The sequence below is a fragment of the Tachysurus fulvidraco genome, chromosome 23, assembly GCF_022655615.1.
Source record: "Tachysurus fulvidraco isolate hzauxx_2018 chromosome 23, HZAU_PFXX_2.0, whole genome shotgun sequence".
Lineage (NCBI taxonomy): Eukaryota > Metazoa > Chordata > Actinopteri > Siluriformes > Bagridae > Tachysurus > Tachysurus fulvidraco.
The window spans coordinates 11181470-11323841 of NC_062540.1; the positions used below are offsets into that span (position 1 = coordinate 11181470).

At 37.6% G+C, this 142372-nt stretch overlaps 11 protein-coding genes, 2 long non-coding RNA genes, 2 other non-coding genes and 1 pseudogene across 21 annotated transcripts in view; 12 read left to right on the forward strand and 4 right to left on the reverse strand.

The window, feature by feature from the left end:
• The first annotated feature begins 1792 nt into the window (after positions 1-1792).
• On the forward strand, positions 1793-7009 carry LOC113641781. The gene is made up of 2 exons (XR_003440405.2): positions 1793-2493; positions 4118-7009. It is a non-coding gene; the product is annotated as an uncharacterized LOC113641781 (long non-coding RNA).
• Positions 7010-12753: 5744 nt separating this feature from the next.
• On the forward strand, positions 12754-17688 carry rnd1a (Rho family GTPase 1a). Its single transcript, XM_027144645.2, has 5 exons — positions 12754-13019; positions 13932-14019; positions 15896-16005; positions 16149-16283; positions 16377-17688. The coding sequence occupies exons 1-5, from the start codon at positions 12843-12845 to the stop codon at positions 16614-16616; spliced, it is 750 nt and encodes a 249-aa protein (XP_027000446.1). The 5' UTR covers positions 12754-12842; the 3' UTR covers positions 16617-17688.
• Positions 17689-28912: 11224 nt separating this feature from the next.
• Positions 28913-35578, forward strand: prim1 (DNA primase subunit 1). The gene is made up of 13 exons (XM_027144804.2): positions 28913-29139; positions 31160-31317; positions 31473-31579; positions 31693-31766; positions 32234-32370; positions 33237-33295; positions 33402-33511; positions 33607-33704; positions 34003-34138; positions 34483-34552; positions 34766-34869; positions 35012-35110; positions 35229-35578. Exons 1-13 carry the CDS (start codon positions 29031-29033, stop codon positions 35246-35248), a joined length of 1281 nt encoding a protein of 426 aa, XP_027000605.1. The 5' UTR covers positions 28913-29030; the 3' UTR covers positions 35249-35578.
• A 12-nt stretch (positions 35579-35590) lies between these two features.
• Positions 35591-43553, reverse strand: tfip11 (tuftelin interacting protein 11). Its single transcript, XM_027144803.2, has 14 exons — positions 43412-43553; positions 42947-43159; positions 41049-41205; positions 40008-40164; positions 39786-39913; positions 39511-39666; positions 39194-39385; positions 38381-38695; positions 38181-38287; positions 37803-37971; positions 37323-37566; positions 37029-37171; positions 36633-36798; positions 35591-36164 (listed from the first exon to the last, which is right to left on the reverse strand). Exons 2-14 carry the CDS (start codon positions 43153-43155, stop codon positions 35800-35802), a joined length of 2508 nt encoding a protein of 835 aa, XP_027000604.1. The 5' UTR covers positions 43156-43159; positions 43412-43553; the 3' UTR covers positions 35591-35799.
• Positions 43448-51584, forward strand: naca (nascent polypeptide associated complex subunit alpha). Of its 4 annotated transcripts, none has more exons than XM_047806845.1 (9): positions 43448-43586; positions 45224-45299; positions 46884-49256; positions 50151-50236; positions 50337-50414; positions 50501-50647; positions 50899-51027; positions 51155-51277; positions 51473-51584. In XM_047806845.1, exons 2-9 carry the CDS (start codon positions 45230-45232, stop codon positions 51485-51487), a joined length of 3021 nt encoding a protein of 1006 aa, XP_047662801.1. In that variant the 5' UTR covers positions 43448-43586; positions 45224-45229; the 3' UTR covers positions 51488-51584. The 4 variants fall into 4 exon arrangements, with proteins under 4 accessions (XP_047662801.1, XP_027000606.1, XP_047662800.1 ...); XM_047806844.1 differs by having other exon boundaries at positions 43555-43692; XM_027144805.2 differs by lacking the exon at positions 46884-49256 and having other exon boundaries at positions 43505-43586.
• LOC113642055 lies at positions 50742-50817 on the forward strand. The gene has a single exon (XR_003440460.1). It is a non-coding gene; the product is annotated as a small nucleolar RNA SNORD59 (small nucleolar RNA).
• On the forward strand, positions 51318-51391 carry LOC113642054. The gene has a single exon (XR_003440459.1). It is a non-coding gene; the product is annotated as a small nucleolar RNA SNORD59 (small nucleolar RNA).
• Positions 51585-51739: 155 nt separating the features above from the next.
• On the forward strand, positions 51740-59499 carry LOC113641801 (calcium-independent phospholipase A2-gamma-like). The gene is made up of 10 exons (XM_027144801.2): positions 51740-52648; positions 53776-55187; positions 55390-55539; positions 55663-55820; positions 55954-56048; positions 56231-56402; positions 56507-56564; positions 56671-56865; positions 56966-57161; positions 58690-59499. Exons 2-10 carry the CDS (start codon positions 53859-53861, stop codon positions 58950-58952), a joined length of 2616 nt encoding a protein of 871 aa, XP_027000602.1. The 5' UTR covers positions 51740-52648; positions 53776-53858; the 3' UTR covers positions 58953-59499.
• Positions 59500-61871: 2372 nt separating this feature from the next.
• nfascb (neurofascin homolog (chicken) b) lies at positions 61872-78536 on the forward strand. Of its 2 annotated transcripts, none has more exons than XM_027144669.2 (28): positions 61872-62100; positions 64507-64558; positions 65965-66094; positions 66273-66378; positions 66595-66785; positions 66895-67017; positions 67150-67320; positions 67568-67679; positions 67932-68116; positions 68231-68362; positions 68500-68643; positions 68723-68834; positions 68918-69081; positions 69372-69519; positions 69600-69724; positions 70326-70427; positions 70619-70831; positions 70946-71022; positions 71910-72135; positions 72267-72382; positions 72979-73189; positions 74313-74435; positions 74563-74736; positions 75906-76037; positions 76242-76308; positions 76570-76581; positions 76795-76830; positions 76925-78536. In XM_027144669.2, exons 3-28 carry the CDS (start codon positions 66001-66003, stop codon positions 77094-77096), a joined length of 3468 nt encoding a protein of 1155 aa, XP_027000470.1. In that variant the 5' UTR covers positions 61872-62100; positions 64507-64558; positions 65965-66000; the 3' UTR covers positions 77097-78536. The 2 variants fall into 2 exon arrangements, with proteins under 2 accessions (XP_027000470.1, XP_047662718.1); XM_047806762.1 differs by lacking the exon at positions 61872-62100 and adding an exon at positions 64207-64435.
• Positions 78537-81485: 2949 nt separating this feature from the next.
• On the forward strand, positions 81486-85226 carry LOC113641933 (acidic mammalian chitinase-like). The gene is made up of 6 exons (XM_027145129.2): positions 81486-81651; positions 82471-82595; positions 82981-83104; positions 83203-83385; positions 83494-83610; positions 83943-85226. The coding sequence occupies exons 1-6, from the start codon at positions 81496-81498 to the stop codon at positions 84081-84083; spliced, it is 846 nt and encodes a 281-aa protein (XP_027000930.2). The 5' UTR covers positions 81486-81495; the 3' UTR covers positions 84084-85226.
• Positions 85227-92980: 7754 nt separating this feature from the next.
• Positions 92981-94223, forward strand: LOC113641934 (annotated as a pseudogene).
• Positions 94224-99950: 5727 nt separating this feature from the next.
• Positions 99951-103645, forward strand: LOC113641943 (acidic mammalian chitinase-like). The gene is made up of 10 exons (XM_027145142.2): positions 99951-100024; positions 100125-100151; positions 100251-100455; positions 100541-100597; positions 100675-100840; positions 101597-101721; positions 102260-102383; positions 102481-102663; positions 102762-102878; positions 103225-103645. The coding sequence occupies exons 1-10, from the start codon at positions 100000-100002 to the stop codon at positions 103363-103365; spliced, it is 1170 nt and encodes a 389-aa protein (XP_027000943.1). The 5' UTR covers positions 99951-99999; the 3' UTR covers positions 103366-103645.
• A 4014-nt stretch (positions 103646-107659) lies between these two features.
• LOC113641851 (acidic mammalian chitinase-like) lies at positions 107660-114116 on the forward strand. The gene is made up of 11 exons (XM_047807026.1): positions 107660-107792; positions 107911-107937; positions 108031-108235; positions 108321-108377; positions 108462-108627; positions 112177-112301; positions 112448-112571; positions 112669-112851; positions 112950-113066; positions 113351-113483; positions 113568-114116. Exons 1-11 carry the CDS (start codon positions 107768-107770, stop codon positions 113864-113866), a joined length of 1461 nt encoding a protein of 486 aa, XP_047662982.1. The 5' UTR covers positions 107660-107767; the 3' UTR covers positions 113867-114116.
• LOC113641852 (N-fatty-acyl-amino acid synthase/hydrolase PM20D1.2) lies at positions 114117-124767 on the reverse strand. The gene is made up of 13 exons (XM_027144919.2): positions 124409-124767; positions 122119-122205; positions 121751-121986; positions 121561-121647; positions 121078-121211; positions 120192-120311; positions 119643-119718; positions 119468-119529; positions 118893-118971; positions 118739-118810; positions 118286-118451; positions 117027-117126; positions 114117-116142 (listed from the first exon to the last, which is right to left on the reverse strand). The coding sequence occupies exons 1-13, from the start codon at positions 124626-124628 to the stop codon at positions 116013-116015; spliced, it is 1569 nt and encodes a 522-aa protein (XP_027000720.1). The 5' UTR covers positions 124629-124767; the 3' UTR covers positions 114117-116012.
• Positions 124768-125046: 279 nt separating this feature from the next.
• lemd1 (LEM domain containing 1) lies at positions 125047-135320 on the reverse strand. Of its 3 annotated transcripts, none has more exons than XM_047807029.1 (10): positions 135172-135320; positions 133589-133700; positions 132720-132830; positions 131919-131980; positions 129661-129726; positions 128051-128128; positions 127676-127762; positions 127385-127477; positions 126952-127016; positions 125047-125644 (listed from the first exon to the last, which is right to left on the reverse strand). In XM_047807029.1, the coding sequence occupies exons 2-10, from the start codon at positions 133668-133670 to the stop codon at positions 125356-125358; spliced, it is 933 nt and encodes a 310-aa protein (XP_047662985.1). In that variant the 5' UTR covers positions 133671-133700; positions 135172-135320; the 3' UTR covers positions 125047-125355. The 3 variants fall into 3 exon arrangements, with proteins under 3 accessions (XP_047662985.1, XP_047662983.1, XP_047662984.1); XM_047807027.1 differs by lacking the exon at positions 135172-135320 and adding an exon at positions 134643-135037; XM_047807028.1 differs by lacking the exons at positions 127385-127477; positions 135172-135320 and adding an exon at positions 134643-135058.
• Positions 135321-142277: 6957 nt separating this feature from the next.
• Positions 142278-142372, reverse strand: part of LOC113642020 — a 4240-nt gene continuing 4145 nt past the window's right edge. Inside the window, exon 3 of the long non-coding RNA XR_003440452.2 lies at positions 142278-142361. This is a non-coding gene — a long non-coding RNA (uncharacterized LOC113642020). The remainder of the gene's footprint in view (positions 142362-142372) is intronic.

The window sequence follows — 142372 nt, forward strand, 5'->3', positions numbered from 1 at the left end:
TGTGTGTCTCAAGTTACAGTGTGTGAAAACCATGAACTGATGCTTGATGAAATGTTTAATAGTATTAACTAAAACATTTTATATATATATATATATATATATATATATATATATATATATATATATATATAATCAAAGGCTTAGTATTGCAGTATTGCAACAAAATTCTATTCTATTTATTAGAATAATAAACAAATTATATTTATACGCTAAATATGACATTTAATTGATAAGTGTTTTAATGATTATACATATTATGTGGTATTTGATCTAATTCATATTCTTGGTGGTCATTAAAAAAATAAACAGAAATGTATACAAACAGAAATGTATACTTGCCATAAAGTGCGGTGTAACATGTTAACAATACAATATCCAACAAATTCCCTTAAATGATCCCCACAAATGTATCGTTTTCATGTGATTTGTATTTTGAATCAAAATCGTTTCTGCAGATAGACAGTCTAGTGCTACTTGAGATGGCGTCTTCCTTTACCCTAGTGCACAAAATATTCACAATTCTTCCTTAATATGGTCTTATACACCTTACCATATATGCGACATGTTCTGTCCGTGATCTTGTATTTTAAACCTAACACTGAATTTAACATTGTGTGAAAAGTGTGTGTGTGTGTGTGTGTGTGTGTGTGTGTGTGTGTGTGTGTGTGTGTGTGTGTGTGTGTGTGTGTGTGTGTGTGTGCGTTGCTGTTCTGGGTGTTTCTCTTTTCGGCTGATTCCCGTTTCTCAGGCTTTTCTCGCGTTCACATCATCGCCCACCATGTTGATTGTAGCGGACAGCTTACGAGGCCTCTCAAATTGTACGCTCTTAACAATGGATTCTTTTGTGCAAGTGTCCCTCTTTATTTTCTCAAACAATACTCGAGGGTCCCTCTGCTTCTACTCTTAGGAAATGTTTGTAAAGTTATACCTTTATACCTTTATACCCCCCCCCACACGTATATATATATATATATATATATATATATATATATATATATATATATATATATATATATATATATATATATATATATATATATATATATATATATATATATATATATATATAATAGCTGCATAAATATATTGTAGAAATACAGAACCTTTATAATGGGTTATATATATATATATATATATATATATATATATATATATTTTTTTTTTTTATTTTTTTTTTTTTATTACAAAAGTAATGAAGAGTACTGTAAACTATTCGTCGTATCTGCTTATCTCTAGGCCTACACAAGCTGTTTGGGCGCGCACGCACAGTAACATAAACACACACACACATGCCCGCGCGCGCGCGTATACGGAACAATTGCCGTTTATACCTACATAACATTGTAAACCCTTTTACTTAATGCAAGTTACAGAGCATGAGCAGGATTTGAAATCATGCATAGGGAAAATATCATTATATTGAATTCATGGAACATTAAGGAAATTATTTTAATTACTGTATTTAATTAAGACTTTTTGTTGTTTAAAAGTTTTGTTTGTTATTTGTATGTTTTTTCCTTTATGGGATAAAGTCTGATAGCGACATGTTTAGTTTGAGGAATGATTGAATTCGGCCTCAAAGTACATGCTATAACCATAAGTGTGTATATGATTTCAAATCTCTGAGCTCAGGGAACGTATATCCCCAATTAATCTCGCTGTTAATTAGCCTACTTCTTTTCGTGTCGCAGTTACGTGTTTGTGTACCAAGCAGTCCTTAAATGGGGGGTGGGCGGTGGGGGTGCAATGATGATTTTCAAATAATTTATCGACAAAGGTTCTACAACGTTTTTTAAGTTCTTGGATTCATTTAAATAAGACAAATCGCCATGTTCAATTGTGCGCCACGCTCCTTTACCTCGGGAAGCAACACTGCGCACACAGACCACGAGTTGGGTCCACCAGGAACAGCAATTCACCCGAAGCAACACATGGTTCCGATGATTTAAGGAAATTTTAGACATACGTAAATACATGTGTCAGGTAGCAATACTGCCTGAGAGCCTGCTGCTCCAAACTCCCAACACCGAGAAGCGTTTTTTCCCCACCCGAGTTGATCGGGCCACGCAGCGCTGGGGCCCCACTCTCCACTCCTTTTGTTGGCCCTATTGTAATGAGTGTGTGTTGGGATCGGGGGCGTAATGAGAGGGCTGCGACCCCCCGATGGGGTGGATTTGCTGTCCAAAGACCGTTAGACAGCGCCAGAATGAATGGGGGAGTGAATGTCATTGTTATGCAGCGGGACAGCTCCTCCTTCGCGCTGGTTAAGACCGAGAGGCCGCACTGTCCAGAAACCGAGCTAGGAGAAAAACACTGCCTTCGATTTCGCTACTTTTTCTCTTTCCCCTTGTCTCCGTCATATTTCCTATGTGTTTCCGGACAAATGATGGCTGTTAGCTACTTTTGGGACCAGCACTGAAGGAGGTTTTCCCAGAGGATCATCTTCCGACATACAGGATTCAATGTGTGAAGATATTTTACAAGAACCACTGAGTAAGAAAACCAGCGCATTCATGTTAGAATATGCGTTAACTCAAACAGAATAATAACTAGCTTATTAACTAAATATGATAGTTACTATAATAATGTCAGTATTGATTTTAATTTAGTTATGTCTTACAAATATATAATCTAGACCGTTCGTGTAGGCCTGTAGGCTATATATTCATAAAAAATCAATCCAAACAGCATTATATTTACTAATGCGGATATCTGTTCATTCGGGTACATGATAAATATTATGGGTGGTTTTTATTAGAGCCGTTTGTTTCTTTAATTGTTGGTGGCAATTTTGGGGGTAAAATAACGTTTGAAAATCGTCATTCACTTCCGGGCCAGTGATGGACGTGATGATACATGGATTCGAAATCATTGTGGCATATTGGTGCTTTCTGGAAAGGATAACTCAGTATAGTTTTTGAATAAAAAAAAATAGGTTATTTTAATTATAGCCATACTGTGCATGAAGTTGCTTGTAATAAAATTTGAGATTATAGATTGTAATCAAATTAGAGAACAAATTGGCGGGTGAGAAAATTACACTTGTTACATTAACACATTAAACAGGAGCTACATATGAAAGGAAAAGGAGAACAAAAACAACACATGTTTCAGCAGACGGTTTCTATTAAAACATTATATATATATATATATATATATATATATATATATATATATATATATATATATATATATATATATTTCATCAGACGTCATCATATATATATAAAAGAAAAGAAAATATTGCCACTATAAGGGCTGCATGTATAAATATTGGAAACATAAGTTAAGCCAATTAATGTATCAAATAAATAGCTTAAATAAATGTTTCTAATTGCAAATTTATTGTTGTAACTGAACGGTAATGTGATAATTCTATTGTTTCCTCTCTATTTGAACTATTTACTGACAAAAAAAAAAATTAACTCTCTAAGACACTCCAAAACAGACTCTACCAGTCGAACCACGGATATGGTTCATAAATTGCAAATGAACTAAAAAAAAAAAAAAAAACGTAAATCCAACTACATTAAAGCAATAAATACAAAAATGCAAAGACCACAGATGTGCATCAGTTTCTCATGATCTGACAATAGAGGAAGGCAAGCACAGCTGGATTTCCAGTCAGGATTTAAGCAGAGGGTTAAAACCCCAAAAGTCATCCCAAATTTCACAGGGAAGCAGATTACATCTACCAAGATTTGATTATATGTTTTAAAAAGAAACAAACAAAACAGATTTTTTTTCTTCCAGTATTTGGGACAACATTGTGTTTGTTTGCTGGAGTTTATTTTTTTTAAAGCATGTATCTCTTAAATGAATGGTGCGAAAACGCAGAAGCTGCTACTTCCTGCTGTATTTATTCTCAGTGTATCCGAGTGCATGCAATATCTCACTTCTAAAGGTATACACAGACCATAGTCTACGTGTTCAAATGACACATTTCAAATCATCCCAAATTAATATATCATAATAATATGAATATAAATGCATATAATAATATGTTGTGTGTATTTTGCTTTCTTTTGTAAAATAAAATACATATAAAGAAACATGCTTTAAATATATGTATATAACATACATTGGAATATGCAGTAATCTCGTACACTTCATATAGGTCTAGCTCCTATCTGCAGAGCGTCTTTCTCAAGGACACTTCGGTGATGAGGCTTTGGCTAACTGGGGAGAACGCGGCCCGGCCAATGACGTCATCACGTCCCCATGTAATCCTTTTGCGTTGAGCCCAATCAGCAGAAGGCTGCGCGTGTCTGGGCCGGGAAGAGAGAACCTCTAATCCGCGAGACTGGATCAGAGCGGCTGAGAGAGAAAAAAACACCCACCCAGGGCTGGAGCAAAAAAAAAAAACGTTTGCCGAGGACGGGCGAGATTAAAAAAGGATGGATCGGAGAGGACGTGGCCCAGTGCTGGTGGGGGTCGGTGGAGCGCGACAATGCACGGATGAATTTAACCGAGGATGCCGCAAAGGGGAGCCGAGCTTCATGGAAGGGAAAGGCAAATGATCGTCGAGAAGACACAGGGCATAGAATGAACATGGCAGTCATAGTATAAACGTCGTCGCGCTGCGTGAGGTTATTATCCTCATATATCTTTTTTTTTTACCTTTTGTTTTGAGGCGCGTTTTATTTACAGGAGCACGCGCGATTAATTTGAAGAGGAGCGCTGCTATGCGTAGACCGACCAGGAGAGTGCATTTGCATAGACAAGCGGAGAGACACGGACAAAACGTCGTATTCTTTCCCGGTACCGTAGAATATTTTGAAATGACACCCTGTCCTTTTTCTTCTTTACATCATTTTTTATCATTATGAACAAAGGAAAAGCATCGGTATTTTGAGAAAATCTTGGACACAGAGACGCCATCAAAGCAAACTCTTCTGATATCACGGAGCATCGCGATGCTGAGCGCGACAGAAAATCTCTTCTCTTCCATGACCTTGTACACTATACGCTTCATTTAAATGCCCCTGCTTGGACTAAAATGTGTCGTGATATTTCACTCCTTCTTTGTTTTGAATGTTGCAGGATGTGTGTTTGTAACGGGCAATTGATGCACTAGTCGGTTTGCGTCACTGCTGCGCATGCATTCATACTAAAGTTAGAGAGAGAGAGAGAGAGAGAGAGAGAGAGAGAGAGAGAGAGAGAGAGAGAGAGAGAGAGAAGGGGGTGATTTTAGGGGAGGGGACGAAACAGTGCACTCTGATGTCCATCCAATTCCACGGAAAGCGCTCTGCTAGAGGCGGTGCTCGGAGCGCGAAGTTCGAGCACCTTGTATTATGTTGTGTGGTCGGCGATAAACGGGAAGCTTGGACGGGTTCTTGCTCTGCGTGTTCACAGCGGACCTTGATTTAATGTCCAAACAATTAAGGCACGCGGTGAATGCCAAGAGAGGAATCTCCTGAGCATCTTGTTTCCTCCATTCTATCATATTCAGCGCGAGTTGACAGGCTTAATGTGTACGACGGCTGTGACAGTCATCAGCGTTTAAGCGCGCCTACTCATGTTCAGCACTACTGCGGGACGATAACAGGTTATCAGCTTCATTAGTGCAAGGCGTTTAGTAACATATCAAAAGGATGGATGTAGAAGGGGTTATTTTCCTTTCACGTTCACAGGAACAGAATTACAGGCCTTGAGCCATTTGGTTGTTTGGCGCAACCTTTAAATGCAGGCCCCAGTCTGCGTGACTAAATGTGATATAGTTTATGTAACCACATCACAAACTAAGAATGTAAATTTAAGACAATTAATCATGGGGTTTAAACGCAAGCTGCCTACTCGTAAGAATCAGTCTTTAGTTTTAAACTAGCTTTCGCACATAACAGACAGATGTGTTTGCGTAAGCAGGCCTAGCTTTTTGTGGACTAGTAAATACATCCAGGCATGTCTTCGTTTAAAAGAATGCACACTGATTATATTGAATGAATATGTGTGCTGTAGTCAATATCACAGGCTACTCATGAGACAATCAATCGACATTAGCATATGTTGCAATGTGACAAGTTTAAGCTTTCTCTATGTGAGTGCGCCACCTATAGAGTTAATCAGTAACTCCTGTTTAGAAACACGCCTAAATCTACTAACTTCCTAAACAGCAATACAAGGATCAGCTTTTTAGTGGGCTTTTTGTTTTAGCTTATCGTAAAATGGTTTCTAGGCCTAAATGTTTGCTCAAAAAATTTTGTGCATTAACGAAGAGTAAACTGTAAAAGCGGACCATGTCTATGGGAATGTAATTACAGTATCACGTTGCGCAGTGGCATTACTTAAGAAGAGATACTAGTGTAAAGGAAAAATGATCTGCTGGTTGTTTCATACTTTTAATGAGGCAGTAGCAGGTCATTCAGTATAAATTGCCGCATTTGTTGTTTATGCCTGTCTTCCTTTAAGGCTTCTGCTTGTCCTACATGGCACAGTCTGTTCCTAACATCTTTGCTGAGGAACAGCATGTTCCAGCCAAATGCTGCTCCAGGTGGTGAAGTGACAAAGACAAAACATGTTAGAGGCAAACAATAGGCTAAATACAGTGGAAGAAGTTACTTATATTACTTCATACAGATATATTGTGTAGTTGCGTATTTTATAACGCACCAAATGGATAAATGTCATATGCAGACTACATATACGAAAAAGTCGTTAGGATCTGGTAATGTATCAATAACCAAATCATTACAGCTGAAAAAAAGAAGTTCGGGTAATCCTATGGGAATGCATTAAAAATAGAAAATGTCATTTCGTTACTCTTAAGATAAACATTAGTTATTATCCACACAGGTCTGTCATTGCGTTTTTTGCTCTTGTGCCTGTGTGTAAATAATGTGACATTTCTATTGTGATTCAGAGTTGCAGAATAGTGCGTTGTTATTTTAGACCAAGTTATTTAATTAAAAAAGGAACTGGTAAGTATCGTGCAAAACGATATTTCGACACAAGTGTTATGATTTGATCCTATGTCATTGACTAACAAATGCAAATAAATGTATTAATCTTTTTTGTCTTGTGCTTCCTGATTGTATGCCTGGACTATAATAGATCATTTATAGCGGCGGTTTATTTCAACAGCGAGCTGTATATTCAGCTACGTAAAGTAAGTAAACATACAGGTTTATTTAGTAAAGCATAGCATTAATTTGGCCTACTTCTGCTTTACGGATAAAACTGCAAAAAGTGGGGTTAAAGGTTATATTTCGACTGGAAATGGATAGTTACTTAAATTTAAATCCTATCACAATTTCACAAATGTGCCTATATTTTAGCAATGTGAAAAAAAAATAAAGAATAAAAACCCGACATATTTTGTAATATTTTGGAATCTGACTGACAAACATACAGCATTGTTTGAGGGCTGAAGTGCAAACCGAGTCGCGCGAAAAATGTATAGAGACGCAGCCGCAAAGCATCAATGAATTGCGGAAATTTCGCTATAATTCTTTAGGCCACGTTTTAAAAACTGACGAATTCACACTGGTCAAATTTTATGATTCAGTTGTTCTATATGAATCTATAAAACAAAACATCACTAATTTAGCCTACTTGTAAACGTGTAGTTTGGTAGGCCTGTTTCATCCAGAAATTATTTGTTTGAGATATTAACACTTAAAAATAAGAAAGAAAACTTTCCGTTTACTCAAATAAGTAGTCCTCGGACAACTGAAGATTGTACTGAATATTGTTGTAGAGTCAGGGATACGATGGATCAGGGCGCATCTTTTACCATAAGCATCGTAGACGACCAGAAAAAGGTACTAAAATGTACCATTCCTTGTCACTCACTAAAAAAAACAAGCTTTGTACCTTTTGGGTGTATGTTTTATCTAGAAATGTGCTCGAAGTGTATTATTATCTTTTACTATTGAAGGTAATTACTTCCAATTATGTACCTTTTTTTAATGTACACTGTAGCCACAATTCTAGGTGAAGCATGTGTATAAAAGGTACCGATATACGGGTACAACCATGTGACCAGGAAAGCTACTGTTTAGTCCTCCTTATCCACGAGTGTAAAGTTAAAATCATCCCTGGAGTGTTTAATGAGATGCTCGCGCTCTCGGTTCACGATTAGCTTTGTAGCTCTGTTACGCATTTTGGAAACGCAACTCTTAGTAGGTTATAGTGATATTCTGAAGTGGTGTGATAATATGGGATTACGACTATTGTGTTATATTGGATGAATTGCACTTGCTCTCAGCTCTTCAGAACAAGTGGCCTCTGTTCGCAGACTTGAATCATACATTATACATAGGGTATGTAATCGGTCGCTTCCAAATTAAAATAAAACTGGCTTCGCAACGTTTTTTTTTTTTTTTTGTTTTTTTTTGACAATGAATAGGTATTTGTATCAGATTCAATAACAAGAAATATTTTAACACGAATTTGCGGTGCACCTATAAGGAGATAAAGGAGACAAAATATCACTGGAGTCCAATGTGTTAATATAGGCAAAGCATGTTAAAGAGGTTTGTACGTAGGTTTTTGTGTGACTTTTTGTTTGTTTTATTTACTTTTATTTGCATGTGATTTTTCTGTAGTGTACAAATTATTAGCGATTATTTATTGCCGGGCTATTGTTCATTAAAGCAGTGATGGATTTGAACGCCCGCGCTCAGCACCTTGGACAGCTCAAGAAAAATCTGCTTTAAATATTCAATTTAAAAAATATTCATATATATGCTTTACTTTACACACTTTTTTAACCAATCCATATTTATTATCCTAATCTGACACAATAATCCATTTATATCCAGCAGTGCACAGATTCAGTCACATATTCATCCATTTTGTCTATAAACAATAAAACTGAGGACCTATAGCTGTAATAAACGGAGTGCGTGTGCTGATGAGCAGCGCCACCTTGCGGTGTTTATAGCTCTTTATTAAGTCAGATCAGTAGGTTGACATCTATAAGATTGCTGATAGCTTGAGAATATATAGTAGCCTACTACTATAACAACTGTTATATCAAGTGTGTAGCTTATTCTCCAGTATTTCTCTGACCCGGGAATGTAATGCAGATAATGGATGAATAAACAATCAATAATCAATGATAATCCATAAAATATATGATATTAGGATATATCAATATTTAAAAATTATTTGAATATATATTATATATTAAAATATGTATTGCTGGCCCATTTTTATAGAATTCTACAAAAAAAATCATCCTACTACTACTACAAATAATAATAATAATAATAATAATAATAATAATAATAATAATAATAATAATAATAATAATAATAATAATAGACAACATTAGATTCATAACTACTAATTGATTATTAATGACTAACAATTACACGTGTTTGGATGAGAAGATTAAAATTAGATTGCCTTTCCACCACAAGAGGTCAGTAGTTTACAATTCTAAGATGACCCTAATTCTCAAGTTCCCAGTAGTTGCCCTGCACATTATAGGGCTTTCTCTTCTCGCACATATCAGATGTACTTATTCAGGTCATTATCATCCATGCTTTGTGTGCTCCGGAAAAGGTGAATATGTGCCCCATTATTCCATTTAGAGTCTTTATTGTTGTGCATGAATAAAAAGAAAAGTAAATCTTTATAACGTCTATTTAAATGCATCATATGTCATTATTTACAAATATATACAATATAAACGACCTTTACACATCAAAACATGTCCTTCCTTTGTGTACCTAGATTGAAAATGCATGTAAGTTTAATCTTTAAATACTGTCATGATTTAAACAAACTGAATGCACTTATCATTTAGTTTAATGTGCATCTGTACTGATAACACCATAGGGTCATTCATTTAAAATTACAACTCAATTACATTTTTTAAGCTAAGAAAATATAGCCTGTATTTCATACAATTTCACAAAAGAAAATAAGACAAGTGAGACTTAAAGGCTTTGGAAACTGTTGGGATTTTTTTTCATAAAATCGACACTGACAAATTGTTTTTGATGTTTATTATAAACCTGGTGTTCTGTGGTTATATTAAATGATATGTTAGAAGTAGAACATTTTCCTTACAACATTAAACAAGCCCTGTTATTCTCTTAAAAACTGTCTATCATACACGGCGAGACACCAGGGATCCTGATTCTTTCTGCTCTTCAGACCTGCCTGATTCATACTGATGCAGTTCTCATCACCTGAAACATTCGGTGTTACTGAGGATGGCTGCCCATGGTGTCCACTGTGAAGGATAACTTTTAGAAACCATAACAATTTATGTGAATATTCTTTCTTTAGGACTACAAGTACAAGGAGTGAGCAGTCAACTTTTCCAACCTCAAGTTAAAACAGCAAGGAATGAACAAATGCCACTGATGCCCATAATCATAAGCTACTCATAAGCTCATAAGTTCCAGTTTAGACAATAGTTCCTGTTTTTGTCTATATATACAGTTATATAAGAGAAATTATTAATAATTGCACTAGCCAGTGTAAACTGATGTTCTTTTTTGAGCCAGAATCCTCTCAAGTTTTCTTCCTCATGTCTCACTGGTGTTTTTTCTTGCCAATGTTGCCATGTTAAATGTACATTTAAAAAAAATAAAAATATCTGTCATCTATATTTTCTGTAAGCTGCTTTGTCACAATGTTCATTGTTGAAATTGCTATATAAGTAATAAAATAAAATAAAATGCAATTGAACAAAATAGCATCTCAGTATACTTACCAGATGTTGATCACACCACACTGTGACAAATTTTAGACAGTTATTTTTGTTGAATACAATAAACCTGTGTTAGAAATGCATGCAATCTAATAACAGGACATTGAAAAGAATTTATAAAACCAGCAGCACATATGGGACTAATTAGGTGATCAGTATTTCCATCATTCGTTAGTATTCGTTAGTAAAATTATTCTAGTCTATATCCTTTCTGATATTAAAATAATTTTTTCTCTAATCAGTGTGCACTTTATAATGTGTCCAGGATGACATAAAATGAAAATGACAAGAGAGGGCTTTACATAGGAATGAACATGGTAGAAAACTTTGAAACACAAGAGAAGCAAGGACTAACAAACAGACAGGAATAAAACACACATATAAAACCTTTGCTGGAATAAACATTGGGATAACAATGTGGAATAAGAATAAACAATTTCTGCTTTGTGTGCAGGGTTTTTGTTTATTTATTTATTTGTTTATTTATTTTTTCATAAGGATGAATTCTGCAAGTTTTTTTTCAGGCAATGTTAAAGTCAATATAAAACTCTACTCTTATCCCAACACTATGAGCTATTTTTTTTTTAACGTAATCACATGAATATGCAAATATTTTTTGTTGTTCTATTTTGTGTTAGGATTTGTGAGTGATTAGTTTGTGCTCCATGGTTTACTGTACAGAGCTTCCCAACTGAGATGTGATTTTTCTATTTTCTTTTTCTTTTTATAGTTAATGTTTAGGAAAGACCAGACCATCTGTCTCTAGCTGAGTATGGCCAAGACACACACACACACACACACACACACACACACACACAAACAAACTTATTCTTCAACTACCAACCTAATTCAGTGTGTACATAAGTCCATACAAAGGGGAAGATGGAAAGGAATAAGGAATGGAAGAGAAGAGCTCATAAACCGCATTAAAAAGGGTTACATTATAAATACCCTTCCCAAATTTACTACACCCACAAATATGGAACATAATGGCCAAAATATCTTAGGACAGAAGGTCCTATGTGCTATGTAAATCATTTCATATCTCCATATCATGATTCATCTTCTCTATCTCATAAAGAAAGACATGATAGACTCATGGGCACTTTTGTACCTTTAGCATGTATGTCTTTTACCTAGAAAACTGTAAAGTCCCTTTATTACTAGACCATAAGTTTGAATTCGGTATGCAATAACACATGGAAGACATGATAGACTCATGGGCACTTTTGTACCTTTAGCATGTATGTCTTTTACCTAGAAAACTGTAAAGTCCCTTTATTACTAGACCATAAGTTTGAATTCGGTACGCAATAACACATGGAAGATTCACACAAAGATTTACACTTACAGTAAGGACACCAAGTCTGTGGCAAGGAAAGGTACAGTTTAGTACTGTTGTTTTCTAAGAGTGAAATCTATAATTGTTTTTCGTTAGCCTGCTATTTATAGATCATATTCAGACTCCTACTTGCATATTCATTCTCGCTCTACATCTGGCTGAAACAATCGAGACTAGGTAGGAAATCCCAGGGAACTCCAGTGAAATGCACCAGATTAAAGCCACAAATCATAAACAAAAATAAGAATAAAATATAAAGGAGGTTATGAGACACAGAATTTAACAGTTAAAACAGTCAACAAGACATGAAGAGATATCTTTGGTTGCTATGATTATTTGACCAGAACATAGAGGTTCACGGTTATTGCATTTCAATGTATAGATGTAACAATTTTTACAGTACATTAGTTAGTCTTATGCACACACACACACACACACACACACACACACACACACACACACACACACACACACACACACACACACACACACAAACACACACACACACACACACACACTATCCTTGGACACAATTTAGCTTATATAGGCATACTCAGGATACCCTTATTTAAAAAAAAACACAATGTTAGAGTACATAGTGTAATAAATGTAAATTTGCGCATGTGCAATTGCAAAATTAGACAAAGTTTATTTACTGTCTGCTCTAGTAGCCTATATTTGGGGGCGTGGTCAGTGATGCGAAGCGCTCATTGGATGGCTGAGATGCATAAAACGCTGCAGTTTAGACTGTTCTCCAGTCAGCTGACTGCTATCACCGCTCAGTAGTGAGTAAGAGTTAACGCGTCGCTGTAGAACTGCTGGAACACGTGAATGATTCTTCGAAGGAGTCGAATTCAGCTTTTTCCACGTCAATTCGTCTCGTCTAGAATGAAGGAGAGGAGAATCAGTGAGCGGCTGGTGGTCCGCTGTAAACTGGTGTTAGTGGGAGATGTTCAGTGCGGAAAAACGGCTATGTTACAAGTGTTGGCTAAGGACTGTTATCCCGAGGTAAGAGATCAACTAGTTTGTCTTTAAGCCTAAGTATTATTGCTTTAGCCTTGTCACCAGGAAATGTATATTAAACTGTAGTATAAGGAGAAACTACATGTAACCCTGCTTACTATTTCTGACCACTTTTTTTGGCTCGACAAGACTTTATTTTTTATCAGAAAAATAGAACAAATCTGAGCGGTCAGGACACAACAACAACAACAACAACAACAACAACAACATAATAGCAATAACAATCATTAAAAATATATAGTTAAACAAATACATTAAGAAAACTAGCCCAAAAACAATACCATTAAAATGTTTATTTTTTCCCCCCAAAATAAGATTCACACTATAAAAAAAGAAGTGGTTTTAAATCATTTAATTTAAGAGGTCCTGGATTTAACTAGAAACTATAAAAAGATAACCTTATGATGCAAAAAGGCCTGTTCCTGTCATTTTAACACACTGGTCTAAATAAACCATTTGAAAATGTACAAAATGTTTTATTAACTTATTATAAATGTCCAACATTATAAGATGACCTTTTTTTTCAAACTTTTGCAGTTTATTGCATTTACATTTCCAGCATTTTGCAGACCCCATTATCCAGAGCGACTTACATTATCTCATTTTTATACAGCTGAGTAATTGAGGGTTAAGGGCCTTGCTCAGGGGCCCAACAGTGGCAGCTTGGTGGACCTGGGGTTTCGATTTCACAACCTTCAGATTGGTAGCCCAACACCTTAACCACTAGGCTACCACAAGTATTTTAATGAATGTAGCCAGTTCTATGCACTTTATTTTTCAAGAAGCTTTTAAACCCAGGAGATTTTTTTTCTGTATGCAAACAACAAATTGCACATGAGAGTTTCTGCTCCAGACTGAACTGAAATAACCTCTGATCTTTAATGTGACTGTCTACAGACGTACATCCCGACAGTGTTTGAAAACTACACTTCAGGCCTGGAAGTAGAAGAACAACACATTGAGCTTAGTCTGTGGGATACATCAGGTAAGAAATCTAAACTATACTAAGTGTCTGAACCTCTGCAGTGTTCAAGAGTGAGTTCCATGATTGGGGTGGTATTTGTGTTGCACTGGTATTTTCAATTATATTTGTAAAATAAAAGATATTTTAAATACAGACATAGAGGTGTATATATAATATAGAAGTGTTGTTCCCAACTGGTTGGTCCACCGCGCACATTTCAGATAAATAACTTAAACGTTATTCAAAACATATTTAAACGTAAATAAAAACCTGTTTCACTTTTACCAGTCCAGACCCACAATAATTAATATAAAATGTGAATTGGTTCAGGATCTCTTGTTTTATTAGTCATCCATTACAATGAAATGTCTGGCATATTTACATGCTTAACAGGAAATTTCCTTGTGTCATTAGCATGGATGCTAGTTAATTATATTTGCAGAGATGGGTTGAAGTCATTTTTGAATCTGTAAATGGATGTTAGAATTGAATAGATACCGAGGTTAATGTTAAAATAGGATTTGGAAAAAAAAAAGCTACAATAGGCCAGTCATGGAATCACCCTCATGTCCAGCTGGACACAAATAAGCACAGGTTCTGTAAAAGGTATTGGTTTATTATGCTACTGAGATTACTGTACATTTTAGATACATGTTTGATACCTTGCACGGATTGATTATGGGTATAGACGAGGCCCTTGAGCTCAGTCACAGAGATTTAAAGCCGATAACTTCACCATGCCTTTAGCTGTCATGACCTCACTCAGAGCTCACTGGAGGAAAGCTTTGAACTTTGCTGTCATGAACATAGGATTTCTCCTTCATTAATAGTGTAGAACCCAAGCCCTTACTCTTATTCAAGAGCTGATTTCCAAATCAATGTTGGTAATCGGAGAGAGTGTGAAAGCAATCAGCAGTCAGTTATTTAACCATAGCTTCATTAGGCCAAGTAAACTTCATTAATTATGTATGGCCTCATTAGTAGATAACAGTCTGGGGGAATATGGGCAGATTGGTAATATCACACACACACACACACACACACACACACACACACACACACAGTTCTTAACTTTGTAAGGACCAGCTAAATGTCCTCACACTCTCCAAATTCATTATGTATTCCTATTAGGAGATATGAATGTATTGCTATATGGACATATCAAACTTCACAAAGGGCTAAAACACGCACGCACACACACACACACACACACACACACACACACACACACACACACACACACACACACACATGTACACACACAAATACCACACTGAATCTCTGTAATTATAACTAATTACTCAGACTAATTACAGCAGAACATTCTCATCTGTCTTACTCCGACATCTCTTCTCCCACACTTCATATCAGATTGCATGTATAAGGAAAGGGTGTGGATACTTTGGTTTTGGGACAACATTTTGACAGCATTTTAGATCTCATTTAATGTATCAGTGCAGTCAGCGTTTCGTACCATTCAGGTGCATCCACCTAGGCTCTTTTAAGCTATGCTGTACATGCTGCATATTTTGTGATTTTATTGTAAATAAAAGATGGCTTGGTGTTGCAGCAGGTACTGTTTCTAACTCCAGGGTTCAATCCTCAGCTTGGGTTATTGTCTCTGCTGAATTGTGTGAATTTCCTCTAGTTTTCCAGTTTCCTTCTCTTGTCTCCTTCTAAGAAGTTGCCAGTTGGTGCATTAGGAGCTCTGGCTACTGTACAGTATTTTACTCTGTGTGTGTGTGTGTGTGTATGTGTGTATGTGTGTATGTGTGTGTGTGTGTGTGTGTGTGTGTGTGTGTGTGTGTGTGTAAAAAGTCCTTTCCTGTCGCAAAGATATGTCTTTTTTAATGATTTTTCTATTGCTAGTGGTAAAATTGTGGCATTGCTCCTGTAGGTTCTCCATATTATGACAACGTCAGGCCACTCTGCTATAGCGACTCTGACGCTGTGCTGCTCTGTTTCGACATCAGCCGACCTGACACTGTGAACAGCTCTCTGAAAAAGGTAAATGAGGCTAAAGCACAGCAATAACTTTCTTTTTGTGTGTCTGTGTGTGTGTGTGTGTATATATATATATATATATATATATATGTGTGTGTGTGTGTGTGTTTGATATGTCCAGTCATAATAGCATTGTCCTTTTGTAGTGGAAGGCAGAGATAATGGATTTCTGCCCCAATGCACGCATCCTCCTGGTTGCCTGTAAGACAGACCTGCGTACTGACGTGTGCACACTGATGGAGCTGTCCACGCAAAAAATGGCTCCGATTACTCACGAACAGGTCACTTATTTGATTTTTGCTTGATTTGTCAATCTGTTTATTGTCACGCTGTCTATGTCCATTCATGTTATCATCTTACGGTTTTATCACCAGGGGTCTTTACTAGCAAAGCAGGTAGGAGCCGAGGCATATCTGGAGTGTTCTGCGTTCACGTCAGAGAAAAGCATTCACAGTGTGTTCCGTTCAGCAGCGCTGGCTTGCCTCGAGAAACTTCAGCCGCCTATCAAGCCAAGCCCCGCCCACCGAAAACGCCTTCTACACCGGCCCAGCAAGAGTGAACATCTGAGCTCCTCCTTTAACAAAGAGAGGACCAAGAGCTGTTCAGTCATGTGATCCAAACTTTTTGTCCCCTGGGAGAGATTGACAAGGGCAGTTTTGAAGGGAGACAGGAGGTCTTGACCTTCTGTCCGCTCCCATCTCTACCGTCTCAACATTTTGCCTTTTCAGTTAGTCCATCCAATTTCTTTATCACAAAGAATGTATGTTGATGAAGGTTAACTGATTCTATTTAATAGAGAGTTTTAGGTTAAATTGCCTGATATCATTTTAATTCACATAAACCTTATGCCCGGTTTAATTAAATGTGCTATTTCTTATTTATGGTGCATATGTAATGGAGAGCTGCGAGATCATGCATTGCAGTTATAAAATAATTCGTCCTGTACCAGAGTTACTAGACATTTAATAAGAAGAGTGAATCAATGGTTATCAGGTCATGTATATGAAAGTGAGCGACAGAGGAGGATGCTTTTGTTAGAGGACAAAAAAAAGTAAGAGCATAACTAGAGAAGTTTTTAAAGAGCAGCTATAAAATAAAGAGAGAATGTGTTGACTACTTCTCTGTCTCTTACATACATGCACAGGCAACAATGAGGCACCCTCTCTTGTCCATCTTTAAATTTCAGTAGATGAATGACGAAGAGAACAGATATCCTGGACAGTCCTTGAAATGGCATAAACATCGCATGGGAGGTCTTTTGATGGCCTTTTGATAAAGTTTGGATGGGGCTCGACCTTAGAGTAGCCATGGACCTTAGAACATCCTGTCAGAGCAAGACAGAAGAGATTAGGGGGATTAGTTGAGGAAACAGGATGACATTTTATCCCAGACAAGTCTGATGAGAGATTAGTTATAAGGTAATCCTATTGAACGTGCCTGAATATCTGGCTTGGCTTTTTAAGGCTACCTTTTTTTTTTCATTTTTAATGATCAAATGTCTCTCAGATTGATGTCTTATAGTAATTAGCTTATTTAGACTTTCAGCGCTTAACTGGAGCGTGTATTAGTATTCGATTCAACACAGTTTCTCCGATCTAAGGGTGCAGCCACTAGCTTTATATCTGTATCTGTTTACTATTCCAAATGTTCATATGTGAATTCTGATTAAAATCAAACGTGAGCGTTGTTTGTGGTTAAACTTACCCCTTTGCCCCTGGGAACACTGGAAAGAAGTGAGGGGGGAAAGGAATACTGTGTACAGCACACAGCTGTAGTGTCAAACAGATGCCATGTAAATTTCCTATTTACATCTGTGTTTATATTTGTTTAGCACACACATCTGTTCAATCTAAATAATGTATTCTAATTTGGTTACATACCAATTACAAACTATAGCATTGATAAGACAATTAGATAAGATCATTTGGATAAGACACTTCTTAGAAACCTGATCCATCTAATGAAGTAATCTTTCTGAAAACAAAACAAAAATTTTACTAAACTTCACTAAAATTGCGTTTAAATTATTTTATGTACAGGCTTCATTTTTCCCCAGTAGTCATCATAAATAAAAAAAAAAAGAAATTGAGTAACAGCTCAATTTAGAGGTAACATACAGTGACAATATCCTTGGGAATCCACTTGTAAACAATTTATCGATTTTGATATCAGTTTAACAAGATGAACGAGCGCCTGACTCAGCATCTGTCAACAATAAGAACAGGTCCTGTCAGGACAGCATGGTGTGCATGCATGTACATGCTGTATTGCACAAGCAAACATTAGTCTTTAAAGCTCACAGGCTGGGCCTGACACTACTGTTATATCACTGAACATCCGGTTCTGTTTTCTTAGCTCGGCGCTCAGTTGTTTCCTCTTAGACAGTAAAACTTTATGATCCCCAGTTTGATTTCTTGTAAGAATAGACAGGTGGCCTCTGATGCTGCAGATTTAGTGCAATATTTGATACATGCACCCCCTTATGCGTCTTACAGAAGCAACTATTTGCAGTGCCGGAATGCTGAGGTGTTGCCTAGCAACTGTCAAGGATGTACGGCGCTGTTAAATGCTGATAGTGGAAAAGTAGTAAGGATGGGTTATTTCATCATAGCATTACACACAGACCTACAGTATACCTGCGGCTATAGTGAAACCCATTAAATATACTCACATGTTCCTTGAGAAGTTCTTGCTAACAACGCTTTTGATGTAATGATACACTGAATATATTATTGCTATGTATGTGTGAAATGTAGCATAAAGTGCCATGAATTACTGTAATTTATTTCAAATGTTTTTTAAGTATCTGTGGTTTCTCTCAACTGGTTTCATTAAAAATGGTTTTATTGTGTAAATAGAGATTTATTGTGTGTTTGTGCAGACTTTAGGATGCTTCCAGCACTGCAGTAGATCAATAGATTCCCCCTCCTCCACAACTGTGAAGCAGCGTGTACCCCCTGGGGTTTGGAGTCTGATGGCTCTGTGTAGATGAGGTGTTTGTCTCTGTGGAGCTCTCTCAATATGATGGTTCAACATATCCAGGCAGCTCCCTGGGATGCAGCAAAATTGTTTCCTGGTTTCCAGTGTATTACATGAATATTGCACACACTGATTCTTCACAACCAAGAATGAGAAATTAACATTATCAAATGTCCCATGACCTGTGAAGTTGTTCTATGGTCATTTTGTTCTATGACTAAAACTGTCATGATTAAATATATTTGATGTTCATAACAATTAGGACATAACATAATCAGGGGCTGGAATGGTCCTTTCTTAAATTATTCATGTGTGTGAATTCTAACACTGCCATTATTGGGCCCTTGAGCAAGGCTTTTCACCTTCTCTGCCCCTGGGTTGCATTTTATCATGGCTGACCCACTTATCTGATTTCCTGTGCACTGGGATATGCACAGGAAATATTTCACTCTACTGTATATCTATATGTGACAGCAAATTCTGTCTTTTTTTAGGCCAGTTTGTTCATGTACGAATTAATACCTTTTGCTGTCCCTACCACATAACAGCTATCTGTCCTGTTCCGCATACTTGGGCTTATATTATCCCATGATTGGGTAGAGTTGCACCGATTTACAAGGGAGAGAAAGTAATGATATCTCCTGATGATATGGCGAATGATATTCTGATATGTCACGTGAAAGCTGTATTTGTTTCTTTAGAAATATTATTGCAACCATTCACTTTGCTTAAAAAGGTCTTTAGTGCATGGTTGTTTTTGGTCTTACCTGCATTTTTGGATATTGGGTGAAATGTGCTCTAAAAAATAACTGACATTGAATTAAATTCCTCAGACCTCAAGTGCTGGAAAGCATTTTCAAGAGTAACATCAATTCTTGCAAGATGTACTGTATGTACATAATTAATTGCAAAATTAGATAGCATGCAATCAGACTTCTATTCTTCATAACACCTCTATTACATCCGAAGGCTTTTTTACTCGTTAACCCTGAATGCAAAACACTGAAGGAAGGATTTCTAGAAAAAGTCAAATAGTTCACAAATTATAACAGATAACAGAACTGAGTAAGCAACTAGATAACTAGGTTTCAAAGCAGTGATATCAAATAAAAGCAACTGTTATTTTAACTTAAGTTGACAAGCTGTCTAATTAAAAAAGTTTGCTGGACACCGTAAAGCAGTCATGTCCAATCTTATCCCCAAAAAGCCGGTGCAGGTTTTCATTCCAACCAAGCAGAAAGCCACATCTGATTCCACCTGTTTAATCAGTTGTTCTTGGCTTTTAGTAGACTCTGTGTGGCTTCTGCTTGGTTGGAATGAAAACCTGCACCCACACCGGCCCTTTGTGGATAAGATTGGACACCTATAAAATAAAATCTATTACTAAGCTGGGATGCGACTGTAGTACCCTGAGTCAAAATGGGGTCATTTAAGCAGCATTTCTTTTATAATAACCATATGGTATTCTGAGAAGATTTTCTGTTGATAAAAACAGTGAATGATCTTTGAAGAATGATGAAACACAGGCATGATGAATGTGCCCGTTTTGCAATATTAAAAAATGAATGATATAATTTTTGACAGCCCTGAAGAAATTTGCTTCGCTGTGCACTTCACATGATTTGTGTGCTATAGGAGCAGCAGCTCGATATATGAAAGCAAATGGCTTTTGTTTGCACAGACATATTGGGGAAATGGTTTTATAATTGTGGAGCTTACTAAGGCAGTGTTTAGGTTGGGTTAAAACCAAATAGTGCTTCACCCATTAGTGTACATTTAATTAACTTTCTAATTATTCTGAGACAAGGGATACCAGGTTCTGCATATAATATCTGTGTGTGTGTGTGTGTGTGTGTGTGTGTGTGTGTGTGTGTGTGTGTGTGTGTGTGTGTGTCCCTCCCCTCCTTATGAGCTTCAATGAGCTGCTCTAAAAACAAATTATAGTAACTAAAACATTTTTTGGTTATTCATCCTGTGGAATCTCTATGTACAAAAATAATGTAAAGCTTTCTAAATAAAACAGAGATAAATATCTTGTTTATACCGCCAATACATTCATATTCATGTAGTACACATTATCTTTTCAATCTGAATAATGCAGAATGCTTGAAATTTAACCTCACCCTACTTTTTGTTTTCCTTGTTTTCTAGCTCAAGGTTCAAATATGCCATTGGGACATCTCTCAGCTCCCCAAACTAAAAGCGCACCCTTCCCCCAGTACGCAAACACACACACATGCACACACACACACACACACACACAGACAGTGCTGGGGCATGGTGATGATGATAATGCCCTGGGGCTACACTGATGATGGATGCTCATGTTGGGCCATTTAATTAGCTGTCTCTGACTACACTGCATCAGGGGATCAGTCTGAGGGACAGTATGAAGTGACGATGGGAATGTTAATATTTATGAGTTACTGTATGTTGTTTAATTTGGGTGTTTATTGTTGAAATATATTTATATTCATTTTGACCAAAAGACATGAAAACAGTCATTTAATATGAAGACTGTCTTGTGCTTATAAACACTTGCAAAGCGACTCATGTTTTCTTAATGCTAGACCAGACAATTTGTACAGATTCTAGCAAATGAAATCCAACAGAGGGTAAAACAGATTTGATTTAAATAGCATGGTAATTAACTTATTAGGTCTAGGGTATGCTGGTAATAATGCATAAAAAAACATAGAGTGGCTTTCCATTTGTGTGCATTTGATGGAGTACAGAATAGATGTTGCTTATATCAAAATATAATACATCTACTCCTGAATATAATTTTTCACTATGCATATTTAAATTACACTACTTTCAAATAATTCTGCAGGTCAAATGATACAACAATTTGATGTTTTGGAACAATCCTACAAAAATCCAACAGGCCACTGAACGAAGAGAAAGCCATGAAATAGGAGTTGTTTTGTATAAACCTAGCTCTTTCCTGCAATACATTATTTCATAAAAAGGAAAAGCTCAGGAAACACTTTTATTATTCTGACCCACGAGGTGAGCGACCCCCGAGATCAATATTGCCGATGTTGTTAAATGATTGTATTACAGAGGCTCCTCTCACATCATCTCCCTTGAGATTTCACATGCTGAACCGAATACTCAGAAGAGTATAGTTAATTCAAAAACTTCTAGACAAACAGTATTGCATTCTGTCTACATGGAATTGCTGTGCAATAAAGCCAATCTAATGACTTTCATGAAATTCTAATATATTTTTGAAGTAAGAAAACCTAAAATGCTGTACATGTTGGATACAAAATGCATGTTAAATAAAAAAAAAAAAACACACACATACGTACAGAGAATAAGTTAAACATCAGGTTGAATAGTGTGTAAATTTTATTTGCCCTGGAAATTTGCATTTGAGATATTAATAACAGATATTAGTTATAACAGATATTAGTTATAACAGATATTGAGATATTAGTAACACTGATGCTGGCCTACAAAGCCAAAAATGGACCAGCCCCCTCTTACCTCAAAGCCCTCATCATTCCTCGCACTGCACCCCGTAACCTCCGATCTACCAGCACTGCTCGACTGGTTCCACCATCTCTCAGGGTAAGAGGCAAGTATACTACAAGACTCTTCTCTGTACTGGCACCAAGGTGGTGAAATGAACTTCCCATAGAGGTCCGGACAGCCGAGTCACTGGCTATTTTCAAGCGGCGGTTGAAGACCTACTTATTCAGGAAACACTTCAACTAGCACTCCTTTCCTTATCCTTTGCATTTAAAAAAACAAACAAACAAAAAAAAAAAACCTGACACTTTTTCATTGTAACTTTGAACAAATGTTTTAAACTTGTGGTATCTTAAGTATGTAACCTAGTGAACCAGCATTAATGTATTCAGTGTTAGAGATTTAAGCACTTATGTACGTCGCTCTGGATAAGGGCATCTGCCAAATGCTGTAAATGTAAATGTAAATGTAAATGTAATAAGGCTGAGATTTTCACAGAGGAACCCACTGTTTATTAGTTAAGGTAAGTTAAGGCTACCCTAATCCTAATACTAACCCTTCCCTAACACTAACCCTATCCCTAAGGTAAGGTAAGGTAAGGTAACCCTAACCCTAATACTAACCCTTCTCTAACCCTAGCCCTAAGGTAAGGTAAGCCTAACCCTAATACTAACCCTTCTCTAACCTAGCCCTAAGGTAAGGTAAGGTAACCCTAACCCTTCTCTAACCCTAGCCCTAAGGTAAGGTAACCCTGACCCTAATACTAACCCTTCTCTAACCCTAGCCCTAAGGTAAGGTAAGGTAACCCTGACCCTAATACTAACCCTTCTCTAACCCTAGCCCTAAGGTAAGGTAACCCTGACCCTAATACTAACCCTTCTCTAACCCTAGCCCTAAGGTAAGGTAAGGTAACCCTAACCCTAATACTAACCCTTCTCTAACCCTAGCCCTAAGGTAAGGTAACCCTGACCCTAATACTAACCCTTCTCTAACCCTAGCCCTAAGGTAAGGTAACCCTAATACTAACCCTTCTCTAACCCTAGCCCTAAGGTAAGGTAAGGTAACCCTAACCCTAATACTAACCCTTCTCTAACCCTAGCCCTAAGGTAAGGTAAGGTAACCCTGACCCTAATACTAACCCTTCTCTAACCCTAGCCCTAAGGTAAGGTAAGGTAACCCTAACCCTAATACTAACCCTTCTCTAACCTTAGCCCTAAGGTAAGGTAACCCTGACCCTAATACTAACCCTTCTCTAACCCTAGCCCTAAGGTAAGGTAACCCTAATACTAACCCTTCTCTAACCCTAGCCCTAAGGTAAGGTAAGGTAACCCTAACCCTAATACTAACCCTTCTCTAACCCTAGCCCTAAGGTAAGGTAAGGTAACCCTAAACCTAATACTAACCCTTTTAAACAATATTGCACATGGTATGATATTCATGTACATTTAGTAAATATTGTGAATTATGATGCATGCACACAATAATACAGTAATACGACTGTATTATTTATACTATACTGTACTATATTTATAATCACAGTGTTCATTGTGTAAGGTCTGCTGCTTGCTAAAATTGGAGGAGTAACAGAATTTGATGGCCACTGATAGGAAAGACCTCCTGTGGCATTCTGTGGTTGTCTTCGATGGCCTCAGTCAATGGCCGAATGTGCTCCGGTAGGACTACTGTGTCTCTTTCAGAGGGTGTGATGTGTTTGGCAAGGACACTGAGAAGTTTCCTTCCGCATTCTCCTCTGAGAAACTTTAGCCAGATACTCCAGCTCCACTCCAATCACAAAGCCTGCTTACCACAGATAGTAAAATACTTGAGTCTCCTGAGGATGTACAGGCAACATTGACCTTTCTTGTATAGAAGGAAGGTGATTTGGTTGGAGGTAGAATGTATCAGGAAGGAATAAGAAAAGTATTGACAAAACTGTGGGGTATTTTCTAGAGCTGGTGATGTGTTTCACTGAGCATAAAATACTGAACATCTGAACATACCGCTTCAACTAATCCACAAAGCTTAAATACATCAGAGAGAGAGAGAGAGAGAGAGAGAGAGAGAGAGAGAGAGAGATTACATGAAAACATGAGTATTATGCTTGTCTTTCAGTGTCAGACAATGCCCTTATGACAAGAGGAACGTAGTCATAGCAACACTCTGAGTGTGTGAAGCTGTATAAAATGTGAATACAGATTCACATCTATGAATTCAAAGAAAAGGAGAGGGTCAGATTAAATATTTAATGGACACCTATCTGGTTTGTGTGTCTCGCAGCCTATCGTCCTTTCTCTCATCTCGTCTCTGTGGAAGAATGAAAAAAAAAATCTTGAATGAGAACAAAAGAACTTTGCAGACTTAATGAGCTTAAACCATATCTGCACTGCTATTCTAATTAAAAGAGATGCACATCAATGATGGTTGCTTGTAATATAGTCAGAAGATAGAGATGGAAAAGCTAAAATCTAACATCTATCACTAGCTTGATAATGAAACTATATTACTGCACTGCATTAAACCATGAGGTCTCATCAGTGGCATAAAAGCAGTGATAGAGGGCAAAATATTGCACATACACACACACACACACACACACACACACACACACACACACACACACACGCGCGCGCGCACGCACACACACACACACACACACAGACACAAAACTTTATTTATGATTTCTGGTCTTTAAGTATTCAGTATGCAGTGTTATAAAAGTTCTAACCTTTCCATTCAGACCAAAAGAACACTTAATTTTTTTTCTTCTTTTGTGTAATTCTGTGTTTTATTTCAGCAATGCTTGCTTTGTGTATCTTTAGTTTTGTCCTATAAAACCATTTTTGGGGTGAAAAATTTATATTTTCAATAATCCACACTGTTCATATTCACTGTCATTTGACTGTTGAAGGGGATCTCAACAACAGTCAACATTATTATCAAATTCTGAAAATGAGCAAAATGTACTCTTTCAGCTGAACTGAGGATCAAACTCAGTTCACTGGCATTTTGCCACAACCACATTACCACCGCAAACTGTTTAATTGCCTTAATACAATAGTTATAGTTAACATCATTGCCAACATCCTCACAAGCTTTAATAAGGTAACTGGCTATAAATTAATAGGAAATGAATTGTTCACACTCACTCTAATAATTGGAAACTTGTTTAAATTAAGTTAATATAACTAGATGTTTTAATAAGGAACTTATTTCTCATATAGACTGACGATATATTTTTCAGTGTGTGCAATCACCTGAAAATCCTGTCAATAGGTATGTCACAAATAGCATAAGCAAACACTACTCTACACCATTGTGTAGTATAAATAGTGTGTGTAGTGTGATCACACCGACAATTCCAACAAGAAAAAGTGCACTTCACTGATGCACTTATTCAACGGATTGAAAAGAAGAGTGTAACACTTCATGCATTTAGTGGTCGCAATTTTCTGTGTCCAACTGCAAAACTCAAACCAAATCTCACACCACACATATTAAAACATTAATAAGAGTGGGCACTTGTATTGCAGATCTATGTCAAGATGTGGGTAAAAACCTAAAAAGTTTTAATACCTGTTTTGAGGGAAGCTTGTTTTGTCATCCTATGGAAAGGATTATAAAAAAAAAGGAAGGAAATTGGGGATTTTCCTCTAAGGAAGAGACGCTTCCGGCCCCACATGGAGGAACCGAAGAAACAGGAAAACTGAACAATGGAGTACTAGTGGTTTGAAGGTAGAGGGAGCTCAGGGGAGGAAGCCCTATAACACTGTCCAGAAGTAAGTCAGATAACTCTTGCTCCAGTCCCTCACCTCTGTGTTGCCCTTTGTTACTGACCTGATGCTGTGCCATTATAAATCAGAGCAGCTGATCAAATAAACAATCAGGTGCTAAATATACACACTTTAACCCTCTTTTAAGGACTCCACATGATCAGACTGTACTATTTGAAGCTGTTTCAGGCTATTTAATTAAAACAAATTTAGTAGAACTAATAATGAAAAATTGACAAAATTTCATTTGTTGGTATATATATATACAGTACAGACCAAAAGTTTGGACACACCTTCTAATTCAGAGTTTTCTTTATTTTCATGACTGAAAATTGTAGATTCACACTGAAGGCATCAAAACTATGAATTAACACGTGGAATTATATACGTACATAACAAAAAGTGTGAAACAACTGAAAATATGTCATATTCTAGGTTCTTCGAAGTAGCCACCTTTTGCTTTGATTACTGCTTTGCACACTGCTTTGGCATTCTCTTGATGAGCTTCAAGAGGTAGTCACCTGAAATGATCTTCCAACAGTCTTGAAGGAGCTCCCAGAGATGCTTAGCACTTGTTGGCCCTTTTGCCTTCACTCTGCGGTCCAGCTCACCCCAAACCATCTCGATTGGGTTCAGGTCCGGTGACTGTGGAGGCCAGGTCATCTGGCGCAGCACCCCATCACTCTCCTTCATGGTCAAATAGCCCTTACACAGCCTGGAGGTGTGTTTGGGGTCATTGTCCTGTTGAAAAGGTGGTGTATCCAAACTTTTGGAAGGTGTGTCCAAACTTTTGGTCTGTACTGTATATAAGCCTGAATAATTCAAGGTGGAGATGTGGACTAGAATTTCTATGTGTCTGTAACCAGGTTAGACAGTGGAGTAAGATTCCAGAGTACTTATGTAGGGTGTGAATCAGTATATCATTTACACAAGTTAAGGCATCGATAAGAACCCTGGCTCACTATACATTGGGACACTGATACATTATTGCTGAGATTCTAATTTCCTCATCACTGTGAAAACAAAAAACATTTATGTCATTTACATTTGTTACCTAAATCACACACATTTCTGTCATGTATTTCAAGCAGGATTGTAGGCTAGCTAATGGATTCTTTTAACCCAATAAACAATTAAAAGTAATTAAATTAAACAAAACAAAAAAAAAAAAAAAACAACAACAACATAGAATGTCAAATAAAAGTAAAAAAAAATCGTTAACAATGATCAATTGCTTACATTTCTGGTTGAGAGTTCGTATGTGCTCCATGTGGTCGTTGAGGACAACAATCTACACATCAATACAACATTTGTATATTTGTATTTGTATAGACTATATTTATAATCACACCCTCCGGTGTCACCCAAATGAGGATGAGGTTCCCCTTTGAGTTTGGTAGCTCTCAAGGTTTCTTCCTTTACCATTCAAGGGAGTTTTTCCTCGCCACAGTCGCCTCGCCTGAGTCACCTCAGACTTGCTCTAATATTAAGCTTGAATTTTTGTATTATATTAATCTTTATATTATTCTTTATATTAAACTTTTGTTTTATGTTTATGTTCTGTAAAGCTGCTTTGCGACAATGTCAATTGATAAAAGTCCTATACAAATCAATGTGAATTGAATTGAACTAGTTCTGTGAGCTGATCATGACACATTACCTTTGACCAAGAAAGCTGGTATATTTTCTTTGTAATTTAATAATGTTAATGGAAAAAATTCTAACTCAAACTCAGTCCTTTATTTTCTTACCTCGAGAGAGACATCGAACAATACAGTAAACATCTGTGTTCAATGTAGTAAACTGTGTGTTCAATATACTAAACATCTGTGTTCAATATAGTAAACATCTGTGTTCAATGTAGTAAACATCTGTGTTCAATGTAGTAAACATCTGTGTGTTCAATATAGTAAACATCTGTGTGTTCAATATAGTAAACATCTGTGTTCAATGTAGTAAACTGTGTGTTCAATATAGTAAACATCTGTGTTCAATGTAGTAAACAGCTGTGTTCAATGTAGTAAACATCTGTGTTCAATATACTAAACATCTGTGTTCAATATAGTAAACATCTGTGTTCAATGTAGTAAACATCTGTGTTCAATATACTAAACATCTGTGTTCAATATAGTAAACATCTGTGTTCAATGTAGTAAACATCTGTGTGTTCAATATAGGAAACATCTGTGTTCAATATAGTAAACATCTGTGTGTTCAATAAACTGTGTGTTCAATATAGTTAAAATCTGTGTGTTCAATATAGTATGAACATCTGAACATATTAACATCTGTGTGTTCATTTGCACTTTATCTGCCATATGCCTTGCGCTGCTTTATTTAATTTCTGTTAGTATTATCTGTATGCACCTTGGGACTGAGAGTAATGCAATTTCAAATTCTCTGTATGTATGTACTGTACATGTGGAAGATTTGACAATAAAGCAAAACTCCAACTTGAACTTAAACATCTGTGTTTAATATAGTAAACATCTACCCAAATATAGAAAACATGAAAGCTGAAACAAATAAAAAAAAAAAACTAGTTTTATGTGTGTGTTCTTATGTTAAATAATGCATTTTTCTTTGAGTGTTAAATGCTGTGTTTTTTATGTTATATGTTAAATGTTATCTGTTCTATATATCTATATATAACCCAAGCCTTTAGGGGGCAGCAGAGGGCAAAAAGCCACAAAGCACCAAGAAACAAAACACAACGTATTTCGTCACTTCCTAATATTTCCCGCGCTGGTTTTAACACAGCTGTCACTGAGCTGCACTAGTTTTTATTTCTAACCCACAATGTTGACCTCCGACTACGACCCCGCTTGTTTACCGGATTTACTGCCACTTTATTACCGCCGACTGTTCCCATATTCACAGTACTATCGGTGGCTAAGCTACGGCGGCGGTAAGTCTGCTAATGTCACACTGTTTATTGCGCTGTGAGTGAAACATACAAAAGCTTTAGCAAAACACTGATAACACCAAATCACCACAGAGTTATAGAACTCGTTTCTCTTGCGTTTGAACTGATTTAAGTCAAAGGGAAAGTAACTAATGTGTCCACAGCGCGTCACTACAATCGCCGGATGACGTCACGGACTCGTTTGTGTATTTTATTAGATGTAAATATTGCCAAAGAGAGAATAAAACGTAAATCAAAGAAGTTCATGGTTGGGACTAGGGTTGCAAAATTTCGGGAATTTTCAAGGCCGGAATCTTACGGGAATATATGGGAATTAACGGGAATAAACTGGGAATTAAAAAAAAAATGCAGAGTTGCCTATAACAAAGAACTTAAATGTAGTTAAAAAAAAAATGTTAACAGCATAATTTTGTTTAAAACAACAAGATGTAATGCAGTTTAAGTACCCTGCATTCCTCGGTCACTTGCACACAGCACACTGCTTACTGGAGGGCCATTGAGGCCAAACCCCCTGCATGTACTTGCATTCTCTCATAACATGCACAGTAACACTATTTTAGGGTAATTTAACTCGTTGCTTATTAGCATGAATATTAATAGAATACTGTCTATTTATTAGTACTTATTAAGCACATATTAATGCCTTATTCTGCATTACCTTATTCTACATTCTTAATTGTACCCAATACCTAAACTTAATAACTACCTTACTAACACTTAATAAGCAGTAAATTAGGAGTTACCACATGCACAGATAATTTGATGACCCTCCCCCACACACTCACTCCCCCGAAAAAAAATCCTAATAATTACAATTATTAAGTTTATTATGTTTATTACAAGCATAATAATGTTTATTATTTCATTGAGTAACAAAAGCATAATCAATTAAAGTTCTACTTACAATTGAATCAGTCTAGACCTCATTTTTAAAATTTGTATTACCTTGCATACATGTCTGCTTATGACCAAACAAAATGTTTATTTATGTTTTTATATGAATTTCCCTATATTTCCAATTAATTTCCATAAATTCCCGTAAAGTTTCCAGTTTTGAATATTTCCAAAATTCCCCAGATTAAGTTCCTGTGCAAAGTTTCCGGAAATTTACAGGAAATTTAACGGAAACTTTCCGCCCCTTTGCAACCCTAGTTGGGACAAAACATGATGATCAGTGATTGGTTGTTAGGGAACAGTGGTGATCAGTGATTGGTTGTTACGGAACAGTGGTGATCAGTGATTTGGTTGTTAGGGAACTGTGGTGATCAGTGTTTGGTTGTTAGGGAACAGTGATGATCAGTGATTGGTTGTTAGAGAACAGTGGTGATCAGTGATTGGTTGTTAGGGAACAGTGGTGATCAGTGATTGGTTGTTAGGGAACAGTGGTGATCAGTGTTTGGTTGTTAGGGAACAGTGGTGATCAGTGATTGGTTGTTAGGGAACAGTGGTGATCAGTGTTTGGTTGTTAGGGAACAGTGGTGATCAGTGTTTGGTTGTTAGGGAACAGTGGTGATCAGTGATTGGTTGTTAGGGAACAGTGGTGATCAGTGTTTGGTTGTTAGGGAACAGTGGTGATCAGTGTTTGGTTGTTAGGGAACAGTGGTGATCAGTGATTGGTTGTTAGGGAACAGTGGTGATCAGTGATTGGTTGTTAGGGAACAGTGGTGATCAGTGATTGGTTGTTAGGGAACAGTGGTGATCAGTGTTTGGAACATTGCACAAGCAAAATTTACATATGCAATCTCAACTCATAACCAGCAGCTATCATTTAAGCTGGAGAAGTGTAGGATATTTCAGTAACACAACTTTTATGCTAGTTTTTTTTTTCTAGTTAGGAAACTGTCATGTTTACATCCATGCAGGCCTCAAAAGCAACATTTCATGATATTCACATTACCTTTAGATGACATTATTCATTCCCCAAATATCTACTTCCTTACATATTTCTTGCATGTTACAGAATCTTCCTTCAGTATTCATATAAACATATTGTTCTTGACAGTGTCCAAGAACTACTTCCAGAACCGGGAATTCTCATTCACTCTCAAAGATGACATCTATGTTCGGTACCAGTCGTTCAGCACCCAGAGTGAACTGGAGAAGGAGATGCATAAAATGAATCCATATAAGATTGACATTGGTGCAGTTTACAGCCACAGGGTAAGCAGATGCACAAAGCAGTCAAACACGTAAACACCAGATTCTGCTGTCATGCACATACTATTGTTGTGTCTTTATAGCTGACACATGAACTTTTGATATGTGGAATGTGTGTGAATGTAAAGTTTATTCATGCCTTTTTCTGTGATTGACAGCCCAGCCAACACAACACAGTGAAGTCTGGAACTTTTCAGGCCCTGGAGAAGGAACTGGTCTTTGATATCGACATGACTGACTATGATGATGTCAGAAGCTGCTGCAGGTACTTGGAAATGTTTGCTTTATTTTGTCTCATCTTTATATTTTCCAACTGAGTCCTTATTCGCTATAATTACATTGTGTCTGAATTTTCTATTTATTCCCCCCCATCTTCAGTGCTGCAGATATTTGCTCCAAATGTTGGACTCTGATGACTATTGCCATTCGTATTCTGGATCGAGCACTGAGAGGTAAGAATTACAGCTTTAAAAGAGAGACAAAGAGCTGGTAAAGGAACTGTTTAGACCTGTAAGTGAATGCTTTGTGAACATTCCTCATTGTTAAAACTAAACATAAATGAATATATAAAATACATGAAAAAATAAAAGGATTCAGGATGAGTTGGTCATATAACTTTAACACCATGTTGCATTTCACTCCTAACTTATTCAAGCAATTTAGGAAGAGTATTTAAAGGTTCTGTTGCATATCATGGAGTTATCATTAAATACATAGAAAATCTCTTTGTTTTACACTTTATAGTACAAGCCTATATGCCTAATGTATAAATCAGAATAAAAATCACCCTGCTTCTTAGTTCAGCTGTTCATTTTAAATGCTAAATAGAAACAAGATTAGACTCAAGTAAAAGAGTAGAGTCTCATTCTGTATGGAAGAGCAGTTGTTTACATGCTGTTTATTTGTTGTTGTGGAACAGATGACTTTGGCTTCCAGCACCTCCTTTGGGTGTATTCAGGCAGGAGAGGAGTGCATTGTTGGGTTTGTGACGAAGCTGCCAGGAAGTTGTCAGTGGCAGCTCGTTCTGCTGTGGCAGAGTACCTCAGCTTAGTCAAGGTAATGCATGCTTCTTCATCCTTGTGAAAGCTACTTACAGTATATGTGTATGTACTATATATAATTTCAGGAAAACACTGGCATCAAAAAAATGATCCGGAGGTATTAAAAATCAAAGAATAGCATCAGTCTCGCTCACTGAAAGAAAATCATATTTGACTGCTTTGTCAACGATCACAGCAAAGACTGGACTCCTACAGCTACACTACATATCTATAGCCACATTGAATTTCTTCATTCTTCTCCTTCTTTCGGCTGCTCCCTCTGTGGGGACTCGACACAGCGGATCCTATGGTCCACAGGTTTTACACCAGATGCCCTCTCTGGTGCAAACCTCCCATTTTTATTCGGGCTTGGGCCCGGCACTGAGATCGGGGGATCCATCTGCAGGCTTTACTGAATATCTTCATTCAAATATTCCCTTACCTTTAGCTACGTTACATAAACACATCAAATAATGGTCTTGAAAATGACTACTTATTAATTGCTACTATTAATATTAGGCTTCAGTTTAAGCATTTACACAAGAATTATTCATGAAAATCCCATTAATTTCAGAGAAATGTGCTTATCCCACTGTGTGTGTGCGCACGTGTGTGTGTGCGTGTGTGTGTAAATTTATGCATAAGACTAACTAATGTACTGTAAACCCCTAAAAATCTAACAAAGTAACTGAAATGAAGGATTCCAAATTATCCCATATTATTATTTAAACATCGATGGATCTATACATTGAAATGCAATAACCATGAACCTCTATTTTCTGGTAAAATAAACATAGCAAGCAAAAATATCTCTTCATGTCTTGACTATTTTCACTGTTAAATTCTGTGATGTCTCATAACCTCCTCTGTCTGTTTATTTAGGGTGGTGAGGAGACGGTGAAGAAAGTTGTGCTATCAGACCCCATTCACCCGTTCATCAGGTTACATACTTGCACCCCTCATAAAGTTTGTTATTCAGCACACTATTAGATGCAGCCCATTGTATACTGCCACAGTGTCTGATCCTTCAACTGTTCTGTTTTACAGCCAGTCTCTAAATGTAGTGGAGCACTACTTCCCTCAGTATGCAATCGTTGAACAGGATCTGTTGGGCAGTAAAACAAGTGTTGACAAAGTGCTCAGCCTGTTACCTGAAGATATCCTTTATGTCAGAATTGATGTGTTTTAGCTCTGTTCCTAAAATGAATCTGTAGCAGGACATTGAGTGGTGGTGTTTCTTTAACATGTGCACATGTCAGGAAGGAGCTAATAAACACATACCAGACTGAGAAGAATCCAATGAAGCGCTGGGAACAGCTAAGAAGTGCAGTGCACCAGCACCAGAAAAGGGTATATCAGAGGGGCAAAAACTTCTTTGCGTTCTTTGTTTTATGTATCACTTATTTATAATTGAAGCAACTGTTACAAACACAGTACATTTTTACTGTACAGTATGTCAGAATAACAAAATGTTATTGGTTGTGTGTGAAATATAACTGTTCTGATGAGGACCAGTTTCTGGTTTGTTAATATGCCTAATTAACCACAATGACATGTACAATGCAATAGAAAGATTCCAGCCCTGTGCATGTGTGTGTGTGTGTGTGTGTGTGTGTGTGTGTGTGTGTGTGTGTGTGTGTGTAACCAGACAACCAGTAAGAAGGGGGCTCAGTACTTTGATAAGGAGATCATGCTGCAGTACTGTTACCCACGCCTAGATGTTAATGTCAGCAAAGGAGTCAACCATTTACTGAAAAGTCCATTTAGTGTTCATCCTAAAACAGGTGAGAATATTTTGACTCTGAGAGTAAAAATGTGTGTGGGCTGCTTTTTATTCTTACCAATTCCATCTGTACCAGCAGGGTTTTTTTTTCCTGTACCCGTCTGCTTTGCTTTCTGACATGGTTTTATTTCTCAAACTCTTAAAACATTTGTAATTTAGATTCACTGCAACCCAGAGTCATATCTGCATATTACACTTGTCATTGAAAAAGAACAAGTAATGTGATTTTTTTTTTTTTTAATTGTGTTCTTGATGCCATTCTAGTGAAGAATTCAGAAATTGTTCTGTATTAAGTATTTGAATGATGCAAATTATTCCTATAACGTCTCTGTCTCTGCTCATCAGGTCGAATTTCTGTACCTATTGACTTGAAAAATCTGGACAAATTTGATCCATTTGAGGTTCCTACAATCAGGTAGATATTTGTTTCCATATCATTATTTAATATGTTGAGTAAATAAATCATGTGTTTTTAAAGTTCATGAATATATGGAAAAACACACAGTACGGAGTATATAGTTTAATATGGAGTGTAATTTAACCTGAAATGAGAACATAGACCAAGAACTTAAAGCCTACCATGACAAAGACCATTGCTGTTCTGACCACATGATCTAATTGTGTACAGCCTTATCTGTGAAGAGCTGGACAAACCCCTAACTGCTGAGGAGGAGGCGGATATGAAAGATAAAGAAAATGAAACAGAACCTGGTGAACGACGCAAAATCAGAGGTGGGTGCCATCATTTATTGAGTCATAACATTGTCTTAACACTAATATTTGAATATTAATGGAGATTTTACATGCAGACTTCACCATGTCTCGTCTATACATACAAAAGTTTTCTATTCCATCTTTTTTTTTTCCCTTTCAGATTACAAGCAGACTAGTCTGGCCAAATATGTGAAGCTCTTTGATAATTTTCTGGATGCGATGGCTCGTTGTAGAAAGGGAGAGATGCTAAAGAAAAGTGGTATGCTCCTGAATGAAAGCTTTTCTGTATAGAATAGTACTTTGGAGGAAAATCTTTACAGATCATTATTCATGTTTGTGACCTGAGTAACTTTGCATTTTTTTTTTTATTTTGGCAGATCTTCAGAAAGAATTTTAAGTCACACTGATGGTCCAACACAACTGTTGAGTCAACTAAGAAAAGTCTAAGAACTTGCTGCTGGACTGCCTTATTCTTCTACAACACAGTTAAAGCAGTTTGCTATAATGAACATTGATTGGATGATTCTTGTATGGTTGACAAAATTAATGGTCATAAAACACAAAGGGACTCTTCATTTTCTGAATTTTCTCACAATGAACAGATTTTTTTTACTGTAGAAAAATGTCCCTCTGGTCTGTTAATGTGCTTGTTTTACCAATATTAAAGAAATTGTATATTATGTTAGTATGTGTGGAGGAACCAATAAATATAGCATTTAAAACTGAATTCATAGAGACCTTTCCAAAATGAACCATTTATTTCCAAATGTTCTCACTCACAGGCTCGACATTTTACAAATGTATAAAACACTAACAATGTACACACGTGTCAAAGAACTCTATTAGCTGGATGGACAAGCTCTGTTTCCATTCACCTAAAGGGCTGCTTGACACCATTCACATTCCCTGACTTGCTGGGGGTCTCGCAGTCCTGCTTATCTCAGTCTTTTATTTGGCCATATCAATAAGACTCTGTAATGATGTAGGGACCCAGGTCTTTTTCCCCTGGACAAACACAACACCCCTCTCCACATAGATAGTGATCCTGCCAAACGTGTACAGTTGCTTTCCCAGGTGTCGCTTGCCCATAATAGGCATGAAGACAATGCCGTTCTCCTCTGCTTTGGCCTGGATCAGGTCTTTGAAGTTGGTGGGTATGGAGGCTGAGACAGGGCCAGTGACAGGCAGGCGTGGAACATTGCTCTCTACCTCACGCTGTGGAGGTGCTGGTGGCTCATACTGGAAATCTTTCCTCCTCTCTGTCTGGGTGAGATATGCAATGTTTTCCTTTGCTCCAGGTTGCATGTAACCACCTAGAAAACAGAAGGAAAAAAAATCAGTGGACAAAGTTAGGTTTCCATCAATTGTCAGTTTCGTTTATCAGAAGGTGAAAACCATAAAGAAAAATCATATAAAAACTTTATTATAATATCCAGATGACACAGAACACATGCCATACATAAGCTAGAGATGAGTCCAAAATGTATATTACTGTGAAAAGATGTGGCTATGGTAGTGTGAGATATTTAGGCATCTGGAGCATGTCTCCACTCTGTCCTATAATTTTGGTATTTTACCCAAAATTGTTAATGTGAACAAATACAGCATTATAGGATGTTTGGACTAGATAAGCACAGTCATTCCACATGGCCAAAAACAAAAAGCAGGAGTGGGTGGTTTTACTGTCAAAGCTATAATATGATCTAAAACTCTCCTTTAATTTGAAGCAAATGAGCATACAGTATGACTGTGATAGAGAGAGAAAAACAGCGGAGACTGACCTAGTCCCGAGGCCACAGCTCTGTTCATTATGTCTAGGGCTTCATTCAGCTTCTCTTTAATGACAGGGTGACTAAGCAGTGTCTCTGACAGCATGCCTTTCCAGCCCAGATACCACTTAGTGATCTCCTCATAGTTAGGATTGTTACTCAGCCAGGAGCACAACACCTGCAACAAGAAACACAGTTATAAATAAACAGAAACATCCATATGAGTTTTTGACATTTTCAACATTTGCATCCCGTTTCACTGTACTATGACTATTATTAGTGCCCTCTTTTTGGCATAACTAACTTTTCTTAATCCTTTTTTTGGCATATATAATAATAGGCATAATGTAGCCAGAACAACTTTCTGATTAAGTTTTGCATTCTATAAAATAAAATACCTGGACCTACCTGTAGCCATTTGTTAAAAAAGTGCTTGTCAAGTAATCCCACCATACTGGACAAAGACAACATTCCCTCCCAGTCCATCACCCAGTTGAACGGTTCAATCAGCTGTTGATGTGGGTTCACCACCAACTCCCCAAGACACAGAGCTGCAACACACCGACACACATGGTCATTAAAATGTATGCTGCTCTAACACTCATTTGTAAACATATTGCTGAAGAATATTTCCATTAGTATTACAGAAAGGTAGGAAATGTAACCGTAAGGGAATATTTGCACTATGTCCCAAACACACACCAAGTTTAGGGACAATGTTTTTGACCATGAAGGCTTCCCAGGCTCCAGGGGTGAAGACGTCTTTCCAAGGCTGCAGGATGAGTCGGGCAGAAGCATCACTGGGGTGCCAGCGCTGTAGGGCATTTGCCAGCTTGTTGCGTATAGGTGGGTACAGTGGCTCTAGGCGCATCTGCATCTGAGGCAACCACGGGTGGATCCAGGAGTGGATGGGAACTGTGTCTGTCAGTGGGTTCCAGTTATCCACCTGAGAAGCCATAGGCAGCCAGATTATTACAAAGTTATTACAGGATTATTTTTTAAAGATACACCCCATGAACACGGACAGTGTTAGCTCAGAGCTTATATCAATGCCGTGAATGTGATGTAAATAAGGTGTTTCCTTACATGACTCGAAGACCAATTATTTTTGAAAACACTGATTTCATTGTTATGCAAAGCCAAATGATTTACTACTGTGTATTGAAAACAAAATCAACCGACCTCTTTCTGAAGTCGTGGGAAGATGAGCTGCTCTAATACGTAGTCGAGGATCCACAGAGGCAGCACGGGGGCCCAACAATCCACCAGGTCAACCATAGGACCAACATTTCTGGGCTGCCACTGTGTCACGCAGTTGCTTAGCACTGGAATCCACACCTCCCATATCAACCTGCACACAGACACCCGAATTGTTAGATCACAAACAAATGGTATTTAGATAAAAATAAGAAAATAGGCACATTTATGTGGTGGTTATTTTCTTTGTTCAAAAAATGATTTTATTCTTATTATTAATTCCTCTTTTGCATATATCTTTTTGCATCACCATGAAGCTAAACAGTAAAGTAATAAAAGGTAAAGTTCAGTAAAAAGTTTTACCTGTGGTAGGGGTCCATATAGTTGGCATCAGGTGTACTATGTTGAAGTTGTGTACCCTCTAGAATGGCCCTCCACTGACCTACCTCCTCAAAACAATATGAACAGTCCTACACAGAATAAAATTTAACATTAGTTACAAATCGACAAAGCACACTGGAAGCCTTTCTCCCCGTAACATTGTTTGCTGCATGCGTTTTCACCTTCAGTGGGTCCCAGTTTCGGAGTTTCTCGTTCAGTAGTGGATGCACCGCGGACACAGCGAGATCGGCGAGCCCCATGCTTTTGTATTCATGATAGAACTGTGTCTGCATCTGCTGGAAAGCCTGGACACACTCTTCGAGGGAGAGTGAAGGGTTGCCTCCTTCCCCAGCTGTCTCCAGTCGCTCCACCAGCTCCAGCACCTGCTCCAGTCGCTCTACTGCCTCACTCTCCTCCCTTAACCGAGCCTGCAGGGCTGTACTCTCATGCCTCAGAGACACCACTGTATCCTTCTCATGCTGCAAACGCCGGGAGCTCTACAAAAAGAACCACAATTGGTGGAGATATTACTAAAGTATCCTCAGTCATAATTGTATTCAGATATTTTTGCAGACATGAATATGCAGCATGTTTAGATCAGGCAGGTACTACAGAGAAAATATTGTACACAGTCACAGAGTCAGTGAATTATTCCAAAGCAGAAAAGTTCAATTATACCAAAATGTATATTGATTGCGACTCACAAAACATAGATAATGCAAAATAGAAAGAATATAAATGCAAATGTGAATGTTTATGCAATGTGTAAATATTTAAAATGCAACTAATGAACTGCAAAGACCGTATATGACTTAGCTTTTATACCTCAAAAAAGTTTTTAAAATGATCACTATTTTATTGATTAAATATTAAAAGTTTCTAATATATATATATTAGTACATATAAACATTTGTACATAAGAAATAGAAAAGGAAATATACAATTTTGCCCTATGGTGGTGAGATGTTAAATTTTAGAGAAATCTAAAAGTCTACCTGTAAAATATCCTGCTCAGTAAGCTCGATGAGCAGTTTGAGGTTGTGTTCGAGTTCTGGCAGAGCAAAACCACAGCTCTTCTGCTCTCTTGCACTTGCACTCATAGGAGCCTCTTCAGGAATGCTATGCTTCTGGCTCATCTGACTGTAGCTGTAGTAGACCTTCTGTTCACGGCCTGTCATATCGATCACCTTAAAAATAAACAAATAAATAAATGAATTAATTACATGTTAAAAGTACAAGTGTTTGTATGAAAAATCTCTTCATCTTTCTGGAGATGTCCCTAATACGGAATGGCCAGAGGTTTATTACTCACCTTGACTTGGGCAAGTTCTCCAGCTGGTTGGCTCATGCTTTTGTTAGAGAGTTTTCCATGAGCTTTCAGTTCCTCCACAGATTTGAAGGAGTATTTTGGCTTTTTCTTTCCTGCCCCAGGCTCTTTCCGCCATTGCCCCAACTCCCTCTGAAACTCCTACAAGCAAATAGTAACAGAGAGAAATACAGATTGCACCTGGGAATATTTAAGATGAAGTACAAGAATAAGTGTTTAACCCTTGAGAACCGAAAAAGCTCTATCCCGAATCAACTCACCTTCTCCTCCTCCTCCTCTGAATCTACCACTGGAAAGTCCTGAACTGACTGCTGAGTTCTCTCATTCCCATAAGCACCCACAGCTCCTTTTCCCTTACGTACTTTAGCCTCGATTGGGCTTACAATACCTACAAAAGCATCCAAGAATCAGGACACACATACTAATCACAGATTAACATACAATCACTAAAGAACTTGCACTGTAACAGAAAGACACTCAACCCTGTGCATTTTTCCCAAGGCCTTTTCCCGGGACATAGCCCATCTTCTGTAGCAGCTTCTGGCCAATGCCTCGTGTGTGTTTCTCCCAGCTACCAATGTCCTGCCCTGGTCGGATGTTGCCTGCAAAGGTCTTCTGGGAAGTTTTAAAATTCCCACCCTGTAGAAAGAAAATAGAATGTGCTACATCATCAAACTGTTCATTTAAATCCAATCCTACAGCATCAACAATTTAAAATGCAGCCAATATTTCAATATGTTGCTTAATACATTTTTTGAAGTCCATCTTTTCTGTAAGAAATGCTCAACACTTAATACTTTCATACAAAGTAAACAGATTTAAAATATTCTACAACACTTGCACAAACCCAGTTAAGGACATAATAGCATAGTTTTTAAAGTTCATAAAATGTGTTAGAATTTTACCTGAAATAAATTGAATGTGGTTATTCTAATAAATAACTTTTTTGTTTCTTTGGCCTATTGACAACATAGGCAAAAGAGATGTTTCATTCATTCATTCATTCTCTACTGCTTATCTGAACCATTCTCGGGTCACGGGGAGCCTGTGCCTATCTCATGTGTCATCAGGCATCGAGGCAGGATACACCCTGGACGGAGTGCCAACCCATCTCAGGGCACTCACACACTCATTCACTCACGCACTACAGACAATTTTCCAGAGATGCCAATCATCCTACCATGCATGTCTTTGGACCGGGGGAGGAAACCGGAGTACCCAGAGGAAACCCCCGAGGCACGGGGAGAACATGCAAACTCCACACACACAAGGCGGAGGTGGGAATCAAACCCCCAACCCTGGAGGTATGAGGCAAACGCTAACCACTAAGCCACCGTGACCCCTCAAAAGAGATGTATAATATTTTAAAATGATTAGTTATTATTCTCAACAAGACATTTACTGAAATAATTAAGCTGACACATAAATAACCATTAGAAGTAACCATTAGCACTACAATGTACATTTTAAACAACAGGAAAGCAGAAAATAATTAAAACTGTAGTATTCAAAATTCAGCATACGGTTTGAAGCTTTCTGGGTGCAGCAGCACGGGGTGGTGGAGGTGCTTCTTCATCCTCTTCTGAGTCATCTGAGCCATGCTGCTCGTTTTTCTCATCAGCTGCAGTCTTCCTCACACCGGCACTTATGAAGTTCACAGGGGCTGTGTAGTCTTTTGCTCTATTCAGAATTATACACACACAAAAATGACACTTAATTCAGTTATTTTCCTCAAACATAGATACACAAAAAAAGAAGATGGTACCGTGTGAATATACACTATGTATGCTGTTAATAAGGTACACCTATCCTGTGGCTACAGTCAGAGGACATTTTATGAGCTACACGTACTTTACAGTCAATCAGAGATTAATTGGTGTTGGATCATTTTCAGCACAGCAGTGACACTGGTGTTACACTGGTACTGGTTTGTTCATTCTAATGTTACTGCACAAAATATTGGTTGAAAATTCAGTATTCACACACAGTATTTACACCGGTCGGCGCTGTTTCTGTTTACTGTTTATTGTCTTTTGTGTATTGTATTTTTTTTTACTTTTTGTATTGTCTTGTAACTTTTTGTCTGCACCGTCTTTGTCCTGCACTGTCTTTTGTCCTGCATCGCCTTGTCTGTCTTGTCCTGCACTGTTTGCACCAGGTTGCACAGTTGCACTTTGTGTGGCTAGGACTACTTACTAAGTCCTAGCCCTGTCTTTGTTTTATGTAACATCATGGACCTGGAGAAACGTTGTCTCATTTCACTTTGTACTGCAACAGCTATATAATGGTTGAAATGACAATAAAAGCTTCTTGACTTGACTCTTGACTTGACGACTGCATCATACTCAATCTACTGATGAAATTATAAATGAAGCAACATGTAACACTCAGCAAATCCCAAAAACTCTGTAGAACAAACCAATAGCTTTCTTGATAAAGACGTTAGCAGAAATAAACACATTTTTATACTAGCACATGCAGTATACTGGCACAATGAGTTTTGTTCCACTGGTTATGGAGAAAATTGAATGCACTTTTTTTTTTAATCTTATCCAGAGGCCAAACTTCATTTAAGCCATTTTAGTCAGATTTTAACAATGATTAAATCCATTTCTGTTATATGGCTTCCGGATATGTGATCGGAGAGTGTAGATAGTTTAGATTCTCACCCCTGAAGCTATGCTGAGGTATTTCAGAACAAATCCCAGGGGTCCTTCTGCACCTGATACACTTGTACCAGTGTTACTCACATTACTAATCACAGTTACTGTTTCACTATTATCCCTATTACTGTTTCACTGTTATCCCTAGTACGTTTTCACCATTATCCCTATTACGTTTTCACCATTATCCCTATTACGTTTTCACTGTTATCCCTATTACGTTTTCACTGTTATCCCGATCACATTTTCACTGTTATCCCTATTACATTTTCACTGTTATTCTATTACATTTTCACTGTTATTCTATTACATTTTCACTGTTATTCCATTACGTTTTCACCATTATCCCTATTACGTTTTCACTGTTATCCCGATCACATTTTCACTGTTATCCCTATTACATTTTCACTGTTATTCTATTACATTTTCACTGTTATTCCATTACGTTTTCAGCATTATCCCTATTACATTTTCACTGTTATTCCATTACGTTTTCAGCATTATCCCTATTACGTTTTCACCGTTATACCTATTACGTTTTCAGCATTATCCCTATTACGTTTTCAGCATTATCCCCATTACGTTTTCACAGTTATCCCTATTAAGTTTTCACTATTTTCACATTTACTGTTTCACTATTATCACTGTTACTGCTTCACTATTACTGTTTAATGGCCATGCTATCTGTTTAGTACGCTTACTTGTACGCTACCCTTCAGTGGAATAAACGATAAGCTGTAGGACAGCAGTGCAGATACCTCTTGCCTCCAAAGCTCGGTCTCTCATCATCTGAATCGTGTTCAGCCCATATGCCGTATGTAGCCTCCTCTTTGGTCTGCCGGTGGCGACGTCTGTCGGGATTAAACTCGTTGGCTAAATCCCATTCAGAAATCTCAAACTTCTCAATCTCGACTCCATCCTCCTCCTCCTCGTCTCCTCTAGGCCCATACAAATGGGACATAGACATAATTCTGTAGGAATAAAAACAACACAGCTGAAATCATCGATCTGACTGAATTCTTCTTCTTATTTTGTATAAACAGGGTATTTAACTAGGAGAAAGAAGAGCTGAGAGCTGCTTCAAATTAGCCAGTAATGTAACGTTATCGAGCTACATTCATGTTATAACGCCTTTTTAAGTAATTAGCACATCCAGCTAAACCCTGTTAATACAAACGCTCTTTGCAATTCATAATTTGCTTATAGAGTAACACAAAAGTCACCTTATTAAGATATAAGTCCTTTAAACTGCCAGCTAACTGTTTAAAAAAATGCTAGCAAGAGGCATCGACTTCCGGTTGATGTCATTGTGAACCGGAACAACAATGTTTATGTGAACGTGACGCAAGGGTCAGGATCTCTCTCTCTCAGCCATCTTGGACCCCGAGCTCGAATCTAGTAAGTGTTTCTGTCTTCAATCTTCCGACATCCAGCATTAATAAGCGGTTATTTCCCCGTCAGACATCATCCCAGCCTTTGCCTTACAAGTCTTCTCTCCTAAGCGGTAAAGATTTCCGTAAAGTAACGTTGTGATGTGGTGAAACGTTGTTGTTAATGTCAGCAGGACAAAATGGGTGAGCTGTAGCAGTGGCCTGACTGACTGACTGAGTCGCTTGGTCATGTTCGCGTCTGTTTTATTGTTTTCCGAGCTTTCTTTTGTAATAAAACATGCCGCTATTATGTTTTATTTTGCTTTCCGTTGTAGTGTGTGTGCGCGCGCTTCTCGTGTTCGTGTCACTGGACACGTTTAGAAGCTAAAACCTGGTTAAAAGCACGACATTTGTGCTACAGAGCTAAAGCTGACTGAGGTGTAACTGTACACTGATCCTGACACAGTTACTTAGCTGCCTGGCTTAAAGTACCACAAGTTGTGTATCTCTGTGACCACCGCCTTTTCTCTTTATTAATAGGCCATTTAGGCCAAACTGTGTTTGTTTTTCCTTTTTTTTTCTTTCTTTTTGTGATCCATAGTTACTTGAAATTGCCTAAAGCAAAACGACTTGCCCGAAAGCAGAGCGTTATAACAACCAAATGACTGACTTGTGTTGGTTTACATTTCACATTTCTGGCATTTAGCAGACACCTTTTTCCAGAGTGATTTACACTTTTTTTTTAAATTTCAATTTATATAACTGAGCAATTGATGCTCAAGGGCCCAGCAGTGGAAACTTTGGTGGACCTGGGATTCGAACTCACAACCTTCCAATCAGTTATATCCAACACCTTATAGACTAGACCACCATGTCCCAGAAATAAACCAGAAATTGTAAGAGGTTTATAAATGTCTTACGGAAGAGATCACAATTTCTACTATCAAACGTGGGGGCATCTATTTAAATATATGTAAATGTCTGAATTTTATTGCATTTGTCAGAAAATAAGTTTAGAAATCCAATCATTTTGTTACAAGTTGCTGTAATAAGCATCAAAACAGGCATCAGATTAACAGTGTGTCATGAATGCAGGATGAAATAAATAATTTTAGTACAAGTTGGAAAGGAAATTTTACATGTATATCATAATGACACTATGTATAACAGGAAACAAGTTTTCTAGGGTTACTTGTAATGATTGTGTAAAGTGGATAGAATTTAAATTGCCTCAACTTTCTGACTTCCTCTCAGATTATTGGTGGTTGTAAGTAGACAGAAGCACTATAATAAACACATTACTGCCCAGGTTAATATTATTAATACAATTGAAAGGCACACGTATTTGGATAATAAAAGTTTATTCAGAAATCTTGAAAAAACTTGACTTAACTGACCAAAATATTTTTTACCTGTAGTACATACAGTAATTAATAATAAATAAATCAGTCTAGTCGAGTCCGATTAGACTATGCTGTTTCAAACCGCTTTGACAGCTGCTGAGGTCAAATTTCAAATTGTATGAATTGTTACATATCTAGTGCTTGTGTAATATATTCACACAGAACCTGCCTTGTTTTTAAGAGGAGTATAATTCACATGCATTCCAAAACACAATATATGGTGTTCTTGTATCTAACACATTGCTTGTGGTTGTTGTTGCAGCCAACAATGCCAGGTGAAGCCACAGAAACTGTCCCAGTGACAGAGCAGGAGATGCAGCAGCCCCAAGTGGAGACGGGTTTGTAGAAATTATAATCAACACTAAACTCTGATAAAGGGATCCTGGAGCTCTTACTTCGAGTTATCTTGCTAAATTTGTTGTAAAAACTGAATTAAAATAAGGTTGCAAAGATGTGGTTCTTCTGGTATTGCCACCTGTTTCTGCCAATCTTTACATTTTTTAACCCCCAAGTGACCAGCTGTTGTGACCTTCATGCAGCATGGGGGTTTGTCTTTCTCATTGGAGTAAAGTTTTGTATATCTGGTAGATTCAGGGTTTTATGCTTTAAAAAAAAAAAAGCTGATCCAGGATCTCTATTTCTAAAAATGTTACACAGCAGTCTACGCTGTGTTTCACTTGCATGAGGTTTTGTATGTGTTTTTGTTTTTTTAAATGCATGTTTAATCGCATGGGATTTGTTCAGTACAAGCATGTGGAAAAACTCAGTGTTTTTCTAATGCACACATTAGTAATGTAAACTGGTATGATTTCTTAACTGAATAAATATTACAAACAATTTAGTAAATATTACAAGCAATTTAGTTGATGGTTGCTACAGAGCAAACTTGGCCTGTTTTCTATATACTTAAATGTATTTGTATTTGTTTATGATAAAGTTGGTACATATTCCCCAGGGGAAATACAGAGACATCTAAATTCAATATAAAATGGCTTAGCTGTATTTATAAGCAAATGAATCAGGAGTGGAAACCTTTATTTTGATGGTTAAAACAAAACATTTTTTGATTGTTCCTTTTAACGCAACAACATCTAGTCAGGATCAGCACAAAATTTCTCCTGAGGAATGCTGCTGAATTCCGAACCTGTTATCCATACCTTAGGACCTCTGCTGAAGATATGTGTGGGGTGGGGAAATGTACAGCCTACGGTGCATGGTGAAGAAATGCAAAAAGAGAATGCCCTAGAATTATGCCAGAAGGTTAAGAAGCGTCTTCGTGGGGTGTTTGGCCAACAGGTTTTTGAACTGCTTTAGTATGCCTTTGTAGATGTATAGGAGTCATCATAACTTTTATTTACAGTGGCCTTTCCCTTTAAGGGGACCAGTGGACAAAACCCTTAATGTGTATGCTACTGCTCCAGCCAATGCCAATATTTGTGTGCAAAAGCTTGTTCACATATAAATGGCTGTATTCTACAATTCAAACTGAGACGTACACAGTGATTGTTGTAAGAGGAGTAGATGTGGGCAATTATGGTTAACTCGGTCCTGGTTGAAACTTTTGGCCTCAATTAGCATCTTTAAGGTTTTTGATGTATAACTCAGCTTGTTGCTCAGCTTGTCTAATAGATTACAAGTGCAGTATGTATGTGATGGTCGCATCAGAAATATGCTTTGTGTGTATTACAAGTGGTGGTTCTACAGCACCACAATGCAGTATGTGTTGAACTGACTTTGATGATAACGTTTTAATGGCAGCTGGGTTGATTGAAACAGTTTGTAATCTTACGCATGTCTTAACACCATTTGAGTGAGGTGTGTGAAGAGGCCTGCTCTTCCCCTAACCCGCATGGATATGGATTTCTGTCCATGCACTTGTGGCCTTTCCATTGTCTGAACTTAAGCCCCTTTATTCTCCTCAGCTGCTGCTGCTTCAGTTCCTTCTGGTTCTAAGACAAAGGCTAAAGGGGCTAAGGCTGGCTCATCTCCACACTCTTCTGCCCCTAAGCCTGTTCCTGTGGGCCGCAGGAAGCGCTCCTCGCTTTCTGCTTCTTCCTCTTCTCCCACTTCACCTAAGTCAGCCTCTGGCCCTCGTGCCACCCCACCTTGTTCTCCACTTGCATCTCCTTCAGCTAGCTCTCCTGGTTCAGGGAAACCTGATTCAAGTGTTCCAAAGGTTGTGAAGGCTGGTAAACAGGCAAAAACCAAGAAAGCAGATTTTAAGGTTGCTGAACCTCAGGAGGTAACCCTACCTTCAGCTGCACCCTCAGATGCTAAAACAGCACATGAGTCTTCCCCAACCTCTCCCAAAGCAGACACTCTACCTGTAACTCTAGTAGAGGCAAAATCTGTGAAAGATGAATCTGCTACCTTGACTAAAACAGAGGCAAAACCAACCAAAATTGCAGGCCCTACAATGGCCTCTCCTAAAGGTACTAATGCTACCCCAGTAAAGGTAAAACAGGAGAAGGGTACAGCAGCTTCTTCAGTGAAAGTTGTAGCACCCACTTCTCCTAAAGATGTCCCATCTCCAGTACAGGAAAAAACACAGCATGTTGAAGCAACTACCTCAGCGTCAGTGGCAGTAAAACCATCGAAAGATGCAGGTTCTACAGCAGCTTCTCCTAAAGTTACTGTTGCTGCTCCTGCAAAGGCAAAACAGGAGAAGAGGGCTGTCGCTTCTCCAGTGAAAGCTGAAACACCTGCTTCTACAAAAACTGTCCCTTCTCCAGGACAGGAAAAAGCAGATAATTTAGAAGCAACCACTGCAGCTTCAGTGGAGGTAAAACCAACAAAAGATGCAGGTCCTATAGCAGCCTCTCCTAAAGGTAATGTTCCTGCTCTAGTGAAGGCAAAACAGGAGAAGGCTGCTCTAGCTTCTCCAGTGAAAGCTGAAGCAGCTGCTTCAGTAAAAGATGTCCCACCTCAAGTACAGGTAAAAACACAGAATGTTGAAGCACCTATCTCAGCTTCAGTGGCAGTAAAACCCTCAAAAGATGTAATTTCTACAGTAGCTTCTCCTAAAGGTACTGTTGCTACTCCTGGGAAGGCAAAACAGGAGAAGGCTGCTGTAGCTTCTCCAGTGAAAGCTGAAGCACCTGCTTCTGCTAAAGATGTCCCTTCTCCAGGACAGGAAAAAACAGATAATATTGTAGCAACTTCCTCAGCTTCAGTAGAGGTAAAACCAACAAAAGATGCAAGTCCTACAGCAGCCTCTCCTAAAGGAGATGTTCCTGCTCCCATGAAGGCAAAACAGGCGAAGGCTGCTCTAACTTCACCAGTGAAAGCTGAAGCACCTGCTTCTGCAAAAGATGTCTCACCTCCAGTACAGGAAAAAACAGAGAATATTGAAGCAGCTACCTCAGCTTTAGTGGAGGTAAAACCAACAAAAGATGCAGGTCCTACAGCAACTTCTCCTAAAGGTATTGTTGCTACTCCTGGGAAGGCAAAACAGGAGAAGGCTGCTGTAGCTTCTCCAGTGAAAGCTGAAGCACCAGCCTTAGTAAAAGGTGTCCCAAACCCAGTGGTTGCAAAACCAGTGAAGAGCGAAGCAGCAGGCCCAACCTCAGCTCCAGTTGATGAGATGCCGGTGAAGGGTATTGTACCTGCACCAGCCACTTCAAAAGTGGCCATCCCTGCCACAGTGGATGCAAAACCATTAGAGGTTGTATCACCTACTTCAGTATCTCCTAAAGTTACTGTAGCCCCTGAGGCTTTTAAAGTAGTTTCTAAGACCGCCGTCCCTGCACCCAAATCATATTCTGAGGTTGTGGCTTGTAGTCTTCCCAAAGTACCAGAGATGCCAAAGGTTGTTCAGGAAATCCAAATAACACCTAAAGGGTCAGACACCCCAAGGGCTCCGACAGTTATTTCAGAAACTCCCAAGATTGCTGAAGTGCCCAAATCTGCTTCTGAATCTCCAGAGGCTAAGTGTGTTCCTGTTATATCTCCAGTACAAAAACCAAAGCCTGTTCCAGTTGCTTCTAAAGGAAATTTAGATGTCCCTAAAAAGTCAAGTGTTGGTCCATCTAATGCAGCAAAATCCACCAAGTCTTCCATTGTTCCTCTGGATGAGGAGGAAGATGACCTCCCTCCACTTATTCCACCTGAGAAGCCTGATATGCTGCCTGTTTTTCAACCCGTAGCCGAGGCTCCACCTAAAGTGGAACCGGTAGTTAAAGCTCTTGTGACTCCAGCTGGTCCTAAAACCGCTCCAGCACCTGCTAAACTTCAGCTTGACCCTACACCAGTTAAAGCTGCATCCAACCAGGAAGCAGTAATCAAGAATGACAAGGGTATTTCTTTCTGTCCGTCTTTCTGTGCCTTTGTCCTGGACTTGTGGGTTTTTCAGTATAGTCAGGGTGGCTGTACTATTATGTTTTTATCACAGTGTCTACTGAATGTATTGGGGAAAGCTTAAGTGGCAAGTTGTGGCTTTAAACGTGTCTGTGAACATGCAAAGGCACTTAGTGTTTAGGTTGAAAACAGGAAGGCTCTAAGTGTTAGTGTCAGTGTTGCTGTCAGTAAGTAACGAGACCACCTTTTTTTTGTATTGTGGCATTTTTCTGTGGCTCAGTTTCAAACGTGATGCACTATGAAGGGTGCAGTATACACATGTTTTAACCTAGTGTGCAAGTTAGAATTTGGCTACATTTGAATTATGGAGAGGAAGATTGGCATTATTCAATAAGATTGGAAAAATGTCAGACACAATCATTTATCGTATTACGGATCAAGTTTATGGCTTCTTGTCAAGTTTTTTTATTACATATTCACTAGCTAATGGTCTGTTGTATAAAAGGAAATTTGGTGAACAGGTGCACTTAAATTAAGTTTTGACATTTCTGAAATAGATTAAACTCAAGTTTTAAAACTTAATTTTATTTGTTGTTTGAACTTTGATAAAAGGGAACATGTTTGTTTAATACAAAAATGGGCTTACTTTATTTATTATATATATGATTTGTGGAGCATCTGTTTACTTATTGATATTGGTTTTCATGCTTAAGGTGGAAGTGATTATCCACTGAATTAATGCTCTGAATTAAAAAAAATAATGTTTCTGAATAGCTATGAACATTGGACTAATATATTTTAGATTGTATATAAAATATAATATGTAAATATATAAATACATATAGAAAACAATCTTTTAATTCATTACATAACTTCCGCGATTTATATTCAAGGGTCCGGCACTGAATCAGACAGTGATGAATCTGTTCCTGATCTGGAGGAGCAGGATTCTGCACAGACACAGACACAGCAGGCACAGGTAGGACCTAGACATGAACATTTAGAAACAATTTAAATGAAAATGTTCTGTTTGTGTGTGTATGATGATTATGATAACAGCTATTTTATCCATTTCACAGCTTGCAGCAGCTGCTGAAATTGACGAGGAACCCGTCAGTAAAGCCAAACAAAGCAGAAGTGAAAAGAAAGCAAGAAAGGTAGGAGTGTTGTGTTCTGCATATTTGGTTTTTTTTTTTTTTTTTTGGTTATAAAAAGCTAAAATTTTCATGTCTTATTTTACCAGGCAATGTCCAAACTGGGTCTCAGACAAGTGACGGGGGTTACCAGGGTTACCATTCGCAAGTCTAAGAACATTCTGTTTGTCATCACCAAACCAGACGTCTACAAAAGTCCCGCTTCAGACACTTACATTGTTTTTGGAGAGGCTAAGGTAAGAACTTATAGGATTGGTTATATGGTGCATAATACATAAGAAATGTTTGTACATCACAGAAACAGCTGAAGCATTTCTGCACATTTACCTCCTTTTTGTGATGATTTAAACAGTTTGACTTTCGTTCTTCTGAAACTAATGAAGCCAAACTTTCTGTTCTGAAAAGGGGATTTAGGTGACACTGTCTTTCATTTGAATTGAAAGCCTCTTATTTTACAAGATGGAATAAATCTTTTTGTGCTGCTTAGATTGAGGACTTGTCCCAGCAAGCTCAGTTGGCTGCTGCAGAGAAGTTCAAGGTCCAAGGAGAAGCAGCATCAAACATCCAAGAAAGCACACAGACGCCTACAGTACACGAGGAAAGCGAAGAGGAAGAGGTCAGGGAATTCCTTTCATATCTATACTCCGTCTAACATGATTCTAATAGTTACTTTGTCACGGGATACTGCTTTGTGCATTCAGGAGATATATTTTAAATGTAATTTTTTTTTTTTTGTTTTGAAGGTTGATGAGACCGGAGTAGAGGTTAAGGACATTGAGCTGGTCATGTCTCAAGCCAACGTATCACGGGCAAAGGCTGTTCGCGCACTGAAGAATAACAACAACGACATTGTCAATGCCATTATGGTGAGTTTAGACAATTACATCATGTCCAATAAACAGAAATACTTCTGTGATGATTTAACAGCTTGACTTTCGTTCTTCTGAGTCTGCTGAAGCCAAATATCTGTTCTGAGAAGAGCTCCTTGATTTTTTTTTTTAATAACACTGCATGATTTCATGCATCCGGTTAAATCTATTCTCCATCTTCTTTCTTTACAGGAATTGACGATGTAGGTGGATATCAGAGCAGGGCAGAATGAGATGTTGCTGAATTAATCTACACTATTTGTACAATTTATACCCAAGAGAAATAAAGTTTGGTTGATGGCTATTGTCTGGTTTATTATATTTGGATAATAGACTGTGAGGCACCTGTTGGATATAAGATTAGTATTTAATGACGACAGATTTGAGTTTCTTTTTGTTGATAAAATAAGGTTGCTAAGAACTTTAATGACCTAATCCCAGTTTTCTTGTAATTAGTAGGTACAATTAAAATTATATTGAACTGGATGCTATATAACAAGCAAGAATAATGATGTACTCTCAGAATGCCTGTGATTCATATGCAGCTAAACACAACTGATTAAATTTAACAGCATGATTGCAAGTGTGCAGTCACTTTTTTAAAAGAAATTAAAATCAAGTAATTAGCATTTCAGACATCATATGGCCAAATGTTATCAGTCAACACACTTGGAATTGGATTTTTCCATGTGACAAGCACAGACAAATGGAGTGATACAGCGAACACTACTGTTACCTTTAAATACAAGTGTGCTTAGAATGTCACTTGACCAATTGTTTGGTCATTTGTGGACCTTCATTAACTTGTATAATATACATTGAGATTACAAGCTGAAGTTATTCATGTATTTTTTCATAATTTAAAAGCAAGTTGTCTTGTTTGCTAGCAAACAATTTGTATTATCTGTTTTAACTTAAAAGACCATCAAATGTTTTAGAGTCACTTGTAACGGTGATGGTGTTGAATTGCTATTTGCGTGTATCAGCTATTCTTGGAGTAGATCAACTATGCATGGAAGTGTCAGTGTAATTCATAATTCATGTTTTACTAGGTTTGCTCCATTACCACATATGTTGAAACAGCCTCTCAGAAGGTACAGATACTGAGAAAAAACCCTAAATATAGAAACTTCATCTGCATTTTGGGCTAGGATTATATTCGGAATGGAGAAAGTGATTGGTCCAAGAGAGAATCACATGACTTATTCCACCAGCAAATATTACAGTAGGATTCAGCTGGTAAATATGAAAGGAGATTTACAGCTTTGCTTTGCTATAACAGTGCTTACTGTAAAAATGACAAAATGTATAGTACTATACTGCACATGTTAGTGGAACCTGTTAACGCTTGCTGGTGCAGTTACACAGGTAATGATAACATTATTGCATGGCTAGGTTAAAAGAAAATAGTTTTAGAATGTGATGCATTTTATTTTTAAATTTGGTTAAACTGGCCATTTCTTTATACACCGTATCTTATTTCGTTTGAATTGTTTCCTTGTTGCAACCAGAATCCTTGCCAAATTTCACGGAAGCATACATTTTACTCTGTTATTAAAATGCAACACAAAATAACTTAAGATCAACAAATCGTCAAGCAACCTGAAGCATTTTATAGAGTATTGATGATGTTTACAGAGCTTTGTGTTGTAATACAGTACATTTTAAGTGAATTGAAATTCTTTTTTTTTCCATTCAGACATTAACATTATAAAGAATGGTTCCTATTTTGAACCTTTATCTTTCCTACAGCATTTATTTGATTCATGTGAGTCATTCTGCCTAGTCAGTGTTTAACTGGTTGGTAATACTTTAGTTTTTTTGAATTACATTCTAACAGGACCAAATGTTTTGGACCTTTCACTGTTGTCTGTCTCCTGCCATTTATAGAACGCTGGTTAATTTCCACATGGCTGAACAGTTTGTACACAATGTCAAGGGCAGCAAGCCAGCAGTTCTAAAAGAAAAGAGCAGAGGCTGTTCCCTTGTTTGCATACACATGCCTTTAAACACAAAATAAGTCAGATAAATTGAATTATTTGACCTTCCGTCATCTAATAGCCTGAAAGAATATTCTCAAGGTTGCTACTGTTTGTTTATAAATGACCTTCAGTATGTTGTGATGTGAAATCGAGTACAAGCAATTCAGTTATATATCGAAATGAAAATGACTGTGAAGGTCATTCTTAAATTACAAAGTATAATATTAAATCAAACATCTGAAAAGTACTGCTTTAAATGACAGTGAATTGTCTTCAATCGCACAGAAGTAAACACTGTTGCAACAAAATGAACCAGTCGGGGGCACCCAAGCACAATGCTAGCTGCTGTAAGACAAGATACCTTTTAATATCTCATGCTGTTTTTCTAATTACATTTCTGTGTATACAATAACAAAATAAATAGAAATGTAATTTAGGCTTTGGATAGAATAAGTCAGGATGTGTATTTCAGAGATGACAGAAATAGCGTTGGTCTTTTCTTTTGCTTTTTAGGAACTGAGTGCGTTGGAGTCTGGCTAGGCTTACATATTTCACTTCTGGGATCCGTTTGCTCTCTTAGTGTGTGTATGTGACTGATGGGGCGATACGTCAGTACAAATCTGGGGACAACCTTTGGACTACAGAGGTTGCAGTTACTGTATGGTATACGGAAGCTGCTCACTAGCATCAGAGCTTTGTCTCACCTTGCTCGGACATCTTGTCCCATTAAACCCCACAGGTCATACCTGAACTGCCACTCCTCAGCCTGTAATTCTGGCTGGAGCAATTTCTTCAAAAAGTCAAAGCAGAGACCTCTGAGGACCACATATCCTAGTCTGAAGCATGAAGCTAAATTGTACAATGATCAAGTTTCTCGAATGTTTTCTGCTTCAAAAAGGGAGACGTTTAAACAAGAAGTTCCATTAAGGGTTAAAGATACTGTTCAGATGCAGTGGATGCAAGTAAGATTTGGAGACACTTTCAAGCGCTTGTCTAAACACATAAATATGTATTTTAAGCAGAAAGAGATGTCTGAATCTTGTCAGGCTGTATTTGTCTCTGCAATGCAGAAGCCTTTTACTGGGGTGCAGAGACAAGCCCAGACCCAAAATTCCATTGAAGGCAAAGAGGCTAGAGAGCTTAAACAAATGCAATATCCATCTATTAGCCAGTCTCAGGAATCACATTTGACTTCAGGATATCCAGGATTGCAACTGTTTCATATGAGTTCTCTAGTGACAAGATTTGGGGAGAGCTATAGCTATGTATCCAGTCACATAAACTCTGTCTTCTTGAAACAAGTCTATAAGGAAGTGCCCTCATCTGAAGATATACTTGAAAGAAACAGGACAATATTTAAAAGAGTTGGCAAAAATCAGATCAAAGAAAATATGTCACAAGAAACTGGCCAAACTCACTATAATGAAGCCACAGTAGATGTTAACAACACTGATGTTTGTAGCTCCTTGGAGGAAGGGTATCTTCATTTTGCTCGTCATATCAACCGATACTTTGGTGCAAAAGTGACAGATACTGTTAAGGAATCACCACATCAGCAAGGCAAGGGTTCAGATAGGAATATGTTGGTGTACTCTATGGACCATCAGAATAGTTGTGCAGAATCACGGGACACTCTTCCCCTCCGTCCTAAATCTCTTTTCCATCTGAGCAACCTTACGACACACTTTGGTGAAAACTATGCCTACATGGCCACTCACATCAACCACTATTTCAAAAGCTCTACAGCTGCAGATGAGCATCTGGAGAGAGATCCATACAATGAACAATCTGGAAGTACTCTGGAGAAACAATCATCCTTTTTACAGGGCCTTTTAAACTCCTTTGGCATTCAAAGACTTGGGCGGGGCTACCTTGGAAGGGCTTCTATTAGTCCTACCACTTTAGACCCTGTGCAGGACAGATTGGTAAGTCATGCTCCAGCTAATTGCTCCCATTTCCTGCATGCATAATTCATTTGTGTACTTAAGGGCAGTAAGGTACCATGTTGCTGGTGGCTATGCTGATCGTGTCTTCAATTAGCACCCATCATTGCTTAGCAGTTAATGTAGTGTTCTATAATTTAAATGAAAGTACATGAAGATTTGTGACAGTGAAAGTGCTATATAGGCAATGAGAAGACAGCTGGCAGAGGACAGGACTCGATTTCTACTGGCAAATCTGGAGAAAGCTAGGGCACGTTCCTCCATCAGCTCCTGTGTAGAAGATTTGAACGCTCACCTAATTCTCAACCCAACATGCAAGAGTGTTGTGTGGCAGGTACAAATTTTCACTCACTTTTCTGAGTATTTCAAGTATTTTTATTTGGCACTAGTTTTTGCAGTAGTTTCTTCATTGAGTCCTTCATTATTAGTGGTTGGTTATTGGAATTTGACTGTCTAGGAAAAATCAGCAATGCATATACTGAAGCACTGCCGGCTGTTTTGGATGGATAAGAAACTTCAAGCTGCCTTTAGAGAAACTCTAGCCCTGATTGGCTATATGGATCCTCTCAAAGGTTGGGGAATACGCATGTTGTCCATCGATGGTGGTGGCACGAGGTACAGACTCCACAAAAAAAAAAAAATATCTGAACAATTTTTTCTATTTTTACATTACTAAAATCATTCTTTAAAAAATTTTGGGCAAAAATGCAGGGTGGAAAATGCAATCTTATGATTGCTTCTTCTACAGAGGGGTTGTTCCACTCCAGGTACTAAAACAGCTGGAGGCTCGGACAGGAAAACGGGTTTATCAGCTCTTTGACTATGTGTGTGGAGTAAGCACAGGTAACCTATTGTATAGGTAATCCTCAACTTTTAGAGTTGAGATGGACTTAGGTTCTCCAATCTTAGTGACACAATGAGAAATACTTTGACCTGTCCTTTCAGATCCAGTACCTTGGCTGTTAACGCTACAGTGATTATGTAAATGGAAGTTTCTGTCTCTGTATTCCTCGTTATGTCATCAGGAGCTGTTTTGGCCTTTATGTTGGCTTTGGCTCATTTCTCGATAGAGGAGTGTGAGGAAATGTACAGGCGTTTTGGCTCAGATGTTTTCCGACAGAACCCTCTGGTTGGCACAGTAAAAATGGGCTGGAGTCACTCATACTACAACACAGAGAAATGGGAGATGATCCTGAAGTAAGTTATTTTATATAAAACAAATACTTGTTTATTTTTCACAAGCAGGCATTAAGTCTTTGGCATTTAATACTTCACTTAACAAACACTTATCTGGCTCACAGGGAGAAAATAGGTGACCAGCTTCTTGTGAGAACAGCCAGAGATGACCGGAGTCCTAAGGTGAATCCTTAGATAATGTTCTATATCGGCTCAGAGCTTCTGCACCAGTTGTGTTGTCCTGAGGTGCCAATAACCACTCCCTTGATATCTCTTGTAATCACTACAGGTGTCTGCAGTGAGTGCAGTAGTGAACTGGGGTACCAGTCCAAAACCCTTTATATTTAGAAACTATAATCACTCTCCAGGACGCCTCAGTCGTTACGCAGGGGGATCTGGATACCAGCTTTGGCAAGCAGTACGAGCTTCTTCTGCTGCTCCAGGATACTTCCAGGAATTTCCCTTATATAACGACATACATCAGGTAAGACTGGTCAAACGCATTCCCCAGACAGGCTTGTGTACAGTGAATGTACACTGTGCTCATTTATATATTCTCAGTAGTGTTTTCTCCTTTGCTCTAGGATGGAGGGATAATTCTGAACAATCCCTGTGCTCTTGCTGTCCATGAAAGTCGTTTACTCTGGCCCAATCAGCAGTTCCAGTGTGTGCTGTCTCTAGGAACTGGTCGATATGATAATGCCAGAAGGGGCCCTGCTACATCTACTAGTCTCAGAGCCAAAATCAGCAACTTAATCAGCAGTGCCACAGACACTGAGGGTTAGTCTGTAAATAAGGATTTTTGCTAAAAGGCTGCCGTGATTTAATATGCTATAAAATATAAATAAGTTTGAAAAGACAACAAACGGTGTTGTAACTGGAAAATAATCAATAACAGGGTGTATGATTCTACGTTAATTATTTTCTTATGAGAGCATTTCTTAAAATGTCATTCCTCTTCTAACACAACAATTTATCAACTAGAGTTAAAGGTTTGTCACAAAAAAACTTGCCAAAGCAAGTACTTGTAACATCTGATGCTTTTTGGAGGTGAGTGGACAGATATGTTGCCAATATGTTACGGCTATTTTGCGATTCCACCTATTTTCAGAGTAAACATGTACGTGAGAGGCTGATGTCTTCAGAACACTCAGAACAAATTTCCCCTTAATGTGCAAAGCACTTTGATAAGTCATGTATATGTGGTGGTAATTTTGTGATTCCATTTATTTTGGAGGTTGATATGCATGTGACATCACATGACATCACCAGAATACAAGCCGCAGATAACAAGTTTTCCTTGTTGTTCTGAGTGTTTTGATATGTCACGTGCATGTTGTGGTCATTTTTTGATTCCACTTTGGGTGTTGGGATGCATGTGATGTCAGGTGACATTACATGATGTCATCTGAAGTCATTTAACACATTTCTCCTCATTTGTGCCGAGCATTTAGATATGTCATGTGTATATTGCAGTTTTTTTATTTGGTGCATTTGAGTTTGGTGCTTGTACCTTGAAAGCTCTAGGAAGAATAGCGTTTAGAATGAGCTTATAACAAAAAACAGAATGTTGACTTTTTTAAGCGAACATAATGATTCCAATTCAAAATTGTATTCTATAATGATCAACAACATACTTATGTAACCATTTATACTTATGACTGTTGGTGCCTGTGGTTGATTACAGTTTACCATTCTAAGCTATAAACAGTTTCTCATTCACCAACCTCTGATTTTTTTAAGGCAAAACTCAGCTTGTCATGTTTCTGAGCAACCAGAAAGTGCAAAGTCCTTACTGGAAACTCACTGACTCATACAACATGCTGGCACCTTACATTCTTTCCAGAATAATTACATAAATGTCTCCTTACAAACAGCTTCAGCATATCAATTGTAAATTTTCCTTTGTTAAGAAGAAGAAGCCTTTATTTTGTCACATCTACATTACAGCACAGTGAAATTCTTTCTTCACTTATCCCAACTTTGGAGGTTGGGGTCAGAGTGTAGGTTCAGACATGATACTGTGCCCCTGGAGCTGATAGGGTTAAGGGCCTTGCTCAAGGGCCCAACAGTGGCAGGGCCCTTAACCCTATCTGCTCTAGGGGTGCTGTATCCTGGCTGAACCTGTGAGTTAGCTGTTATGCTAAAGAATTGATCATATTAGAGTAATAATATAAATATAAAATATAAATTACAGCCCAAACTACTTTACATTAAAATATAATCAACCTAGTAACAAATGAGTTGCACTCTTCTATCATGAAGTTGTCCAGTTTGATAGTCTGCTAAAGAAAATGTCCTATTTCAGGTGTGCACACTTTGCTGGCGGATCTGCTAGAGCCAAATGTGTATTTTCGCTTTAACCCAATGCTGAGTGCTGAGGTCTCACTGGATGAAAGCAGGCCTAGTGCTCTGAAGCAACTTCAGCTGGACACTCAGCAGTATTTAGAGAGGAACGAAGCCAAATTGAAACTGCTTTGCAGTGTACTGGGTGAAGAACGCACCACACTCGGGAGAACACGGGACTGGATCAGTGAGAAAGCCTGGCAGCTACAGCAGCACTGGGCATGACTGGACAAAAGACATGGGTTTAGTGTCACTAAACTTTGCTCTCTGGGTAATATTCAAATGATTTGGTATGTATTATAAAGCTCCTTTCGGTGCACAATGAAATACACAATGAATACACTATTGAAAACTATTGTACTGTACATATTAAGCTGTTATAAGAGGAATGTGTTGTGGCATATTATTTCAGGTCAGTCAACTCTAAACAGTATCGATTGACTACATTTTAACATATTTCAGACCTCATTTATTAATTAACAGAGTTATTTCACAGTTTTCTAATTTCCTACTGTACATACACTGACTTTAATTTCTTGCCATTTATATTAGCTATTTATACAATACAGTGTGGATTATGTGCCAGCTTTCGGTTATGCAACAACTTTAGTACTTGTTAACACTGAAAATATTTAGATGTTTTCAAGAGTTAGGAGTTGTTTCAGATATAAAAATAAAATTATTTAGATAGAAATATAAATGACTCAGGTAATTTTTGTGAATTGTCAGCATATCTTTACATGTATAAATGTCCTGAAAATTAAAATAATTTATATTTATTTTCATTTATTTGTTTGTTTGTTTGTTTAATATATTAGGAAAAGTGAATTTCTAATAATTCATTATAATAAAATATTAAAATATTATATAAGAATATACTTGGATGCTTTGGCTACTATGCGTTTAAATCTGTGTGCTCAAAAATGTGCATGCAAAAATAAATGATTGTCTTGCAAATAAACTGCAAACAAATGAATTCTTTCTATGAGTCTCCTCAAATTATTTCTTATAGTTTCCATATTGACAGACATTTATGCCCAGGTGTGAAAGACATCCATTTTCATAGGAAGGACCACTGACCTTCTTTACACTCCCTCACCTATTATAAAGTGTCACACAAAAGTTAAATCAATGTATTGTTTTGTGTGAATGAATGAACAAGATGGTTTTCACAACATTTTATCACAAAGACTCTGTGCTACATAATCCAGTACTTATTTCAAGCATGTTGTATGGCCCTCAGTGACCCCTTTTTTTACTAACCAAGTTTAAACTCGATTTCCTTTAAAAGTACAAGCATACATCCATGTTCACATATTATTATAGCATAATCCGTGCTAAATATAGTGGCATGAGATGTTTGCCATTAATATGATTGATGTAAGTAAAATAATAGTAAAATATGTCAGACCATCTTAAAACATCTCCAGGTTCCACAAAATGTCCCCAGACTCCTCAAGTTTAGTTTCTCCAATTTTCTGCAACTCTCTTAGACATTATCTTAGACATGTTCAATCAGACTCTAATAAAAATGTGCTAGAATTAAAGTTAAAAGAAAATGTGTGCTTAAGACACTAACATGGTATACAACATACTACAAAAAGCCAAATATGACTTTTATGTCATTTGCTTGTCAGGTAACCATGTTAACTGTCATGAGTTACAGACTAGTTTAATTTTCCTCATGTCACTGACAGCAGCTACCCACTGCATGCCATGCCATAAGATGTTATATTATGTTCTATAGGTCAAGCCTAATCAAAAACACAAATATTTCCAAATATATGATTGTTTATTTAGTCTGGTAAATAGAAAAGTGGAAATGATGGGAAATTATGTTCAGTATATCATTTGTATCCATGAAAAACATTATTTATTGCTAACTCTGAATACTCCAGATATTAGGCCTAAAGATGCTCCCTGAAATGCACATCCCATTAAGATACAAGACATTTATGTACCTGTGTTTCTGTCTTGACTATTAATTTTAGAGAAAGGTCAGTTGTTTTTATTTTTGGTATAAAAGGGCATCAGGTTTTAATTCAGGTGATCATAAAATTCAGCACTATATGTTTTTATTGAGACATAAATACAACATTTCCACCTGCATCCTAAAACATTTAAAATGTTATACAGGCTTTCCAAGTATCTTTGTTTATGAAATAAAGGGCAAGGCAACTGAAGTCTAAAATGCAAAAAATATTCTAATGGTTTTTTAAAATGTATTTTCCACAAACTTTTTATTTGTTATACTGTGCAAATCACAGAGCTGATGATTTGATGACTTTTAAAATGACCAGGGTATTGGTCTGAAATAGAAGCAGTATCTAATTAGGCTGGCATTTCATTCTTGTAGCTCTTTACCACTTCTTATATTTCTCCTCCTAATTGTAGACCCCATCTGACGCAAACTCTTTCACCCCTGCCTTGTCAATAGCTATCCATTGTTAGTATCAGCATTTGCCTGGCCCTTTCCATTTGCAGTGGCAAACATGCAATTCACTAATTGATACATCATTAGAAAAAAGCGAGTAACAAGCCATTAAAATTTTGAACTGTTGTCTTAAATGATGAAGACAATGTAGAAATTGTGTTTAACTTTTGCAGCTGGTATCATTTTGCATCACAAATGCATTTCCATGGAAAATGAGCTTTACAGTTTCTTTCAGTTGCTAACATGCATTGTTTAAACAGAAGTCACATGAAGGCAAAAGTCTTTACACAGTCAGCGAAACGGAGGTCTATGCAGACCTTTGCATAGACCTTTGCATGTCTATGCAAAACTTATTCAATAAACACACCTTCCAAAATCCATCAACTCTTTTGTCAATTACACTCCATCACCTGTAAAACACTTTATATATAGTATATATACTATATTCTTAAATATGCAGGACATTTTTCACAGTTTTCAAAAGCTAACACAAAAACATATTCAGTGATGTTAAATGTCATGCAGTTCTGCAGTTACCAGAATGAAATATAAAGAAAATCTGAATTTATTGAAATTATAATGTCTCAGTAGCAATTATAAAATTAATGGAACGTGTGTGTGTGTGTGTGTGTGTGTGTGTGTGTGTGTGTGTGTGTGTGTGTGTGTGTGTGTGTGTGTGTGTGTGTGTGTGTGTGTGTGTGTGTGTGTGCCAGGCAGTAGGAGAGTTGCTGGCAGAGGGGACAGACTGTCATGCTCTCCATTTCTGACTCTGACTCCAGTCTCTGACCTGTATAACTTCTTCTCATATTCCATCTAAGGATTCAGGTAAAACTGATAGAAAACACATCAATGTCTGCAGCCCAGTGACATTCCTACTCTCCTGGAAAAGAAATTAGACAGATTCTGAATTAATGAATGGAAACTAAATCATCAACTCTGGTAAGAGAAGCAAATTCTGAAATGTGTGTTTAGTTGCATTTGTTATTTAAAAAAGATTTAAGAGCTTTGAAATGTACTGCAGTGACGTAGATAAGCTCTGATGTGTACTGTACTGTAGGTATGTGTAAACAAAAAGGGGACCTTTATAAATAACGTGTGATGTAGTGTGTGTGTGTGTGTGTGTGTGTGTGTGTGTGTGTGTGTGTGTGTGTGTGTGTGTGTGTGTGTGTGTGTGTGTGTGTGTGTGTGTGTGTGTGTGTGTGTGTGTGTGTGTGTGTGTATGTGTGTGTGTGTGTGTGTGTGTGCGCGTGCGGTGATATCATGGTATTTTCAGGCTTCTGCAGAGTTGTTTTTGTGAGTCAGCTGCTTTGTGCATATTGTAGGAGGAGGGAGAACATTGATCCTCTTTTGAGAAGTTTAAATGATTCAGCTAAGATTTTTTCCATGACTTATGACGTATGTTCATTTTACCAAGATTCTTAATGACACCGACCCATGACATTAAATGATCATGATGATTAAATGATCAGTTCAGTGCCTTTTTTTGTAGAGTAATTATATAATTAGTCTATTTATCATGTGATCATTTTATTCTTAATAAAATTCTACTTCTTAAAACATAATAAGTTTATTTATGTAAACTCAATAGTAACTAAAGGCAGTTTCAGAGTAGATTTGAGCCGGACGTATGATTAGTCATGTAATAATGGATCAGGATTGCTGCTTCACATGTAGTTATTTGTAGCTATCTGTTGTCTGTGATTTTTAAGAAATAGGTTATTGGAATGATGATAAAGAAAAGTGAAATCAGTTGTTGCTACATTACCTTCATGATAAGGTCAGATTAAATGTTCTCAGAGCTTCACTGTAGGAGTAGAACTGGCTACAGCTGAGAGAATAGTGCCCTTGTCCTGCTCCTGAAGGAAATAGCACACTGAGAGCTCATGCTCAGCATTGTACCTTCCGGTGCATGGCACTGACCAGTCGCTGATGTCATGCCCACAGTTGAGGATCATGTAGGGCCTGGGACCATTAGCAGGGTTAGATCATTACCTCTATTTCAGGTCGAAAATAAGTCAAGTCCTATTTTCTGTTCTGTCATGACACTGGCACTTCATTGATAGTAATAAAACTATTAAACATATATGTTACTGATAGTTCAAATTTTACCGATTTTACTTCACAAAACATTTACATTGAAATTTACAGAGCATTCATGTACATTAAGCTCATATCTGAGAGTGCAGCAAATTGTTCTCCCTTTTTCTCACAATGTGTGGGATAGGAATGTCACCCACAGTCCCTATCTCTCCTGAGCCTGATTAATCCTCAAAGCCACCAATAAATGAACCAATTCAAGCCATCTATCATCACCTTTTTCTGTTCCAACCAGGATTACACAAGTCATTATAACTGGACAGTAAGTGTAGACAGTATTCTCTTTTACATTTTTTCCATCTAAAGAAAAAAAAATCGCTGCACTTTTGGAGGAGTCATGGGATTTTTTTTCTGCATTTTAATTTTCCCAAGAGAAACAAACATTTCATTCACTGAGCCGACTCCAGCTTTCCAAACTAAACAATGAGACCCACACATTGATGTCATGATCAGCTCTGCGACATTTTCTTGTGGTGTGTTGCATGTTGTCATCATTGTTGAAGTGTCTAGAAATTAGTCAAGATATTTGATTATCTTTGGTCACTTGATACAGTGATTCCCAGATCTTAAATTTCAAAGACATTTCAGACTTTTCAGAGTTAGTTCTCTTTCTTCTAAAATCCTTTAATATGTAACATGTTTTAACATATTTTAAATATATGATTTAACACACCTATATGAATATTTTAGAAAAATAAAAAATAATATGCAAACAAATAAATCCAAAATAAATAATTGATGCATATGTAAATCAGCCATCTCATTGTTATTCAGCCAGATGTTCATAGGAGAGAGAGAAAGAGAAAGGAAGAGAAAGAGAGAGAGAGAGAGAGAGAGAGAGAGAGAGAGAGAGAGAGAGAGAGAGAGAGAGAGAGAGAGAGAGAGAGAGAGAGAGAGAGAGAGAGAGAGAGAGAGAGAGAGAGAGAGAGATGGTATGTCATTCATGCCACATGTATAGGGTGGATAACAGTCGAGAGACAGTCTGCAAATAGATCACACTAGTTTGAGTGGCTTAGTCAAGGAAACATCTGTCAAGCTATTCATTGTGTTGGGCATATTTTCCCTTTTACCGGCACTCCCAATCTGGATTATATTTGCCCTAATCTATAACTGGACTATTATTTTATGAGAATAATTGCAGTTTTACATTTAAATCAGAGGACCCTTGACATCAGAGGTAACAGTTTGAACTTTTTTTCGTCTTAACTTTGTTATTGTGATGACAACTACCTGTTTTTTTCTCTTTAGTATTGAGATGAACGTCAAGCTCTGTGAATGCTGATGTCTTCATTGTGAGCTGGTAGGCCTGTAATATCCATATTCATTTACTTATTTGTTATCAGAAATGACAAATACTGACATATACTGTAAAACCCAAAAAAGTAGTCTTTATGTAAAACTATATATGTTGGATTTTCCTCTAGTCATTGATTATATTACAGAGATTATGTTTTGGCAATTTTACACAGGGTTAAATATGTTTAAAAATGGTTCTTCTTTGTAAATATGTAACAATCAGTTGACCTCCAACATTTACTTGGATATACACCTGCCATCACATTTGTGCTTCTGACCTCATCTAAGTTGAGGCTAATTGCTAAAGAATCAAAAGAGATATCCTGAGGCAGAGAATAGAACAAATCAATATAATGTTTTAAATCCTTTGTAGTGTGTGGATACTTCACCATCACACACACACACACGTGTTCTTTCTAAACTGTTGCCACAAAGTTGGACGCATATAATTGTATATAATATATTTCTATGATGTTGCATTACAATTTCATTTCAATGGAACTAAGGGGCCCAATCTTGTTCCAGAATGACAATGCACCTGTGCACAAAGTAGGGTTCATAAAAACATTGTTTGCCAAGGTTGTTGTGGAAGAACTCAAGTGGCATACACAAAGTTCTGATCTCAACCTGTCTGAACACTTTTGAGATAAACTGGATGTTTAAATCCCTTAAAAGTAAAAATAATCTAGCATAAATACTTCCAGAACTGTTAAGGTTCTAATAAAAGCAAAGGGGAACTGAAAGTGTTCAGTACAGAATTTCATGGACTTTCTACAAATATAAGCACCATATAGGAGTAAATTAAAATACATAGTAAATTAGCTGGACTGGTGGGTTCTAAATACTTTATAGAATTGACACATAGAATGAAGAAATTATATTAACATGCTATTTTGGCATATAGGTAGTTTCAGTGTAATTTTAAGTCATTGAGTTGATTGTGCTATACGGATGGCTCAGAACAGACAAATGTACCAATCTTGACAACTAATTCAGACAAATACAATTTCAATTAATAATGAACAGGAACATATGCTGAGTGGAATCAGTCCTGGAAAAGATAGTAATTAGACAAATGATAAGTCAATCTTTTGGGTGATTAGAAGAAATATGCACATGTCTATAATAACATCCCTTAAACCCATGTGGTTTATGAATAAGAGCAGTGAACTTAGTTTATGAGGGACAGGGTTGTTAATGTTTTGTGCTGACTGATTTACCCCTTTGTTGACTGCATTGTTGGCTCCAGCCTCCAGATGATGCAAACTGTGAAAGTGCACAATTCTCATGACCCTCAACACAGTATGTAGAAATAAGAATCAGGTTTATTCACTGTGTCAACACATGACAAGCTAAGCAATTTCAGAACAAGACTCTTTTGTCTGTTTTGTGCTCTTTTTGCCTGAGTAGAGTATCGGTGGTTTATTGCTGGTGGCTGTTTCAGAGATGAGGACTGAAAGATTGTGGGAAATTCTGGTTGCGTTCCTAATTCTCTTACAGCTATGGAGACAGGTATCTGCAATGGAAATCCCACCTGATGGTAAGTCAGTGTCAACTGATGATCTCTGTAGTCTTATTTTTTCTGCACTTGTAAATTATACTGTATGAATAGTATCAAATATTATAAGTATACTGTATTTCCATGTTAGTGACATTATTTGATGATACAGGTGATAATGATGATGATTATGATGTGTTTATTTAAACCCCAATCACAGTGAGACAGCCTCCAATGATAATTAAGCAGAGCGTTCAAGATCATATAGTGGAGCCAACAGACCCCATTGTTGTGGAGTGTGAGGCCACAGGAAACCCTCCTCCAGTGTATGAAACCTAACCTGATCACATCAAATTCATGTTTTATCTATTACATAAAAAAATTTATGTACTGTTTGTGGAGATTTTAAGCATATCATTTTATTCTAAAATTCTCTGCGTTTATGTAAAGAAAGAATTTCTTGCTTTTTGCTCTATGAATCTACAGGACAGTTCATGTTCATGCAGATTTACCTTCTACCATGCTTTTGCCTTCCTCCTAAGCTTCATTTGGACACGCAATGGAGTCTACCTGAATGTTGCCCGTGACCCTCAGGTCACCATGAAGAGGCGCTCTGGCACACTGGAGATATTTTTTTGGGGCCGTCCAGAAGATTATGAGGGCATATACCAATGTACAGCCACTAATGAGTTTGGATCAGCTCTATCCAGTCACATTCATTTGCGTGTTTCCAGTAAGTTTCAACAGAGCCTCATGTAGTATGCCCAAGAATGAAATCTTACATGAAATTAAATTTCATTATCACTGTGTATCATCTTCTTCATTGCTCATGTTGTGATCAGAGGCTCGTACATGGCTGAAGGAATATTTGGAGCCAGTGTCTGTGTTTGTGGGACTTCCTCTGATTCTAGCCTGTAATCCTCCAGTGGGTCCACCCAAACCTCAGACTTACTGGATGAACAGCTGTGAGCATCAATAGATTACCCTATGAAATAATACTGCCAATTTAATTAATATAACAAGCAAGAGGCTAAATAGAATTAAAAACATGTGTGTAAAAGTGCACTCAACTTCATTTTCTTGTTCTGTTATTGCAGCTATGGTACCAATTCGCCAGGATCGTAGAGTATCGATGTCAGAGAACGGAGACTTGTACTTCTCCAGTGTCATAGCTGATGATGCGCTAACAAACTATGTATGCACAGCTCGCTTCCCCAACTCCAACATCATCCAGCAAAAACCTCCCTTAATTCTTCAGGTGCACACAGGTACTGAGGAACGCAATGTCTTTTACATCAGAATTTATTCAGATTTTCCTTGACAGAGTGAGACTTTTACATAGCTATGTCTGTTTAATTGAGACAATGAATCTCTCTTTGTATTTACCAACTGCCCCACTCTGAACAATTTCCTGTCCATAACGGTAGTGATCCATTAAGATATGGCAAGCAATGTTTGGTTGATCTTACTAATCAAAGGTTTTGACTGCATGGCAATTTTATTTGTATCATTCAGCCCGTATGGCAGCTCAGATTGCTCCCAAGTTTTTGAAGCCCAGAGGAACAGCCAGCACTCAGATCGCAATGCTAGGGGAGGAGCTTATCTTGGAGTGTTTTGCTTCTGGAGTGTGAGTTTTTCATGCAGAGTCGAACTATTTTACAATAATCTTTTCTATCTAAATATTGCTGAGTCAGAGGAATAAAAAATCAGAAAATATCTGGATTAATTAATGTGGTTGTTAATGTGGTAGCAAATTGGAATTTAGATTCATTTTAGCCTTTTAGCTCATTTTGAAGGTTATGAATGATCAAAAGCTCTATGTGGCTATGAATCATACACAAATGTATTCACTTGAGTGATCCTCCCTCTGTTGCCTCAGTCCAGCTCCCACCATCAAATGGACTAAAGACTGGGAAAGCTTGTCCAAGGAAGGCAAGAAGCTGGAAAACTTCAATAAAACTCTACGCATTAAAAAAATCTCAATGGATGATAGAGGCGACTACATCTGTACTGCCGCCAACAGGATGGGCAGTGTGGACCACATAATCACAGTTAAAGTTAAATGTAAATTTGCATTACGATGAATACCATTAATTATCTGAAGTTGAAGAATGAAGCTGCTATTACAGTGTGAGGAGTTTTCATTTTTCTTATCTTCTCTCCTCTTATTTTCTGTAGCAACCCCATTTTGGGTCGAGAAACCACAGAGTCTTATTCTCTCTCGAGATGATAGTGGGCAGATCGTCTGTCAGGCCGATGGTATTCCCAGACCTCAGATACAGTGGCTAGTTAACGGAGAACCTATTGAGGGTCAGAGACATCACATGCCATTTGAGTAATCATGATTTCTGACCACATTCACTGAAAAACCTAATCCAAAAAATAAGGCCAAATTGCCCAAAACGCATGCTTTCTTTTTGAGTGCACTTTTTTTTTTCTTATCTTAGATGCTCCTATGAGTCCTGGCAGACAAGTATCAGGCGATACCCTGATATTTCGTGGTGTGGTGCCTGATAGTACAGCTGTGTTCCAGTGCAATGCTTCCAATCAATATGGCTACATCCTGGCCAATGCATTCCTTGCTGTAATGGGTAAAATATAGAAAATTCAAAATTATAGCATTCTGTAAATATATGTCATTGTCATAATAAGTCTGTGTTTCACTTATAGACATGAAGCCACGATTACTGGGCATTAGAGGTGACTTGGTTAAAGTAGTTGAAGGGACTCAGACACTTCTGCACTGCCCATATTTTGGATCACCAAAACCTGTCCTGCGCTGGTAGTGTAGTAATTACTTTCATATATGACACAGACAGAAGTATATGAGTGTGCATGATCAAGACTGTGTGCATTTTGTTTTAGGTCTAAAGCTGGAATGGTTTTATATGAGGGAAGTCGATATAGCATTCTTTCCAATGGGACACTGGAAATAAAGAGTACCAAACTCCAGGACCAGGGGACATATCACTGCATTGCTAGCAATGTCATTGGACAAGATGAGATGGAGACAGATCTAGAGGTCAAAGGTGAATGTCTAAAGTAGAATTTAGCGGGGAATTTCTAAACAACATTACAAGTACATGGTGAACAGCCATAGCAGTACATCATGGTTTATCCTAATTAATCCTAATCCAAAATTCAGACTATGGACAAAGAGTTGCATTCCAGATTTACAGTATTTTATTGTTTTGAACAAGTTTATGCAATATGTTTATTTAAGCTGTGGATTTTATGACCTGTTCACTGTTTCCTTTGATTATACTGTATTGTGTTTGAGTGATTGCACTGTTTGTAAATGAGACATATCTTTCCCCAGAACCCACTACAATCATCCGTGCCCCACATAATGTTATTGTGGTTAAAGGGGGCTTAGTACAATTTGACTGTAAGTTCCAGTCAGATCCAACCTTGGAGGTAAAGGTCACCTGGCTCAAAGACAACAAATTTCTGATCTTTGGAAGAAGGTACGTGCAACCAATTGTAAACAATGAATAATTCAGCCAGAAAGGTATCTGTATGGATAAGTTTGTGTGTATTTGTACAGAATGACCAAGGATGAGGACTCTATGAGTATTGCTGACGTGTATAGGAGAGATGAGGGGACTTATACCTGCAGAGTTAAGACTGAAATCGAAGAAATCAGTGCATCAGCCAAACTCACTGTGATGGGTATACACACACACACACACATACACACACACACACACACACACACACACACACACACACACGCACACACACACACACACACACACACACACACACACACACACACACACACACACGCACACATGCACACACACACACACACACACACACACACACACACACACACACACACACACACACACACACACACACACACACACACACACACACATACACACACACACACTCACACACACACGCACACACACACGCACACACACACACACACACACACACACACACACACACACACACACAGACACACACACACACTCACACACACACGCACACACACACGCACGCACACACACACACACACACACACACACACACACACACACACACACACACACACGCACACACACACACACACACACACACACACACACACACACACACACACACACACACAGAGAGAGAGAGAGAGAGAGAGAGAGAGAGAGAGAGAGAGAGAGAGAGAGAGAGAGAGAGAGAGAGAGAGAGAGACAATGCACATTGATTCCATGCAGAATGGTTTTACTATAAACAACATATCAATCCCTTCTCTTTCTTTGTCTACTAGATCGTCCAGACCCACCTACTGATTTGGAGGTGTCAGATCCATCAGAACGAAGTGTTAGACTCACATGGGTGCCAGGACTGAGCAACCACAGCCCTATCAAAGGCATGTGCACATACACACACACGTTTTTCTCAATAATTTTAATAAATAAGTTTCATTATTTAGTCAATAATTAAACACTTTTTACTCATACATTATTCCACAGAGTACTTAAGTGGACTCCTTATTATTACTTTAATGTGCAATTGTGTTTTAATGCACATGTGGTAAATTATGTGCAATCTCTCTTTTAGAGTATCTGGTGCAGTACACAGAAGATCTGCTAGCTGATTATTGGCTGGTGGCAAGCGGCTGGAAGAACCTGACCAGTTATCCTGGCCAGCTGAACTCTGTCATGTTGAAGCTGAGCCCCTTTGTTGAATACCAGTTCCGGGTTGTGGCTATCAATGCGATTGGCCCCAGCAAACCCAGCAAACCATCTGAATATTACGAGACTGGTGGAGCTGGTCAGTTAGGCTTCACTAGTGTTGTGATTAGATGTTATTTAATCTAACATGGCTTGAATTAAGACAGTTAGTGTATGTGCTATGGATAGTAACTGTCTGTGTTAAACATTTTAGTACCAGATGCCATCCCAAGAAACATCAAAGGAATGGGAACTGGAGTGTTCAGAAATAACATGGAGATCAGCTGGGAGGTGATGAATGGATGGACTGATGAATGGATGCATGGATGAATGAAATGTACTGTATGGGTGGATGTATGCATGAATGGATGGTTCCAGCATGAGTGGATGAATACATCTGCTAGGAATTTGTGCATAGAAATGTATTGCTATTTTATTTTGCATATAATATTCCACCATACATTCAAGGCTGTCGGTCTGGCTTTAATATGTCTGTTAAATGATTATTTAAAAAATAATTAATGTTCTTCATTGAGCATTACCTGGGACCGCTTAGTTTAACCCAATTCACCAAACCTAAATACTGATCTTTTTGTCAGTTTTGCAAAGTTCTACCTCTAGGAACATACAAACCAACTCATCGTCCATAGTTATAATTAATATGTGTGGTACAGTTAATGATTAGTATTTAAGTATTAGCTAAGGTTCTTAAGTATTAGTTAATTTTCAATTAAGGTCTAATAAAAAACCCTAAATACTGTCATATTTCATTTTTACTTTAATCCATTTTACTGTGTTTCCCTACTTATGTCTCAGTTTCTAATAAAATTCACTGCTGCTAACCTGACAACAGACAGTATTACGTGTTTGCTGGTGTTACCTAACTAGCTTACCAGTTTCTGCAATGTGTTTTTTTCTGCTGTATGTTTTTAACTAGAAAACCCAGCTAACCTGTTTCTTGTTTGCTCATTAATTGGGTCTATATGTGAAAGAGCACCTGATACCCACTTTTGCTCTTATTGTAAAGTATTATGTTGTAATGGTTGGCTGAATCATGACATTTCACTTTGGCAATGAAGATAAAGTAGTGTATCACTAGATTAGATAGACAGAACTGTTATATAACTACAATTGACTCCTGAATTTCATCATTTCTTCTCTGGCCTTGGTGCGTGAAGCCGTTGGAGTATAGAGAGTGGAACGGTCCCAAGCTTGGATACATGGTGTGGTGGAGAAGACGAGACTCCAGAGAGGAGTGGAAAAATTACACCACATACTGGTGGTGCAGTCACATCATCTATGATACGGACACATTCACACCCTATGAAATTAAAGTCCAAGCCGTCAATTACTTTGGCCTCGGACCAGAATCTCCTGTGATCATAGGTTACTCAGGAGAGGATCGTGAGTGATGCATAACACCTACACATACATGTTTACATATACACACAAGCGCTCTATTTTGGTACAGGCCATTACATGTAGATTTCACAGTGGATGAAGTTCCTTGACTCAATCCTGGCATGATTTAATAGGTCCCACTGCTGCTCCAACTGATTTGCATGTCACAGATGTCGAGAGCACGACGCTGACAGTCCACTGGCAGCCTGTGCCCCAAGACAGCATCATGGGGGAGATTAAAGAGTACACGGTGAGACCAAAAATCAGAACAGTGATCTAACAGGATCTTAAAGTAATGTTTAAAATCAGTAATTAAAATCAGAATTAAATCAGATTAAAAAACTAAACAAAAAATTCTGCTTGCATAAGTGTTTAATCCCTTCTGATTAATACTTAGTTGAACCAGTAGAAATGTCTTGGGGGTAAGCTTTGGACAATGTTTGGGAGAGCTTTTCACCTATTCTTCCTATCAGATTTGTTTCATTTCATTTGTTTTGTTATTCACTGTCCAGTGTAACCCAAATGAGGATGGGTTCACTTCCGGGCCTGATTCCTCTCAAGGTTTCTTCCTCATATCATCTCAGGAATTTTTCCTTGCTACCATAGCCTATCTAATCTAATATTTATCTAATTATAATTTCTCTCAAATCTGACTGACCACATTGTTTGAATCAGTGACAAAACTAAAATGTAAAAATTTGTCAAACTGAGTGTTTTGTTTCTACGATCTTTAATGAAATTGCATAGGTCATACAGGATTAATGAGATTTAAACTGGCAAACATGAGCACAACTATTATGGTGGCACTTTGAGATTCTTTGTTATGTTGTTTTTGGTGTTACTCAGGTGTATTACTGGAGAGAAAGCAGCCGTCTGCCTCATCACAGTGTCACCACAAGGATCAAATCCAAGAGCTTTAAAGCAAATGGGGCTCGGCTTTCTGGCACCCTAACTGGCCTCATCCCCTACAGTAACTACAAGATGTACATAGTAGTGGCCAACAACCGCTATGAGGGTCCACCAAGCAACAGGATTGAGTTCCAAACTCTTGAGGGAGGTACTGACAAGCAATACAAAATATCATACTTAATTTCATTTCCTGTTGTTATTTTTCTTGAAAATGTAAAAAATACAAAAATTTATAATAATTTGAATAATAATTTAATTAGAATTAAATAATTGAAAAATCATTTTAATTAAAATTCTGTAATTTATATTAATAAACATATACTGATGGTATTACATGATGCAGAGAGGACTTGACCGCTTAAAGACAAAATCTGACTATAAACTGTCACCTATCAATCCAGAAAATACTTCTAAATGCAAAAGTCTAGCACATAGGCTGGTGCATTTCCTGAAAAACTTTATTTAAATGAACTGCAGGAAAATAAAGTTAGCCATTGCAGCACACAACACTGTGGATGACATTTTTCTGGGGTTTCATAGGCTTATTTCTTCCATTCTAAAAAAGCTGAGGCTTTTAAATCTGTCACTTTTGCCTGGATGTATAGCGTGGGACCTCTTGAGCTGTAGGATGCTGAACTGAAATAGATATTTCTGAAAAATGTCTTTTTGTTAGCAATTACTGTGGCAAAAAACTGCATGCTCTGGCAATAATTCCACCCTGCATGCATTGGTGGCCAGATTACTCTAATCTTGTGGGTGAATCTGGGATTTCACCCAACTGTGACTCAACTAACTGACCATTCACTGAAAATAATCCTGCAGAAAATTCCTGCTGTGCACATAATGTATAATTTGGAATAAACAGAAACCATCCACTCAGCAGACAGATCTGCTGTGAAGGAAAGACTCAAAAGGCTGCCTTGTCTAAGCAGAGGCTGGGTCACTAGTTGTTGGTCCATATGTGTTGTGATTTAAGTGGATTCCCATGTGACAATTTATTTGGAACATCTTCTCCTATTTGCCATTATTTAGAGACCTGCCTCTAGAGTATGTGTGTTTGGTTTATCCTAAATGCCTTTGTTTACCTTCTCCAGGTTCCACAAGGTTAATATTGTCCTTCTTAGTGGTGCGTGTGCAGGGGTCTTAACCAGATACCTGTTCCTTAGGACATAGTTTTACATTGAAAAGATGTAAAAGGTGAAAAGTGGAAAAAAATATTTACACAAAGTTCTTACAAACTGTCACTCTTTTCTGTTCTCTCTTGTCTGCAGTGCCATCAGTACCCAGGTCATTCAGGATAATGCATAGGCATTATGACACCATCTACCTGGACTGGGAGGAACCTGCAGAACCTAATGGCATCCTAACTGGATACATCCTCAAATACCAGACATGTGAGCATATGTCTTTACACTGAACACTAAAAAGGAATAGCTAATAAGAGGTGATCAAATTAGTCTAACCTTTCTCTGTTACTTCTCACGATCAGCTGTTTTACCTATGATTTACCTTCTTGTGTAGTGAACGTGTCAGCTGTTGAGAGGATGGTGGTCGAAGAAATCCCTCCCAACACCACGCAATTTTCGCTGCGCCGCTTTGACCGCTACACTCGTTACAAGTTCAGTCTGGCTGCTCAGACAGAGTTGGGAGCGGGAGAGGCATTCACAGAGGAGTCACCCCATTTCACAACAGAGGGTAAAAGCACATGCAGTGCCATACAAAAGAGGTTTTCCTCAGATTTTTTCAGTGATCACAGCTGCACAAAGAACAGTTTATTAATAATGAATGAATACAAACAATACAACAAGGGGTGCACGAACAGGTACAAACAGCAATGCTATAATAAATAATCAGGCAAAGGGCTGGGCACCGAATAAAAACTGGTATATTAGGTATACATAAGAATCCATAGGTCCATAAGAACCTGCCACTCTCCAGGTTCACTCTTTCCATTTGCCTTTTCAAGTGCCAGAAATCTTCTGAAATAATATTTTTGCTGTCAGAAACACAGTGTATGTAATGCTCGAAAGGGAATCTCGTAAAAGTCAATCACAGATAGGATTGTGACCAGGCTCCCCTGGTCTAATCATTAAGAAATACCCTTTGGTTTAGAGCCATTTAGCTGTATTGGCAGTAGTTCAATGAAATGATTAAGGTACCATGAATAATGGTTTAATTATGTTTGTTGATGTCAACATAGCCAGATGTAATTATTTGATTTAAATTGGATAAATCATTAGTGTGAATCAGTGGGGTCTTGTTATTAAAAGAGTGCACACTGAACACAACAACTATGAGACTGTCTAGGGGAGCAGGACCTGGACTGGGGAGTAAACATGCAGTAATTTTGGAGGGATAGGGACATATGAACCAAAAGGAGCTGATCTTGTGTTAACAAAAGTTCGAGACATTGAGATATCTCCGGATTTTAGTGCAGCCCTAATTTGGTCAAGATACAGGCACAGATGGCAATTGACATTAATACATTATAGTAATATAATCAAGTACCCAATAGCTACTGAATAGACAAAGACAAGCAAGTGACAAGCAAGGTATTTTCTCACTGTGCAGGTATAGAAATGTATAGAAATACATTTGCAACTGGGAATAAATGTTCTTATAGTATATATGTGTGTGTGTGTGTGTGTGTGTGTGTGTGTGTGTGTGTGTGTGTGTGTGTGTGTGTGTGTTTGTGTGTGTGTGTGTGTGTGTGTGTGTGTGTATGTTTACAATATATTATGACTGTATAAAATATATGTTTACAATATATTCAGACAACATTGTACCAAACTGGACATATTAAAGAATTGCAATCTGAATACTATAAATGTTCATATAATGTCTCTTTGTATATGTTTGAGCAGAATATACCCGGGAACAAGTGGACATAGTAACACAGGGATGGTTCATCGGGTTGATGTGTGCCATTGCACTTTTGGTCCTCATCATGCTCACAGTCTTCTTCATTAAAAAAACACGTGGAGGAAAATACCCAGGTATAATAAACATACCATTTTACAGGATGTTTACAGTTACAAATGAATCTTGCACAGAAGTAAAGCCTTGAGGTAAAATAGATACAAATTTACACATGGCCGTTATGTAAACCTCTTAGGTAAATAAGTGCACCATTACAGAAAAAAAGGAACTCTGCATGAGCTAAAATAAATAATACGTACCCGTTGCTTTTCTTCTTAAAGTGAGAGACAAGCAGAATTTTGCACTTGACTCAGTGGATGAGAAGGAAGAGGGGTCTTTTGAATACAGGTAAATACGTCTAATAATTTGCTCTGTAATTTTATTCTGTAGAAAATCCAATAGTTGTCCAAGCATTTGTCACAAATACAATTGAAAGCAATGCATTCTTGTACTTATTCCATACCATGATTTAACCCTGTCACACCACATTATGTAAAGTGTATGCACCATAATGACTGTCCCTCTCTTTCCTGTAAATTCATCCTTTTATCTCTCAACTGCCTCTCATCCCTGGTCATTCTTTCTTATTTTTTCATCGGGCCCCTGAAGGTCTCTTGAAAGGTATGATGTATGTCATACATAATAACCTGTTTTTATCAGGTTCTTTGTTTAACATGCTATTATACTAACCAGCAACAAAATACTGAATATGTTCAAATAAACATATTTATTATGGCTTCACAGTTACAAAAACCCTTATTTTGTTGGTGCTAGTGATGACCTGGTGCTTATTTTTAAGTTTAAGCTTTTCACACTTTACGTTGTTTACTGTAGGATAACACGTGCACCCACTCTACCCTACTCCAGGCGGTATGTACTAGCCAAAATTTTAACATAAATGATCTGTGTTGATGACATGTTTATATGTTTGTGTAAATATCTGTGAACATGTGTGTTTCTCCAGAGAGGAGGAAAGTCGTCAGGGTCGGATTCAGGGACACATGAAAAAGATGACAAACAGTGATGACAGCCTGATGGAATATACCGAAGGTGATGAGATCGAGTTCAATGAAGATGGATCTTTCATTGGTGAATATACCGGCACCAGTAAGAGAGACAGAAACTCTTTTGCATAAATCACCAACCATGGTGAAAGTGTGTAAAAAACATGGTGCAGACTGATACCTGAGAAACCTTTAAACACTGCTGAGTATGGATGGATGACCACAATGGCCAAACAGAACTCATGTGCCAATGGCCACATCATGCGGCAGCCTGAATTACAGCAGAGGCATTACACCATTAGTCAGAAGTATGGATGTAAGCTGTGGGTTTTTAACAATGATGAGTCAACAATGATGTGTGTATTTATTAAAGAGATATTTATTTGATTTGCTGTTTACACTCCACACTTAATATAACATATAATAAGGAAAAAGATTTTGTTTAAAACTTTTCATTGATAATTTGAAGACAGCTAATTTACCAAGTTCAGTTTCCTCTTAAAGGTGTATATGGCTGTTCTACAATACATCTCTACATTTAAATCTAAAATGAAAAAAACAATATAGAAATAGCACTTTTTTTTTTATTATTTTATTGTGCCATTTGATTTTTTTTTGCAATTGATATTATATTGTTATTAATCAATACAAATCATTGATAATTAAGTGAGTGAGAATGATGTCAGAGATTATTGAATAATTGAAAATATAGTACATACACAGAAAAAGGCAAAATTACTTTTACATCATTCACATATCTCTTTTAGGATCAGCTGCTATCTTTGCAGAACTAAATTCTGCCCTCTAAACGAATCTTTAAACAGTGTTTACTTCCTCTTCCTGTGTCCTGTATTAATGGTGTTTCTAATTAGAACCCATTTTGGTAGCTGTGGACACTCAATCTAAAGGAGGAACCCCCTTTTTGAGTTTTTGTTTCGGAAGAACTGTCATTTTGGTAATTGTCAGTTTTGTTCTTCTTCTTGTACATCAATCAGGTTTGTGAATGAAAAGAAGCCAGTGACAGCATGGAAGATATACATGTGTCGTTTGTATTGTTGATCAAATAAAATCAGTCAACCTCTAGATCATGATTTGGATTTTGATATTAATAATTTATCTGATCAGTATATGACAATGTATTTTTATTTTTAATATAATACTTGCTGGCATGTTAACTTGAAGTGAGAGACATCCACAAAGTGAAGTTACTTGTGTAGTTTGCAAAAAAAAAAAAAATAACTGAAGTGCTAGTGACATTATTATTACTAATCACTGTCGGTATTTGGAGACACAGCTACGTAATGCAGACCCCAGATAATATAACAGTTTTCCTTTATTTAGTTTGTCATGTACAGAATTTGCTTTTTATGTTTTCATCTTTGGACATATAATTTGAACTGAATGGAGTTTTGTTCTGTCTCTACCTCTAATTACTAGAAATACTTTATCAGTGCTCATAATACCCATATGCCAAGCCATTCAATAACTTTTAATAAAAGCAAACGATATATGTTCAGTTGTGTCCTGTAAACATACTCTCATAAAACACCCTATACGGCGAATGTAATTCAGTAATCAGTGTTATAAGCTTTTGTACTTATTTATTATTATCTGAAAAAAATGCTGGATGAATCTTTCATTATACTAATTATTGTATAAATAATTTGAATGATATAATGTTATCTTCTATAAGAGACAAATAAAAATATGCTACAAATAATAAATTACAAAGGGGTTCTGATAAACAAAATGGAAAAACTCCAACAATGTTCAGATTGTACAAACATGGCATTGTATTATTGTATACATGTCCAAACATGAAATTGTATAAACATTGTGCTACACTTCATAAATTCCACATGTTGAACTTCCCGTATGCTTTACATACCTACAGTTTGAAATTTGAATGGAATCAGGAATTTATGCTGCTTGCTAGTATAACTCATATTAACATCAATCACATCCATACAAGTGTATTCTATGGCAGCATTGTGTTCTATATGGTCAGCTTCTATAAGTGTGTAAACAATACTCAATGTAGTAGTAAATGAAATTTCAGGTCTGGCATAAACAAAACACACTGAATTCAGAGCAGAATCGTTAACACTGTGCTAATCTTTGTGCAGCAAGTTTTCCCAAGGTATTACGAACAGCTACTGCTTTAATGTGTGCACTACTTTGAAATCTCTCTTAATAATAAGCATTCAATTACGGGGCTCTCAAGTTTTGAAGACAGGCAAGAGTGACCAGGATCATTGAACTTTCATGTTGAGGTTTTGTTCAAACCGATATAGATAGATAGATAGATAGATAGATAGATAGATAGATAGATAGATAGATAGATAGATAGATAGATAGATAGATAGATAGATAGATAGATAGATAGATAGATAGATCGCTAAAGGTGTGCATGTGGTTGTTCTTACAACTTATACTTAATCACTAGGTTATTTCTACTTCTACAATCAAATCTGTGTGTTTGTGTGTGTGTGTGTGTGTGTGTGTGTGTGTGTGTGTGTGTGTGTGTGTGTGTGTGTGTGTGTGTGTGTGTGGCTTCTAGAATGTTTTGTATAATTCTAATTATTACAATTATAATTCAATTTAATATTAAATGTTCCTTAAAAACAGTTGAAAATGTCTGTGGCTGATTTAATGTGTACTTATACTGATGAATTACATTCTATTTGTCTTTCTTTATTTATATAGTCATTTTAATGGCATAAGTATGATGATCCGAAGCTAGAGACATTTACTTTTCTAATGTCCGTGTACTGTAGAACCTGAACCTGCAGTTTGTAAAAGAATGAAAAAAAAAAGTGTGTGTGTGTGTGTGTGTGTGTGTGTGTGTGTGTGTGTGTGTGTGTGTGTGTGTGTGTGTGTGTGTGTGTGTGTGTGTGTGTGTGTGTGCGTGTGTGTGTGTGTGAAGTTACAGTGTGTGAAAACCATGAACTGATGCTCGATGAAATGTTTAATAGTATTAACTAAAACATTACAAATTTGACTTATATATATATATATATATATATATATATATATATATGTATATATATATATATATATATATATATATATATATATATATATATATATATATATATATATATATATATATATATATAATGATCATTTCAAGTGTCAATATAATGTGTCTAAATTCTAAAGTCTAAGAGAAAAAATCAGCCCCAGCATTGTGCAATAAGGAAGAAGAACAGAAAGAGAAAATGTATACTACATGTATATAAATACATGTTCTTACTAAAGTGGCCAGTGGGTCATCACATAAATTTTGTCAATGATAAATTGAATAATTTGTGATACTTAAAGTGACATTAAGTGACATTTTAGCAACTCACAATAATGCACTTCTTCTTTTCTGTGCTACCTTTAAAATGTGGGATTTGTACTACAGGTGAACAAAACAAAAAGTTACAGTTAACTGTATGCATAACATGTGGAGGTCATCAATAACAATATAGACAATATATATATAGACAACATATAAAGCCAACATTATGCATAAATAGTGCATGTCATCATATTACTATAATAGATTTTTTTCATGTTACAAGTCAAAGCATACATGACATTATCCTAAAGTAGACTAAATCTTTGTTAAAGGTACAATTAATAAACCATTTAATGAGGTATTGAATAAAAAACATCCACATTTCATATAAAACCTAATCATTGTTACTACTTTGCAAAAAGGATTATGTAAATAAGACACCACTGATTGGTTACTGCTCCATGTTCAGGTACATCACTACAATATAAATCAATATATTTCTGCTTTTGCTTTCATTAGAAAGGTAGGCAGGGTGCTGCTAACTGCAGCCACAATGCCGAGATTTATTCTTCTCACAGGTACATGTTATTTCTTGTTATTCGTTCATTTAACATTTGAGTGTTGACCTGTTATGGTTTTAAAGTGTTTTTTTTGAAGGTGTTATATTTGGATTATCTTTCAGACCTTTTCCTGTTATTTATTCATCTTGGTGAGTTTTTTCTATGCATTATTTCAGAAATTGTTTAACTGTTTCTTATTAAATAAAGTCAACATACTGAGGCATTTTGTTTCAAATGTAGGTTCAGCCTATCAGCTTATATGCTACTTTACCAACTGGTCCCAGTACAGACCTGATCCAGTGAAGTTTGTGCCTTCCAATATTGATCCCTTCCTGTGCACACATCTGATCTACGCATTCTCAGTCATTAACTCTGCAAATCAGCTCACAACCTCTGAGTCGAACGATAAGACTCTCTACCAGTCATTCAATAGTCTGAAACAAAGGTGAGATTTGCTTCTGTTAGGTAGATGATTTTATACGCTGGTTTAAAACTGATTTGCTAATCCTAATCCATTTAACAGTAATCCAAGCTTGAAGACACTTTTGGCTGTTGGAGGACGGAGGTTTGGATCAACTCAGTAAGATCTTTTTCACAATTGTGCCTGTGAAACATTTTTTAGTTCTGTAAAGCAAGAAGGAAAGACAGAGACAGGACTGCATTCTCTTTGTCTAGATTCTCTAAGATGGTTTCAACCCGGGCAAACAGAAATACATTCATCCACTCATCCATCAACTTTCTCAGAATGCATGGATTTGATGGGCTGGATCTAGTCTGGGAGTATCCTGGAGCCCGTGGCAGTCCTCCAGTGGACAAGCAAAGGTTCACTCTGCTCTGCCAGGTCAGTACATCACAATATCTTTATTTTGTTTATTGACATCACAGACTAGACGTGTTATGCAGGGAGTTCAAAGTGTTCAGAATAATGTGGAAACCTGCTATTTGTTGGCAGCTTGTGTTTAAGGTGTATTGGGGTTGAAAAGACAAAAGAAAAGAAAAGAAAAGAAAAGAAAGGAAAGGAAAAGGAAGGTAAATAAAAAGAATGCAAGAGGTAATGTTAATTAAAATGATAAGAATGGTGAACACCCAAAGGATTATCAGGGATTATATTTATTTCTACAAAAAATTGTAAAATATTTTTTTTAAGATGATTTAAATGTTAAAAAATACCGAGTGAAATTAAAACAATAAAAAAAATCACAAAATAATATGCAAAAAACTCTTTCTGGCTTTTAAGCTTTCTTATAAATTCAAAAGATTTATTGGATTTATTGGATCAGTGTAATACTGGACTGCTACTAATACTGGACTAACTTGATAAGAACAATCCTATAGAATGCATTAGGGCTTCCCAAACCAGGGGTCACAAACCTACATAAGGTTGCTTGACATAAATGTGGTCTCAAATGAAATGAAACTCCCAATCTATTTTTATTCATTTATTTTGCAGATTAATATTAGAAATATTGAAGACAGATTTTGATATTAATTTTATTAATTACTTGGAATCCAATCAAACCACACACATTTAAATAAATAGGACACATGCTATTTTAGTTCATGCTATTCGCTGTCCTGGGGCAACTTCCCCATGAGTCTTGTTTATAATGCTCTCGTGTATTATGGTGCGGTTTTAATAAATGTGTGTTTTGCCCTGCAGGAGCTTCGACAGGCCTATGAAGCTGAAAGCAGTACTACAGGACGTCCCCGTCTTTTAGTCACAGCTGCAGTGGCTTCCAAGAAATTAACAATAGATGCTGGATATGAAATTCCTCAGATTGCCAAGTAGGGTTTGTTGGATAACATGACGAAAATTGAAAGAGTACCTGCAAACATAAGTGAAAATAACTGACACAGTGAATTAACTTATAATAAAGTTTAATTATAAAGTTTAATGATAAAGATAAGCAATAGTAGATTATTAAGCCTATTTCAACGCATTTATTTTCAGTCTAAGCTTGAAAATATAAAATTTTGGAAGAAATAGATTTTAATAATTTGTTTCATCATAATCTTATAATGATATGCTGTGTGTTATATATACATTCAGAACGTGTTTTGTTTTTTAAAGAAATATAATTTCAGTGGATTATTCTTTAGCATTTATATCTATCTTTTCTGACAAAAGATTTACAATGTCACTGAACTGGCTATTTTATTATTTATACAGTTACCTGGACTTCATTAGCATGATGACCTTTGACTTTCATGGGCCTTGGGAGAGTGTCACTGGCCACAACAGTCCACTGTATCACTCGTCTCAGGAAACAGGAGATCAAATCATCCATAATACTGTAAAGACAAACTTTCTACAATGTTGCCTACAAATGTGTTTGGCAATCAAGGATGTTCTGGATAAAAGCATCCAAACCAATTATTTCTGATTTTGCAGAATTTTTCAATGACATACTGGAAGAAACAGGGTGCTCCAGTGGAGAAACTGAGGATGGGGTTTGCTACATATGGCAGAACTTTTCAGCTGTCATCTGCAGCGAGTGGCCTGGGAGCTCCAGCTAGAGGCCCTGCTTCTGCTGGTACCTACACCCAACAACCCGGTTTCTGGTCTTATTATGAGGTTAACACAGATTACAAAATAATTTCACTTTGATATTTTCTAAAATAATTAATGAACTAGCTTTAAATGGTAATGAATAGAATTAAATGATAAATAATTTCCCATCAGATCTGCAGCTTCCTTCAAGAAACCAGAATAAACTTGATCCATGATCAAAAAGTACCCTATGCGACAAAAGGGGGTCAGTGGGTTGGCTTTGACACCAAAGAGAGCTTTTACACAAAGGTATGAAATATGAAATATGACATTTTAATCGTGTGATCAAAAGTCAGTTTGTTGCCAATTGAAATTCTCTGCCTCTGGAACTGCATTAACACATACATTTACACATTCCATGCTAAAAGTAAGGAAAACATTCATAGACCTACACATACTGTAGTGAATGCAACAAGGGCTTTTACAATTGCTAATTAACAAAATGAAAAATTATTTAGATAATATAAGGCACAGCATACCAGTAAAAAAAAAAATATGAAGAGAATTAATAAACCAATGGGAGCTATTTCTATACAGTTCCTAGATAGATCTTACAATCTGTTGTTGTTCATTTGTTTCAGGTGTCCTATCTCAAAGACAATAAGTTTGGAGGTGCCTCTGTGTGGGCTCTTGATTTGGATGATTTTATTGGACACTTTTGTGGACTTGGACGCTACCCTTTGATTCGTGAACTCAAGAAACTCCTGAACAATTATATATAATGAATCAGAATGCACTATTATCAGCTCCTGGTATGTTATTGAAATTTTTAATCAATCCTCATGCTCCTTACGCTGCGTCTCCTCCTCCTCCTGCAAAAACTCTTTCTGCTCCTCTTGATGTAACTCCTACTTCTCTTCCTGCTGGAACTATAATACTTCCTTCTGAAGCTCTCAATACTCTTGCTGAAATTCATATTCATACAGCTCCCCCGCTACAGCTCCTACAACTCCTGCTAAACCTCATACAGCTCTTCTTGCTACAGCTCCTACTGCTAATCCTGGCATAAATTATTCTGCTTCACCTGCTGTAGCTACCATTTTTCCTCCTGCTGCAAGTCTTACTGCTCCTCCTGCTGATGCTCCCCCTTCTCCTGCTGAAACTCTTACTGCTCCTCTTGCAGAAGCTCTTACTATGTGAAGGGGGAGAAATTTGAGTGTCACCAGAATTATATCTCATTTCTGGGATACACTATTGGCCCAGAGAGAATGTCTCTGGACCAGGATAAGGTCACCGCAGTAGTTGTTTTGGCCCACTTCCCAGACTGTGACTGAGCTGCAGGGTTTTCTGGGTTTTGTACATTTTTTCAGTTTCAGCAACTCACTTTCCCACATGTCATTCCAATGAGAAGGGCATAAGCACTAGGCCAGGTTTTTGAGAAGGCTATATCCCAGCTCAAAGCCCAATGCAGTCACACCGCCCTTTGTGGGGGTTCTGTCATAAACTCTAATACCCAGCAGATACTGCAGCCTACAAACATGGGCAACATGGACGACACTTCCCACAACACCACTGCCTAATTCATATGAGTTCTTGCCATAGCCTGTGATATTCTGTTTTTTTGACTAAAGAAAAATTTCTGACCTTCTTCCTGGTTTCCATTAAAGACTGTCTACCTGTATTTGCATCCATCTCTGCAAGTAGTTCTTGCCATCTGTCCAACAGCTTGAGTTGGGCCAAAAATGGGTCACACAGCAGGACAGTGAGTCCAAACTTGACAGTAAATCAACCTAGTTTCTAAATGTTGCTTACTTTTTTTGACAGTACTGTGAAATCTGTATTGTAATTAAAATCTGTATTATGTTTTTCTGTTGGAACCTACGGGTTTTTGTATATCTGTAGATTTTATCACACAGTTGTTATTTAAGCCCTGATAAATAAAAACATAGAACTGAATGCTTCTCCTGTACAAGTTCCACATTTGTCCCTTCATTTTTCCAGAAGGGGGCATTGTTCACAAGTGTGCACAACAATGTTGTGATCCAAAGGCCAACCAGGTACTGGCAATGGGCTCTGAAGCGTTAATAAACAAAATAAGGAGACCGAAGGAAAGAAACACTCAAAATGTGTTAGATTAATAAAAATACTTCACAGACAAGGTCAGGATTTGGGGCTTATCATAATGCGGAACCTGGAAAAGACGGCAATTGTTTACTGACCTGAAAAATACATTTCAAATGAATCAAATTAAACTTTTTTTTTGTTTCATCTGTAAGATATGTAAAGGTTTCATTTGTAATAACTGTAATCATCAAATTATTCCAGCTCAATAGGCACAGAACTATATAAGTTTCTCATCTCTTGGGAAATTTTCCCAGAATTTTTCATCTAAAATATGATATGATTCTATATGGAGAGTGTTCTTTACACCAAGAGTTAGTTTTATTGTTTTCTTGACTTTACATTCATGACTTGAGACTTCACTTTGAGTTGAGTTAAATGACTCAGAGATGGGGGACTCGACTTGACTCGAGTCAGACTTAAGTCGCAAATTTGAGACTTGAGATTAGCTGGACAAATATTAAAAAAAGACTCGACTTGACTTTGACTTGATATTCATGACTTGAGACTTACTTGTGACTTGCACATGTGTGACTTACTCCCACCTCTGGGAATATCTCAAAATATAATTCAATTCAAATCTGTTTGTATGGCACATTTAACAATGGACATTGTCTCAAAGCAGCTTTACAGAACATAAGAAATACTGCAATAAGTTCACAAATGTTAACAGTATACAAAGATTTTATACAAAGATTCAAGAATAACATTGCACTTATATTTAAATGTAAGCAATAAGAGAACCCACAGAGGTAAGAAAAATATTATCAAAGAGAAGACACAAATGTACCAAATTGGATACAGCTCAATAAGAACATTGTGACAGGGCAGGGTAAAACAATATATTGACGGGTTGTCTTAAGTGCATGTAATTTAGCACCTTGAGCACTAGCACCATTCAGTGAACCAGAAAGGACTGTCTCATGTTCAGAGTTCACCACCGTCCATCCAGAAAATGTGAAAGAACAATAGCAAAAATCAAATGGACCTCTTCATTTATTGGTTTGAATGATGAAATTGATTAGTTTATAAAACAGGGGATGTATGACAAGGAAAATATCTACTTCAGGGAGTAGAAACAACAGAAAATTAATTGGAGAAATGATCTACTGTTCTTTTTTCCACCGTTTCCTAAATTCCTTAATGAGTGTATTATTTTTTTTCCCATTTTAAAAATGACAGTGTTTTTTAGCCACTGAGCAACAAATTGGTCACTGAGCCTATTTTGGAATATATATTGCAAACAGAGTCATAAACTTTTATTAACTGTAGAACCTGAAATTGCCATTTGTCCAGGAACACAACAAAACTATGTTTGAATGTTATGTATGTAAATCATTAAAGCAGGGTCTCCAATTTTTGAGAAATTCTTCAGAAAACTGAGTCGGACCGATAATAAACAAAAATCAAAACAAAAACCAAAACAAACGTGTAGCCAATGATCAGAAAGGGGCAGGGCATGAGTAAGATGAGTAATGTTGGTTTTGCTTTATTTCACAGAACTAATATATGCCGTCCTTTGCATGATTATGCTTGTGTGTCATTTTTGCTTGTTTGTTTATCTGCAATCGTATTGTTCTTCCCTTCAGCTATGATAAAGACACATTTCTTTCCATTATTTGCCTGGGTATGTATGTGTGGGCGGAGCTATCAATACAGGGGTGGGGCCATTTGGCTAAGTGGTGTGTTTGTTTTGGTGATTTTATATGTCAACATTGGCTTTCAAAAATGGGAGACTCTGCCTTAACATGCATAAAGTGTGTTTCTCCAAACTGTGAGAACTACCAGAGGTCTCTGTAACAAATCTCTCTCTCTCTCTCTCTCTCTCTCTCTCTCTCTCTCTCTCTCTCTCTCTCTCTCTCTCTCTCTCTCTCTCACACACACACATAAAAGAAACATACACACACATTACTTCAAAAAACCAACATTTCACAAGATTTATTATATACATTGTTTCTTTTTTTTTTTTTTTTAATTAACTTCTGTAATGGATTGTAAAAGTAAACAAACAAATGCTAAAAAACTTTCATTTTTTAAAGTTCTAATGTTAATGAAAATATTTAAGTGTCTTTTTTTCCCTCTTATGTCTAGTATTTGTTAATATATACAACCTTTCTGTTAGGCTCCCTCAACAAGATTACATTTTCATACAAGATCTTTTTTCATTCAGCCATCTTCAGTAATGTCATGGTGTGTATGGAATCCATTTTATTTTACCCAAGGCAATATCCAAATCTCTGTTGTCCATAGCCATGTTTATATTTTATGTAAATATTGTGTGTTTCTCCTAATATAGAGTATTACTACTCCTAATTTAGAGTATTACTACTAATAAATTGCATATCAAGATTTTGGTACAGATGTGGATAAGTTAGCTGTTCAGAATACAATCAAGTATTTTTATATTTATGGTTTGCTTATACAATGATCTGCATTTGCATTGTAACATAATTGTCACAACAATAAGTCCTGATATTCTTATTACCTTTCACTTTTTTTGTATTGTCAATTATACAATTATAATGCAGGTGCAGACAACTTAAATGCATAAAAGCAGCATTTATTTCATTTGAAGATCAAACACAGATTATATTTCTATTACAGACCTGCCAACCTTTACGCATTTTGTGTAGCAGATACGCATTTAGACATCAAAATACGCTGCTACGATTTAAAAAACCATTGATGCCTTTGAGTTCAACTGTCTGTGCTTTTACGCACCAAGCAATGCGCCTATGGGTGTGTGGGAAATTTTAATACATAAAAGGTTCGAATTATACCACAACTAGGGGAAAGGTGAAAGGGGGGGGAGAAAAAAAGGATACATTGAGGGTCAAATGCTATCAGGTGCATCAGGAGCCAACAGGCACACAGGCCATTAGGGCCATTAGAAGCAAGCAGATCCTAGACATAGACCACTAAAGATAGTCAATGATCAACCGCCACTGTATGCTAAAAACACTCAGCAAACTACACACACCCAGCACAAGATTCAGGCCAAGGTTGAGTAGAAAGGTTTTAATAAGGAGATACAAATCAAAAGGAAAAAGAGTCACTTCTTAATATAAAATGGTTTGACAGCAAAACGAGGAGGAGATTGAGTCTTTTTGTTAACACGCCACGTAGTTTGAGTAGCTTGTGTGTTTGTGGATGGAGTCTGAAGGAGTCTGGGTAGACTTGGTGAAGGAGGAGTCTGGGTAGACTTGGTGGCCACTGTAGCAGTCTGGGTTGAAACATTGATTCCCCTAGCAGCAGATGTGTCACTGGGCTGACCATGACTCTCCATGTCCTGGAGATAATGAGTAATGACCTCAGTGAGAAGATCAGCAGTAGGAGACGGGGTAGAAAGATTAGTCTCATCCAAGAGATTTGCAACCCAAGCAAGATGGAAGCTAAAAGAAACACAAGAGCTTCAGTAAGCACATACTCACTCCAGCCACCAGGTTAATAAGTAAACCAATGACTACTGCACACCGTATCCAAAGAGACAGAACAGTAAAAGAACAGGTTTTAAGTCATATAGAAGAGAAAAAGTTGGCAGACAAGAACACGAGAAGATCCAATGCTTTGGGCGTGACCACCTATGGAAGCTCTTATGACACCACGTCTGTCTTTGTCAGACAGGTCAACCTGCGGCCAGACTCCGCCTTGCCTATATCAGCCAGGTCGACCCCTGGGAGACTGCAGCAAGCTCTCTCAGCGCTTCACGACTTGCTGATCTCGCTTAACTGTTCAATAGACGGACCGTTATTGGATTCCCTCGCCGAACGCGACATCAGTAGAAGGATTGTGGTGAGTGACAACCCTACATTTGAAATAACGTTCGCGTCATGGTGAGTTATTCTTACCTCCTGCTGCATGTTTAGTTACAGTGGTAGGAAGTATCTAATTTGCTTCAGTCTACACGCAAAGGCGGACCTACCGGAGGTTTGGTCCAAAACGTTTTGTGACAAGTCTTTAGACTGCACTATGTCGACGGCAATTACCCCCACCAAAGGGCATGAGTCGAAGACTAAGGAGGCTGTATCCCGTCCTTGTCCATCATCATGTGGAGCTACCATCTTGGGCAGGGACCCTCATCCTATGTGCATAGTGTGTATGGGCCCGAAGCATGCTCAGACGTCGCTAGCAGACCCGCAGACATGCGCTCACTGTGTGTCATTGCCGGTGAAAATCTTGGAAAGGAGGCTGAAGGTGTCGGTGGCTAAACAGCAGGACCCTTGCCTGTCTGAAGCTGCCTCGACAGATATGGCCCATCTGCCGCGAGCTAGCAAGAGCTTGGCAGACATGATGGAAGCCGAGTCCCCAGACATGCTTCCGCGGTTCGATGGCCTGCTCATGCAGGTGGATGATGAACTGGGGGATGAGGATGCAGATGGCGATGCTAACTCTGACCTCCTCGATCTGGGCACGGACGATGAAGAGGAGGATGACAATTCCACCTCGACAGTCCAACAATCTAGACCACCTAGTACGACCGATTCGGCCCCCCTGCTGACAGCAGCCTGCATGAAGTGTGCAAACAAGCCGTGGCGAAGCTGGGCCTAGCCTGGCCAGCTGCCGAAGGTGCCGTGAGAGACCTTTTACGATGGGAAAAAGTGCCTGCGTGCATGAAGGAGATGTCTCGATATTGGTCTAGCCCCTTTAAGAGTAAGCTCCCCACCAAGGGACACTCGATGTTGGAGATTCAGGGGATGGAGGAGCTGGGGTTGGCCGGACCCTCTGCAGTGGAGCCTTTGGTGGCGTATAACCTCCATCCAAATCGACAATCTGTTTCCCCCTCATCGCAGTTTTCACTGTTGAGTTAGACAGACCGTTTGACCGCCGCGACCTTTCAGAGGATGTACAAATACGCGGGGCAGTCCATATGTTCGATGAATGCTGTGACTTTACTGTCTGCATATCAAGCGGAGATTTTGGAGGAGAGGGTGCGGCAGTTGGACTCAGGTGTACCGAACCCGGCAGTCTGGGACGAAATCTGTGTTGTGAACGACTTTTGCGGTTCAGGGCTGCGGCCATGTAATGGGCCTGGCCGTGTCAGGTGAGAGAGCACTGTGGTTAAACCTGTCAGGCCTGGGCGACGCTCAGAAAGCAGAGGTGATGGATGCCCCTTACGACCCGACTAAGGGCTTATTCGGGCCCGCTCTCGAGAAAATGAGAGAAACCAGCACCCGCAGAAAACAGGAGGATGAGACTTTTCACCTCTGTTTGCCACACAAGCAGGCGGCACGACCACCCTCTCAGCCGATGCGGCAGGGCTTCGCAGCAGCCGCAGCATCGAGAGGGAGGCTGATGACCGCGAGAGCTGTGAGACCTGCTCACAGCGGACAGGTCGGTCAGCGACCGCGTCCGGATGGCTCCGGACCTTGGGGAAAGCATTCTTTTGTGGCTGTGCCGGCTAGGAACCGTCCACCACACCCCGAGGAAAGGAAGAAAAAGCGTGCGACCTGACACACAGGTTTTCCCCGGTCCTTCTCTCTCTGCCGGCGAAGAGAAGAAGGCGGGAGTTCAGCCCTTCTGTTCTGAGTTTGATAAGGGCTCATTATGTTTGCTCTCCTCCAGTTCAGCGAAGAGAGGGAGGTCAGAGCCATGTGCGGTGTCAACAAGCACTCACACACACAGGGAAATTGATAATAAAACATGCATTTTTGCAGCCAAGCCACGGGCTGAGGGTGATACACTCCCCAGGTTCGAGAAACGACAATAAATGTTGCACTATCGCAGCCAGGCAAACAGCCGAGGGCGATATGTTTAAAAAACCCCGGAAAATGCAAAGACATGAAATGCGCTCCCCCAGTCCCACAGCTGGGGGCAGTGCTCGCTTCCCCGTCAACAGGAGCCCGCATGGCGCATGTGATCACTGCGTGATGATTGCGGGGCGGAAGTGTACGGGTACCTTCTCTCTACCCACATAGCCAGCTGGCGCACATGCGTGGTTCATCCGTGGGTTTTAAATACATACACACTGTGAACTATATACAACTAATAATAATCTAGAATTTTTATTCTGTTAATTCTTATTTCTTTTATTATTCACTATTTCCTTTATCATTAATTATGTTTACCTTCTGCTCTGTGTTTATGTTCTGTAAAGCTGCTTTGTGACAATGTCTATTATAAAAAGCGCTATACAAATAAAATTGAATTGAATTGAATTGAGTTTTAGCAACAGTTTCACGGGGATACAGACTCCAATTTGCCATGAAACTGCCTTGTTTCAACGGGCTGATCATGTTGTTGGCCGAGGGAGAATTGGCTGTGTTGACGGCCGAAATTGAAACCCTGCTGCACAAGCAAGCAATCAGAGTTGTACACGGGGAGGAAAGCCGTCAGGGCTTCTATTCCCGTTATTTCGTAGTTCCAAAGAAAGGCGGCGCAGCCCTACTACCCATTTTGGGTCTGCGTGTATTAAACAAGCACCTCAGAAAGTATTCATTCAAAATGCTGACACACAAGATGCTGTGTCGATTGATTCGCCCAAGCGATTGGTTTGTGACGATAGATCTGGCGGACGCGTACTTCCACATAGATATTTATCCCTCTCACAGGAAATTCCTCAGGTTTGCATACCAGGGCACAGCATACGAATTTCAAACTATACCGTTCGGGCTGTCGTTAGCTCCGAGGGTTTTTACCAAATGTGTGGGGGCAGCCCTGTTCCCGTTGAGGGACAAGGGCATACGGATATTGTTTTACATAGACGATTATCTGATATGCTCGTCGTCAAGGGAGCAAGCCATAAAAGACACAGAGATTGTCCTGAATCACCTCAGAGACCTGGGTTTCAGGATACACATGATAAAGAGCCAGCTGGTGCCTTCTCAACATACAGAGTATTTCGGGATCAACTTGGACTCCCTTTCGTATCAAGTCACATTGACGGAAGAGAATCGTGTCTTTCACACAATGTCTCGCTCGTTTTCAAAGGGGACGAGTGGTCCCATACAGGCTGTGCTTACGAATGCTGGGGCTTATGGCTTCGGTGATCGCGGTAGTGCATTTGGGGCTACTCAAAATGAGGGATTTTCAGCACTGGATCACGCGCTTGTGTCTGTGCTCTTGCCGGCATCTCAGCCGACCGGCGAGAGTCAATCATGCGTGCGCCGAAGCGCTCAGACACTGGAAAGGCCCTGTGATGCTCAGATCGGGGATTCCCTTAGGGGCGGTGTCATCGAGAGTAACTATGACAACGGATGCGTCCTTAAAGGGTTGGGGAGCAACCCTAATGGGCAGAACTGTGAACGGCGCGTGGCTGATGCACGAACATATAGACTGTTTGGAGCTATTGGTGGTGTGGCTGGCACTGAAACATTTTCTGAGTTTCCTCAGAGGTCGGCATGTTTTTAGTGAAAACAGACAACACCACAGTGGTTGCTTACATCAACCGTCAGGGGGGCACACGCTCCCTTCAGCTGCATCGGTTGGCGAAGAAGCTGATCGTGTGGAGCGACACACAGCTTCTGTCTCTCCGGGCGACTCACGTTCCGGGGATCTTGAACAGAGGGGCAGATCCCCTTTACGGGGAGTGGAAACTCCATCCTCAGGTGGTGAGCCAGGTATGGCAAAGTTACAGTCAGGCTGCCGTCGATCTCTTTGCCTCGCGAGAAAACCATCCTCATCCGTACATGTTAGCCCTCTGGGCCTGGCCCGTGAGAGATGGAATCTGAATGCAGCTGGCTTGCTCTCGACAGTTATACAGACTATACAGAGTGCGAGAGCATCCTCTACCTGCGCACTTTATAGCAATAAATGGCGTGTTTTTGAAGAATGGTGTGGGCGGAGAGTGATTATCCCTTTTCAGTGCTCTGTTAGGGATATATTATGCTTCCTCCAAGATCTGCTTGATAAAGGGAAGGCTTTCTCCACCATTAAGGTGTACCTGGCAGCTATTTGAGCCTGCCATGTAAGTTTTGGTGACAAGTCGGCAGGCTAGCACCCTTTAATAAGTCGTTTTATGAAGGGGGCGTCGCATAAGGCCGGTGTCTAGGCCGATGGTTCCTTTATCGGATCTGCCCATCGTCTTAGAAGCCTTGTCTCAACATCCTTTTGAGCCAATAGAGGCGGTGAGTCTTAAGAATCTCTCTCTTAAGACGGCACTGCTCCTGGCTTTGGTGACAGCCAAGCATGTGAGTGCTTTTGTACCCAAGGTTTTGGAGTCGGCCAAGGTGCCCGTCTACTGAACTGGCGGCTTTTCATCCTCCACCATTTTCTTCTCTGGAGGAGCAGAAACTTCATGCATTATGCCCAGTGCAGTCTCTTCAGGCGTATGTGGACAGGACAGCTGGTTTCAGAACTTGTGACCAGCTGTTTGTGTCTTGGACTACTCCTCACACAGGGAAGCTGTTATCTCGACAGCTGCTATCCCACTGGATTGTGGAGGCGATATCTGTGGCTTATGGTTGCAGGGGTCTCCAGCCCCCTACGGGTTTGAGAGCCCACTCCACTAGGTGTATGGCCACATCGTGGGCTTTACTCAGAGGAGTTTCCGTTCTGGACATTTGCTCGGCGGCGAGTTGGGCAATGCCGCATACGTTTGTGCAATTCTATAGGCTAGACGTTTCGGAACCGTCCTTAGCACACGCAGTGCTGGGAGCCGGTACTACTGTACCCGTTTGGAAACAGTAATATGGGTGCAATCCGGGAGCTGTCTATATCTCCCATAGTGAAACACCGAGCGAAGTTAGAAAAAGAATGTTGGGTTACTTAACGTAATCCCCAGTTCTTTGATAACAGAGTGAGGTGTTTCACCAGCACTTCCCTCCTTGCACTTGGACAGGAAGAAATTTCGTTAATGACGTAGACAGGGGTCGACCTGGCTGATATAGGCAAGGTGGAGTCTGGTCACAGGTCGACCTGTCTGTCAAAGACAGACGTGGTGTCATAAGAGCTCCCGTAGTTGGTCATGCCCAAAGCGATTCTCATAGTGAAACACCTCACTCTGTTATCAAAGAACCGGGGATTTTGTTAAGTAACCCAACGTTATATGTACTTAAATTTTTGGGTACACACAACATTGTTTATTTAAAAATATATGTAACATGATAGAATCTATTAAGTAATTGAAAGTTAAGTTAACTTAAAATTTAAGCTCATTTATGTTAAAAAAAGACAATTAAGTGAGTTGTAAAATTTTAACTTTTTGTAGATTATCAGCTATTGGTCTGCATACTGCATTGCTGCTTACCTAACACTACAAACAAGTGTTTTTTAATGTCAAAACCTCAAAATCAAATATTTTGCTTAGTTTATATAAAGTTAAGCTTACCTCTTTCCACCGTCTTCACATGTGCATCACAAAATGGATCCAGTTTTTTCCAGATTTACATATCACGTGGCTCAGTCATATACTTAAAATATTATGTTATAATTACTTAGTTTTGATTTAGTTAGATTTTAATACTAGTTGACGTGACTTATGTTTTTTCATTATATTTAATCATACACTTATGTTCACCTTGTAACTTATTTATTTATGTTACAGACACTATATATGCTAAGTAGAGGTTGGAAAGTTAAAATTACTTTGTTATTTGTGTATAGTTTATTTATTTTTATAAGTAATGGTTGTTCAGCCAACGAATCGTTTTTTACAGTGTAAGAAGAATTGAAGATGGACAGAGACAGATGAAAACCACATTCGTTTTGATGGCTCTTGTAGCATTGAAGAGTTTTAAACTGGTGCTATGATTGGTCGACTTATTATTTTCCCAGGTTTCTGCCCAATGCGGTTACACCTGTAGGAGATAACCGCCTCCACCCTACATTGGCCCAGGCTAGCTCCGGCAATCTGACTATAAGTTTCAACGGCAACTCCAAGTTGAAATTTACAGAAGAAATGATCAGCCAAACTCACGAAGACTGGATTCAGTTGAGGTAGGTTTATTGACAGTCGTATAGACAGCAATCAACCTGTTGGTACCAGGGATACAAGTTTGTCTAGCAGACGATACTTGCACCGAAGCACTGCTGATTTCAGCAAGCTTATATACAGCTCTGACATGCCCCCCTCTTCGCCATACCCTCCTTGCTATCCAATTATAAAATCGCTCACGCACGCATTTTCCGCATGCTTAGGAATTTACCATTATCTCCAAAATGGACCCTTTTTGCCCAGATGTTGGGTCAATATTTGCCTATGCATTAGGCCACCTAAATTCCCAATATCTTCCACCTGAGGGGTCCCATTTCCATAGGACTTGGGCCTACGTCATCCGGCCATAAAGCTTATAAGTTGGGTTTTATGCATTTTTAGATTGACTGTTTTTTACAAGTGAGGACTTAACGTTTCAAAGGTAATTGGCCAGAATTGTGAATTTCATCCATTTTAATAAGCCTGCCGAACCACAGGTGTCGTTAGACTCCTTTACTGGGGCATGTGCCCGTCCGGTGTTGTGCCTCAAGTTTAAGTTTTATGCACAGATCAAGTTTTCCTTTATTTGCCAGTATTTATATAGGAAACGTAAGTCATGCCTGTAAACGCATTGCCGTCGTACTTTAACGGAAAAGACAAACTGGCGCAAGCACACAGAAATCAATATCCACGAGCGTCTGTGTATCCCTTTTATAGCACGCGGTCATGCTATAACATGACGAAACTAAAGTAATTTTTTAAATATCAATCGTATTCTGACTCGATTGTTACTGGCTCCTGTAGATCACATCTGATGGACATCAGATGTTTTTTGTGAAAAGCAGAGAAATAGAAGCAGAAAGTTGAGGGAGGTATTATTATATGATCAGCCAGTCAAAACCATAGTGAAGTCTACAGAAAATTAACACATGTATGTGTTGTCAGATATGAAGTTACTGTTTAGAGGATGAGTTCAAGATATATCAAACCTCCAGTTTCGAGGACAGCATCCTCAGGAAGTGCATTGATGAGGCCTGGAGAGACACTGGCCAGTTGAAGAGGGGGTATCAGAAAATCTTCTCCAACCTTTCAGCAGTCATGCATGGAATATTGTAATTTTCCATAGCAATGCTGATTGTGAGAGGGTTTTTAGTCTTGTGGGCAAAAACAAGACCCAGTACAGAGCTAGCATGGGCACTAATGTTGTAAGTGCTTTGGTGGCAAGAAAGGTGAGTTTGGCTGCAAAGGGAGCGGTTTGTCACATGGAAAACTTCAGAGATGCTCTCCTTAGAAAGGCGAAATCAGCAGGCTATGAGGCAAAAATATCAAGAAGTGCCACAGCTGTTAGGAGTGATGAATGACTGAAAATGCATCTCATCCTCAGGTAAATATATTTGCTTAAAAGGACATTACACGGTTGCTGTGAAAATATCACACGTTTTGGGATTTTATTTATTTTGTTGTCTGATACAGTATGTGTTCAAGGGACATTATAAAGTTATTTATAAAGTTTAAAAGACCTTTAAACCTTGAAAGCCCTTTGTTTTTTCTGTTATTTATACAGCATTTTTATATGGTATGCTATTTGTTTATTTTTGTTATTTATAATGTCCCATGTATTTAAGTAATGTTTAAGAGAGATGTTTTTGCTTTTATGTTGCCTTTTCAATAAAAGAGTTCTTCGTGGTCTACTTGTATGTTGAATAACTAGATATGGTGGTGAGTGAGAACTATCTGCTAAGTAAAAAGTTGTGATGAGTGAGCATGTGAACTTAATCAACACTGACCAGCAAATGTGCCTGACCTCGCGCTGTGTCGCTGCAGTAAGTTGCTACTCAAAAAAATTTTTTCCAAGGTTGGCAGGTCTGCTATTATCCTTTTTGGCCATATAATTGAGAAATAATGCTGTTATTTTTACCCTCTTTCAACTGTTTAGACTGCATCTGTGCTGAATATATAGTATCAGAACTGTAAATATTGTCCATGCTGTCAATACCTTTAGTCAAAATGATGTTATGTATGATCATAATCTCCACTTATTGTATGTACATACAAAAATACTTATATGAAATTCCAGCTCTTATGCAAACAAAAGACACTATACTCAGAACAGAACAATACAATGACTTTTATGAACAGGTTTCCCAAGGTTTTGGGAACAACCACTGCTTTAATGTGGCTTTTACAAGACATGGGTGTACATAGTTTTGTTCCCGTCTATTAATGCAAAATAGAATTTAATTATTTTTAGTTATTTATTATTTATAATAGAATAGAATTATAACTTTGTGTTGTACAAAGCTCATAAATAGCATATATTGTAGAACTGTATGTGTAAATCTGTTTTAAAGATTGACTCTTTTTGGTCTAATACAGCTTTAAATTATTATTGAAAGAACAAATCGATTACTGCAAATTAATATTAAAAAGCACAAATGTTTATTGGTTGAACTTTAAGGGTCTGGATATTAAAGGAAAATGCAAGACAAGTCAGATTTCTAATATTTTGTGTGCCCATATTATATTTGTTGACATAGATAACATTAGTATAGTGTTAAGATTTGTTAAGAGTGTTAAGGTTTTTTTTTTTAGCTCTTATCTCCTTATGGGGTTATGGTTCTCTAACTACTATAGAATTGCCTAAAGGTGGTCATGGAAATCAGATCAGGTGACACTTGGGCAGGTGAGGGTTTTCACAACAGTTTTGCAATGTGTTGAGGATCATTGTCTTGTTGTAATATTCCTTTCATGCCAAGCCTCTCAAGACCAGGACTCAACTTTTAAAATAAAGATAATCTCCCTTACACAGAGCCGATCCTGACCTCCCTGGGGCCCTAAGCAAAATTCTGCTAAGGGGCCCTCCTACCTGACCCGTGAGCCATGTAATCCATTTGCCACACATTCACACCTGACACCCCACTGCTCCCACTACAAACCTCCCTCCTTTTAAAAAATGTTTGCTCCTAGTGAATATGCAATAGCAGATATCAGAAATTATGTTTTTACTAGTGTAAAAACGTAATTACTGATATCAAAAATACGGTTACTACTAGAAATCACACTCTTAATATTTACATTTTAAGTATTGAAAACTGAATTCTTGATATCAAAAATCCATATCATGTGAATGTATAAAAGCTAAAATAGCTTGCCATACTGTATTACTGTGTTTTATAGTATGCACGAGAGCAATACTTGATCCCTGATAGTTATTATTTACTGAGGGATGTGCATTCATATTGACCTGGCATGTCCATTCCAATGTAAATCCATTGGTTTCCATATTGCATTAATGTTGTTGTAACCTTGATTGAGTGACTATAAACATTGTCATATAGGAGTGCTATCATGCTACTTTTTGTACTGGTCCCCACACAGAGGGCCGAGCGGCTCTGCCCTTACAGCTGCTGAGCTTATGAAACACCAAATTTACAGTCTCCCTCCTCTATGTTTCTTATGCAGTCACTGTGATAGTCTGAGCCAGAACCCCATTTTATCCAAACAAATTTATCCTTGTTTCATCTGACAAGCGAAAGTGCTGACAATATTAGGCTTTTATCTTCTTTCTAGTGACAGATTTTTAGTATTAGTTTTCTTTTTATTTGTCATCCATAGAGGTTGGCTTCGTGTTAAGTTAGACTGCTGATGCAGAGACACTCGAAAAAGAAGAATACAAGCCTTGAACTAAGCTGGAGTCTGTTTTATATCACAAGGTTGCATAAATGGTGAATTGTGGTTTTGGTTATTTGTAGTTGGGTTCATCCTATACTTCATGATCACTTCAGCGAGTCTTATGTTTATATTCGGCTTATGTTTAACAGCTTAATGATGTTCTTGTGGCCTTATTTCCATCTTTGTGCAGTTTAACAGTTTTGTCCAAATTCCTTTCCATGGGGAGGATTAAATTCACCACTGACTGAAGTACTCTCTTTTGTTTCAACACTGGAGTCTGTAATTTCAATATGTCTGACCTGATATATGGTGTGTCTAACCTGTTTTAATATACATAACAGCATATAGTATTGAATGTACACACACCCACTCAAACAACCTACCCACCTACTCACACACAAACATGCACAGACACATACATATACAGAGTTGTAAAATTCTTCTTGTAATAGATCGATTTAAAAACCAATAGTTGATTGAATAACATAAAACAACCTTTGACTAACATAAAACAAAGTCAGTCTTCACAAACACAAACAACTTTTATTTAATTTATATTCTACCTTTAATAAAGTTTCCACTGCAGTACAAAGCAAAAGATCATTTGGTATAAAACATCATCAAATAATAATAATTATAATCATGACAAGCCTACGCAACAATTTAAATATATATTTATAAAGACATGCAATGTATTTGTGGTATTTAGTAATACGTATTATTTCTTTTCATGTTCAAGCACCTGCTGGTCATCACATAACCACACCCCCCCCACACACTTTTGTAGGCAGAAATATCAAAACAAAAAATCCAGACAGATTCTGAGCAGCTTTGTTGACTGTACAATTATTAAACCACAAGCTATTGAATACAAATCAACATTACAAATAAAAGACAAGTACTGTCAGGCATTAAGATTATTTCACCTGTTCCCAATATGCAAACAGATTATGCAAATAGGATGCAGCCGATTGGTTACTGTTCACAAGTCCTTGTACAATGTTGAGATAAAATCCTTCCATCTGACTGATAGCCAGTGTGAAACTGCAGCCATAATGACAAGACTTATTCTATTCACAGGTAATGATCACATTTTTCACTTAATATTTGGTTATTAACATGATATTTGTCATTTGTATGCTGTTTGTTTTAACACTGCACTTTTTATTTCACCTTTCAGGCACTTGCCTTTTACTCATTCATTTTGGTGAGCTTTTTCTATGCGTTTTTTTTTTTTAAGTAATTTCCCTGTTTTTATTCTCTCAAATTAAATCAAATCAACTCATTCTTTTTGTTTTAAACATAGGTTCAGCCTATCAGCTTATATGCTACTTTACCAACTGGTCCCAGTACAGAGCTGATCCAGTGAAGTTTGTGCCTTCCAATATTGATCCCTTCCTGTGCACACATCTGATCTACGCATTCTCAGTCATTAACTCTGCAAATCAGCTCACAACCTCTGATTCAAACGATAAGACTCTCTACCAGTCATTCAATAGTCTGAAACAAAGGTGAGGCTTTCTTCTTCTGCTTAGATGATTTCATTTTGTGGGTTAAAACTGATTTGCTAATCCTAAATACTAATTCATTTAACAGTAATCCAAACTTGAAGACACTTTTGGCTGTTGGAGGATGGAACTTTGGTTCGACTCAGTAAGTGTCTTTTCCAAGGTACTGCTATAAAATATTTTTCAAAGCAAAAAGGACAGAACTGCATTTTTTGTGTCCAGATTCTCTACCATGGTGTCAACCCAAGGAAATAGGCGTACCTTCATCCAGTCCTCCATCAGCTTTCTTAGAAATTATGGATTTGATGGCCTTGACCTGGACTGGGAGTATCCTGGAGCCCGTGGCAGTCCTTCAAAAGACAAGGCAAGATTCACTCTGCTCTGCAAGGTTTGTACAATTCATCTTTATCCTGGATTTTATCCTAACATACTATAGTGCTATTGTGGCCCAAACAGCAGCAAAACCACTCACTCTCATAAGGGAAAAAGAATAATCTGAATAATAATTAACACTTCCCACCAGCTGTACAAAATTTTAAAGGTGTACTGAGGTATCTAGAGCCAAGATTTTATCAGCAGATCCCTAAAACTTCTGTAAGTTGTGAGATAAGGCCTCCATGGATCAAACTTGTTTGTACAGCACATCCAACAGATGTTCAATCTGACTGAGATCTTGGAAATTTGGAGTTCAAGTTTGCAGTGTGCCAAGGAATATTATCCTGTTAAAAGAAGCCATTGCCATTAAAGAATACTGCAGCTAGTATTCTATTATTATAGTACTTTAGCATGTCTTGATTTAGAAATTTTATTTCACACTTTATTGAAAAAATGCTCCCAGTCTATCAATCTGCAAGGGTATCAACTGCCTTCAAGATCTCCATAACTTCAATTCAGTCTGCATATCTGTGATTGCATTTAGATTTTGACTCGGATTGGACTAATCCAAAACATTCAGCTTCTTCTTTTGAAGCCATTCAATTTTTTGCCCTGTTGAGTGAACATTATGTAACATTTTCCTTTGTTTCACTTATAGAAATTATGAGTTGTTTAAATGACAGCTGTGTACAAAATTTCATCTTAACAACTTTTTAGCTTGCATTCTAATAATGGTATTGTTTTAATCCATGTGTGTTTTGTACTGTAGGAGATTCGACAGGCCTATGAGTCTGAGAGCAGTACGACAGGACGTCCCCGGCTTATGGTCACAGCTGCAGTGGCTGCTGGAAAATCAACTATAGATGGCGCATATGAAATCCCTCTGATTGCCCAGTAGGTTATGATGGATAATTGGAAAGAAAGCAGGTTGTTCTAAAGTTTGCACAGTATCAAAATAGATTTTTACAGTATTTCAGCAGAATTATAGTATCTGAATAAAATATCCGCTGATATCCTTCTTAAATAGTTGAACTACTCTCATATTTATCCATATGAGGTGTATTTGATATATTTAGCCTGTTTTTACATATTTATTCTAACTTTAAGCTTAAAATATCTTTTCCGTTGTTTATTTCCAGAAGAAGCTATAAATACTGTGAATCCTGCGAGTATACCGGGTCAATGTCAATTTAAACAAAATTTCACTTGATATTTTTGCAGAACCAAATGCAGGCATAACGAAAAAGGGGGTTTATTTAGGGGGGGGGGGGGGGAATGACAAAGGGCTAGAAACTGAAAACACAGAACACAAATACATATACAAATACAAATAAAAAAGACAGCAAAAAGATCAGGCCAATTCCTGACAATGTCTATCATTGATTTAAAGATTTACAATGTCACTGAATTGGTTATTTTATTAATTATACAGGTACCTGGACTTCATTAGCGTGATGACCTATGACTTTCATGGGACTTGGGAGAGTGTCACTGGCCACAACAGTCCTCTGTATCAATGGTCTCAGGAAACAGGAGATCAAATTTACCTTAATACTGTAAAGACAAACTTTCTGCAATTTCACTTATACCCGAGTTTGGCAATCAGAGATATATTGCATATATTGCTATAACATATTCTTCCTGATTTTGCAGAATTTTTCAATGACATACTGGAAGAAACAGGGTGCTCCAGTGGAGAAACTGAGGATGGGGTTTGCTACATATGGCAGAACTTTTCAGCTGTCATCTGCAGCGAGTGGCCTGGGAGCACCAACAAGTGGCCCTGCTTCTGCTGGCACCTACACCAGGGAGGCAGGCTTCTGGTCTTATTATGAGGTTTGTACACAGCTTACTGCATGTGAGCCATCCACACTTTACTGTGATGTTCTATAAAAGACTTAATGAACTAGCAGTAAATGATTATTTCCCATCAGGTCTGCAGCTTCCTTCAAGGAACCAGCACACAATGGATCCAGGATCAAAAAGTACCCTATGCCACGAAAGGGGGTCAGTGGGTTGGCTTTGACAACAAGGACAGCTTTAACACAAAGGTAAGAATTCAAGAGATTTCAAAAGAAAGGTCATGAGTTAGTTTACTGCTGTACGTAGTAACTCTCTTGTGAACTGTATTTACACATAACATCTCATACTCATATATACAGAATATCAAGATATTCAAGTGTGTGTATACTATATAAAATGGTCAAAATTATGATCCTGCATACAGCTTTAACCTCTAGAATTCTTTGAAATTTTGATAAATTGCACTTTTCTAGGGAAATAAAATATATTTAAAAAAAATAGAGAAGCAAAGCATATAATGAACAAACATCAGCTATATGACATATGTTTAGACTTCTGCATAGCGTGCAATTACTGCTGGCTTTTCTGTTTTAGGTGGCCTACCTAAAAGATAATAACTTTGGAGGGGCCTTTGTGTGGTCTCTTGATCTGGATGATTTTACTGGACAGTTCTGTGGACTAGGAAATTACCCTCTCATCAATGAGCTCAAGAAATTGCTAAACAGTGGTGCATAACTGACTGTTAACTGTTCATCATAATATGAATCTCTATATGAGTTTATATCCTTATCTGTTCCTCTTTAACCTTTTTTACCTTCTTCAACCCTTATTTTATTAAATCCATGTTTGATTTCTCTTTCTTTAAACAAATATTAATGAAATCATTTTAATGTATTTAACACCATTACTTTGTTGCATAGATCTTTTCTGAGAAGATTTAATTATGATTGGAATTTTCTGTTGTGATTAAGATTTAACAATAAACATGATAATAAATACATAAGAATAAATGACAGAACTGTAATCTACCTGCCTTCATGAACCATGTACACTCCTGTGAGTCCAGTAAAATAAATTTTATTGTCATTGTGTTTAGTGATGTGATTAGTGAAGAAAGCCAGTGGCAGGACAAGAGTCCATTAATGCTAAAATTAATAAAAATATTAATAAGTATTATAATATATTTATTTATAATTATAATTATATATATATATATAATTAAAGTATTGTATAATAATAATAAGTATTAATTGTTTTAATTTTTTATGTTTTAATAAAATGATCCCTGAATTAGCTGCCCATGATTAATGAAAAGTCATATTTTATACAGATATTCAGACAAACCTGAATAAACTGATCAATCAAACTTAAATAACAAATTTCTTTACAAATATCTCACTGTTCTGATTATGCATCTTAAACTGATATTGATTATATAAATATAGAGTTATCTATTCTGGACTATGACAAAAAATTGTTTAAAAATAAATCAAAAGTTAATTTAAAAAAAAGTACCTTGTAAGCGAACTTGTTCTTGAAAGTGATTATTTCCCTGAAGCCATTGAATCTAAACATACGAGTAAAACACAAAAAAATGATGTACTGTATATGATGACTGGTATGTTCTCCTGAAATGTAACCTGATGTGAAGCTAGAATCTACAGACTTGGCTCAGCCCAGACCTTCTCTTAGTGCTACAGGAGCCTGAATATACAGTATGTTCTTTACCAATTGCAACCATAAAGCGAGTTTACACAAAAAATAAAGACTCTGTGTAATGCTGAAATCTATGAACCTCACAGCACCTGCTTGACATGCAGCTCATCTTTCTCTTTATTTTCAAAAGCTACAGAAAAAACAAACCTTCCTCTTCAACAGAAATAAACTTGGTTTTATTTATATCTTTATTACAGTTAACAATAAGCAAAAAAATAAGCATAGAACTTTTTTTTTATAAAATGTTTTTATTTTGTTTAAAGACAGCAAACCATAGTTATCCCAGGCAGATCTGTCAAATACAAATACTTAATAGCACAAAGAGAGCTTAAATTATCAACAGAACAGGGAACATTTCCTCTTCCTGAAGTCTAACACAGAGAGAATGAGGAAGAGCCTTTTTCAACAGACCATACAGGCAATCAACCAGAGCGACACCTACGACTAGACTTTGGATTTATTTGCACCAACATGGCCTACATTCCTGCACATATACCTATATTTACAAATATTTATTTTATATGTTACTTATTTAACTGTAAATAAGGTGGAGATCTGGTCATCATGAACGGTGCCATGTTTTGGGGAAAGCAAACACAACGTATCACCACAAAAACATCTCACCAACAAGCAAGCTGGAGCATTTGTGTTGATGACAGGAGGATGCATTTCCTTTTGGGACGCATTCCACATAAGGTTTTTTCCTAATGTTACCCTAGGGAGATCAAAGTCCAGACCTCAACCTCGTTAATATGTAGTGGGGGGGTCGTCAAAGAATGCCCTCGATCTTCGATGCACTGAAGCAATTTTGTAATGAATAATAGGCCAACATTTCTCCAAAATGACGTAAGACTTATAAACTGCTACTGCTATAAACTGTTATTGTGCCTAAAGGTAGTTTTACAAGTTGTGTAAACTGTGTTTACGTATTTTTTTACCATTATGTTTCTAAAAAAATCATTAGAATAAATTGAATAAATACATACTACATATTGAAAAATGTTCTATTTATAGAAGTTTGGTGAACACAAAATAATTGTTATTTGGGCTTGATACAGTCTGTACTGGAACAGCATGGTCAATTCTGTTGTTTTTGTTATATACTTAAGACATTTGTGTTTGAGATCAAAAGATTAATATGAAACATTAGATCTGAATTTCTGCTTTCATTTCTTGATATTTAAATCTAGTTGTTTTAAACAACAAGGCGTCAGACCACCCAAATTTTTAGACAGCAAAAAGTATATGTATAGTCTTAAAGGAAATAACACATAGTATTTGGTTACATATCCCTCATCTGAAATAACTGCATCAAGCCAATGAGACACTGACATCACCGTGTTGCATTCATTTCCAAGTTTGTACTGCAGCTTCTTTCAGTTGTTGTTTGTTTTTTGGGGGTTTTCTCACTTCTTAAATTCTGATGATTGGTCTGGCCAGTCTAAAGCCTTCAACCTTTAACTACTGAGGAAATGCTTCTCGGTAATTCTAACCAGTTTTCTGATATGAAAACCAGGAAAAATGTTTTTTTAATCAGATTTTTTGCCAGGTGTACTAACCTAATCTGCACCAACCTAGTCTGTATACAGCAATCTGTACCTAATCTGCACCAACCTAATCTGTATACAGCAATCTGTACCTAATCTGCACCAACCTAATCTGAAGAAACAAAATTGGACAAAATATGATTGAAAATCAAGAGAAAGAATGAACAGAAAACTGAGATGATTTAAATTATTATTAATATTGTTCATAGCAAATAAACTGATACATTAAAAAGTAGAAAAGTTTTTTTTAATTATTATTTTATGATAAGAAAACTGTGATAAAACAACCGTACCTTATGCAGCATAATACAGTATATTAACTTGCAAAGTTAAAATAGTTAAAGTTAAAGTAAAGCAGTAAAACAATATAAGGACATTTTGTACTAAAAATCTTAAATGATTTGCTTTACCTATAAAATGGTTTTGATTTACATATAAGATTTTACCTATAAGATGGTTTGGCTGGCATATATATATATATATATATATATATATATATATATATATATATATATATATATATATATATATATATATATATATATATATATATATATATATAAAGTTAAAGATAAGTTTCTAGTTTCTAGATAAGTTTCTAGTAAAACTGCTATACTGCTATAGTAAGCAGCTCCCAATGTTGGCCAAAATAGTAATGTCATGACAGGTGTGTATCAATTGCTGGTCTGTCTTTATTTTCACGTCTGAATTTATTCTGCTGCATAATGTATGAGCTTTTATGTTTTGGATCATAAGCAGATCCTTTCTTTCTTCACTTTTAATATTAAGCTTGGATCCAGAAATTTGGTGGCTCATCTCTATAATTTCTTCATATACCAGTTCAGATTCTTACTGCTCATGAGTGGTTTGGATCTTATGCTACAGCTTCTATATTTCTTCTCTTCGAACAGTGGATTGTGATACATTCATCCTGTTAATTGGAGGTTGGTGATGTGATCTAGATGTATACATCACAAAACAAAAGCTGGTCCCTACCATTACAGTTACAGCGGTTGGCAGTTATTGCGACTTCTTTAACTCATGTTCTGCTTCAGAAAAACACATTGAGCAACAAGAATTATTTCTGTTTCTGTAAATCTTATGCAAGAATGTTTAAGGCTGTGTTTTGCAATTTGATTTAAAAGTCAGCATGTGATTTAAATTGTAAGTAAGTAGGTAAATTAAATAAATAAATAAATACTACAGAACTATTTTAGACTTTCTTTTGTCAGGGAAATTAAATAGTTCATAGAGACACATTGTGAATACTGATTTACATGACAGTTTAAAAACCACTTCTTTTTTAAATGAACCACATCATTTCTTCACTTCTTTTTTATGCTCTACCTATAAAAAAGGTATGTGGTGTACTGCAGGAGAACAAAGCCTTTTAGTGATATTAATGTGACACTAAAGTGAAACATGAAAAGTGCAAGTCATTGTTTAGTAATAATAAATGATCCAAAGAAAGAACACATGACACAATGTTCCTGCGCATAAAACATATGAATCACTGCTAGTGATTGTCACAAGATATGCTACAGAGTTTTGTAAGGAGAAACATGAGAGTTAAAAAACCTTTCAGATTTTCATCTTTAAGCTATGCTGACTGCACAATTAATAAAACCCCAGATACTGAAAAAAATAGCATTCCAAAAATAAAGTTTAACCCGCTAAAATGTCCTTGCAATTTATTAAAAGCCATTAAGTAATGCCGATACATCTTACCAGATCATAGTATATAAACAGATTATGCAAATAGGACACTGCTGATTGGTTACTGCTCACACATTTGGCCCAGTCCTACAATATAAACCAACATAGTTCTCCTTTAGTTTGGACTGGATGAGTAGCCAGTAATAACTGCAGCCACGATGACAAGGCTTACTCTACTAGCAGGTATTCTGATCTTGTTATTCATTAATTAAACTTTTGGCTATTGACATGTTTTCTGACATCTGACTTGTATGACGTGTGTTTGAACACTGCACTTTATATTGTTTTGTTTTATTTCTAGGCTCCTGCCTGTTATTTATTCATCTTGGTGAGTTTTTTCTATGTATATTTTCAAAAATCATTTCCTTGTTTTTTGTTTGTTTGTTTTTGTTTTAAATCAAGCATTTTGTTTTAAATGTAGGTTCAGCCTATCAGCTTATATGCTACTTCACCAACTGGTCCCAGTACAGACCTGATCCAGTGAAGTTTGTGCCTTCCAATATTGATCCCTTCCTGTGCACACATCTGATCTACGCATTCTCAGTCATTAACTCTACAAATCAGCTCACAACCTACGAGTGGAATGATGAGACTCTCTACCAGTCATTCAATAGTCTGAAGCAAAGGTGAGGCTTTCTTCTTTTGCATAGATGATTTAATATTTTGGGTTAAAAAGAATTTGCTAATGCTAGATTCTAATTACTTTAACAGTAATCCAAGCTTGAAAACACTTTTGGCTGTAGGAGGATGGAACTTCGGTTCAAATCAGTAAGAGCTTTTTTGATTGGTTAGCAGATGGTTTTTTTAAATATTTTGGAAAAACAGAGACAGAACTGTATTTTCTGTGTCTAGATTCTCTACCATGGTTTCCACATCAGCAAACAGAAATACATTCATCCAGTCCTCCATCAATTTTCTAAGAAAGTATGGATTTGATGGGCTGGATCTAGACTGGGAGTACCCTGGAGCCCGTGGCAGTCCTCCAGAGGACAAGCAAAGGTTCACGCTGCTCTGTCAAGTCAGTACATCACAATATCTTTATTCTGTTTATTGACATACACTAAAATTGTTGTGCAGGTATGTAAAATTGTTGTGCAGGTATGTAAAATTGTTGTGCAGGTATGTAAAAGATTCAAAGTGTTCAGAATGATGTGGTGCCAGATGGTGTGTTTTGGTTAAAATTGGGCAAAAAAAAAAAATAAAAAAAATAGGGGAATTTCCTACCAATTTCTCTCAGGGGGTTTTTACACCTGTTCACTTCATGCATTTTCTGTGATCCGATAGCTATCCGGTCGTAAAAATACCAGGTGTAAATGCCCTTCAAAACATTTTCGAGACGGATATAAATCCAATCGCTCAAACCACGTCAGGAGGTGGTCTGGGACACATTTCATATGAAACTGGACAGGTGTAAATGAATGTGGTTGTTCAAGCCACATACGTCAGCGCTATACTCCTCCCAAACGGAAGTATGTCACTTGTAGGTGACTCACGAGTCATGCATGGCACCAGAAACAAATATGTTTTCCCACCATTACTGTCTCTGACCTTTGCATCTGTGAACATAGAGCTAATGTGACTTGCAAAAAAGCTCCAGTTTTATCTCATCTGTCTAAAGGACATTCTCCCAGAAGTTTTAAGACTTGTCATTCCAGTCTCACTTTTTTAAGTTTTGCTTTTAACAGTGGAGTCCTCCTCTGTCATCTTACATTAAGTCTACTTTGGTTAAAAAAGTGATGGACTATGTGATCTGACACTGATGTATCTTGACCTTGAAGTTCAAACCACTAATCTCTTTGGAAGTTGTTCTGGGCTCTTTGGTTACCATTCATATGATCTGTCTCTTCAATTTGGCATAAATTTTCTTATTGCAGCCATATCCTGGTAGGTTGGCTACAGTCCTGTGGACTATACATTTCTGAATAATATGTGCAACTGTAGTCACATCAAGCTGCTTGGAGATGGTCCTATAGCCTGTACCTTTAACATGCTTATCTACAATTTTCCTTCAAATATCCTGAGACATTCTCTATTTCTATGGCCATCATCTACTATTGGCCTGAGCTCGCTGGCTATAGATCACACTCTGCAGGAGTACATGGTTGGTGTCCCAGACCTCTTAGCTATGACAGAACCACTCATTCACTGCTGGGACTTCCAATGGTTCTCCAGACCATGGGAATAAGGGCGGTTGGTATCCCAGGATGCACTGGAATAGGGTAAGTCCAGTAGTCATAACGTAAGGAAGTTTTGAGCATACTCCCCCCATGGCAGACTGGAGGTGATAGCTGTACTTCAAGCTGACATTATTTCCTAACGCCTTGCAGAAGGCTCTCCATACATGAAATATGAACTGTGTGCCTCTGTCAGAGACACATCCTCTGGGATACCATAATTTCTCGAAGATTGCTTTGGTAGTTTTCATGGTGGTGGGGAGGCCTTTCAGGGTGATCAGCTTGCAAGCCTTAGAAAACCGATCTACCACCTTGAGTATGGTTGTGAATCCTTGTGAGTTGGGGAGATTGGTGATAAATTCTGCGATGTGGGACCATTGACGTGTTAGTTGACGTGTTGAGCCTGTCTGAGCACAGGCTGAGCATGCCTCTACGAAACTCTTGGTGTCTGTAGCCAGAGAAGGCCAACAGAAGGCATTGTGAGTGAGCCATGTAGTTCGTTGGATGCCTGGGTGTCCTGAGCTCCGGGAGGTATGAACCCATTCCAGGATGCGTTGCCTAAGATCTGTGGGTACATATTGCAGAATAGTAGGGCATTCTGGTTGGGGCCGTTCCCTCTGTTGTGCTTGTCATATTTCCTCCATGTGGTCCTATTGTATGGACCACATGGAGGTAAGTGGCCTGTAAGTATAAAGAATAATGCCCATCTGGCCTGGCAAGGATTCAGACGTTTGGCACTCTTGAGTTATTCCAAGTTCTCATGGTCCGTTAGGACATAAAATGGACATTGCGCCCCCTCCAACCAGTGTCTCCATTCCACCAAGGCCTCCTTGATAGAGAGCAATGGTTCCCGGTTTCCCACGTCATAGTTGGCTTCGGCCGAGGTGAGCTTTGTAGAATAGAATGCACATGGGTGTTACTTTGGCTAGGGATCCCATGACTTTGGGAGAGCACAGCCCCATTCTGGTACATGAAGCATCTACTTCCTCGATGAATGGCAGGAGGGGGTCTGGGTGTTGCAGGATGGGGGCTGTGGTGAATCTATTCTTGAGGTCATTGAAGGCAATTTGTGCAGTCTGTGGACTAGTGGTCTGAGGAATGGGTATTTTACTGTAAAAGTGTTCAGTCCCCTGTAGTCCTTAATGTAGTCCTCCATGGTCTTGGTCTCTAGTCTGGAAAGTGGGTAGATACGGCACATAGGCGGCACAGTGTTAGAGAGCAAGTGTTGGGCAGAGTGTGATATGCTGAATACCTCCCTTAGGTCATCGTATACTGTTAATATGTATGGAGGACAGCTTGTGGACTCACTATGGATGTGCTATGACATGGAAGATTCTGTGGCATTTGAGGGAGAGGAGTCAGCAGAATCCATGTGCGGATAATACAGCTTTAATGACACCACAAACTTGACACCAAATCGGCAGGCAATAGGGAAGAACCAGTAAATAGGCAGAGTTCATTAACCAGAAATAGTAATCCAAATGGGCAAAATAATCCGATAAGGGAAAGGTGAAAGACGTAGTAAATCCAATGACAAAAGGCAGGGTCATACACAGAAAAGGCAAAAAAACAGAATGAGCAGGAAAAACAAGGCTTGGTAACTGGAACCCATACTATAGCCGTTTGTGGCTAGCTTACATGCCGACACATCCAGAACTCGAAACCGGAAGTGACCTCGACTGAACCCAGAAGTTAGTATTCTGGCAAAGGCTCCACCAAGGGAACTGGCGAGGATGTTCTTACAATGACACATTCAAGTTTAACACACTTTAGTATTAGTTTAGTTTAGTTTGTCCCTATGGTCAAATTATTTTCAATCTTTTCTACCACTGTTTTTGTCCAGGTCAGTTTCATTAGTTTGTTTCTATAAATGCTTCTGTTAAACCAAATTCAAAAGCAATGTCTGGTTTTCAAGTTATTTCAGTGACCATATTTCTTTCTATAATGGAAAGGTACAAACAATTTTGTCCAAGTGTGTATAGATATCTAGCTATATTATTTTCATTAAAGCAATTAAATATATGCAGAAAACATCTATCCTGACTATTAAATTTCTTTTAATTTCAGATTTTTTGGATTTATAGGATGATGCAAAATAAGTTTAAATAATGCTGGAATAAACAATCAAAGGCTGTAGCTGGTATTGTCTTTAAATATTAAAGTACAGAATTTCAGTTAAAGTTACAGAACTGTTCAGTCAGGTCTTTGATGTAGTGTGTAAGCTTATTCATTAGCCTCACCTACCATTTCTACTGTTTGGTGTATTTCATCACAGCCATTTATATGGTCTGACATTTGTATACAATTGTCTAGATTATTACTACTGAGTCATTTTACATCAATCTTTACAATATTGTGATAGAACACTAATACATTTGTATTTTGCCCTGTAGGAACTTCAACAGGCCTATGAGGCTGAAAGCAATGCTACAGGACATCCCCGTCTTATGCTCACTGCTGCAGTGGCTGCTGGGAAATTAACTATAGATGCTGGATATGAAATTGCTGAGATTGCCAAGTAGGCTATGTTTGCAGAAAGACAATAAGTTCCATTGCAAGTTCATAAACGTTAAAACAAGTTACATTTTTTGATAATGAAGGAGCTTGAAATTTTAGTAAAAGTGGCAACATTTATAACTAATTATATTGTTATTAATTATACAGGTACCTGGACTTCATTAGCGTGATGACCTATGACTTTCATGGGACTTGGGAGAGTGTCACTGGCCACAACAGTCCTCTGTATCAATGGTCTCAGGAAACAGGAGATCAAATCTACCTTAATACTGTAAAGACAAACTTTCTACAATTTCACTTATACCTGAGTTTGGCAATCAGAGATATATTGCATATATTGCTATAACATATTCTTCCTGATTTTGCAGAATTTTTCAATGACATACTGGAAGAATCAGGGTGCTCCAGTGGAGAAACTGAGGATGGGGTTTGCTACATATGGCAGAACTTTTCAGCTGTCATCTGCAGCGAGTGGCCTGGGAGCACCAACAAGTGGCCCTGCTTCTGCTGGCACCTACACCAGGGAGGCAGGCTTCTGGTCTTATTATGAGGTTTGTACACAGCTTACTGCATGTGAGCCATCCACACTTTACTGTGATGTTCTATAAAAGACTTAATGAACTAGCAGTAAATGATTATTTCCCATCAGGTCTGCAGCTTCCTTCAAGGAACCAGCACACAATGGATCCAGGATCAAAAAGTACCCTATGCCACGAAAGGGGGTCAGTGGGTTGGCTTTGACAACAAGGACAGCTTTAACACAAAGGTAAGAGTTTTAAGAGCAAATTGAATTTGGTGCAAAAGTTTTTTAGTACTACATGTATACATCAACTTGCAACTAACAATTCCAGGAAGAGATTATAGTCCAAGTGCGCAGAATAAATATAATATATGCAGAAGTGTGATATGATACATTGAACATGTTCAGAAAATGCTAGAAAAAATACCTTAATCCCAAAATTGTAATAAGATAAATTTTATCGATCATCAGCAGCTACCTAATTTCTATACAGATTGAAGAGAGACCTTACTGGTTCCTTTCTGTTTTAGGTGAACTACCTCAAAGATAATAACTTTGGAGGGGCCTTTGTGTGGGCTCTTGATTTGGATGATTTTACTGGACAGTTCTGTGGACTAGGAAACTACCCTCTCATCAATGAGCTCAAGAAACTGCTAAGCAATGGTATGTCAGCAAATTGCAATACGTTAGTTACTGATCATATGAATTTCCCTGAATTTAATTCCTCATCTGCTCCTCCTATTGAAGTTCCTCCTGCTGAAGGTCCATCTGCTCCTGCGGCCGAATCTCCTGCAACTGAATCTCCTGCAGCTAAAACTCCTGCAACTGAAACTCCTGCAACTGAAACTCCTGCAACTGAAACTCCTGCAACTGAAACTCCTCCTGCTGTTCCACATCAGTTTTGTACAGCAAAGAATGATGGTATTTACGCAAATCCCTTTGACAACAAAAATTTCATCATGTGTTCTGCTGGAAGACAATTTGTACTAATATGCCCTGGTGGCACCATCTTCAGTGAGAGCTGTCAATGCTGCAACTGGCCATAAAACTGCCACAGGTTATTAATGAACGCCTGATTTAAATTACAGAATCAAAATCAGCACAGAAATGGTTGAACATGGCTACACAGCTGGTGTGTTACTATTGCAATCATTGTATTTCTTTCTCTGTAAAAAAAAATATTTTATTTGTTCTTATTTTTAACCATTAATCTTTTCTAATGTGATTTAATTGTGAGTAGTATTTAATTTTTCTGTAGCATTGGCTTAAATAAAGTTATATAGACAGTCATACAAATTATGATGCTCTTTGTTTTTATTCCAGAATATGCAAAGTAGTTGAAAGTAGTATATAAAATAAAACACATTTTTTCCTATCAACAAACCCATAAGCTTAGACAATTCAATCATGTAATCCTTTACAATCTCAGAGTTCTCGAATGATCTACCAGTTACAGAGCACAGTAACTTATTTTGGAGAATGATCACATACTACTGAATTTCAAGATGAATTGGTTCAGTATACAGTATAAGTCCATTGAGAAGTCATTAGTTTTTCTGGGGGGGAAAAAAAAATCACAATAACTGTGACTGTTCAAATCTCCAGTTTACTGTCACTTACACTAATAATGTACATATAAAACTCTACAATGAGGATGTTTATTAAAAAGGAATCAACATATTTATCAGCACACAAATAAATCACATCAGTGCATCACAAAAAAGTGCATCAAAAGCATGGCAAATAATCTCAGTGTTGCAGTATGAAATGTTGCAGTGTTTCGTGGAGTCCGTCATTGTGTCATTAAGTATGAAAGCAAGCCTAACACATTATGTATAATTGATTCAATCATACGTTCACATTCAGGTGCTGGGATTCAGGCTGTGTATTTAGACAAAAGTATCTGGATACCTGACAATTTCATGGGATGTCTTTGTATGATGGATCATTAAAATTTTCCATTCTTTAGATCTAAGGGGCCCAAAAATAGAAAAAAACAATCTATAAAGACATGGTTTGCGAAGGTTAAAGCGGATGAATTCTAGTGGTCTGCACAAAGCCCTCACATCAACCCAATAGAACACTTTTGGGATAAACTGGAATTCCTGACCTCACTACAGCTTTTTGGCAGAATGAATGCAAATCCTCACAGCCACACTCCAAACTCTAGTAGAAAGCCTTCACAAAAGAGGTTATAGGTGGACTAAATCTGCAACAGGATGTTCAAAAACCACAATGTACCCTGTATAGTGGTTTAGTGCAAGCAGTACAAGACAGTAGCGAGACCAGCTATGCTGTATGGGTTAGAGACTGTGGCAGTGAGGAAAAGACATGAGGCAAAGATCTAGGGTAGCAGAGTTGAGGATGTTGAGGTTCTATTTAGAAGTGACTAGGATTGACAGGATTAGGAACTAGCATATCAGAGGGACAACTCAAGTTGCCTGTTTTGGGGACAAGGTCAGAGAGGCTAGATTGAGACAGTTTGGGCATGGAGAGTGGTTATATTGGTAGAAGGATGAAGGTAGAAGAATGTTGGAGATGGAGCTACCAGTTAAGAGGTCAAGAGGTTGGGCAGAGAGTTGATATATGGATGTGTTGAAAGAAGACGAAGTTAATTGGTACTAGAGTAGAGGTTGCTGAGGATAGAGTTAGGTGGAAACAGATTATTCACTGTGGCGTGGTGACCCCTAACGGGAAAAGCTGAAATGAGAAGAAGTGTATCTGCAAATACACAGAGCTCATTTGTTCATATGTCTGATGTCATTATTTGGAATTCACCAGTCACATTTATATTGAAACTGGGATCATAAAGAAAAACAAGAGAGCATCATGGCAATATTAAACAGCACAGTTTTTATTTCTAAAGCATCTAAAACTATTCCTTTTATCAAAATCCCATTCCCTTTTCTACAAATGGCTCCTAATGACTGCAAACTAAATGAAGGCCAATTGACACCCACTGTGTACATTGTACATGCACTGCATTTAAAATTATCCCTGAAGTTGGCTGCTCGGATTAAGGTGCTACAAAGATTAATGAATTCATAATTCATAATGGAATAATCTGATCGATCAATCAATACAAAGTTGTAAATTGCCTTGTGTATCAAAATATCTTGATAATTTGATTATGCAATCTTAAACCATGAAGATTACGTTAAAGGGGTCTGAAACACACTTGTCCAGAAGAGATCAGAGATCGTGTTGGCTGGTGTGAGATGGTGGTAGTTTTTTGATGTCACTGTTCTGGATGAGTCGAAAGAAAAAAAGCACAAGCTCCTCATAGTTTTTGCGGGAGATCCTTTCGTTGATGCCATGGAATCTAAACACAGGTGTAAAACAGAAACAGATGACCTCATAGGATAGCTGACATTTCTTCCTGAATATTAACCTGTTATGTTGCTAGGATCTGAAAACATAAGGGCTATAGAGGCCTGGAGATATTTTAAAGAGATATGTATAAGTAAGTGTATACCACAAGACCTTTGCAGTGTTAGTATAGCATGCTAACTGTTTAATACAAAGCAGCTGATTACCTAAAGCACCTCACAGCAAGACAGTCTACCCTTTTTCATTCATTCAGCTTTTATACACAAGTATATGAGGCGTGGATATTTATATATTTAGATAAATACATACATACTTTTGAATTTACCAGTAGTTAAACAAATAGGCTACTGACTCCTTGGTCAGTGTCACACAGCACTTATCTTTGGACCATGTGTCATGAGTCAAACCATACTGTAGCTTCATGGAAGTCTACATATTCTACAAACATGTACTTTGGTTTGTGTACATTACTGTATGATCGATCGATCGATCGATCGATCGATCTATGTCTTCATTTTTGTTGTTTAGTCACAGGACTGGTCCAGCAATAATTTGTGTGTACACACACACACACACACACATAATCACAACTGCCTTTCCCCTTACTCACTTAAAATATATAGTAGACAATAAAGTGAATATCTCTTGTTTCAGGTTTATAAAAAGTGCAGAGGCATGTACTCGTGTGTCAAATTTTGGTGTTACTGTAATGCACAATGTATTAAAGTGGCAGTGATGTGAAAGGCAACTTTATTGCTTGAATGAATCAGGGCTACAGAATTATCTCTAGAGTGGTTTTATGCCCTAAAATGCCACCTTTATCACCACCAAATCCTGCCTTTAACACTTTTATACTATATACACTTATATACTCACCTCTGGGTGTCTCCTGGTTTGAACCAAGTTGGGGCAAAGCGATAAATCTCCTTTGTCAGTGGGGTATAATGACGGCTATCAGTGTTGCCCACACAGATACCTGCAAAGCATTAGAGCAGTGTAAGAGGAAAAGCAATGACTGAACAGATAAATGGTAAAAACAGGTGGTTGACACCTGCTGAAATCTCTCTAAAACTGTGTTAAAAAAAGGCACAGAATGGACTTTGTGTTAAGATAGGTACTTCAGGAGGGGTCATCAGTAATAATTTTAGATCACAACACTATATTGCGAAAATTATAACACCTGTACATCATAAGCTATGTGTAGTACGTAACGTCGATGTATACTGCAGCAATACAATTTCCCTTCTCAGAATCTAAGGGGCCCAGACCTGTTCAGGCATAACAATGCCTCTTTGTACACAACAAGGTCTGTGAAGACTTGTTTGTTGTAGAAAAATCTGAGTGGTCTGCACAGAGACCTGACCTCAGCCCAACTGTATAGCTTTGGAACAAACTGAAATGCTGACTGCACTACAAACCTCTTTGCCTGACATCAGCTCCTGACTTTAATAATATTCTTAGCTGAATTTTGTCTAATCCCCAGAGCCATACTCCAAAATCTACTAGAAAGTCTTCACAAAAATTGAGGGTTATTATAACAGCAAAATTGGGGGCTAAATGTTAGGAACGAGATGTTTAAAAATGCAGATATAGGTATAATGATCAAACTATTTCCCACTACACTAAAGTGTATTATATTTTTAATTGTAAATATTGTAAGTATATTTGTTTATTTGAATTTCTGTGATTTTTGTTTCTCACTGAATATTACCTAGTTAAGAAAAGCTTCAGTGCTTTTGAGTACAACATTGCAGACACTATCAATGTTGTCGACCTAATTTTAGAAAAAGCCTTTTAATTTTCTAGCTTATGAGAATTGAACAAAATATCAGATCAACATATGAAAACAAAACACACATAAATATGCAGTAAACTTCAATCACAGACATTGTGCTTGTCCTATTACACAATACACTATCTGACATAGATTTTTGCTCACTGAGGCTCAGCAAAAAAAAAAAAAAAACATGGAGAATTGTATTTATTGTTGATATATTGTTTATACTGCTAATAACTGAAATAAGAATGATTTCATATAAGAATTATAAATATATTTAATGAGGACATGGAAACGCTGTAGATTTCAGCAGCTTAAGTGTCACTTAAATAGTATGAGCAAAGTAAATATATTTGACCTGGAGCAACAGTCACAAAAGGAAATATGTCCAACACCGTCTTCTTAATAACCTGAAACCCAAACGACTGCTCATCATAGGAGCTGATGGGTAGCGGGTCAAAGCCATTCATCAGCTCTAATTTTACACGATCATCTGATATAGTGGATTCAATCAACTCCAGTACCTACAGAAAATCGGAAGTTGGTAGGAAACAGATAATTATCGTTACACAGTGTCATACAGTATAGCATATACACCAATGTACCAATATGTCCACTTTGCATGTCTTAAATTCATGCCAAACAATCTGCACCATGCTAGCTAACCTAAAAACAGCAGGAAAATTTATCCCCAGAGCAGATTTTATCAACTGGCACTGCCTCATGATATAAGCCATCTGTACCATACATAAGAACCTGCATTCAAAGCAGACTGAACACAGTCAACATTTCCACTGAAGCATTCTCTGACCTCTTGCAGTGTTTGGGCAGAGTGGATACGAAGATTCACAATAGCCTCTGCATGTGCCGGGAGGACATTGGTCTGTTGATGGAGAGGGAATGAGGTGAGTAGATTGAAATGATTGAACTGTGTTTGTATTATAGACGAAACTACAGTATTCAACCTTTACTCCAGAGTTGAACATGGTGACCGCTGTGGTAGTGCGCACGAAAGCATTCATGTCAGGCTTCTTCTCCATTACCCTGCAAACACACATCTGTTTAGGTCAAGTGCATAAATGCAGTTCATCATTTCCTCCAGGATTCACAGTTTTGCAGTCACAGAAATAAACACAAAATCAAGCGAACTCTTTGAAATTCAGAAGAGCTTACAAGTGTTCAGAATTACTTCTGATTTTTCTATAGATTTGGGTCAGACACATCATATGAAGTCATAACAACACTCTTTGACTCACGTGCATGGAACATGAGTAGTTATGATAGAAAGTAATTACAAGTGTGTCTACACTGGCAGTTGCTCGAAAGAAGAATCCAGTGCTTTTTCCATAGAAAAGCACAAAAAACTGCAAGTTTCATTTAAAAAACACATTTAAAAAAAAAAAACTGCTGCAAAACTTTTGGCAGCAACAATCACAAAAAAAAAAATTAAATCCTGGAGGGATTAATTAATCTTAAGGAAATTATGGGAAAGGTAGCAGCATGTTCTGTATGTAATAATACTACACGACTTATCAGTTACCTGCTAATCAAAGGGCTGAAAAGCCACAGATTGGACATGATGAATCGGAGAGGCAAGCCAAACTGCAACAAAAAATCACAAGATTTAGTGAAAGCTAAATCTTTACATCACCTAATGGTTTTACAATGTCAGAATGAAGAATGTGTTGTTTTTTTTAGCTCTACCTCAGATTTACCTTATGTGCGAGGTGTTCAAATGTGCTTCGTTCAGGGCCAGAACCAAACAGTCTAGGCATTGGGTATTCCTCCAACCTGCACATAGAACAATGCAAAAATATTTTATGCTACATGTTCCTAAAAACAAAATTAGCTAATGTAATGTTCAAAAGTAAAATGAACATATGTAAAATGTTGTAGAATGATTTCATGCAAGTTATATTTATGCTGGGATAACTTTTTAAGAAGGAAAAATTTGTGGTCATGTATTATCAATGTAGACATACAGTATAAGAAAGCTCGTTTTGAAGCAGTTTAGAATTTGCAAAATATTTCACATTGCATTATATTTTGACAGTTCTGGTTAGTGATAACTGTATACTGTATATAGTACAGCTGGAAAAAAGAGAGAATGCAAAAGAAAGATTTTAGAGTTTAAGACTGAATTTTCATTAGGGAGATGTTTTAAATAGAAGACAGACGAAAGAGAAAAGCAAAAGATGAAAGGAAAAGAATGAGAATAACAATAACTATATATAATACTGCAAGCTTGTGTGGTTTCAGTTCACCTTGTGATTGCAGCTGCCAGGATGCCAATGCTGGTTTGCTTGGGAGGCATGGAGGAATGACCTGGCTTCATACTGACACTCAGCTTTACTGTGGCATGCCCTTTCTCACTTACACCTATCCTACAACATGCATATTAACATGATAAATACACCTGGATAAACAAAAGGCTGAAAAAGAGTCATTTCATATGGTACAGTTAAAGAACTATTGGCACATTCGGCTGTGGAGCTGTTTCTCCTCTAACGACCCTGGGCACCTGGGACTCAATAAAGAACCAATGAAACCGGCTATCAGCGTGCAGGTGGAACCAGTGTGCAGGTGGAACCAGTGTGCAGGTGGAACCAGTGTGCAGGTGGAACCAGTGTGCAGGTGGAACCAGTGTGCAGGTCCAACTTCTGGGAGGACAGTGATCCAAAACATGCATACAACTACACACAAAAACCTGTGGTTCAATGACCACAGAATCAAGCTTCTGTTCTTACATGGCCATCCCATTCCCCCTAACCTGAACCCCACAGAACAGTTATGGGTGGAGGATCTGGATAGGTTTTTTAGTGTTTTTTAAATGTTTTTAGATTCTTTATTCTGTACTCTCAAATCTCCATAAACATTATATGAGTAGATCTGCAAAGTACTATTTCACTATTAGCACAGGTGCCAATAATTCTGACACCTGTAGTTTATTCTACAAGTAATTTAGAATAAAATAAATACACTTGATTGAATGGTTATGTTTCTCCTATATTTTTGAGTGAGTGATAAAGGCAATTAACCACTAATATATTTTTCCTAAGCTTTTTACCCATCTTTAACCAGGGTGCCAATAATTCTGGAGATGAATGTACATAGACCATAAAGTGAAAAGTCTCATTAAAAAGGTCTTACAGTGCAGCTGGTCCATCTAGACCACTTATAATTCCATCCAATACAGCAAGGCCTTCATCTACAAGAAAGTGTAGCTTCACCCCACGATTCTTCAGCAGTTTGACTATGTTTGCTGCTCCAGCATGGCCGTGCACCTGTAAAGACAAATCAGGATGTCAAACATCATCAGGTTAAAACAGAAAATGTGTGAAGAATGCATATGCAATGCAGTTAATTATAAATATAATTTTAGTTATATTTGTTAAATTACTAAAATATATATATATATGTACAGCTATCAGAAGGCTCCCCAGTTAAATGCACAGGCCTTGTGGGTCCATTTCCATGAAAATCATCCATTAATAATAAGAAACACGCTGTTGTCTTTGTAGTAGATTCTGCAAATTTAGTTCTATGGATTCAAAAGTGATGATGTGGGTGAAAGGGAAATTCACTGCTAAGGAGGGATTGGAACATGATTGTTAACGGATGTGAATGTCTCACCTCCTCATCATGACCCAGACCAATGTAGAACCCTCGCTGTGGAACATATCCTCGCTCCAACAAGTACTCCAGAGCTTGAAGGATCCCCTTCACAGGCAAATGTAACAGTATTCAGGAGCAGTTTGCACAGACAAATGTAATATTGTCTTAACCAACAAAAGGAAATTGCTGCCCACCAGGCCCACCATACCATGACAGACTGTTTATTGTCTATGGTTCCTCGTCCATAAATGAATCCATTCAGCTCTTTGGCTGAAAAGGGTGGCACATCCCACCCGTCAGTCTCATTGGCTGGCACCACGTCAATATGCGCCAGCAGCATGTATGGCACGAGCTCAGGATCGGTGCCTGACACGGTGAACAGGTGGCTGTAGTTCTCCACCACCTCATGTTTAACCAGACTGGATGAGAAGATTGTTGGGAAGACTGAAAGAGACCAGTAGATAAAAGCCAACAGAGAGATGTGAAATAATAATATAATCTCAAATAATTAGAAATAATATAAAAATACTTTTTGTGAATAATTGGCCCTGTGTCCAGACCAGAAGAATGTCTAACCTCTTTTTAGAAGACGGTTGAAGTCTTCCAGAGCACTTGTGTTCTGATGAGACACTGAGAAGGACACGGTGGGAATACGAATGGCCTCTGGAGAAAACAGAATTAACAGAAATATTTTTTCTGTTTGAAAGAAAGTGATTGCACATTCATTTATCTTGTGTAACTGCTTTATCCGGGAACCCTAAAACCCAAAATGGGGAGACACCATAAATATAATAGTGTTCATGCAACAGTGTTACTTAATATGTGAATGTAATTGTGCCTAGATGTTGAAATAAGAAGCCGCTTATTGGCAAGACACATGACTAATGAAATAAGTGTGAGTGTTTTTATCCAATAATTAATAATTCACAGATTTAATCTAGCCATGGGGGCACGGTGGCTTAGTGGGTAGCACGTTCGCCTCACACCTCCAGGGTCGGGGTTCGATTCCTGCCTCTGCCTTGTGTGTGCGGAGTTTGCATGTTCTCCCCTCGGGGGTTTCCTCTGGGTACTCCGGTTTCCTCCCCCAGTCCAAAGACATGCATGGTAGGTTAATTGGCATCTCTGGAAAATTGTCCGTAGTGTGTGAATGCGTGAGTGAATGAGAGTGTGTGTGTGTGTGTGTGTGTGTGTGTGTGTGCGCCCTGCGATGGGTTGGCACTCCGTCCAGGGTCTATCCTGCCTTGATGCCCGATGACACCTGAGATAGGCACAGGCTCCCCGTGACCCGAGAAGTTCGGATAAAGCGGTAGAAAATGAATGAATGAATGAATAATCTAGCCATTTCCTGTTTAATAGCCTATAATACTGAGATTGATAAATCAACACTCTGGAACATATTGCTCATTTCACCATATGAGCTAACACTTACAGCTCCATAACAATTACCATTTTGTCTCTAAATAAACAAAGTTTTAATACCTTGATTAGTGATTATTTAAATATTATTGTGCAATTATATTTCAATAAATTGATTAAATTGTCAAATTATTACTCTACATTCTAATTAAGATGTAACAGCTTTGGGTTGCATTTTATAAAATCTGAATAATTGAATAATTGTCATATTATGATGCGTCTGTGCTTCGTTCAGATTATTCATTTCTAGTCGTGTCAAAATAAATAAACACTCTTACAATTCTTTCTACTACCTTGTGCCAGATTGATATGATAGCCATGTATTACTTCTAATGTACTCTGTTTTTGTCAGTAGAATGACATATAATACACTAATGATAATGAGCAAATAAATGCCAGCCATATAACTCCCTAACAATGTACGTGTTATGATATATGATGCCAAGATAAGTTTGAAATGTGCTTCGTTTGAAAAAACAGCTAAAATGTATTTGTGAAGAACAAACAGATGTGCTTGGGACATACACACATTTGCATTTATGCACAAACCAATGATTATATAGGGATTCAAAAGTGTAATCAAAGTCTCTAAGGCCCCCTAGTGGCTGGCTGCAGTACAACTGTGCTGTGACCCTGCACATTTCCATGTAACTGGGACAGATGGAAATCTTTAAATTAAGTTAAACTTATTTTAAGGAATAATTTTAATAAACAGTTCTGTAATACACCAATATTTGTTTCTTGTGATACATGTGTTTTATGGAAGTTAAAGGGCATGGTTTAAAAGCTAATTAATAGTTTTGTAGTTGGAAAGGTTATATTCCATCATAATTTACGTTTGACTGTATGACCCACTACATAACACTCAAAATATTTAGAAAAGTTTTTAGCCAATCTCTAATTTTAAAATAAACTGCATTGTCATAATGCACGTGCTAATATTACCATGCTCGTATCTACTGCGCAAGCTCCAGGTGTCTATCTGCTCGTATCTACTGCGCATGCTCCAGGTGTGACCAAAGTTTCCAAACTGCTTTAAAATTACCTAAGATGTCGAACTCCTATTTCGACTGAAAAAAGCTTTAAAAAAACCAGAACGAGAGTGAATGGTGCTACAATGTCCTGTCATAATATTCAGCCATCAGTATTGTTTATAGAACTAAACATAAACGCGATGAAATCATACTCACTCACTTGTTATCAGAACATAATATTTGTTTTGCCCATCACCATGACAACTAGTCAAAGTCCAAACTACTAATCATACTTATACACGTGTAGACTCTGTGTAATCAATCCCCTGTCAAGCTACAGGATTTCAGTGCTTACAGATAACGGTCTGTTCACAAAGGCTTTTTTATTAGTTGTTTCTTCGTTTAATAAGAACATCCGCATGTGGTGTCCGAAGCACTGCATATTTGAAACGAGTCAAATAAATAAACTCCTTCACCTTTGAAATTTTCGAGCAGGATCTCTCTCTGTTCGGTGCTTATATCAGATGATATGTATGTTGTTTTTTCCCATTGTGCAAGCTGAAGTCCTGCATTTACGTCTAACGTAAAAGTTCGTGTTGTAGCCACGAGAAACAAAATAAGCAGCGTAAAGAACAGACTTAACGCCACCACTTTTATAAATGTGATTATTCTCGGCAGAGTGCTGTGACCGGTCATTTTACAGAAAAAGAGACACTGAATAAAGTTGCCAGGTCAACATGCAGTTACAAACGTTAAATAAATGGTTTAAAATCATATTTCCTAAGTGTTCATGATAAATTTACTTATGAACAGATTCTAAAATTAGAAACCGTACATTGTGCATTTATTGTTTTTTCCCCTGCACTATTTAACCTGTTCTTTTACAACAATCATAAAAGGTATTAAATAACACGAACCTGGCAACACTGATGTTACGTTAAAGCCACACTACACGCGGGCGCCACCTGCTGTTGTGGAATAAAAAGTGACCTTGTTCATCAGCATTTAGATAAAGACATTTTAATCAAAAAGCTTAAACAAGCAAATTAAGTATTTTATATATATTTAATATGCTCTGAAATTCAAAAAAATAAAAAAAAAGTTATTGCAAACATTTCAGATATATTAAATCATTTATTTATTCAAAAATATTACACAATAGAATAAAAGCAAATTAAATTATAGTACTCCTGTGAATAAGACATGGGTCCCTGTGGCTCTCCAACCAAAACCTCACCAGTTCATTTTATTGATCCTACTTAAGGGAGTAAAAAGTAGAGAACATTTAAAAGCTTACCAACAGATCATACCATATGCATCTAGATGCATTCAACCTCAACTGAGAGAATTCTGCAACCCTGCTATTACCATGAATTTCTATGCAAGTAAGTCCAATACAAAAAAAAACCCCACATACACAGTATCAAGTGTGTGTGTCCTGAGAGACAAGAGCAAGATCGTCGCTGCTTGCCTCCTGACTCAGACCCTGCAGTAATGCACTGAAAGGATTCTCCAGTGGCTCTTCCACCAATATGTAAATGAAGTATAGGAAGGCAACCACCAAAAGGAACACAGCAATCTGCACCCACAGAGGAACTAGACGCTGCTGGATCTCCAATTTCTCCAGTGTGACAGGACTCAGTGGGGTATCTGGATATTTGAACCGTACAGGACGACCTGCTGCTCCCTTAATAGACCGTCTCTTGGTGGCACTAAAGAGTAAGAAAATAAAGAGATGAAACCCTGTTCTTCGATCATTAATCTCACAGTGTACACAATTAGACAGAATTCAACACCATCTTAAACAGTATTAAATAGCAAAGACACTGATGGTGCTAGTGACAATGGTGTAGTGATATTTAGTAGAGTAGTATGCATCTTGGCACCTAGTCCAAGAAATTGCTCATGATTGCTCAGTATTACAAAAGTGTTATGGGGAAGAGTTACATCCAAATCAGAAAAAAATCTGCATTATAGACCTTTTAATATGTGGTACTTTTTTTTAATTGAAAACCTAATTCAATGGTCATTTTTAATACTTGGTTATAAATCCTTTGCAGACACGATGTGATATTACATCCCTGGTGATCAGTGAAGTTAGTGAAGCCATCTTCAGTTACTACACTGCCCAACATTCCATGTCTTTGTCTTAAAAAAAACAATTCCCGCTGCTTTTGAAGTATATTCAGGTCAAATGTTAATATGTTACAGTGTGAATTTAATCTTCTGTCCATAGGATGTATGCATGGGTATATTCAGGGTCATATTCATGATCTTAATTTGGCTGACTGTTAAAAGGGGGATTTTCGGTCTCTGGGCTTTATGGTACTTCTGAGTGCACATGTGCCTTCTTTCTTTTTAGAATATCTCAAATAATTGATTTGGTTCCTCGATTTATTTTCTCACCCTGTTTTATTTCGATTTTTCAGCCTAATGACGGCTTGCTTTACAGGCAGTGACAGCTCTTTATATTGACTGTTCTATGTTAAGAGCAACAGATTCAACATATCAATACCGGAAAACTCTAGTACTTTTAGATCTGCTTACTTATAAGTAAAATAATGAAGGGATAACACACACCTGGCCATAGAACAATGCTTTCATTTCTACACATTTGGCCCAATTAGGATGTACACGCCCTCAAATTAAAAACAAAAGTCTGATTATATTCAACTCCAATATACTGTATTATGTGAAAAAAAAAGAGTAATCTTGTGCAAAGGTTTTTAGACTTCAGTGTGTGTCAGTTTACATGGAAATAAGTACTTCAGATTAAAAGTACATAATTAATCAGTCTATTTCATCAACAATATTGAAGTGTAGCTGATCCTCTTCTGAAGTATATTAACTAATCTTTCACCTCTTATTACATTTGCATTCAACATGAAAACACTACATTAGATTTCATCTTCCCTACCTTTTTTTTTTTTTTTTTTTTTTTTAAGTCATATACATTTTAACTTTAATGATAAAGAATAAGTAATAAGGTTTGTAGTGAATTTCTATTGGCTGGACTCACGCGATTCCAGTTGGAGTTATTGCAGTGTCTGGGAACATCTCCATCAGAACATCAGTTACTGTTTCCTAGATCAGAAGAAAACAAAAGAATGACGAAGCAATTTAAGAGGAAAAAAATTTGAGTGGCGACAGAGATGTGGTTTACAGTGGACATCAAACCTCTTGCAATTGACCAAATAAGAAATAAAAGTGAAAGAACCAGCGTGGTTATAAATGGTGCTCTAGCCACAATGGATAGTTAAGAGATGAACCAGGGTAAATGTGAGTTGGATGGAAACAGTGTGGGAAGAAACAAACAAACAAACAAAAAAAAAAAAAAAAAAAAAAAAAAAAAAAAAACAAAAGGTTCAAAATTATAGTTAAACTCAGTGCAAATACAAATGCCCACACCAGAGTGTGAGGAAAGAGCCAAATCAAAAAAAGTATTAAGTTACAATTGCTGGATTTATTGAAGTAGTTTGTTTCTGAAAAGGTGAATACTCAGGGGTCAGATAGAGAGACGCATTTGTTGTGCTGTTGTCGAGCCGCTGGAAATAAAATAAATAAATAAATAAATAAAAACACACAACATACACTTTAAAAACAAAGCACATTTTACCTTAAACGGTCACATCCACACAGACTTAAATAGTTATAAATATTTATAAGCTGCAGCCTATAATTTCAGCTGATCCCAGTGTGTGTGTGCGGGTCTGTTTACCCACATACTTAATAGGATTACTGACCCGTTGTGCTTTGCATGCCACTGGTGTGGGGCTACAGCTTCTCCCATTCTCTGCAGACTTTGACAGAGGACTGAGTCTGTTCTCAATCTGCAAGCCATACAGCTACTCAGATTATAATTCTCATTCAAAAACCACAAACCAATCTTCAGAAATTTTCAGAAAATTAACAAGAATAATCAACATGTAACATTTCTATACAAAAAAATTCAAATACTTGCAAAAGAAATATTTCTCCAAGTACTGTCTCCATCTCTCAGAGACGAATACACAGACAGACAGACGCACAGACGCACGCACGCACAGACGCACAGACAGACAGACGCACGCACGCGCAGACAGACGCACGCACGCGCAGACAGACAGACAGACACTCCCCTCCTCCACAAGCTGTGTGATGCTGAATGACAGAAAGCTGCTTTGGCTGCTCTCCAATGAACTCTCTTGATTCTTGCCCTGAAATCCATATATTTACTTCAGTCACAGCTACAATTAAATTGGCGAATTCTCTGCTTACAGACAAACAAACATAAGCTCAATAATTAACACAACAACTTAGTATGCTGAAACAAAAACCCTTTAACCCAAAGAGCAAACATGAAACCCAACAATGTGACTTTAGCATTATAAGGTTCTTTGTTATTTCGTGCAAAAAGATCTCAGCACCTAAATATAATTATATTCTAGTTCATTTGTTTTAGCTAATAACGAGTGTTTAAACATAGCCTACTAATTTCGGACAAACACTTTAAAGTCTAGTTTCATGTCTGGTGGTAAAGGGGGAAAAAAAAAAATTATTATTCGCTTCTAGAGAAATGACAATGATACCAAGCCATCAAAAGGCACAGAATTTCAGAAGCAGCACAGCAGTGTTGATGGGGAATTGCCACGGTTTAGCAGAGTTGAGAAGTTGAGACGCTCCATTAGGAATGAAGGTCTTGTTGGTCATCTTGGTGGCCTCAAAGTGGTAAAGGAGGAAGGGTATACAACAGGGAGCTAGTCATGTGTGAGCGCATACAGGGAGTACCACACTTTGTATCGGGTTGGCACAGAGGTCTAGCTAAACGTCTCCCATCTCTGGTTTCAAATGCTACTCTCCTGAACATATATGCAGTTTTGAAAGTGCATTTCCTGTCCAAATGTATAGCTGTTCTCAAGGCAACTTGTGGATAAGCCCAACTGTGGAAATTGTATGCAAGTCAATTAATCTCGTGCCATCTTGATAGATGATCTACAGTAGCTTTCAGTCAACGTTGTCTGAAGGGACCAGCATGTGGTGACGTCTGAGGACCAGCAATAAGACCTCGAATTCAGCTAAAGGACAAATGTTCTGCTTTTATCCTGAGGTTCGACCTGCTGTCAGTAACCCCACTGTGTCCGGTGATTTTCTTCCCCTACTACTGAGGAATGTCATCTACCACTGGGGACCAATGCTTGGGCACTATTATTTTTATAAGGACAGTGTTAAAGGCCTGCAGCACCAACATGCCTAGCAAGGTCACAATCTGCAATCACCGATCCTCAGTAGATGTCGATAACAGCCAGAGTTGCCTGGCTGAACCTGCAAGCATAATAATGTTCATCATGTAAAGGAGACAGAGTGGCCATCACTCTCCATGAATCTGACCTCATGCCAGGGCACATTGTGCCCTGCTTCACTGTTGGGGAGCTTTGGTCTTGTTAGAAGCTATCATGGTGCAAACTGCTGTAATGTGCACAAGCTCCTTGGTGGAAACACACAGAAATCAGTCATCCAAATACTTCATTTGAAATGTGTGAAAGTGTCACCCATCCCTGGCAGTTAGGAGTGAAATAAATAAATGACTCTCTCCCAGCAGAACCTTTTAATACCAAAAACACTTGGAAGTAAAATAATGTTTCAAAGGAAGAGCGACAAATCAAATCCAAAACAAAACAAAAAATATGATAAAGTGAGCAGTGGAATCCATCCCTTTACTAAGCCATAAAATTAAATACTGATACTATACCTGTCTCACAGGGGGTACAAAGCACTGAGGATAAAATGTTTCTTTGCTATGATAGTTCATCCCCACCTACACATGTACAAAATTAGCAGAAAGCACATTAAATCTATTAATTAATTAATTAGATCTCCAACCACAAGGTGGTCAAAGTATATACTGTAATAAAAAAAATAAATTCTCATCCTTAATTTTTTTCAAATTAATACATTATAACCGGTGCATACAGAAAGTATTTAGACTTGATTCCAAGAAAGAATTGTGTTACAGCATTATTCTGATCAATCTATAAAATACATTCGACAGTGAAAAAGCATAGACAGGTTTTCAGAATGCATCCTCAATTATTCTAAAATGTTGCTATTCATTAACAAACACAAACTTCAGATGAGGCTCATTTCCACTGTTCATTCCGAGTGCCCTTGATTTAATTCTGTCTGTTGACACATTTCCTTTTAATAAAACACAAAGTCAGGGAGGGAGTACGTCAAGGAGCTTAACTAAATTCCACAATAACTAACAGCTTTTGAGACCTGCTATTCCACATCTAAACAGACTCAATAATACGTTAGAAAACTGTTTTAAAACTGAGAGTTTAAAGAGTGCTTTTCAGCTACACAGGATTTCTCACTGCCAATTTGCCCACTGTGATTTCCTAAAGTTTACAGGTTTCTAACCACGAGTCTTTTCTTACAGCCTGCAGCAGTTTATTCTGGTCAAACCAGAATATATCAGGTTAAACAGCAATTTTCCCCATAGGAAGGTTAATAGTCTCACTTCTACATAGAAAAAAACTACAAATACACAGATTCCAATAATTATGTGTCAGGACAGCACACTCACAATGTTTACTGATATCTTCAAAATGCTCCATCAATGGCGGTGGTATCCAGATCCATAAGCTGTATAATAACTGCATAGACCACAATGACCAGTGCAGTCCGAAAAGCTTTAAAATTAGGTTGTGATTTTTGTGAGCTTAACGACATACAGTATAACTCCAAGGGAAGGGAATTAATCCCAAATTACACAATCCATGTTTGATGCCAACTAGCCATTACTGTAGACTTCTGTTTACACTATACTCTGATTCTCAGGCATTTTGTAGGGAATACAGGGAACTACAGAGTTCCAAACCATCACTCATAGGTGTACACCTCCAAAATAACACCACAAATTATACCAAGAGTACTATGGACAAGCCTCCTGACCTTCACCCAGAGTTTAAAAACAGACAGGATGTCTAACAGTCCTGTATAAGGTATAATTATGATAAAATGTTTAATAGCATAACCCCTATAAACTGAATGTTAGCTTAGCTTTTCAAAAACTAATCATAAAATGCTGCATTTCAGTCTTCATATCATATCACCAAAACTGAATTTATTTTGTAGTGTGTTTTTTTAAACATATAACAAAGACAAAAATTATCAGATAAATGTTAAAATGGTTAATTCCAGCATAATAATGCACTATGTAACAAATCAAGTCATCTCAAACTGGTTTCATGAACATGACAGAGTTCAGTGTTCTAACCCTGGCTTTCCCAGTTACCCGATATGAATCCAATAGAGGACCATTGGGATGTGCTAGAATGAGAGATTTGTTGCATGAAAATGCACCTGGAACGTCTGCAGGAATTGCTTGATGCAATGATGTCAACATGGACCAGACTATCAAGAAATGTTCTAACAATTTTTGAATTCAATGCCATAAAGAATTGAGGCTGTTATAAGCGCAACAGCACAGCATTCCTAATAAAAGCACTATAATAAAATTAAGAAGACCGTTTAAAATCTACCAGCTAGAAAACTAGTTAATAGGGTTTAATTCAAGCTATACATTATCAATAAATCAGCTAGCTACCTGTATCTTCCAGAGTTACACCACATTAAAGTTTTAGTTTAGTCCAATAGAACCATACTTTACAGTCAATCCATTATAAGAATTATAGTTTAGCTCATCAATCCATTTCTTAAATAATTTACTTGCCAAATTCTTCAGATTATTTTCCAAGCAAACCTGGTGGTGCAAGCGTGTCTTTGTTTACAAACACTGTGGAACTTTATATCCATGTTTGTTGTTGTTTTAGCTACCTGATACCCCTCCTTATCTAAACCGACTGCATTTATTTAAAGGATCTATACAAGCCAGACAGTTTGTTGGTGCTGGCAGTTTTTGCAGTCAATAACTTAGTAAATTATCAAAAAATTCAAAGGATAAAGAAGTGTTTGGATTGTACAGAAAAATTAGACATTACACACCGTACTAGGCGTCACACTAAGTCCAGTATGGGACACACTCTCTGGTTCACACCGTTCTGATCCTGTACAACAACAAAAAAAAAAAAAATAGAAACTGTTTAACAGTTATTTTTCTGAAACTCTTTACAGTCCAAAGACTCCCCACTTTTCAAAGGTTACTGAACTTTTAGAGCACTTTAGCTCTTATGTACACTCAATATCCACTTTAATTGGAACACATGTAAACCTGCACATTTGTGCACCTAAACAGCCAAATATCAAAAATCAAGCAGAAACGGGTCAAGAGCTTCAGTTAATGTTCACTTCAAACATCATGACCTCAAGATTTATGTTTTGTGTGTTCTGAGATTCTTCTCTTCTCTCTACGATTGTAAAGAGTGATTATGTTATCTGGCATTTTCCTCAGGAATCTCCCCCCACAGACCTCACTTACTCTATACACTTGGTTTTTCAAAACATTCTGTATATACTCTATGCTGTTTGTGAAAATCACAGCAGCTCAGAAGTTTCTGAAACACTCAAACCAGTCCATTGGTCACCCACAAACATGCTACATGTTAATGTCAGAGATCACACTCTCTCCTCATTCTGATGTTTGATGTGAACAATAACTGAAGCTCTTCACCTGTATGTACACGATTGCCTTCATTGCAATGTTAGATAACGGAGTGTGCAGGTATTCCTAATACAGTGGCAAGAGAGTGTACAGGGGAGAAGTCCCGATTAACCAAAAACAGGTGTGTAAAAAGTAGTAACAGTAAATATTATACTTTAAGTACTAAATTTAATAAAAATCCATACCAGATTCCTCCTCTTCACTTTCAGAGTATTTCCCAGCATCAGCTTTACTGTTGAAACTGTGTTGAGTCATCAGCCTGTGCAACTTCCTCTCATACAGTGCTCGAGTGGTAGCTATCTCCACACACAGACACACACACGCACGGTGTCAGGATCCGTACATGCGATATTCACCAACACAGTAATTTCCAGGCCATGAAATAAACCTTTGCTTATCCATATCTACATTTATAACCTTAATTATTTTGATCTTAAATATTATCCACATTATCCTCATCACTTGTCAGTGTGAATGTCCATCATGACATCTGATGAGTCACTCTTGTATCATGTGACCTTAATCTTACAGCAAGTTTTGTAGAGTTTTTTTTAATTAACAATTTTGTTAGTATTATTTTGCTGAAACGGTCATTTCCTTTTGCCGACTCTATTGTGTGAGCAAGTGTTCATCACTTCATACAGTATTTGACAGCTGGCATTTATTAAGCTTTTCAAACTAGTGTGTAACTAAGCAAACAGTGTGTAACCAACATCTTAAAGAAACAATAGAGTGATTTCTTTTCCACTTTATTGAAGTGCATAGGCAAGGTTCAAAAGTAAAGAACACAAAAACACTTCTGTTTCTGGTAATGCAGCAGTATCAAGGTATAATTACAGGCAGAAAATACAATTTTGGTTAAAAACTGCTTTTTAAATCATTTTTACTTTTATCAGAACTCAGTTGCACAACTTTCAGCAGGGTTTAATAGACTGCCATATGGTTGCTGTATTATTAATGTGCATATCGACACAGACATTGATCACAATTATGTTTAACCTCTACATAAATTTATATTTAGGGAATTTTGTTCAAGACATGAGAAAATACTGACCTACAATCGGTCCGGCTTTGACTCCATACTGAAGCAGTTTGCGTTTTAACTGATCATCAGTCAGTGAGCTCAGGTCCACCATGTCTGAATCGTCTCCTCTCTTTTCCTCTTCCTGTGTGGTGACACACACGATACACTATTCAATTATTTTATTATGACAAAAAGGTTAAGCATTTATTTTTAAATTAAAGATTGTTTCAAACATCACACTGTTAAGTCATGCAGTTCTGTAACTGGTGAGCAGACTTGAAATGTTTTCAGAGCAGTAATATAGTGCTGCAGATCATAAACTGTAAACTCGACACCCAACAGGTTTCTGAAGCATGACCCAGATTCCCAGCCTTGTTCAAGGGTCTCCATGCCTCACACACACACACACACACACACACACACACACACACACACACACACACACACACAGTCAGTCTGATATTACACTGTGACGTGTGGATGTGTAACAGACAGCTGCAGGAACCTTCTGCACCATAGTGGCAGAGTAAATGAATGTAATGTATTTTATGCTGTTTGTTTCACTATTTAAAGTCTATTTGACATTAAATGTGTTAAACAGGCAGTTGGGAAGATTTAATAGTCTAAGCATCCTTCAGGCCTTGAGCTTCAACAGTGACAGGTAACTAAAAGTTGTCCCATGGAGCCCATGTCAAATCATTTTCCTTCCTGTGACATTACAAAGCACTTTGTCATCACTGCATCTTAAAGTATATTTTTAAGCTAGATATTAAATTGTATAATGAAAAATATGAGGTGAATCTGAATCACTTCACATACTTAAACGTCTTGTTAAAGAGGGACACAAGTTACAACCCATCATTATCAGGATTATATTTATTTTAATGTTTAACTCAAACAGCCAAAAACTAAGTAAACATATCTTTATAATATAAACTCGACTTTAAAATCTTGGGGGGAAAAAACCCAAATTGCTCATTTTAGTAAAGAGACCTAATGTAGTGTCAGTAAACCTCTAATCAGGACAAATAAACACAACATTACCTTAATACGCAAAACATCTACTGTATTAGTGTCAACTTACATTTCCATTTCGGACGTTTTCCTCTTCATCACTAGAGAAATCAGTAGTGTTTTTATCCCCCATATGCTTCATATAAACCTCCAGATAAACTTGTTTGTCACTTCCTGCAGGCGGCAGCTCAATATTATGGGAAATTAATTCCGACTTTAGGCGCTGTTTAGAAAACTGAGAGGGATTTTCTACAAACACGGGCATATTAAAACCTTAACTACTAACACATATACATATATAACTCTCTCTAATGGTACAGGAGGACTGAAGTGTTCTTGCTGCTCTTTTAAGCCCCTGGTAACCAAACACCTACAAGCAAATCCACGAAGAAAGCCCTCAGAATAGCTAGCAGACATGCTGTGGTGTGCTGTGTGGAGAACAGGTGCTATGAGACGCCTTGTTACAGGCCTGATGAGCTAAGCTAGGCTATTTCACCTTACTTTACTTTACTCTCTTCAGATAATATGTTTTGTGTCGAAGGTTATTTAGTTAGTTAGTTAATTAGTTAGTTAGTTAATTATTAACGCAATAAACTCACCTCACGGGTTGATATTTACTCCTGCTAAAGGGCGGAGACGCTGCAGCTGAATGAAGCGACATGGACTTTTTCACGCCTATTTATATATTTTCGGGTATATATATTGTGTTTGTGTGTATATTTTTTAATATATATAAACTAAAAAAATCAAACAACTTTAAATGTATATATATATAATTTGTAATATCGTCAGACTATCTAATTATTTTATAATTTGTTTATTTGTTAGAATAGGTTTTTTTTGGCATATACTGTATCTTTTTGACTAGCAACCCTGATATGAAAAATAAATAAGTAAATAAATAAAAATAAAATACAGATTGATTCAAACAGCAGCCAAAACACAGACTGTTGACGTTCAAAGCAAAACTCATTTATCCATGAGGCATTGTGTACCAAACAGTGTACATAAACATTGTGTATAAAAAAAAAAAAAACAGGTCTGACAGCATGAAAGGCTCTAAATGTGCATTATAAGAATAAAAAGGATTCAGGACTTTTTAACTTTGTATTCTTTCAGTCATTTTTAATCAATACTTTATTCTGGCAAATATTGTTCCATTGTGCTATTCCAGTTTTTATTAATCAAAACAAGGTTTCAACATGTGCTTTATACCATAACATTCCTTTCAGTGTCCTTATTTTGTATATGAAATGAAGTGTCTAACACATCCAGAAACATCATTGCTAAATTCTGACCATGTGAGAAATGATGTGTATTGATATCTGTTGAGTCTGTACTTTGGGAACCACAAATACAATAAAAAGATAAATGGTAGTTTCCGTCTATCATGAACTTCATCCCCATGTGCTTGCACAATATAGGGTTTCATATTAAGTTTTGCTGTATGTAACATTCTCTTAGAATATCTTCACTTATAGTGCAGGAAAATCAGACAGGACACAGCATGTCGAAATTTAGGGCACATAAATTTGAGTATAATTTCAACAGCTCAGATCCATGCCAGGGCAACAGAGCAGAATGAAACACCTAAGATGGACTTTGCTAATAATCAGAATCAGGTTTATTGGCCAATTGTGTTGACACTTGTTGGAATTTGGTTCCGGCTGTTTGTGACTTACAAACAGACATAAATAACTCTATACTATACAAGACAAGACTATACAAGACAATACAGACGATGTGATGCAATATAGACAGTATGAGTATTAAATATGAATACAGAATATTTGACTGAGTTATGTACATAAAGTGTGAGAGGTGCATGGTAGTGCAAATAACAGTATTGTGCAATATTATTCTTTTTGTATAATATGCAGCAGCAGTAGTGTGTGTAACATACACGGAAGATGTGATGACTGACAGTTCTAATAATGTATTACTTGTAGATATGAAGCAGGGAATATAATTATGGTGAGTTGTTAATCAGGGTGATTGCCTGGGGAAAGAAACTGTTCCTGTGTCTGGCAGTTTTGGTAAACAAAGCTCTGTAGCGCCTGCCAGAAGGGAGGAGCTGAAAGAGGTTGTGTTCAGGGTGTGAAGGGTCAGTAGTGAATTTTCCTGCCTGGTTTCAGGTTCTTGTATGGTACAAGTCCTGGGGAGTGAGTAGGGGGCACCAATTATTTTATCTGCTGTTTTTACTGTGCGTTTCAGTCTGTTTCTGTCCTGTTTTGTTTGCTCCAAACCAGATGGTGATGGATGTGCACAGGACAGATTCAATGACTGCAGTGTAGAACAGCCTCAACAGCTCCTGTGGCAAACCGTACTTCCTTAATTGATGTAGAAAGTACATCCTCTGCTGGGCCTTTTTGATGATGGAGTTCATGCTCACTCCCATTTCAGGTCTTGGGAAATGGTAGTGCCCAGAAACTTGAAGGACTCTACAGATGACACAAAGGCTGTTGGATATTGTGAAGGGGAGTAGTGTTGAGGGGTCTTTCCTAAAGTCCACTATCATCCCCACAGTTTTGAGGGTGTTTAGCTCTAGGCTGTTCTGACTGTAACATAGCACCAGCTGCTTCACCTAATGCCGGTATGCAGACTCATCGCCATCTTGGATGAGATTTTTATTGAATAATATCCAATAACTTTAAACTGCATAGTATATAGTATATCAATAGACTTCAGGGACTTGCAGGATGTCAAAGCTTTGGGAAGGAAGTAAAAGGCAACAGCCCACAAAGACCTTTAGTGTTCCCTCCGATATTTATTGACACATATAAATCAGTTTTAAACGGCAGATGCTGTGGCATAATGGTCAAATGTATAGGTCCATTACATCTTTTGTAATGGACAACAATCTGTGACAACAACTCAACAGTCTGTGAAACAAATTTTGAGACATTTGCTGAGGGAATTTTAAATAGACAGGGTCACAGTATATGAGTCTAGTATACTATGAGTGAAAAAAGAAAGTGAAACCTGTATCACACAACCCAAAATGACATAGACAAGGCTTTCCCTCCAAACTGCAAAAACAAGACACACATGAGAGCAATAGTCACTATAAAGCTATAGAGTACGGTGTCTAAGGTGCAACCATGTCAAGAGCTCTGCATAATTCAGGACTGTATGGGAGGGTGGATAGAAATAACCATTGCTGAAGATGTGCCATATTGAAGCACTAGAGTGACCCAGAGAAACTGCCTTGGTGTGACGTGACCAAGTCTGAGATACTGTATTTGGGTTTTAAAACACTATGTATGGTACCTACCTAATAAAGGCCATACCCCAGTTAACACCATCCCTACTGTGAAGCATGGTAGAGGCAGCATTAAGGGTGCATTAATTATTGCAGTCAACAAACAAGCCCCAACCAACCTGAAGGACCTGGAGCACATTTGCTAGGACGAATGGATGACAATCACTCATAAATAATGTACAAAGCTTGGAGCAGCAAAAAGTGGTTTTTACCAAGTATTTAAAAAATGTGGTTCAGGTTATATACTGATTTTTTTTAAGAAGACAAATAATGCACACAGATTTTTTATAAAAATACAGCCTGTGTTATTTGATTAAACAAGCAAATAAATAAAAAAACAGACCAAAACAAAAAATGTGTCAATTGTAATCCAGACAAATCTGATTACTTTAAAAGAGAGTGAATACTTCTGCAATACAATGACTATATGACTATTTACTAGAAAGAAATGTTTTGGATTTTAAAACGTTTATACAAACAAAACTCTGTATCCAGAATTCATCCATAACATAAACCCAACAATGACAGTGTCACATAGAGAAGAGAAAGGATTGCCTTTCTATCTCATTCTTCATACACTCCAGGCTTTAAATTCAATGAGGAGTAAGCTGCGTTTTTGGTTATTCATCAGGCTTATATCTTCCTGATGCATTGCTGTGCCCAGCTCCAAGCAAAAGGATTATCCTGTACTACAAGACATTTTAATGGGCTCCAACAGTCCAGAGAGATCCGCCAGCATGGAACGTGCCGAGCATTACAACTGCACTCATTCTCCCTCATGTCGCCAGGGAGTGGAGGCGCAGATGCCCCATGCTACTGTGCTGTGGTGCTTCCCGAATATATCATACTTATCCTTATTCTAGAAATGAAACGTTTCTCCTGTTGACCAGATTAGAGAGCCACTGTGGCACTCATCAGCATGCATTGCCTGTGCATGTTTTCTCCCACTTCACTGTTTATTTATTCTCTTACTGAATGGATGCATTCGTTCTCCTAGGAAACCATGATGCAAAAGAGGTTAAACTTGAATGTGCTTCCTTCTTTACATTTGTGTAGCTAAAAACAGAAGTGAGGCCAACACAAACATCGGGTAAAATCGCTGATGAAAATATTTAAATGCAACCTAGTTTAATAAATAAATAAATTCCCAGGACTTGAAAAAGCAATGTGCAGGATTAAGTAAAGTGCCAAAGGTTTAAAACATCAGAGGTCAGTGTGCAAACCTACAACCTCAATAGAATGAAAAGTGCAGCAAAATTCAGGCCAGTAACACAGTGCACAAAGAATAGCAGCAGCATGATCCAAATGAGCTACTCGGCATAATAATGCAATGATGTTATACAGTGCAAACTAATGTGTTTTTATAAAAAAAATTGGCATATATATATATCATCTATATCAGGGTATCAGTAGAAACAAGAAACAGATTTCATTGAGACATGTTCCAAAAACAAATGAATTGTTTCATGAATTGTTTCAGAGCCAATTGTTTGTCTAGTGTGTATAAAAAGTCCCCCCCCCCCTCGTGATATAAAAAATGAAACCACGAAAGATCATGTCAGATCGTTTTCCACTTTTAATTTGATACATCAACCAACAAAATTTAAACAAAAAACAAATAGGTATAGGGTGAGAAAGTACAATATAGAACAGTAAGTAATTAGTAAAAGTACAGTAAATTAGTCAATCAGACTAACTGATGCATAAACTGATCCAAAGCTTTGATCTTCTTCTGCTTCTACTTTAAAAGTCATTACTTTGTTTATTTGAATTTGTGCTTTGGGTCATTATTAACAAAGGTCCCAGATTTTGTGCTAAAATATATCTGTATTTGGAGGTAATTACTTGCTTGTTCCATCTGAAGAGCAGCAGCTTCATAGCATGTATATATATATTTTTTTGCCAAACATAACTTTTAGAATTCCAGAATGTTCTACCTTGGTCTCACCAGATCACAACAAATTTTGCCACATTGTTTAGGGTGATTGAGGCTGGCTTGTATGTTGCTTTCATGAGATCCCTTGTATCAACCCTTGCTGTTGATGTCACTGCGCTGACCAGGACTTTCCAGAAAGTCCCCTGCTGTTGCTGCTGTAGGGCTTTTTGCAGCATCCCTGATACATTTTCTTTTGTCTGTTTAGAAATAATGTCTTGTTCTTGGTAACGTTTCTTTTTTTCACTTGTTGAAGGGTTTTAAAGTGTTCAATGTTACATATAATATTTTGGAAGATTCAGTTTCTTTTCGATACCTTTCTGCATTGAGATCCTGTACATGATTTGTATGAACTTTTTGGACTTCAGAAGTCAGATGAAAGCAACAAGATGGCAAGAGAAAAAAAAACAATGCAGCATATTAAAAGTTTTGTGTCTCACATTAAAACATCAGGACAAGTACTCCATTATGCTTGACAGCTGACAGCTTGACAACCAAACAGCTGATTTCCTTTTAAAACAATTAAACTGTTTCTTAAGAGATTTGGTGCAGTTGTGAATGCAAAAAATTGATACACCAAATTTTCAAATTAATCCTTAATCCTTTAATTCATATTTGTTTTGATTTTTTTTCTTGCACTGTACTGTAAATGTAACTATACCCACCAGTAATTTAACAAAATCTGAACAATACTGTGCTACTTGCATGACTTACTTTATTGAAATACTGAGGGCAATGAATAATTTATCTGAACTCAGTTTCCCTCTTGCCGATTTGCCACTCTGTATCTAATGGCTTTGAACCCTACATGACATTATTAACAGAATCACATAGGAATAGAAAGCCATAAAACACAGGAGTGATTTATTGCACATTTCATTGAAGAACAACAATAAACCAAAATGGCAATAAGTTGTTCTGCATTGAGCGTCTTACTGCACCGCTTTATCAGCCAAAATATACAGTGTAAACCACTTGAGCTAAGTTGCAGACAACTCAGAAGATTAAAAAACTCATAGCAATATAAATAATTAAACAGAAGAATGAAAATTATTCAACTTTCTTTCTGGGCTGAAAGGTTTGAAGTGTTTGTGTCTGATTATTCTTTTTAAAATAACTCCACAGAGAGGGTTCACTTTTTTTTTTAATCACTCCGAGCCACCGCCAGGCTCTTCTTATAGCTTCAGTAGTGAAATCTCTCTGACAGTCACTGGGTCCCACAGGCCATTCAAAACACTCTTTGATGCAACATGGTGCCCATGCCAAAGAATGAAAGGTACAGTGCTAATCAAAAGGCTTTTTTCTTTCTGCAGTTGCTATGGCATGGTGAATGCTATGGGGATTACACAAACATTCATTTTCAATTCAACACTAGGCATCTTCTGGGCTTCAGACAAAAGACTTTGAAAATGACCTCACTGATCGTGGCTACTGCCAGGGCAGCTCAACAGATTCACATAATCCAGCCGTCCTTTTGCTAACAGTTAAAAGCCAACTTGTGGTTTGTGGTAGTTGATAATGATGTCAGAAACATGATCTCTTGATTCCTTTTAAATTACGTGACAGTTTTAACCAAGGGAAATATTGGTTACACACACTCTCTCTCTCTCTCTCTCTCTCTCTCTCTCTCTCTCTCTCTCACACACACACACACACACACACACACACACACACACACACACACACACACACACACACACACACACACACACACACATACATGAGCATGTGTTTGTGTGTATTACACTTAACACTTTATTACAATGCACTATATTTATATACAGAACACCGGATTCTGTGGTTTTTATAAATATATAATTAAATATATACTTAGCATTCAAAAGATGTAATCATTTCCAGATGATAATGCTTTGTCTAGCTCACTGTCTGTACTCACATTTCTGTTTTATTATTTAGTTGCTATTCATTATATTCCTCTGTTCTTTGCCATTACTAAAAATAGAGCTCTTGATATGTTTCTTGTATTGCAATTTCTGTAGCTGCAGACTTCTATTGCTTCAATATACAAAAATCGTTAATATTTTGAGTTGATGGAGCTTTAAAACACAAACCATGAAGCTACTGAAACATACTCTGAGAACATTAGTAAGCTTGCTTGGTTTTTGAATTGAGTATCCAAGTGCCGTTTAATCCAAGGCTTTTTTAGTCTCAAACATAAAGGAAACTAAAAAAGAAAGGTGCCATGCAAAAGCATATTGAAAAAAAATTATTAAAAATACTTCTTACCAACTGACCAGAAACAAGGTCTAGGTATGAGAAAAAAAATCAAAGAGAGAGAACCAAATATGATATACAATGTAAATAAATGCTGATGCTCACAAGTCCAGAAAACACTAATCACAAATCTATCAGTTTTAGCATATATCAGTGTATATGGGTGTGTATATAATGGCCAGTGGGTGTATATATATATATACACACACACACACACACTGGCCATTTTATCAGTGAGCAGCAGTTCAATGATTCAGAATACACAATATGCCAAACCTTGAGGCAGATGGAACTACAACAGCTAGATGGCAAGACCACATCGTGTTCGACTCCTGTCAGCAAAGAACAGGAATCTGAGGCTACAGTGGGC

Bases quoted from the DNA above. Each gene is read 5' to 3' on its own strand.
- rnd1a (XM_027144645.2), top strand. From the start codon at position 12,843: ATGATTCTTCGAAGGAGTCGAATTCAGCTTTTTCCACGTCAATTCGTC. The intron at 13,020-13,931 runs GTAAGAGATCAA...GACTGTCTACAG, and splicing joins CTAAGGACTGTTATCCCGAG to ACGTACATCCCGACAGTGTT. The intron at 14,020-15,895 runs GTAAGAAATCTA...TTGCTCCTGTAG, and splicing joins TAGTCTGTGGGATACATCAG to GTTCTCCATATTATGACAAC.
- prim1 (XM_027144804.2), top strand. From the start codon at position 29,031: ATGTTGACCTCCGACTACGACCCCGCTTGTTTACCGGATTTACTGCCA. The intron at 31,767-32,233 runs GTAAGAATTACA...GTTGTGGAACAG, and splicing joins TCTGGATCGAGCACTGAGAG to ATGACTTTGGCTTCCAGCAC. The intron at 33,296-33,401 runs GTTACATACTTG...TCTGTTTTACAG, and splicing joins CCCATTCACCCGTTCATCAG to CCAGTCTCTAAATGTAGTGG.
- tfip11 (XM_027144803.2), bottom strand. From the start codon at position 43,155: ATGTCTATGTCCCATTTGTATGGGCCTAGAGGAGACGAGGAGGAGGAG. The intron at 38,288-38,380 runs GTGAAAACGCAT...TATTCTGTGTAG, and splicing joins GAAACTGGGACCCACTGAAG to GACTGTTCATATTGTTTTGA. The intron at 37,567-37,802 runs GTCGGTTGATTT...ATGGCTTCTCAG, and splicing joins TCCCACGACTTCAGAAAGAG to GTGGATAACTGGAACCCACT.
- naca (XM_047806845.1), top strand. From the start codon at position 45,230: ATGCCAGGTGAAGCCACAGAAACTGTCCCAGTGACAGAGCAGGAGATG. The intron at 45,300-46,883 runs GTTTGTAGAAAT...TATTCTCCTCAG, and splicing joins GCAGCCCCAAGTGGAGACGG to CTGCTGCTGCTTCAGTTCCT. The intron at 50,648-50,898 runs GTAAGAACTTAT...TGTGCTGCTTAG, and splicing joins TTGTTTTTGGAGAGGCTAAG to ATTGAGGACTTGTCCCAGCA.
- LOC113641801 (XM_027144801.2), top strand. From the start codon at position 53,859: ATGGGGCGATACGTCAGTACAAATCTGGGGACAACCTTTGGACTACAG. The intron at 56,866-56,965 runs GTAAGACTGGTC...CCTTTGCTCTAG, and splicing joins TATATAACGACATACATCAG to GATGGAGGGATAATTCTGAA. The intron at 57,162-58,689 runs GTTAGTCTGTAA...GTCCTATTTCAG, and splicing joins CAGTGCCACAGACACTGAGG to GTGTGCACACTTTGCTGGCG.
- nfascb (XM_027144669.2), top strand. From the start codon at position 66,001: ATGAGGACTGAAAGATTGTGGGAAATTCTGGTTGCGTTCCTAATTCTC. The intron at 71,023-71,909 runs GTGATGAATGGA...TGGTGCGTGAAG, and splicing joins ACATGGAGATCAGCTGGGAG to CCGTTGGAGTATAGAGAGTG. The intron at 73,190-74,312 runs GTACTGACAAGC...TCTTGTCTGCAG, and splicing joins GTTCCAAACTCTTGAGGGAG to TGCCATCAGTACCCAGGTCA.
- LOC113641933 (XM_027145129.2), top strand. From the start codon at position 81,496: ATGGTTTCAACCCGGGCAAACAGAAATACATTCATCCACTCATCCATC. The intron at 81,652-82,470 runs GTCAGTACATCA...TTTGCCCTGCAG, and splicing joins GGTTCACTCTGCTCTGCCAG to GAGCTTCGACAGGCCTATGA. The intron at 83,105-83,202 runs GTAAAGACAAAC...CTGATTTTGCAG, and splicing joins ATCAAATCATCCATAATACT to AATTTTTCAATGACATACTG.
- LOC113641943 (XM_027145142.2), top strand. From the start codon at position 100,000: ATGACAAGACTTATTCTATTCACAG. The intron at 100,841-101,596 runs GTTTGTACAATT...TTTGTACTGTAG, and splicing joins GATTCACTCTGCTCTGCAAG to GAGATTCGACAGGCCTATGA. The intron at 102,384-102,480 runs GTAAAGACAAAC...CTGATTTTGCAG, and splicing joins ATCAAATTTACCTTAATACT to AATTTTTCAATGACATACTG.
- LOC113641851 (XM_047807026.1), top strand. From the start codon at position 107,768: ATGACAAGGCTTACTCTACTAGCAG. The intron at 108,236-108,320 runs GTGAGGCTTTCT...TTACTTTAACAG, and splicing joins TTCAATAGTCTGAAGCAAAG to TAATCCAAGCTTGAAAACAC. The intron at 112,572-112,668 runs GTAAAGACAAAC...CTGATTTTGCAG, and splicing joins ATCAAATCTACCTTAATACT to AATTTTTCAATGACATACTG.
- LOC113641852 (XM_027144919.2), bottom strand. From the start codon at position 124,628: ATGACCGGTCACAGCACTCTGCCGAGAATAATCACATTTATAAAAGTG. The intron at 122,206-124,408 runs GTGAAGGAGTTT...TGTTTTCTCCAG, and splicing joins CCTGCTCGAAAATTTCAAAG to AGGCCATTCGTATTCCCACC. The intron at 121,987-122,118 runs GTTAGACATTCT...GGTCTCTTTCAG, and splicing joins CAACCGTCTTCTAAAAAGAG to TCTTCCCAACAATCTTCTCA.
- lemd1 (XM_047807027.1), bottom strand. From the start codon at position 134,837: ATGCCCGTGTTTGTAGAAAATCCCTCTCAGTTTTCTAAACAGCGCCTA. The intron at 128,129-129,660 runs GTATAGTATCAG...TATGGATTTCAG, and splicing joins TTGTACCCCCTGTGAGACAG to GGCAAGAATCAAGAGAGTTC. The intron at 127,017-127,384 runs GTAACTTAATAC...CTTCTGATCTAG, and splicing joins CTTCAATAAATCCAGCAATT to GAAACAGTAACTGATGTTCT.